Source organism: Xiphias gladius, chromosome 18 (assembly GCF_016859285.1).
Source record: "Xiphias gladius isolate SHS-SW01 ecotype Sanya breed wild chromosome 18, ASM1685928v1, whole genome shotgun sequence".
Classification (NCBI taxonomy): Eukaryota; Metazoa; Chordata; class Actinopteri; order Istiophoriformes; family Xiphiidae; genus Xiphias; species Xiphias gladius.
Window position 1 is genome coordinate 9,441,839 of NC_053417.1, and position 126,850 is coordinate 9,568,688.

The 126,850-nt window shown below is 41.3% G+C and overlaps 5 protein-coding genes and 1 long non-coding RNA gene across 15 annotated transcripts; 5 read left to right on the plus strand and 1 right to left on the minus strand.

Moving 5' to 3' along the window:
- Window positions 1–27,760: 27,760 nt before the first annotated feature.
- On the plus strand, window positions 27,761–41,354 carry xpc (xeroderma pigmentosum, complementation group C). Its single transcript, XM_040154024.1, has 12 exons — window positions 27,761–28,216; window positions 29,855–30,135; window positions 31,669–31,694; window positions 31,859–31,979; window positions 32,097–32,186; window positions 33,068–33,940; window positions 34,760–34,920; window positions 36,094–36,175; window positions 37,412–37,543; window positions 38,009–38,178; window positions 38,794–38,887; window positions 39,595–41,354. The coding sequence occupies exons 1-12, from the start codon at window positions 28,114–28,116 to the stop codon at window positions 39,925–39,927; spliced, it is 2,466 nt and encodes an 821-aa protein (XP_040009958.1). The 5' UTR covers window positions 27,761–28,113; the 3' UTR covers window positions 39,928–41,354.
- A 1,634-nt stretch (window positions 41,355–42,988) lies between these two features.
- arih2 (ariadne homolog 2 (Drosophila)) lies at window positions 42,989–59,681 on the plus strand. Of its 3 annotated transcripts, none has more exons than XM_040153198.1 (15): window positions 42,989–43,274; window positions 47,046–47,601; window positions 50,173–50,240; window positions 50,626–50,698; window positions 51,685–51,826; window positions 52,524–52,645; window positions 53,249–53,358; window positions 53,810–53,927; window positions 54,164–54,214; window positions 54,550–54,571; window positions 55,008–55,159; window positions 56,471–56,614; window positions 57,118–57,186; window positions 57,443–57,568; window positions 58,607–59,681. In XM_040153198.1, exons 2-15 carry the CDS (start codon window positions 47,335–47,337, stop codon window positions 58,676–58,678), a joined length of 1,536 nt encoding a protein of 511 aa, XP_040009132.1. In that variant the 5' UTR covers window positions 42,989–43,274; window positions 47,046–47,334; the 3' UTR covers window positions 58,679–59,681. The 3 variants fall into 3 exon arrangements, with proteins under 3 accessions (XP_040009132.1, XP_040009131.1, XP_040009133.1); XM_040153197.1 differs by having other exon boundaries at window positions 42,989–43,159; XM_040153199.1 differs by having other exon boundaries at window positions 42,989–43,159; window positions 47,070–47,601.
- A 4,045-nt stretch (window positions 59,682–63,726) lies between these two features.
- On the plus strand, window positions 63,727–75,966 carry impdh2 (IMP (inosine 5'-monophosphate) dehydrogenase 2). 2 transcript variants are annotated; one of them, XM_040153173.1, is made up of 15 exons: window positions 63,727–64,201; window positions 66,095–66,143; window positions 66,934–67,035; window positions 67,138–67,212; window positions 67,688–67,894; window positions 68,222–68,309; window positions 68,461–68,660; window positions 69,212–69,302; window positions 69,719–69,814; window positions 70,881–70,952; window positions 73,045–73,188; window positions 73,364–73,508; window positions 74,069–74,212; window positions 75,264–75,347; window positions 75,558–75,966. In XM_040153173.1, the coding sequence occupies exons 1-15, from the start codon at window positions 64,104–64,106 to the stop codon at window positions 75,577–75,579; spliced, it is 1,617 nt and encodes a 538-aa protein (XP_040009107.1). In that variant the 5' UTR covers window positions 63,727–64,103; the 3' UTR covers window positions 75,580–75,966. The 2 variants fall into 2 exon arrangements, with proteins under 2 accessions (XP_040009107.1, XP_040009108.1); XM_040153174.1 differs by lacking the exon at window positions 70,881–70,952.
- A 4,234-nt stretch (window positions 75,967–80,200) lies between these two features.
- LOC120803564 lies at window positions 80,201–87,915 on the plus strand. Its single transcript, XR_005709352.1, has 3 exons — window positions 80,201–80,264; window positions 84,890–84,962; window positions 87,294–87,915. It is a non-coding gene; the product is annotated as an uncharacterized LOC120803564 (long non-coding RNA).
- On the minus strand, window positions 82,735–90,507 carry LOC120803563 (formin-binding protein 4-like). 3 transcript variants are annotated; one of them, XM_040152144.1, is made up of 4 exons: window positions 90,406–90,457; window positions 87,908–88,781; window positions 85,497–85,558; window positions 85,073–85,189 (listed from the first exon to the last, which is right to left on the minus strand). In XM_040152144.1, exons 2-3 carry the CDS (start codon window positions 88,437–88,439, stop codon window positions 85,542–85,544), a joined length of 549 nt encoding a protein of 182 aa, XP_040008078.1. In that variant the 5' UTR covers window positions 88,440–88,781; window positions 90,406–90,457; the 3' UTR covers window positions 85,073–85,189; window positions 85,497–85,541. The 3 variants fall into 3 exon arrangements, with proteins under 3 accessions (XP_040008077.1, XP_040008076.1, XP_040008078.1); XM_040152143.1 differs by lacking the exon at window positions 85,497–85,558 and having other exon boundaries at window positions 82,735–85,189; window positions 87,908–88,611; window positions 90,406–90,507; XM_040152142.1 differs by lacking the exon at window positions 85,497–85,558 and having other exon boundaries at window positions 82,735–85,189.
- On the plus strand, window positions 90,144–103,542 carry dalrd3 (DALR anticodon binding domain containing 3). Of its 5 annotated transcripts, none has more exons than XR_005709351.1 (14): window positions 90,144–90,654; window positions 92,220–92,527; window positions 92,876–93,186; window positions 94,079–94,137; window positions 94,312–94,413; window positions 94,498–94,562; window positions 94,947–95,005; window positions 95,135–95,217; window positions 95,469–95,595; window positions 96,706–96,764; window positions 96,967–97,083; window positions 97,180–97,248; window positions 98,487–98,586; window positions 98,735–98,837. XR_005709351.1 is itself a non-coding variant. In XM_040152138.1 (14 exons), exons 1-13 carry the CDS (start codon window positions 90,421–90,423, stop codon window positions 98,852–98,854), a joined length of 1,713 nt encoding a protein of 570 aa, XP_040008072.1. In that variant the 5' UTR covers window positions 90,144–90,420; the 3' UTR covers window positions 98,855–98,861; window positions 103,073–103,542. The 5 variants fall into 5 exon arrangements, 4 of the variants coding, with proteins under 4 accessions (XP_040008072.1, XP_040008073.1, XP_040008075.1 ...); XM_040152138.1 differs by lacking the exon at window positions 98,487–98,586 and adding an exon at window positions 103,073–103,542 and having other exon boundaries at window positions 98,735–98,861; XM_040152139.1 differs by lacking the exons at window positions 98,487–98,586; window positions 98,735–98,837 and adding an exon at window positions 103,025–103,542.
- Window positions 103,543–126,850: the final 23,308 nt, after the last annotated feature.

A 126,850-nucleotide genomic window follows, 5' to 3' on the forward strand; every position in this document is an offset into this window, starting at 1 on the left:
AGGTTAAGAATCATTTCATTTACACCACCTGCAGAGTACTGCCACTTTGAGAGATCTGGGATTTTGGCTAAACCTGTGAGCAGACGTGGGGGGGTTAGACGGTTAATGAGTGGAGTGGCATAGCTTTGGGGGCACACTGTTTTTTATTGTGGTCTGTAGACCCTTTGTTCTTATTCTGGTATGCTGTGAATCACTGGACATCATTATATATTGTGTGTTTTAAACCATATAAAGAACTGTGGTTATAATTTTTAGACTACGGACACAAGTAAGCCTGCCTTTACATAAGTAACAAACCGTCTTGACATGGACTGTGCAAATAGATTAACGCACAGTGGAAAGGCAAGGAAAGGCTTCTCAAAAAAAGAAAAGTCCTTCCAGCAGTGAAAGTAAGTTCAATCACACTTCCTGGTGTTGCAAATGCAAGTTAAAGGAAAATATAAAGGACTTAAAGAAAAGTTTGCAGCAACATTACGTTCCTTAGTTGCTAATGATGCATTAAAAGCAGCGAACATGTGTCTGGAGTGGCTTTGAAAGGCATTGAGCATTCTGTCGTGTAAAGTAACAGCAGCTAGCAAGTGGATGGGCAACACGTCAATAGCATAATCAAGAATGGAGAATGGAGGAGCGAAAGCCGTAGTGGAAAAGTTAAAACCAGCAATCATGGCCATGAAGAATGCTTCATAAAGGCAGGTAAGTGCAAGAAGTATGATTACAACCTGCAGGTGGTGGAAACTAAACTGATGGCAGAGTTTAACCAACTTTTTTTTAGAGTTTTGTAATGTAAATATGTCAGTAAAAGGACTGTTCCACCAGGTTACCTCAGAGGAAGACATAGACAGTGATCAGCAAGGTTGCTTTCAGCCCAAGGCAAACTCATTAAGATAATTTACTGAAAAGGTCGGTCATTGGATTAAAGAGGTACATCAGTAAATGGGGGGAAGTAAACAGAGTCAGTGAGGATGTATGTCCTGGAGATAGCATATCATCCAGGAAGTCTAGAAAGTAAAAACAAGTTCTCTGTGTTCATCAGCATCTTCAGCTTACGCTGCACATCTTAAGGCTGAACTAGAAGGGCAGCTTTATTAGCCAAGGCAGAGGCATTAAAGCAAAGCCAGGAACAGGAGGCCTAGCTTAAGGCAGAAAGAGAAGAAATCGAAGTTAAATTCAGAGCACAGAAAGAACAACTGGGAGCACATGTTGCTCTTGTTACTACTGATGCACAGCTTAAGACTTTGCAGAAATATGAAGGCTCACTAGTGTCAGTTTGCTCAAAAGGCAGTAAGGACAATTCCAAACCAAACCAGATTAAGACAGCAGTAGTGAAGCAAGAACCTAGTGATAGTATACCCGTCACTCCTGTCAACAACGGAACTGCTGTTGAACAATGTGAGGATGTCAGATGTCATGAGTCTATTTTAAGGTGTCCTATTGCACAGCCAAGTCAGAATGCAGAATCAGCATACCATTGTCCCCATGCTAGTTCTGGTAGCCAGATTACATTCGTTTGGAAGTCCACATGCTTCGTTCACTGTCATGCAGCACCCAAATTACATAACATAATTTCTGGTGACAAATCAAATGCTCACTACTTTACCACCTCAAAATATTCCAGTTTTCAATGGAGATCCTTTCAATTACAGACTCTTCATCAGAGCAAGTGAGCATGAGGTGGAGAGCAAAACACAGAACAACAGTGATCGGCTCTGCCTTTTAGAGCGGTACATAAGTGGACAACCTAGGGACACTATGCAAAGTTTTTTTTGACATGGAACCAGACGAGGGATACAAAGAGATCAAGAGATTTTTAAAGGAGCATTTTGGCAATGAATATAAAATGTCTCTAGCTTACATGGATAAAAGCTTTAACTTTTCACAACAATCAAAGCTGATGATAATGACCGGTTGCAGAATTACAATGACAGACTTGGAGTATATGGAAGAGTTGGATGATGCAACTAACATGCAGGCAATCATTTCTAAACTTCCATACAAGCTGAGGGAGAAGTGTAGGAATGTTGTCTTCGATATTCCGGAGAAAAACAAGTGCAAAACTGAGTTTAAATACATTGTGGAGCTTGTTAGTAAAAAAGCCAAGGTTGCGCTGCATTCCTTGATTGGTGATATAAGGGACGTCCTGATTAGACATTAAGCCAGGGAGAGCAGGTGGTGGTAAAATAGCTTCTCCACCACAGCAACACAAGTGAGCAGCTGTAAAAGTGTCAGCATGGAGTCTAACTCTATCACGAAAGTCCCTACCATTCCCAGCAAGGCATTCAGCAAGTCCTTTCTATTTTGCCAAGATGAGCACATTTTTGGAACACCGTAAAAATTCAGAAAATCTCTTCACAAGGAAAAGATAGACTTCCTCAGGAGCAAAGGCTTATGCTTCAGTTGTCTGAAACCAGGGCATATGAGCAGAGTTTGTGATGGAAAATTAAACTGCCAGGTCTGCTCACGGAAAAACATTGTTGCACATGAAAACCAAACAGAAGGCTACTCTTAAGAAAGAACTGCTATGGGATGGCAAGAAGCAGTCGGAGATCAGCAGATTTGTGAATATTGATAGTAATGAACATTCACGTACTGGGCCTGGAGACATATACAGCATTCTTGCCATAGTTCCAGTCCTAGTAAAGGCAAAAATGGCATAAAGTGATTACTTCATATGCATTCTTGGACCACAGAAGCACAGCCACCTTTTGCATGGAAAAAAACCTCTGAATAAGCTGAATCTAGATGGGGGAAAAGGTTAACCTTCTCCTAATAACTATGGGATAGCAAAAGGTTGTGAACAGTATTGTTGTAACAGAGCTGGAGGTGAGCAACCACGAAGGAAAGAACGTCATAGACGTAAACAAAGTCTTTTCTCAGAGAACTATTTCAGTGAGCAAAGACAACATCTCACAACAGGAAGATGTGGATAAGGGGCCTCATCTCAAAGGAGTGCAAATACCTCTCATAAATGCAGAAATAGGACTGCTAATTGGAACTAACTTTGAAAAGGCAATGGAACCAGAGGTGAAAAGACTATGTTGGGATGGACAGTGAATGGCCCACTGAAAGAGGAATGCTGCAACATAACATAAAATGGAGTTGCATCACACAGATATTCTCAAATCATACATCTGGTGGCCAAACTTGAGGAGATGTGGAGAATATGATTTTCCTTGGGTTGGCCAAGAGGAAGAGCTGGAATTGTCTGAGGCAGATCTTCTGTTTATGGAAAGAGTGTCACAGTCAGCCAGAATGTGAAATGAACAATCTTGTACTGGCCTACCACTAAAGAACAAGGACAATAAAATGCTGAACAATCATGCCACTGTAGAACAATATGCCACGAGATTGAAGAGAAAGCTTCTTAAGAATCCTTCATTTCAAAGGACTATATTGCCTTTATGAATGATATGATTGCCAGGGACATGCAGTAAAGGTTCCAGATGAAGACCTTGGCTGTATTGATGGAAAGGTTTTGTACATTCACCCATCATGGAGTTATCACCCTAAGAAACATAACATTTCTGTAGTATTTGACTGCAGCTTCTTATCAGGGTGCCTCATTAAACAGTCAGCTTCTTCAAGGACCAAATCTCACCGGCAACCTGATTGGTGTCCTTACAAGGTTTCGTCAAGACCCTGTGGCAGTCATGGCTGATCCAGGTAAAGGTCCCTCCAGAACATAACACACACCTGTTTGATGCTTTGGTCACAAACATGGTTTTGCAAAACCTTTAAATTGATGACCACCTGAAGACATTTGAGTCTGCCAAAAAGGCTGAGTTTCTCTACCTTAATTTGAAGGCCAAATGTAAAATGGGAGGCTTCAGGTTGATGAATTGGATAGGCAACAGTCAAACAGTTGAATTGTGTTGGCAGCTATTCCAGAAGAGGAGAAGGCCATAGAAATAAAAGGCGTAAACCTGGACCAAGGCTTACTCACCCTGGAAAGAGTATTAAGCATGCAATGGTGCATCCAGTCGGATCACTTTAAATTCATAGTTGTCATCCAAAACAGGCTCCCTTCTAGAGGAGGTATCCTGTCCACGCTGAGCTCGTGTATGATCCCCTGGGAATCCTTGCTCTTGCAGCTGAGGGAAAAACAGACACAATGCAACAGTAGACATTGTAATACTCATCATGGACAGACCTTAAAGGGGCTGTAGCGTGGCTCTTAAGGTCAGGTCTTCTTGGCCTTCATCCAGTGAGCTTGATAGACCAATGACTAAGGTCTGTCTTCTCCAAGAATCAGAAAGAGACAGTGGTAAAGACTGTTCTCCTGTGGTGTGTCAAGTGCTGGTAACCTCTGACACCAGAAGAAAGAAGACCATTAAATGTTCATAATGTTTATAAGTACAAAGCTAAATTGTTTATTGCTAATTTTTATAGGTTAATTTGGTAATTGTTTCTAATATTAGAGAACAATTAGGTGCCATGTATGCATGAGCCAAACTGTGGACTGTTTAACACTTAAATGTTTATGTTTAATATTTATGATGAGCATATAGAGAGAGCAATAGAATTCGTTTAAGGTTTAATAATAGGTTTATTATTTATTTTAGTACTCTACAGATATTATTTGCTATGTACGTTCATAAGTTAAGAGTAATAAGAATATTTTCGTTTACACTGCTTGCTGGGTACTGCCTCTTTAGAAGATCTGGGATTTTGGCTACACCTGTGAGCAGAAGTGGGGGGCAGAAGCCTGCGTCTACATCCATCGTGCGAGATGTAAACATGTGCATTTTCTGCACCAACAGTTACCTTAATGAACCAAAAAGCGATGCAGCAGCAGCAAGAGCGGTGCAAATGAGTGGAGGCGCAGCTCTCACCTTAAAAAAAATTAAACCTACACGCTTTTACTGTTCTGTCACGCTTACTGTTGCTCCTTCCACCTGTACAACAGTTGGATGTGATGTCAGTGCTTTTTGGGGGAATGTAAAAAATCACTACCTGAATTAGAGGCAGACAAAGCAGTTTTAGGAGAAAAATAAATAAATCACACTTTATCTGAAAATATCTCCTAACGTACCGTGAACATCTCAGTCTGATGTTCTCTAACTGTATAAAAGAATCTGAAGGTGGGTTTTCCCCTGGTGATACTGAGGTGAAGTCTTTTTTCTACATATTATCCATCACCTTGCTTTGTGTGTGTGTGTGTGTGTGTGTGTGTGTGTGTGTGTGTGTGTGTGTGTGTGTGTGTGTGTGTGTGTGTGTGACAGAATGTGTGAGATACTGCAGGTGTGTGGGTGGCGGAGGGAAGAATTGGACGGTGAGAGAGAGAATGAGAAAGTGAACAAGAGAAAGAGAGCGAGTGAATCATTCCCTGAACAGACCACCTCGACAGCGTGATATCAGATGCATTATTTGATGATTGGATCGCTGGCTACAAAAGCTGATAGATCTCCGCCTGAAATTGATTTCTGTCTGGATGTGACTAACACACACACACACACACACAGACACACACACACACACACAAGCACACACTCACACACACACACACACACACACACACACACACACACACACACACACACACACACACACACACACACACACACACACACACACACACACACACACACACACACACACACACACACACACACACACACACACACACACACACACACACACACACACACACACACACACACACACACACACACACACACACACACACACACACACACACACACACACACACACACACACACACACACACACACACACACACACACACACACACACACACACACACACACACACACACACACACACACACACACACACACACACACACACACACACACACACACACACACACACACACACACACACACACACACACACACACACACACACACACACACACACACACACACACACACACACACACACACACACACACACACACACACACACACACACACACACACACACACACACACACACACACACACACACACACACACACACACACACACACACACACACACACACACACACACACACACACACACACACACACACACACACACACACACACACACACACACACACACACACACACACACACACACACACACACACACACACACACACACACACACACACACACACACACACACACACACACACACACACACACACACACACACACACACACACACACACACACACACACACACACACACACACACACACACACACACACACACACACACACACACACACACACACACACACACACACACACACACACACACACACACACACACACACACACACACACACACACACACACACACACACACACACACACACACACACACACACACACACACACACACACACACACACACACACACACACACACACACACACACACACACACACACACACACACACACACACACACACACACACACACACACACACACACACACACACACACACACACACACACACACACACACACACACACACACACACACACACACACACACACACACACACACACACACACACACACACACACACACACACACACACACACACACACACACACACACACACACACACACACACACACACACACACACACACACACACACACACACACACACACACACACACACACACACACACACACACACACACACACACACACACACACACACACACACACACACACACACACACACACACACACACACACACACACACACACACACACACACACACACACACACACACACACACACACACACACACACACACACACACACACACACACACACACACACACACACACACACACACACACACACACACACACACACACACACACACACACACACACACACACACACACACACACACACACACACACACACACACACACACACACACACACACACACACACACACACACACACACACACACACACACACACACACACACACACACACACACACACACACACACACACACACACACACACACACACACACACACACACACACACACACACACACACACACACACACACACACACACACACACACACACACACACACACACACACACACACACACACACACACACAGACACATTTAGTGGTCATGGTGACTTTGTTACTGGTACATGTATGTGTGTCTGTGTGTTTGTGTGTGTGTTTGTGTGTGTGTGTGTGTGTGTGTGTGTGTGTGTGTGTGTGTGTGTGTGTGTGTGTTTGTGTGTGTGTGTGTGTGGGGGGGGGTTACCTCTCTGTCAGAACTCTTCTGTCACACTCGGTAATGATCAAAGCTCTCCCTGGGACCCCCTACCGTACACACTCACACAACCAGCCAACTGGACAGGAATTGCTCAGCCATGCAGCCCACGCTCCACACGGCTCATACAAGATCATACACACGCACACATATACATACACACATAAATTCACTCTGCCCGTCCTCTGTTTGGTGTCTTTCATCCCTCCAATTCCTTTTTCTTTTCCTTTTTCTTTACATTGCGCTGTGTATGCCGCTGCTTCAGATTCCAGTTCAAAGTTCTCTGTTTAATCTATTGCCCCTTGTTGTTTCCTTCCCTTTTCCTGCAGGCTCATCTTGCCGGTTCTACATTTGTTGTCAGGTTGGCTGTTTGAGACTTTGGATTCAGCCTGTTTGCTTTCCGGTTGTGCTCATAGAATTTCAGTGTTTTAGGCTTCATGCTTGTCTTAGATTATTATAATCATTCCTTTTTGTGACTCACCTCCAACCTTTCATTCTTTTTGCACTACTATGTTCACTCTTTTTCCATCATTTCTAGTGCATCGCCCCTTCTTTCCTAGGATAAATTCTTGTCACTTTTCTTCCCTCCTTCTCTCCTTCCTACAGCATAACTACTCTTTTCTTCTTTCATTATATTCCTCCTTTATTCACACATCATTTAACTGTATCTTCTACAAATTAAATTCAAATGTAACTTACAATAATATTAATAATTACATAGCAATTGACTATATATAACATACAATCTAATTATATATATCAAACAGGATGTTCATATTGTATTCAAAAAGTAAATACAAGCCTGAGGATCAGGTTAGGAAACTAAAACCACTTGGATAGTGTTGCACATTGATCGCGGCCATGGTCAAATAATGCAGACTTCAAACTTTAAATATTATTGTTTGCTTGTTAGCCTGATTTGCCATTGTTGAAAACAAAAGCTTACACCCTTAATTCTGTTACACTATTTAAATGTCACCCAGTTTCCTGTGAAGATACTTAATGTTGCCATTAAATGTAATCACAGGAATTCTGCTGGTACCTATGGCCTTATTGTTTCTGGCTGGCAAAATGCAGTTGCTAATGCAAAATATGAACATGCATATTAACTTGCAGTTTTCAGGACATTGGGTTGCATTTCTTCTTTCCAACTTTCTTTCTTTTTTGTCAATTTTTTTTTCATGACACCTCAATACAGTATTCACATTTTAATTGTCCCAATTCTTTCCACATTTGTCCTCCTTATTTTCTCCCTTCCTTCCTTCTTTCTCTCCCTTCATCTTTCTCTCTTCTTTCCTTTCAGTGGTCCTTTTTCATCAAAAGCAGACCTTGTTTGATGTAATTTGTTTTTACTATGTTTTTTAACTTTTGGTGTTTCTGCCTGAATCCCAGCCTGAAGATGGTTTTCAGAGGATTGCCTCACTTTCACCACCAAAATAATGTCATTGCTTAATTATCACTTTCTGATCATATCAGGAGTTGTAATATAGCACTAATTCTGCTAAGGGATGTATTTTATTTTGTCAAGGGGATACAACCCCAATGAAAAAATACACATTGTTGGACCGTCGTCCCAGCAATTACTGGAGTGATTCAACCCTTCCCTCCCCTCATCCTGAACCACTGATTCATGTTACGTCTCTTTCGTTTTAAAGGAGAGCGGGCATCCCACCTCCCTTCATATCCACATCCCCTCCTGCAGGCCCTGCGACAGCCCACTGAGCATAGAGACAGGAAATGGAGCAGAGAGACGCGACAGCCCAGCACGAGACTGGAACCAAATCCACTGACACACACATCTGCACTGATACACCAAAACCACCAGGAAGCCCCATTTGTTTTCTAACTTGTCGCCCCCAGACATGTTTTTCTGCTTCACTCACAACTGATTATTCCCCACATGTCCAACATGCTGGGACATAGTTTTAGGTAAACAAGCTATAAATGCTCTGAATCCCACGTCAGGAAATATTTGGACCTAAAAATCTCCTATATCTTTAGCATTTACTTTCAACTTTGTTTTACAGTGTCATAGTACAGTGTTAATGCTAATGGGTTGCAGTCAGCTTAGTTACCCAAAATAGCCGTATGTTAGCTGTACTAGCAGCCAGCAAACAGGTTAAGCAGGTTCATTTATCAAAACTTTTGATGTTAAAATGTATCAACTAGCACCTACCAAGTAAACAGCTTCTGCAGGCACGGTAAATTAGAATTATAGATTACTCCACTGGAAGTGAAGCTAGACAAGGCGCTCAAGCTGAAATGTGCTAAGACTTGGGCATGAAATTTCATTGGTTCCTCAGTACATCAGTCGAACAGCAGTAGACTGTTAGAAAGCTGTTAAGTACCCAAATGGTGTTGATGTGCAACATAACAATGAATGTTAAAGTGTATGCCTCCTTGAATATGACTCTGTAACCCCATCAAAGGGGAACTCCAACAATTTTACAAATCAAAGAATGTTCACAGGTTTTGGGAAGTTTTACTACATATGTGAAAAAAAGTTGTATGAAGCCTTTTGTTGCACCAGAGGGAAGTGTCTGAAGTCTGATAAATTGCCTCAGGTAATGTCACTTGAGGTGACACATCTCAGGGTGCAGAGGTAGAAAGAAATTAGTTTACCGAACTCTGAAGCCCACTCCTCAGATCTGCTTGAGGCTAGGAGCTCTAAGCTAAAACCCCCGAATATCCGACAGAACTGCCAACGCTGAAGTTGCATTGTGGGTAATGTAGGTTTTAACAAGGAAAATGCATTTATTGAATTAAAAAAAAACAAAAAAAACAATAGGCTATTTCAGGTTCTGGTGCATTGATTTTCATTCCTTTTTGAAAACTTGTGAATCCGACAGAGTTGTATGAGTGCTTTGCTAAATCAGCGGAGTACTCATTTAAGTGGTATTTTTGACAATTGCCAAATCAAATAACTTTTTGTGTTGTGAAACAGTCGCTTGTGCTGTCATTGATGGTCAGCCTGTGGTTCACCCAAGTAGTTAAGTGTCATCAAACACATTTATTATGTTTCAAGATCATTTCTCAATCACAAACTGCACAGACATCTCCACTGAAGTCTGCTGAGAAACTCTATCGGCTCTTTACAGCCACTTACTCCTTATAACTGAAAATGTTTAATATGACCACCAGCGATTGTTGTTGTCTCCTGAATAACGTATATTATGCAAACCACAGTGGTATCCTGCAGTATTAACATATATATATGTCAGCCTACATTTGTGTGCTACAGAAAAAACAAATACTGTAGAAGTCAATTCAGTAGCTATATGGCAACTACAGGAGGCTAAAAATGGTTCTTGCAACAGTTTCCTGAGGTATGACAGTGGGACTAATGCTTGGGTTCTGCATAAATGTTTTTATATCACTTCATTTCATTTGACTTGGGAGCAGATTTAAAAATGATTGTCTCACATTAAATACTGTACATTTGAACAGCAGTTCTCTGTACCACGAGAAGTGGTGCATCACTTCGCCTTGAGACACAGCCAACCCACCTGAAAGAATCTCATTATTATTAGTTTCAGCTGAGACTTGTCTGATGTCTGATGGTCTAGGCTTTTCCATGCTGACAATTTGGGAGGGAAACAGTGCTGCGCAGATTATAACAGGATAAGCGTGGATTTTGACCCAACAAAAATAGCCAGGTCTAAATGAATGCGATTACTGTTTTTGCCTGGCTTGTTAACCAAGACAAAATGTAAATGTAAAAATGTAGCTCTAAACTGTCTGCATAAACTATGATAAGCTGTAGTACGTGCTCCACAGCACGCACAGGTGTTACCTCTAAAACCTACATCAGACCGCAGAACTGGATCACTAACCTCGGTCACTCACAGATTACTATACTATAGCTGGCCGGGGCTGACTGTGCACTGTATCCAGAACAAAGCAGAGAGACAGCGAGAAAAGAAAGAGAGGATAAAAGAGGAAGAGAGAAAACCAGAGAGGATGATTAAAAAAAACCCTGCTAGTCATCGGCTCTGTGGAGCTGAAATCCCCTCTCTCAGCTCTCTGGATGGTGAACAAGCAGGGAGCCACAATGGCCAGCAGATTCCCCCGGATTTGGAGCACAAAGGGTGGGCAGTTGTCCACCCAATAACCCTCAGAACCCCCACCACCCTGCCACATGCATCTCTCCTCTCATCGCCCCACACGCCATCTCTCCATCCACATGGCCTTCCATCCAATCCGACCGCCAGTGGCTGCTGCAGCCTTCTGAATCAGAGGCCAGCAACCAAAACAATGAGTACATGTGTGAATGCATGTGTGTGCGAACACATACCCAACAAATACAGGTGATTTTAGCCAACCGTCACTGTCCTGCCAAACAAGAGTGTCATGGTTGTGGAGTTTTGCTCCAGGCACATATACACACACACATGCACAAACACCTTTATTCTGCTAAATGTGTGAGGAAATTTACAGGGCCTGTCTTTATTGCTGAATGCTAATTTTGATTTTAACCATAAATTAATCCTAAAACAGTCTTTAATTACTTCATATTGCAGAATGTTTATAAAGGTTTAAACGCTGGAGTTGAGTTTGGCTTTGTCCCGGGTTTATTAAAAGTTACCTGTTCTCATCAAACATGGACCCAGCAGAGGAGAGCCCGTGACCCATTTCCAGTCCCCACCCTTAGTTTAAGAAACTCTGGCTTCAAGTTTATTGCAGCCAGGTGTTGAGTGCACTTGAGTTTGGCATAATCATTAGGTTGTTCTCAGACAATTAAACAATGAAACAATTAAAGCTCAATTAATGACTAATGTGTAGTGTCTCCAGCACTGTTATGTTCCCGCCTGAAGGTACAGAGACGGCAGCAGGTGGCTGAGTGTAGCACAGCGATGGAGCATCCACTTAGCCAAGTTACGACGACGAAGTCACTCTCTCTCTCTCTCTCTCTCTCTCTCTGTGTGTGTGTGTCTGTGTGTGAGTGTGTGTGTGTGAGAAAGCCAGACTCTAATCACCAGGATTGTGCCACTTGTTTCTGCCATGACAGTGATAGTAGTTGCAGCAGTATTTGGCTCCAGTGCTAATAGAAGTGTGATGAGCAGTCGAGCAGCCGCTGGGACCAATCACCTCTTCAGAAATCGACATCAGGGGCTCTTTAATACGGCTCAGTGGCATGTTAAAAAAACCAAACAAACATTTAATTGTTGTTTTGATGTTTTATGTCGCTTATTTGCAATGAAAGTTCAGCTGCGGGGAAAAGGTTGAGAAGGTCAAAGAGTTTTCCAAAAAGACAAAATAATGGATATATCGTATAAAGGCAGAGGAGAAATGTCTAATGCAAACAAATAATTATTCAAGCTAGAATTAAAGCTGAGTTAGGAACAGTGTATAATCTCAAAATGAATCATCTGGAGTGTTGCACAACATTGTTCGGGCACTTCTTTATTTCTGACTCATTCTGCTCAAATGAGCTTCCGTCATAGGCTATTTGGGCTCGCCCTGTGGGAGAAGATGGGGGGCTCAGAGCACAACTGAAAAGAACCAGTTGATTTATTGTGGATTGGGCATCTAATCAGGATGGCCCTGTGGAGGTATTCTGTACAATTGAGAGGAGACCTAGAGAGAGATTGACCTAGAGTATCCTGCTGGGATTATGTATCCCATCTGGGCTGTGGATCTCTCAGGATCCCCCAGGAAGAGCTGGAAGACGTAGCTGGAGAGAGGGATGTCTGGGCTGCTTTGCTTGGCCTGCTGCCAAGGTGACCCAGACCAGGATAAGTGGTGGAAAAAGGATTGATAGAATGGAGGATAATTCCTGTGATTTGTCATATTTTATTTGAACTATGAGTCATGAATAAGCTACATCACTGCCAACATTTTCCCAAAGCACAGGTGTTGAACTACCTTGGAGGTAGCCATTTGTTTCAGTTTATTTCAGAGCAGTATGAAAATCAGCTTGTGTATGTTGACAATTTGGTCAGTTTCATTGCAGTTAGATACATTATCCTTTTGTGTTAATGCAGATATATGGACTGCTTTAAAAACTGTGACAACTGAGACATCTCAGAGTTAGCTGCTGGACAGCAACCTTTTTACAGTGATGTGGATAAATTCACATTTTAAAAACAGTCTTGCCACACTCAATACCTGTTCTGCAGCTTTCAGTTGTATCACACAAGTGCCCAGTAGATGTTCAAATAACATTTTTCATACATTTTACTTTTTATTCTTTAATTCAAATTGTTCTTTTCACAATGTCCATGTTTTCTGACTTCTGGATTTGAGTTAATACTACTTGGCTATCAACTCTCAAATTTAAGATGTCAGATCTTCCCTAAATATGCTACCAATGAAGAGAATTCAAAGTAGTGTATGTTCACAACTACACTGTCATGCAACAATAATGTAATTTCAAAAATAACAAGAGTAACAAAAGACTAAGCATCCAGAAAATGCTAGTGTCTCTGCTGTACTTACGCTGCGTTCATATGGGATTGATTGTAAAAAAGGGAAAGATTCCCATATTAACGACTTGCAAGTGTTCACGTTGTCAAGACAGTTTTGCAATTACAGAGCTGCTCGCTCGTGTCAGGAATAAATACTTTGCATGACCACATAACACTTTATCCATGAAAATGGGTTTAATTACATTGAACAACAGACTTTTGCCAATGTGAGGCATCCATGTTTGTTTGGTCTTCAGACACTTTCATAATGTTAAGTGTAAAGACTGATACATTGGAGTGTTCAGAAAAATACAAGTTGCCCGGTCACAGTTACAACTTGGATGTTGAAATATTCAAGTCAGAAAAAAATGATGATAACCGATATAACATAAATGCAGCATTAGCTGCAGCGGAGGTATCAAATATGTACATTATAAAGCATGGCTAGTTATTTCTTATTTCTGTTTGAGTTCATAAACGTGAGATGTTCAGTCTGACGTCTCAAGAGCGTTTCAAGTTTCTCTGCAAGTTGATTTTCATGCCGTACAGAGCTGAACGTTTATCTTGTGTGTTTTTAAGCCAATGTGTCATGTGTCAATGGGATGAATTTCATGAGGCTTTGGATCCAAAACCTGAAAAAAACTGCATTATTTGATTTAGAAAATACTTAATAGGTTATTTTTGCTGATATATGGTTTTTACCTGAGAATGACATTGCACAGTTCCAGGAAATATTTTCACTACTCAGTCTTTCCTCGGAGATTTTATATAAACCAGTTTCATGCAGCTCCAAACAGTCAATCAGTCACACAGGCAGAAATGTCACAAAATTTGTTATTACCACAGTATTATCAATCAAAAAGTCGAAGGGTATAAGCTGTTTATAGACATTTTTACAATCAATCCCAACTTTCTTTTTTACAGCTGTTCTTTTCAAGGCTGTCTAAGTTCGGCGGTGAGAGGATCAGTGGCTCAGCTGACCCACAAAAGGTTAGAAAATCTGATTTTGTGGGCTCTTGTAAATGTGACCAGTAACTCATACCAGACTGCCTTCAAAGCTGGCTTCCCACTTCCAAACAGTTTCTGGGCAAATGACCAATGCTATCAAAGAAAAAAGATTTGATTCCCATGACATATTTATTGATCATAATACTGCCTTTTGATATCTGCTGCTAGAAAGGGAGCCCTCCCCTGAATATCAATGAGTCCCCACTGACAGGCAGATAGAGTGGGAATATCATCCAGAGCCTGTTCATATTTCAGGTTTTCTGTTGCTGCCTATTCTCTTCTGTTGTGTTCGATTCTGACTCGCACTATTCATCTTCTGCTATGTTTTTTCTCTTGTCTATTTCAATCCTTTCTCACCTTGTCTTACCCCATTAATGTGTTGTGTATAATCATAGGGAGAGGGCGCATGCGTACGCAACCACTGGCAGCAGTGGCTACTGCTGCACAACCATTTGTCCCTCTGGGGACAAATAAAGTTCAACTTGACTTGACTTGAATCATGTAGCGTACCACAGTCAGGCAGAGGCAGCAAAAGTTTGTAGGAAACATAAAAAAACTAATTCTCCCTGTTCTTTTATTAGAGGCTCAAACGCATAAGGCAATGATCAAAAGACACATCTGCTCTTTTTTTTTCTTCCGTGTGTTTTTCATTTGCATTATCATTCTGGCTTTCCAATAATGACCATTTTGTAACAGGAGATGTAAACATAATACACTGTATACAAATATATGTATAATATATACATATATTTATATAATCTGTACCACCTAGATTTTATTTCTCAGCTCACAACCTGTAACAGGGAGCCATAAGTCTGATGGATGCATTGAGAAAAAACATAAAAATCGGCTTATAAAGTAAATATTATAAAGTAATATTATATTTGATGTATTCTGAAGCATAGCAGACAGTTTTATTAAAGTATATCTTTCTAATGAGGTGAAGTAACCTTCCTCTCCTTCTCTGAGGATCACTTTGTTAGACTACTTGAAGAGCAAAATCTAGATACATAGATTATTACATATATCCTTTTCCAGCTCTGGTAAGACATGGGCATTTGTCTTTGCAGATACTGAGAAATTAAAATTCTCATCATTTCCAGATTGATTGCTACGTTTGATTACAGCTGTAAAATCTTTGCTTTGCTTCACTGCTGCCTGATGCATCATGTTCGCGTCCATATTCAAAGTACAGAGCAGCCCTCTGCACATTATGGCCTTTTTAGTACAGTTGCCAGTGCATGTGTGCTAACTAATAATTGTCGTTCAGAGTCATATACATATACATATTTGATACCTCTGATTGCTTGGCTTAAAATGGCAGTAAGCAAGGTTTTTTTTTTTTTTTTTTGGCCACCATGTCTCTAGGGATGGCAATGTCTGTCAGTCGGTCCATCACTCTGTTCCAGACTGAAATATCTTAATGACTATTTGATGGATTTCTGTTATATTTGGTACAGTGTTTCCCTGACTTTCCCCTAGCACCACCAGCAAGTAAAAGTTTTCACTTATTCTGTGAAATATCTAAAGATCTACTTGATGGATTGCCACAACATCTTGTACAGACATTCTGTAGCAACGTCTGTAACAAGTCCTCCAAATTCAACAACAAAATAGATCATTTGTCCATGCCCTCTGCAACAACACTTACAAGTGTTTTCTAATATGATGCCCCTATCAGCGAGATGACATCCTTCTTCTGTGTTTTACAAAACCTGCAAAATGACTGTTGAAAAATAAAGTCTTGTGGTGTGACAATGCATACCTTAAGGTTCTGTTAAGTTTAGGCAAAAAAAAAAATGTGAAAAAAGAAAAAGAAAAGAAAAATCATGAGTTGGGTTACAATGACTCCATTAAGGTTAAGGAACCTTTGTTGTCATGGTTACAATAATAAGCACATGGTTGAAGTTATGTAATGATCATGTTTTGTTTTTTTTAAAACAACGTTGACTAATGGTTGGAAACAGGAAATGAACAATGGTTTGTTCATTTTGGGGAATTTGGGCTGAAACGACTGATGCTGTCATTCAACTTGGGAGGACGGTCTGTCCCAGACAATTTATGGTGATCCATTAGTTTTTCATCAAGAGCCATCATCTGGTCAACAGTTTTATTTGTTCAATACTTTGGTTTATGACCAGATGCCTGCAAAACTAATGACCTTCCCATTGGCCTCAGCTTTACTTTGTGTTTAAAGCTATTAGCATACTATCCCACAAAACTCAGATGGTGAAAATGGTAAACTAAACTAAACTAAACGTCAGCATGTTAGCATTGTCAGTCTGATGTTAGCATTTAGCTCAAAGCCAGTTTAGCCTCACAGATCTGCTAGCATGATTGTGGACCTGTTGATCTTACTTTACTGTGTCTCAATCTTTGGTTAAAAGCATTCATTGTATGTTTCTGCCCTGCACTCTCCGAAGATCACTCGTCAACTTCCTCGTTGGATTTTGGTTGTTTCTGTGCTCTTTCCCTTCTCCATTCATGTTTGCTTTTGTTACTCAAGCTAACTTCCCAGTTCTTCTGATTATCCCAGACAAGCTTCTGATGTCTTCAATGTAAAACTCTTCACTTGCTGAAACACGTTCCAGAAACACCTACCTGACACCAGTACATCAAGATGTAAAAGCCTGAATAAGTGTTACTGCGATAAGAGTAGCAAAACAACCACTGGTGTCACTACAAACTGCCTGTTTAATATTACAGATGACCATGACAGGCCGTTTCAGTGAATGATATCATATATGTCTGCCATGTTTCTCCTATTTTCACTTAATCTGTGAAGGGCAACCAAGCTATCTGTTGAAATGAAGCCAGGCAAAGGGCACACCAACATGTCCATTAGTCCTCTAAAGAGTCATTTAAAATGTGGAAGAAATGGAATCTCTCTGCAGCCTTTCAGTGATGCACTCTCGTTGTTGTACGCATAAATATTTCTGCTATTTAGTAGCAACTGAGAAACTGCAGGGCATCTCCAGGATTTAAACTCAAATAAAGAATGTTTACCAATTTGAGGCTAAAAATGTCAGAAGTCATTGTGTATTCAATTTGGGAATAGCAATTGTATTTAGGGATTTTACAAGACATCGGGACTGTAGTTGTGAGGGTTAAAGTTATGGTTAGCAACTATTATTAGGAGATCAGCCGGTTGTTAAGAAACACAAACCTGTGGGAGTGCTTGAGTTATAAAAAAAGATCTTGGTAGTGCCATCATTTGGCATTTGGAGCTGAGTGGCTGTAATCAACATGAGGAAACTCTCATCTCATCCTGTCTTCGCACACCTGCTTCCCACTTAAAACTGGCTTTATCCAAGGATTTGCTCAATCTATTTTCTCTTTCTCTATACCTTGTTTTACCCTCCGTAGCTCAAAGCTTGTGTACCTTCCCTCTCCCATCCCTCCTCAATTTGCTTACTGCCCTCTACCCTTCTTCTGTTCCTCTTCATCTATTCTTCTTGGTCTTTTTCATTATTGTAGCAATCTGTCAATTGGGGCAGATGGTAAACATCATGTGTCAGCTGCTGTGCCCTAATGAGCTATTAACACTGTAATTATTTTTAGTCTGGTTTTCAAGTTTTAGCAGCTTTTTATGGTCTAAATGCTGTTTTTAATGGCTTTTCAGCTCTGAAATTAAATTTTGACAAAACTGATAAACTTTAAAGTCAGTGTAAAATATTTACTTACAACACCCAGACGAGTTGACCATTAACATTAGTTCTCACCTCATAAAATCCGATTTTATATCAACCCACTCCTCTCACATGATGATCAATAAATACCATTTGCAATATTCCTGTTTGCAGAAACCCTCCTTGGAGTAACAAAATAGATGGATTAAGATCCCCTCCAGAGTCCGCCCATCGTGGTCATAATTTAGCCCCAAATTAGTCATTAAGATGGCGATATTTTTGTATACGGTATCTCATCAGAAATGGACAGCCTGACACCAACTCATGTTGACTTTGTGAAAACATCCTGTTTTCTGTTTGTATGTTATTATTTGTGATTCCAGCTGAACAACACAATCAGAGCAGATTTATCAGTGTTACATGAAACTGTTTCTCCAGTTGAAAACTGTCTATTGTTTACGTGTTTCCGAGCAAACTGTGTCCATTTCCTTATGCAGGTCAGTTGGACTGTTTTCAATCTTGTTCAGTTTGGCCTGTAAAGCTGCCACTGTATTGTAGATTTTTGCAATATTTCACTGCTCTCCATTAAAGCAGTGACATCTGAACATGGCGAGGCTCCTAGAAGCTCCATCTCTGTCATTTTCATGGGTTGAGGAGATAGGTAGCCAACCATTTTCCATCAAGAGTCTACAATCTGCAGGTTTTCATCCAACTGATCACCTCTGCAGGTGCTTACTTTTTCTTCTCTACTTGAAGGAGTGCTGGAGACTTTGGTTGGAATGAAAACCTGCAGACTGGTGACTCTCTGTGGAACATGGTGAGATGTCCCATCTTTAGTGGCTTGTTGTAGCATACTCGTTCACTGTCCTTGCAAATGTGGAAACAAAAGCGCCTTTTGTGTACAGCATACTTTTAAACACGCAACAGTTAATTTTCTGCAATTAGGGGTCTCTCTATCAAAAACAATAACAAAAGACAGAGTTTGGTGGCATTGTGAAGTAGCATGGGATCATGGGTGTTGTTCAGCACAATGCCATCATTGCAGTCAGCTTCTCTCGGTTAGGATTCTTTCAGTGTGAATTGTTCAGGAGGTATTTACCAGGAGCCAAGTTATCCACAGAGGTCTCCTCCTCTCCAAAACAAACGGACCAGGTGATGAAAACTGGTAAAAACACTGAATAAAGCTGTTTCACGTTAAAAATAGTCGCGGAGGGACAACCACAACGTTGACGCATGAACAAAGGGATATTTCGCATTGACAGACGACCAAATGAAATGGAATAATATTATGGATTTCTATACGTTTGATCGCTCAGTACACAAATCAACAAAATATATAAGATAGGTCTAGTTATTTTTAGAAATTTTAATGCAGAAAAGTAACATATTATTCCTTTAAATCTGCTACAATCAATATTTTTATACTAACAATCACGACTACTTGTATATTGAAGGGTTCGCTCATAGTGATGAACCCAGGGAGAATCATTACCCAACTCTGCAGGTCCCCTCAGCTCTATGGAGCATTTTAGCATCCCTAGCTCGTCGTTTTGGTTTTATATACTGCACCTTTAATGTTTTGGTTCACTCACACCAATGATATTATTTCTAGACACTAATGGACCACACTGTCCAGCCCCAAACAGCAGATAGACAACACTGGCTACTAGCTGACAACAGTTCTTCAAAAAATCCTCTCTCATGAAGGTTATGATGGTCAGTTTTTATTGGAACTGTTTCAGAAAGGTGCTGGTTCCACTGTAAGAAATTTCAGAGGATGTGGTTTGTGATGCTGTTGAGCTGTATAGAATTATAAGGAGAGGTGTTTCTGTTATTTGACCTCCCCTCATGGGGTCGACAAAATAATAGAAAAACCTGTCAGTATAACACACTACAAATAAACACCATCACAAACTACAGCTACATTATAACCTTCATGAATGTAGGATTTATTGCAGAACTGTCCTATTAGACTGCATTAGTTTTAGCGAGGTGTACTGAATACACTGAATGTATTAGGCAGCTACAGAGCCAGGTATTTCCCTCGGGAGTTAGTGAAGACCACAAACAGAGCTAAAAGAGACTGAATAGTGGACTTACTTTTGCCAGGGTGGCCAGACACATGACCCCAGATGAATAATAATGTTGCTCTGAATCTGGATGTGTAAATAGGCAACTATTTGCCAACTTGTTTGCATTATCAACTTAAAAAGTGATTTTAAAAAAAAAGTCAGTGTTGTGTTCACAGCTTGTTTCCACTGCCCTCAAGTGGCCACAAAAATCTGTTAATGCAAGTTTAATAACTGACATATATAACATTATATTATTGGTGTTCACACAGCTGGGGTTGTAAGAAATCAACATTTTCTAAGTTTATGGAATTATGCAATGAGGGAATTATCTAAACCATATTTAGATCATTCAATAAATAACACCAGAAATTCATTTACAGTCATTTGTTCAAAAAAAGTGATTAGTACATCTTTTCAACTCCTACATTCGACCCAAACGCTATGAACATTAGATGACAGTAACCAATGATATTTCTCTGCCTGTGTAATGTTTCGCCAAGTAAGATGTCAAAAAAAAAACCTATTCTGACCCGCCTTTGATCATCTAAACATTAACAGGTGTTTTATTGGCCAACGTCCCACCCCTCTGGCACCGCAAGCATTTTTAAACAAACTTCAGCTTCGTGTGCTGTGTCACCTCTCAGTCTTCTCTATTATCATATCTATCTTTTCTCTCACTCTATTTAACTTTACTTTATTGAACTTTATTAAAACCAGACAGCTCAGAACAAACCCATCAGACTTTAATGGCCTCGAGAGAAGCAAATGATCCTGAACAGTGATTCTACTCATAATTTTATTATAATCAGGAATAAGGGCTAGGGGGAGGGTTGGGGGTGTTATGACTTTTACACTACCAGGAAACTTCATTTTCTGTCCTTTTCTATTGCATCTCTTCCTCCTATTTTTTTCCTCCCACACATACTGGCTCCTCCTTTTTCTCACCCCTCTATCCTTCCCTCCCTCTCACCAGCTCCCTTCCTCTTTCACATTGTACCTTGGCAATTCTCTCCTTCTCTTCCTCCCCCATCCTCTCTCCTCTTCCCTCTTCCTCCCTTGTGTCCTCTGTCACCTCCATTGCCTCGTCTAACCTCTGCCCTTGCGTTTCCCCCCTCTTCTTCCATACTTTCCTCTCCCATCCCTTCACCTTAACCTTCTTCTCGTCCTTGCACTCCTTCCTCCCCTCTTCTTCTTTCCCCTTCTTTTCCGTCTTACATCCTTTCTCATCTCCCCTCCTCTCCTTCCCCTCATCTCTTTTCACCCTCAATGCCCCCTCTCCTTCTCATCCATTTTCTCATTCATCCTGTCTTCTTCCCCTGAGGCTCCCACCTTCACCACCGCCACCTCCTCCTCCTCCTCCTCCTCCTCCTCCTCCTCTGCCCGGCATGACGTGGGACCAGATCAAGGAACCGTGTTGCCGGGAGTAACAGGGATTGAGAGCGACGCGTTGGAATGCAACTCCAGCCGAGCCCCTGAGAACAGGAGGAGGAGGAGGAGGAGGAGGAAGAGAGGAGGAGGAGGAGGAGGAGTGAGGGAAGGTCGAGAGCAAGTATTTCCACTTTATCCCCATGAAGTGTTTCTCCCAATTTCTCCCTCTTATTCTGTCTTTTTCTTGCCCCTTTCTCCTCGCTTTTGTTTTCACTTTAATCTCTCGTCTTTCTTTGTCTCTTTATGTCTTGTCTGTAGACATTTTGGGCTCCTTCCTTTTTATTTCCCCTCTTCTGTCTTTGAAAAGATGGTGCCAAGGACTGTTATTCTTCTTCTTTATCCCTCTTCTTGCTGCTCTGTCTCTCCAAGTCCCCTCTCCGACTTGTTCACCTGTCTCTGACTTCATATTTTAGCTAATACTACATATTTATAGATTGATTCATCGTTCCTTGTCTTTTTTTTCTTTTAAAAAAAATTAAATCTCTACCCTCTAGTCTTGCCTGACTTTGGGGCTTCTGTTTATCAGCCGTCAGTCAGGCTGTACTCCCAGTCGTCTGTTTGTCTGGCTGTTCGCAATGTAAATGCCAGTGAAAGAGACAGAGGGAGAGACGGGGAGAGAGAGGGCAAACACATGGAGATGCAGATGGATACACACTCAAACACATTCACACATTCCCTCGCTCCAATGTGCCACTGCACACACACACACACACACACACACAAACACACACACACACACACACACACACACACACACACACACACACACACACACACACACACTCTCTCTCTCTCTCTCTCTCTACTTTATCAGCAGAATGAAAGTGCTTTCTGGCGGTATTTGAATGAGACAGAAAAGAGCCCTATTCAGCCCCTCTGACCAGCTTTTATTAACACTGCGCGTCACTGAGGCGACATAAGCCTCCCCTCCCTCACATACTCTGTCTGTCTCCACACACACCCACTCACACACACACACACACACACACACACACACACACACACACACACACACACACACAAGCAGAGGGAGGTCTCCTGTTCAGGTATGATGATGCCCCCTCCTCACTTTTTTTCCCTCTCCCTTTTCTCTCATCCCTTTTTCATTGGCTCCTCCTCACACTCAGGGGCTTTTGTTACCCCACCCTCCTCCTCCTCTCCTTTTCCACCACACCTCCCTCCCTCTCTCTCCCTCCCTCCCTTCCTCCCTCTCTCTCTCTCTCTCTCTCTCACTGACTGTTTGCCTCTGCCGTTGAATGGAAATACGCACAGATGCGTAAAGGGGCGGTCAAACTCCACATATCCACCGGTGGCAGCGGCAGCATCACCGACCCCGTCTCTTTGGACAAGAGGACTGAGCAAGGGACAAACTTACTATTTTTGGACAATTGTTCAGGCCTCAGGCAGAAGCCGCCAGAAGTCCAAGCACGAGCCTGGAGCCCACCTGTTTGAAAACCGGACCCTGTTCGCTCGGATCATCCGGCGGGGCTCAGGAGTCCCAGCAGCCCGGCCGGAGGAGGCAGGCAGCGCGGGTACAGAGGCGATGGAGGACCCGCGGTGTCCCGCCTCCGATGCATGGATGCATGCTGCTGCTTCTTCTACTTCAGTATTTTTTGACGAGCTGCTGTTGCTCGCCGGGGGCGATCCAGAAATAGCACTAGCCCGTCTAGAGGTTGTGTGAGGAAACGTCTGACGATGTGTATTTGCGGTAGACTAGTTGTTACGTTTTCAGCGACGAATTCTCCCATTTTGTCTGATTTTTTTTTTTTTTTTTTTTGCGTGTGTGTCTCTCGTCGCCTCTATTTTGAGTTTCCAGCTTTGATGCCACTTAGTCTGCCGGAGTCTTACTAATTAGCGGCTTGATTGACAGCTCGGTAATTGGATTTATTTCATATCCGCTCCTTGAAGTTGTGAAGCCTCTTAAAGCGCGACAGGAATGGTTTCTCAGGCTTTATTTCTGTAGAAAACAATAATAACATACCCACTCTAGACTTGCAGGGATTTTGGAGGGTTTATTCTAATTTTAATGCAGGCACTTGCCAAATTCTCAATCCTTTTCCAAGTCATTCCTGGGGCTTATGAGGCCCAAGAATGCAGGACAGAACAGGATGTGTATTTCAGGCAGAAGAGAGGGATTATTATTTTATATTTTACTTAGAGCACAAAAGATAACCTCCACTGTAGAAATATCTCTCTTGTTGAGTCTAGATCAGTCTCAAAAGTGCAATGTGTCTTGTTTTCGGGAATTTTCCGTAAAGTGTCCATATGTGGCAAAATGTGGAGGATCTCCACACATGACTCAAAGGTAACACTGCAACAAGTTGGTAGTTCTGTCAAACAAGGGAAATCATCCTGGCAGATTTTTCTAAACCGGTTTAAAAAAAATCTGCCAGTTAATAACACTTATTAATCTGGATTTGTTTGCAGCATGTGGTCCCCATGTAAGAGGACAACAGGTGCTTATTGGTGGAAAAGTTGATCCTTCCCTTTTGAGAATAAATTATTTTGAAGGGAGCCTTTTTTTTTTTTTTTTTTTAAATTAGCCTTCATCATAATAGCGGGATTTAAACCAACACAAACACAGATTTGTGTTTGTCTTTGTGGGACAGGTGCCATCTTTTCACAGCCACCAAAAGAAAAGTTACTGCTGTCTGCAGACATTTTTGTTCATTTACACAAGAAGAAAAACTTTGAATTTAATTATCTAAAAATATACATCACACTGATTTCAAAGTTTTAGAATAAGTGCAAAGTGTATTGGGAAAATATATGTTTATAAAAAATAAACTTGGACCAAAATCAATTTGTAGATGATATAGATTTAAACTGTATTTTCATTACTCTTAGATATTTCATGTCAAGGTCTCGTCTCTCTTTCTTTCTTTTTTCAAGATTTAGACATCCATGATGGGAGCAGGTATGTACATTAGAAAGTAAAACACTTGTGCTTCTGTGCTAACAAAGTGTGTTATTTTTGCCCTTGGAAAAGGAGACGGAAGGGTAAGTGGTGTACTTGTGGTTAAGGAGATGAAAGTAGAGTATAATATGTTTTATGGATGCATTTGGAAGGAAAAGGACATATCTGTGTGGTGACCTAATATTAAAAAAGGACTTTCTGTGACTGCACCATCTAAAATATAGCAGCGTCTGAAGGTTAACAGGTCAAAATTCTTCAAGTTTTTAGGAAACAATCTGGTACATCACATACCAGGGTAGTTCTGTCTGATCACCACGAGCCAAGAGCTACGCCATCCAAAAAATCCAGCTGCCTTGGAGAAAACACCGGGGATAAAAAGTCGATTTCTGTTCTTTCTGGGCGGATGTCAAACCTGTTGCCACACATCAACACCGGGTGGAATCAACCATCCTTGATGAGGCTTCGAGTGCTCTCTGACTCACACACTCACACTATCTGTCCTCTGGTCAGTCAGTCCTCCGCCCTGTATGATGCTGTATTCCCAGGATAATCAGCATGCAGGGCCCAGTGTCGTCGTTTAACAGCTCTCTGGTTGTCTGTGTCCTCCACCTGCTGTTACCCTGTTTTCCAGTTTTGCAGGCCCCAGGGGTTTTACTTGACTGTCTTTCTATCTTTCTATTCTATCATCTGACTCTGTGTGCGTGTACGTCCTTGCTCTTAAAATCCAGTCTTCCCAATGCCCAGTGCGCTGTATGGCTTTTTATTCCTATCTGACTGTACTGATGGTTCATATAGGGATGGAAGCCATGCACCGCGCTGGGAGCCCAGCACACTGGACCATGGACCCAAGCCCTGTCACCTCACATATGCAAAAACCGACACACACACACACACACACACACACACACACACACACACACAACTATATGTATGAGCACACTCTCAGGAGCCTACATACTCACAGAGGGTAATAGATGCATGCACACATCCAGGAGACCATGAAGTGAAAACCTGTCACACAGAAATATGGATACACATGCACTGCACACATAAACATGCATTCATTTATGCGCATGCATGCAATAGGTATGCATGTGCATGATGCCTGCTTTACACTTAAATACACTCAGGGCAGAAATGGTACCCAGGTCCCATCAGGCCCCAACTGCAGCGAGTGAGTCTGAAGCTGTTGGACTGTATCAGCTGACAGACGGCTCTCTGAAGTGAAACACACACATCTGCCACAGAATCTCAACATGATCAATACGGATCGCAACACAGCAGAATGACAATTAGATTGAACTGAAATGAACCAAATTGATTCAGAGTGAAGAGGCAGAACTCATTTCAGGGGAATCACACAGACCCATCGCAAAATAACAAGATAAAGAATTAATTCAGTCATGCTCTTATAGTTACTTAATTCTTTATTCAGTGCCCCAGTGAGATGGAGCGAGCATCTGAGCATGCACTGGGTGGAAGGCAGAGAAATTCACGGCTGAAACACAGAGGAACGACTGCGACCGCATTCACGTCCAAAGCCAGTTCAGAGCCGGAAGTCTTCCAGGCATAGTTGTGAGAAAACCTTTGCAAACAGGATGGGGATCGAACAGAGGATCTTTTTGTTAGTGAGGCGACTGCGTCATTGTGATACTCCAGTTAAAAAAATAACAACATATTCATGAGACCTTCATAACAGAGTAGAATCACACCAGTGAATAGGCTCGTCATAGTATCACAAGACACATTTTTCATGGAAAACATGGGAAATAACATTTGGAACAGAACTGAATTTTTTTTTTCAACCCTCACAGCAAGAAACATCACACTTCCGTCGTGCTGTGAAATGACCTACTACACATTCATTTCATAAGTAAAACAGAACAGGAAAAGATAGAGACTTAAATATGTCACATCTGCTCCTGCTTCAGATGACCTGAAATCAGAGGTGCAAACTTATGTAGCTCATCTGCCTGTGACTACTTATTTGCAGACCTGGCTGCTATGAATCTGTTCTTATTAGCCAGGTGATTTTTTCAGATACCTGGCGAGAGTTGGCTAATGGTCTCATGCTCCTGTGCACACTGTAGAATCTATTCATCATCCTGAAGTAAAATCTTCACCTGAATTCATAAATAACACTCTTTTCTTTTGTTTTTGTCTGATTATTGCTTTACCAAAATGTTATTTGAGGTTCACCAACTCTGAGGTCAAAAAACAAAAAAAGATTCACAATACAAGAGAAAGTGACACAAATCCATGATATAGAACAAATCAGGAGTGCACATCAATAATGAAGTCACTTTCGTTTGAGTAAACTTGCCACGGGACAGTGACTCTGACCTTGAACTTTTTCTTAAAAGTATCCTTAAAAGTACACCTTACATTCCCATATGTACATTCAGAGCACAGCCTACTGTTCACGGTGAGAAAAGTAACCTGAAACCTGCTGGAGTAATCCATCACATTGACCAGCGTGTTTCATTTTATTTTTGTTAGATTTCTTGATATAACTCACAAAACAGCCAAAAGTGTGGACTCATTTGAAATGTCAAGTGTCAGTGTGGTGCATTCATGTGGTGGTGGTAAACGACAAACTTTAGTTTGTGGCATGCTCTTGGAATGGAAAACATATTGGATTAGTAGTAAACGAAATTAAACATGTACAGACTCTGGTACAGTTTTTTGCATTACGGGGGGATGTAGAAGCGGTTTCTGCTGTTGAATTTGTATGATTTGTATCATGGATCCCCCTCTGGTTGAAACGTACAAGTACAGGAGCCCCATGTTGCCAGGTGGTAGCCACCCGCGCATGAGTGTCTCTTTTAATGAAACTCAAACGCACTTAAGGTGTCACTAAAAAACGGTCGCAGCCGACATGATGACAGTTTCATATTAGGAGTATGAAGGAGCTGGAACAGAGGCTGGTGGCCATCTCTGGGTTAAGCCTCAAATGTGGCACAACACCGCCCCTCAGTGTAGGAGATGTGGTATTACATCGCTCTGAAACATACGACGGTTTACGTGTAAAGCTGTCCTTTGATGAAAATGGCAGCAGAGATATAAATAAACTTTTACGTTGGCCCGAACAGGTAAGCAGAGAATAATTTATGGGGTTTAAGAGGAAGTGTAACACTGGTGGCGATTAAGAAGACGAAGAGGAAGAAGGGGTCGGATGTGACGCCAGCGTCCTGCCTCCAAAGCGACCGGAGCGCAGTTTTCTTGTGTTATGAAAGAGTGACATGTTGGATAACTGCTGGTTCCCTGCGCTTACACAACGCCATGTGGAGAGGCCGGGGTCTTCGGCTCGTCTAGTGTCGCCACAGGACACTGGAACGAAGTGTCTTTGAACGAAAAGAGAAGGAAAAGGCGGCATGGCAAAGCGGAGAGAGCGCGCAGAGACAGGGGCCGATACAAAGAGACCGAGGCAGGTGAAGAGCGGCGCAGCGAAAGCAAGAGCAAAGACGAAAGATGCAGGTACGGAAAGTCAGGACCGACACATCAGTCTAATCTGCCCCGTTGTTGACTAGTAAACTTCTTATACCCTCTGTCTCCTGCAAAGGATGTGGAGAGTTTGCATAAAAACTAAGTGGGTAGAACCAAGTTAGCTAGCTAGCAAGTGTTAATCTGTGTAGGGTCTGTCTGTGTCTGTGTGTGTGTGTGTGTGTGTGTGTGTGTGTGTGTGTGTGTGTGTGTGTGTTTGTGTGTTTAACGCAGCGTTCACGGATGAACTAAAGTTACAAAACGTTTCTACTTGAGGAAGAATATGGCTGTATCCTACTAAATATCCCATGCCAGATTTTTATTGTTTGTATCTGGTCGTAGCGTTTTAAATGATAGCTGACTTTCAGTGCAGACTGCAGGTTGAGGGATACAGATGACTGTAATATCAACTATAGTAAATTGAAATGTTATTCCAATATCATGCAAAGTGATTCAACTGATGTTTTATACAATTAATTCTGCTTTGTTGTCATTCAGTACATCAGATAAAACTCTTCACACATATCTAACAAAACCTCAGTTACCCAAAACTATTTGCTTGAAATGCTTTAGACGAGAAAATTTTGTGAATAAATATAAGTAAAATACCATCATTGGATGTGAGTCCATAGTAAATTGAAAGATGATATATAATCCCAGTTCTGGTGAACAATGATTCAGTGTATACAGAGCATTCACTGTGTCTTATCATCACCTCACTATGTGATGTTCATCTTTGTAGGTGCGGTGAAAAGAACCGGGTCTTCGGTGGTTGAAAATACACAAATTGTCAGTGGTGTTTGATTTGTGTCCACGCGCCTGCCTGTTTTTATTATTGTTGTCAACAAAAAGACACTGTTCTAGCAACAAGTGTGCAAGTGCACGGATGAATGAGAATCGTGGTTACTGGAGTGGATCTGCTGGCCCAGATGCACATCTGTGCTCCACTTCATCAAAACATGAAACACAGTTTTTGTGAAAAACCGTTGTTTGTTTGTTTGTTTTTAAATACGTTCATACGAGTCATGCATCATTCTCATCTATCACTAACTACATATTACATCTGAGTATGTTAATCTCGGTGGTCCGTGGGCCTCTCTCATCCTGCTGTTTTGTCGTAGTTCAAGTATTTCTGTATCTGTCTCCCTGCGCTTGTCACAGTTTGAACAGCAGCATCATTGATACTGGGCTGCATTTTCTATAAACAAGTGAGGCTGAGGGTGAGATGATTAGTAACCTGTGTTTCACCTGCTTGTGGAAAAATATAGTGAAGGAATACTCATCAGACCACATCACTTTTTTTCCGCTCCTGTTTTTTCTTACATATCGCACTTATGCAATAGTATCACGGTCATCTTCAGACCCTATCTAGTGATGTCTTTGCCACAGACCTGAATGCAGATGTCACTTTAGTCTCTGTTCCTATTGAAAAACTAGCCAGCTGGGTTGTCTTTGTGACCAAAGCTCCTGCTATCCGTGCCCCAACAATGACTATAGCAGCTTTAAATTACAAGAATTTTTTTTTAACTATATAAGGCAAGAAAAAATGTGTGAAGTAGAAAAATGACAACCATCATCATCATTACTCAAACACAGCAACTTAAAGCCATTTCTTTCTGCCTGTCCATCCAGGTAATGTCATCACAGAGAAAGAGGAGAAGCTCGAGAGGAAGGTTAAACCCAAGTCACGTTTGCCATCAAAACCAGCAGCAAAGAACAACTCTTCTTCCAAATCCACCACCGCCACTGCTGTCAAAACCAGTAAATACTTCCAGTCACCAGTGAAGGAGGAGGAGATTGACAGTGAAGACGACTTTGACATGGTAACCTCACCAGCACGTCTGGTTACGGTGAAAACCAAGAAACCAGAGAAAAAAGAAGAAGAGGAGGAGGAGGAGGAGGAGGAGGAGGAGGAGGAGGAGGAGGAGGAGGAGGAGGAGGAGGAGGAGGAGGAGGAGGAGGAGGAGGAGGAGGAGGAGGAGGAGGAGGAGGAGGAGGAGGAGGAGGAGGAGGAGGAGGAGGAGGAGGAGGAGGAGGAGGAGGAGGAGGAGGAGGAGGAGGAGGAGGAGGAGGAGGAGGAGGAGGAGGAGGAGGAGGAGGAGGAGGAGGAGGAGGAGGAGGAGGAGGAGGAGGAGGAGGAGGAGGAGGAGGAGGAGGAGGAGGAGGAGGAGGAGGAGGAGGAGGAGGAGGAGGAGGAGGAGGAGGAGGAGGAGGAGGAGGAGGAGGAGGAGGAGGAGGAGGAGGAGGAGGAGGAGGAGGAGGAGGAGGAGGAGGAGGAGGAGGAGGAGGAGGAGGAGGAGGAGGAGGAGGAGGAGGAGGAGGAGGAGGAGGAGGAGGAGGAGGAGGAGGAGGAGGAGGAGGAGGAGGAGGAGGAGGAGGAGGAGGAGGAGGAGGAGGAGGAGGAGGAGGAGGAGGAGGAGGAGGAGGAGGAGGAGGAGGAGGAGGAGGAGGAGGAGGAGGAGGAGGAGGAGGAGGAGGAGGAGGAGGAGGAGGAGGAGGAGGAGGAGGAGGAGGAGGAGGAGGAGGAGGAGGAGGAGGAGGAGGAGGAGGAGGAGGAGGAGGAGGAGGAGGAGGAGGAGGAGGAGGAGGAGGAGGAGGAGGAGGAGGAGGAGGAGGAGGAGGAGGAGGAGGAGGAGGAGGAGGAGGAGGAGGAGGAGGAGGAGGAGGAGGAGGAGGAGGAGGAGGAGGAGGAGGAGGAGGAGGAGGAGGAGGAGGAGGAGGAGGAGGAGGAGGAGGAGGAGGAGGAGGAGGAGGAGGAGGAGGAGGAGGAGGAGGAGGAGGAGGAGGAGGAGGAGGAGGAGGAGGAGGAGGAGGAGGAGGAGGAGGAGGAGGAGGAGGAGGAGGAGGAGGAGGAGGAGGAGGAGGAGGAGGAGGAGGAGGAGGAGGAGGAGGAGGAGGAGGAGGAGGAGGAGGAGGAGGAGGAGGAGGAGGAGGAGGAGGAGGAGGAGGAGGAGGAGGAGGAGGAGGAGGAGGAGGAGGAGGAGGAGGAGGAGGAGGAGGAGGAGGAGGAGGAGGAGGAGGAGGAGGAGGAGGAGGAGGAGGAGGAGGAGGAGGAGGAGGAGGAGGAGGAGGAGGAGGAGGAGGAGGAGGAGGAGGAGGAGGAGGAGGAGGAGGAGGAGGAGGAGGAGGAGGAGGAGGAGGAGGAGGAGGAGGAGGAGGAGGAGGAGGAGGAGGAGGAGGAGGAGGAGGAGGAGGAGGAGGAGGAGGAGGAGGAGGAGGAGGAGGAGGAGGAGGAGGAGGAGGAGGAGGAGGAGGAGGAGGAGGAGGAGGAGGAGGAGGAGGAGGAGGAGGAGGAGGAGGAGGAGGAGGAGGAGGAGGAGGAGGAGGAGGAGGAGGAGGAGGAGGAGGAGGAGGAGGAGGAGGAGGAGGAGGAGGAGGAGGAGGAGGAGGAGGAGGAGGAGGAGGAGGAGGAGGAGGAGGAGGAGGAGGAGGAGGAGGAGGACCAAAACTACCTCTCTGGACTACTCAAGTGGTGTGTGCTTGTCAGATGTGAAGTATCAGAGTGTGTAAAAAAAAAAGTGTGAGAAAAGGCAACCTGGAACTTGACCAGTGATGGAACTGTGGTTGCAGGGCGAAAGGCTTAAGGTTATACGAAAGGTTATTAACTTGGTGTAACCACAACCTTCTTCTTTCCAGGTTTAGAGCAACGTTCACCCTCAACCCCAGTCTTCCATGTGAGGAGCGTCCAGACCCCCGGGCTCTCCTGGAGAGGCGGCTGGCCAGCCTCTCAGCCAGGAACCACCAGGAGATGACTCATGTTGGTAGTTTGGCACAAGACTAGTCCACTTAATGAAGTGAAATACAGCCTTTGAGTGAACATACAAAGGTAGAAGAAATTGTCGAAATGGTTATTTTTCTGTGTTGTGTCCTGCAGCTGTTCCTGTTGGTCTTGAGGTCTCTGCAGCTCTTCTCCCGATTGGTTCTTTCCCTACAGCCGATTCCTTTCAAAGCCCCATCAGCCAAGGTACCGACAATCTGTTACTGGATTCTGCTGTCATTACAGCAACTGTTCAACAGTCAACAGCTACAGTTTAATGTACAGAGAATTCTGTCCTTAACCTTTCTACTCAAGTTACCAGTATGGTGACCGACAACTAAAATAAAACTTAACAAGCCTGGCTTACTCTCTTATTGAATTTGTTGCTCTGAATTAGAAAAATCTTGTAACGTTGAAATCTGTACACATCTGACTCATACAGCATTATGATTTAATGTGAGCAAAACCAACTAACGGTAATTCTCATTGTCGAATCATCTGCTGATTGTTTTCTCAATTAATCAATTAATTATTTGGTCTATGAAAAAAAATGCTTATCACAGCTGTGCAGGGTCCAACGATATAATATCAAACTGAGTAACAGGTACTCAGTTTGATATTATATCGTATATGACAAAGACAAGTACCAAATCCTGACGTTTGAGAAGCTGGAACCTAAGAAAGTGTAGCATTTTTTTGCAATTTTCTTTTGAAAAATGACTGAAGTGATTAATCAACTATTAAAATAGTTTTTCTTTCAATCAGCTAACCGATTCATCAACTAATAATTACAGCCCTACCTACTATTAATATCAGGTTAATCAATTTTCCCTTGTAATGGAGGTAACTTATAGCTCAGGTGAATTTGTGGATCAACTCCACAAGTAGGCAAGAATATTGTTTGTGTATCTGTGGAAACAGAGGATCTCTAAGGCTCATTTTAACAGGTTAACCTGAAAAAGATCATTTAAAAGTGGAGTGCATAAATGCAATTGCTAAGTTGTTTTGTATGGATGTCTGGTAATCCCTTTTGCAGTTGAGAATTTTTACAAATACAAATATTGTGAATATCTCTGTTATTTCTCCAGTGCGAAAGGGCTGGAATATCTACCGGTGCCCCAGGAAAGAGCCACAAAAACCAAGAAACCTTAAAGAACACCTCTCCTGAGCAGAAGGTCTCTCCTGGCACCAAGAGACCAGCTGGAGAGGGGAAAGCAAAGCAAGACAGAGGAGGAAAGAAAGCAAAGAGAAAAGAAATAAAAGAGGAGGACGAAGAGGAGAAGGCTATAACATCAGGAGGGCAGAGACCAAAGAACTCAAAACGCCGCAGTGTAGCCTCAAAGGTAAGCTACAAGGAGGAGAGCAACAGCGAAGGGGAAGAGGGGCTTAGAGATGAGGAAGAATTTCAAGTGACCAGTGAGGGGGAGAGTGAGGATTCAGAGAGTGAGGCTAAATCCACAAAGGGAAGGAACAAGAGGGGGAAGAGCAAAGCTAAAGCGATCAACAACAAGAACACAGGAGCTCCGAAGAGAAGGAGTGGTGGAGGGCAAAAAGAGGGAAAAGACGAGGGAGACAAAAAGTGGGAGGAAGGAGAGGACGATGATGATGAAGATGGAGAAGGAACAACGAATAACGGAATAAAACGAAGGAGCGGGAAGAAGAAGGGGCCTGGAGCTGATGAGTGGTTGGAGGTCTATTTGGTAAAAACGTCTTCCTGGGTTTGCGTGGATGTTGAGCACGGTGTCGGGATGCCCCACCTCTGCTCCCAGAATGCAACAGTGCCGGTGACATACGTGGTGTCAGTGGACGGGGATGGATTTGTGAAGGACCTAGGAAAGAAATACGACCCCACCTGGATGACATCTTCCAGGAAGAGGCGGGTGGATGAGGACTGGTGGGAGGAAACGCTCGAGCCATTCCTGGGACCCGAGGATGAGAGGGACAAAAAGGAGGATAAGGAGGTGAGAGGGACAGATTTATTTTATTCACACACATACAAACTCACAAACATATGAACCCTCCCTTTATAGATGCGTATACCTAATAAGACTCAAAATTGTTCATGGTTTTCGAAGATTATGAAAAATGTGCTTTATTCTGTTTTGTCTATCTGTGCAGCTATTTCACACAACCATGAGGTTAAAAGATAAACAGTAGGTGCCATGGGATAATTAACAGGCTGTAAAAGCAGAAAAAAACACAGATGGTATACAGAATATATCTATCTTAACTCAGAATGACATGATGTAAAAATTTTTACATACATTTGTATAGCATTACCGACAACACTAGAAGACACTAGATGGCAGTCTTTCTTTCTAGCCATATAATAAAAAGCACCATCAAGTTTTAATTTTTCTAATCCTCTCCCCTGACTATTAGGAGAGAGTGCTGGACAGATGATCTCCCAGGGACACGCGGGTGATTTCGCTATCTGTCTTTTTATCCTTTTAAGGGTTATTTGAGAATTGTGCCTACCAGGTTTCTTACAAGATTCATGTACAAGTAGTAAAGGATAATAAACAGTTTTCTCCCACAGTTGGGAGAGGTCTTCTAAGTAGCCAAAGAGGTCTTCTAAGTAGCCAAAGCATACCCCATAGAAATCACGGTATCTCTTTCCTTGCAAAAAGTGAGCGTTTGAATTCATTAAATTTAAATAACATATGAAAACCAAAAGTTTTACTCTCTCTCTCTAAGTTTTATGACACTAGGTTCAACGCTCAATACTGCCTTTTACTAAGTGATACCACTCCTCTTCTCCTTGTGTTTCCCCCACCTAGCTCCAGAATAAGCTTCTGAACAAACCCCTGCCGATCTCTATAGCGGAGTATAAGAACCACCCACTGTACGCCTTAAAGAGACACCTGCTGAAGTATGAAGCCATCTATCCTCCAACAGCCACCGTACTGGGATACTGCAGAGGAGAGCCGGTATATTCCAGGTCTGTAATACAGAACAAAAGTCAGCCGCTGATGCATCTGAAATTAATCATATCTCAAGATGCACTGCATAACATGCATTTATGCAGTATAATCTATGTGAACCTAGATTCTTTGCATAGTGAAAACTGGTTTGGACAGGACTGAATTAAAAAATGGTAAACCTGTTATTTCTAGTGAGGTCTGTTGCTGTGTCCCAGTTCAGGGGCTGGATCCTCCTTAATCCACTTTTCTAGAACAAATACAAATGAGTTCATAGGGTCTTTCCCCATTTCAAACACTCCTCCAGATGTGTGAGAAATACTGCTTTCTTTGGTCTGATTTGGAGGACGCAGTCAATTTATCCTCTGGGGCGCTGGGGACTCCACAGCCTTTAGTCCAAATTTCATGGGTTTTATTTACTAGCTATTTGCAATCACACTGTCACCAGTTTCTGGTTATTCTGTCACTTAAAGCTGAATGGGGGAAAAAAAAGACAATAAGAAAACTGGACATGTTGTAAAGCTCAGCGTATTATAGATGGAACTATGGTATATGGATATCTTTACCATTAATCTGCTAGATTTTTGACAGTTGGCCATTATGTATTGAGCTAAAACATCACAGGCATCTTGGAAGTTGTCCCATTTTATCACCGGTATTTACACTTTGTTGGCCATTTAAGAGCAATGTCATAGTCATAAACTTGTACCTATTTTACTTTATGATTTGAGTAGAAGCACCCGAATGTAACATTAGTTTTGGTCTCTGGGAGGTTAGAGCGTCTTGTTGTGGGAGGGTGGAGAAGGTTCGGTCTGGACTCCTGGTCCTCTGAAGGAGACACCTTTTATTGGCCAGGTGCTTTGGAAGATCAACTCAACAGGACACTGTTAATGTGGCCCTACATGTCTGAATTAATTGTGGTTGTGAGGATCAGTTTCCACCTGGTGGTGCTGTATGACTGCGAGGTGCATGAATCTGAGGTTTTCAGCTGCAAACATTGAGCTGCTAGCTGTCCCATACAGCTGCTGCTGACGTTTAGGCACGGTTCATTCAATGCTAAACACATGCAAAATTGTCTGCATCTGACACTAGAAAATCATTAAAATCTTAATTTAAATGAGAATTTCACTATGATAAATGAATGTTATCTCATTATACTTATCTTATCTTGTCATCTAAATCTTTCTCTCCAGGGATTGCGTGCACACCCTCCACTCCCGAGACACATGGCTGAAAGAAGCACGAACAGTCAGAATAGGAGAAGAGCCATTCAAAGTGAGAGAGATTAGTTTTCTCACTTTCTTTCTTCTTGTTTGTTCTTCTTCCATCCACCAATTTCTCTTCTTTCAGTTTGTTTTTCTGTTATTTCTGCTCCTCTTTAACTTAATCCCACTCTAGCCTCTGCTCAGATCTGTTCTGCTGCCTCTAGTTGCATGATTCATGACTGATGTTAACACAAAAGAGGAACAACTTAAGGACAGTTAACCCTCAAATGAAAACCTGGTCAAAGTCTTCTTACTGAAATGTTCATCAACACTCCATGGATATACATATAACCACCAAACACACAGTTTTAAAAAAGTAATCCACCAGTTTTCCATCATGGATTCTTCTTTAATAATGGAGCGGACGAGGTCAGTTTTACTGATCTGTGAAAAATGACTTACCCTTGTGATTTGTAGCCGAACAATTGCATGGAGAGTTCAAAAGAGCAAGTTTAACCTCACTATGTGGCATATTATTCAGGTTAGAGGAAACCTACTTGTTCTGCATTGTAGACACAGACTTTTCATGGGCTATTCATATGCAGCGTCGCCCTCTAACGGTCATCTACTCCTATATTTTCTCTCACACGGAACAGATGAGATGGCCTCTAGGGATAATTTCCACAACAGTCACTTTAGTTTTTAGACTGAGTTTAGCCATGCAAAGCCAGCCAAGCATTTAAGAAATTTAAATTCACTTTGCAAAGCCACATATATAACAAAGTTAAACGTGTGGGTTTGTAAGCGCAAGTTCTTGTCAGTGATCTGAAGAATGATTAATGTGATTGTGTGTTGATGTCAGTTGTTAACATAATTTTCAGCATCTGTTTTTTTTTTTTTTTTTATTAAGGCAGTTATGTTTTGCTGAGAACAGATGTAATGATGCTATTAAATCTCAGTCTTAATCAGATCAGTGAACTGATAGTAGTGACAAGGTGGCTGGCAGCAGGAACCTTGACTGGGTGAGTCGGCATTTTAATATTTCAGCCGGTGAGCGCTGATTAGGCAAAAAGTAAATGTGGCATGTCCAACCATGGCTTTGCAAGACAAAAAAACACAGAAAATCATCCAATGATTTACATTTTTATATACACAGACATGATATTGTGCTTTAAGTTGATGTCCAGACTAATCTGTCTGTCTCAATCAAGATTGAAAATTGTTTGCTAGTTGTATGGACTCGAGTTGAGTTGAGTAGATAACAGGAGGATATGAATTATCACACCTTTGTGTCTCTCTCTGTCAGATGGTGAAGGGCTTCTCTAATCGTTCCCGTAAGGCCAGGATGATGTCTGAGCTGAAGGATGAAAATGACCTGCCTCTGTTTGGAGAATGGCAGACTGAAGAGTACCAACCGCCTATAGCCGTGGACGGGAAGGTAACTGTCATTGTGGCCTAGAATGAAAACTGAGGAAAGGAGGGTCACTGCAGTAGCAAATATTATTAAGATACAGCAGACAAAGTAAAATTAAGTTTAATAAGCAACCAATGATTTCTGAAGAAAATATGAAGTCAGACGTGCTTATAAATGAAAATCAGCAGCTAACATGAGTAACATGCACATAACAAGTTACCAAAGCCCACAGTTTTAACATTGCTCATTTTTTCACCTAACTTACCAAACCCTGAAGGTTTTCAAATTACAATAATATGAAATGCATAATATCACATTTGTGAAAGTATAACCAAGAAATTGCCCAGTATTTATCCTTGATAATTGATCTGGACAAATACTCAAATATCAGAACTGACATTGATTGGTTGTCTGTCATTTAATTAACTGATTTAACTTCTCAGCATAGTCCAGTGTTGTTGACCTGTCATCTCCGTCTGTTCCCTTCAGGTTCCCCGTAACGACTACGGTAACGTGTACCTGTTCAAGCCCTGTATGTTACCGGTGGGCTGTGTTCACCTCAGGCTGCCCAACCTGCACCGCGTGGCCAGGAAGCTGAACGTCGACGCCGCCACTGCGGTCACAGGCTTTGACTTCCATGGAGGATACTCGCACGCTGTGTAAGACAAAACTGAGAAACCTCCGGCAGGGACAAAACCAGTTAAAAACACTGAACTGGGGGAATGTCAGGGTTCACAGAGCTATCCTAAGAAAAGACACGGTTCATGACCTTGGCCAAAAATGTTAATGTTACGTGTTCATGTGAAAGGAAATGTCAGCCTACACTGTTTGTTCTCTACTTACGCTCACATTCTTATATCAGTGTCTGCCTCCAAAATCCCATATCTGTTGGCTTTCGAAATTTATTGTTGACTATGGTTTTTATTGCCTAAATGGTTTTTCTATTACTGAAATGGTTTTGATATCAAAGCTTGATCAGTTGGCTTCTAGGTTTAGCTGTATTGTTCATGTCATTTGGTTTGATTCACACATGTTGGAAAAACTGCTGTAAGTGCCATCGGCTAAAACTGCTCCGTTGTAAACATTTGCATAGTATGATTTAAATATTTAAAATAATCTGTCAAACACACCAAAGTTTGCGCTTTGTAAAATCTGTTCATAGGACTTGAATCGTTTCCTCTACTACTGAAGAAAGAAAGGAAAAAAATGCAGTCTTTGCAAAAACATCTAAAATGTAGAAAAAAATTCATATTTTCTCTGTATGTGTGTTTCAGGACTGACGGTTACATTGTGTGTGAGGAGCATGAAGAGATTCTCAGAGCTGCCTGGGTGGAGGAACAAGAGCTGCAGAAACAAAGGGAGAAAGAGGTGTGTGTGTGTGTGTGTGTGTGTTTTCTTTTGTGGAATTTGTTTTGAACTCATTTGAGAATTATTCATTAGAAGCCAACACCTTTCTGTGAATATGTATGACTGATTTTGTTAAGAAACTTGCCAATTTTATCAAACTGCTAAAAGTAAAATGTGATTTATGTGAAAGATTTAAAAGTAAAAATCCTTTACTTTTACTCCTACTCACAAACATCTGAAAAAAAACTATTTATCAAACTTCTTTTGAAATGCTCTTAAAATTCAGACAGCTACAGAGTTAAGTTGTTGTTGTGTTTTATTAAATTTTTTTTAATCTCTTCTATGTGATCATTTCACCCTTTTTTATCTTAATTTTATTATTCATTTCATTGTTGGGTATTTAATCTGTTCTCTGTACTTTAGTAACCTTAATCTATTTAATTTTATTGTTCTGAATTGTTTTTATCTTGATTTTCCTATGTAAAGCACTTTGTACCTTTTTGTTTTTGAAAAGTGCTGTATAAATAAAGTTTATTATGATTATGATTATTATTATTATTAGAACATTTTTCCTCTTAATTGGGTACTTTAGAGCATTCTTAATGTTATTCTTAGACGTTTGATAAAATACAGGCCCAGCTTAAGTTCATGTGAAAGCAAAACCAGTTATTTGAAATCTTTTCAGCACCAAAAGGCCCCATCAGCTTTTCTTTTCCTCCACTTTTCAGAAAAAAGAAAAGAGGGTGATCTCCAACTGGACTCTGCTGGTGAAAGGACTCCTGATCAGAGAGAGGCTTAAACAGCGCTACGGCAAGAAGAACCAGGGGTTGGGGAACCTTGCTCATGGAGACGACACCGGTGGGCTTTCATCTGATGAGGAGGCGGTTGAGGGTGGAAGTCCTGAAGCTAAGACTGCATCTGAAACTCTGGCCATGTCCTGGCCTCAAAACAGACAAGCAGAGGAGGACGGAGGGAACGCCAGCGGACTGAAGAAAAAGTTGACAACAAAACGACAGAAGAGAGGGCAAGAGAAACAATTGTTCCCCTTTGAGAAAGTATAATGTGGGAGATTGAAAACTATACTCATTTCAAGCTTTGATAAATCAAGGTTGAGTACACTCTTCTCTTGAAATAAGCACTTGATTTTCTGCTCCGGATAGTAACTTGTTCAAATGCCCTTAAAGCAGGATAAAATGTGTCTCAGGTGCAATAGATTTGAAATCACTGTAGCAAGTCTGGTCAACCCTGGAACCTATGACAGTAACACTATAAGGAGGAGCGCGTGAAAGAGGAGGAGGATAGGAATGTTTTGTAGTGAACTGATTTTCAGACTGAACAGTTTATTCCAGAGGTTATAATGAATGCATGAAACCCCCTCCTCTCCTATTGTACATATTCCCATTAGTACACATACCGTATTGTTGTTTTTTTTCGTATGAGAGAGATACAGTTTGTGCAAATAAGCCAGTGTGGGGAGCATGCATGTTCAGTATCAAGTCCAGCAAGTTGATACATGTGCTCTTGTGCAGAACCGTGTTATCAGGTTGTCTTGGCGAGAGCAAACTGAATGTGAAACAATGTGAGAACGGGGAAATGTCCTTGCAGTTTCATGTGAGTGTATTTAACATTACACAAAGACACACTCCTGGTCATTTTACCCAGACAGCTGTGATACACTCAACTCTCTTGCAAGTATTCAGTGGGTGTACTCCATTTCTGTTCAGCGCACAAAACGGTATACAACTTATGCCAGCTTGAACTGATGGCTTGTGTGGAAAGTAAACTAAATGGCATGTGTAACAACAGCACTGCCGACAGTACCGGCTAATAAAAGCAAACTTCCCATGGCTGAATGAAATGAAAACTGCCCGCACATAAAAGCTATTAGATGTTACCGCAGCCTCTCCTCTACCTGCTACTGTCTCCTCTTTATAACATTCTACGTATGCAGGTTTTCCCTAGCCTTGCAAATACGTGACAAGCAGCACGCCAGCGTTACCAAACGGAGCACAGCCATTGTTGCTGGCTTGACTGTTCACCGTGTTTTTTGTTCAACCACTATGCACTTTCGAGTAGATGTAACTGACTGGGTTGAAGAGTGTTGTAATCTGACAGAGAAGCACATGTGAACCACGTAATGGAAAATGTGAAAATTACTAAGACAGCAGCTAAGAAGTTGTTGAATGTCTTCCTAGTTCTCACACTCTTGTCTCGATTTCTCAGAAATAATGTACTTCCCATTTTTCTCTCTTTTCTTGTTAGGCTGCGACAGTATGTTCCTGGAGGCTCACTTGTTTCTGCTGTATTCTGGTGTATTAGTTGTCAAATTCAGCCTCTTTATCTCACACTAATCTCTTCCACACTTTTCTCACTGTTTCACAGCATGTGTACAGCAGCTGGTGGCTGTGTTTAAAGTAGTAAGCAGTTTTTTTATGAAAAGTATTTTTGTAAGAAATGTTTCAATTAAACTAAAAAGCAAAACAACCAAAATTAATCATGTAGACTTTTTTAAAAAATACTTTTCTATGTGTTTTTTACTGTTACACTTATTGGATGTTTCAAGGTTGGCGTAAAAAAAAACAAACAGAGATGTCGTCCACACAGAGATGCACCAGGCGTTCAGCGCTCTTTGTGTACATAAACGCCAAAAACAAGCTACATTAGATGATGTATCTTCCTCCTCAGCAAATCAAGACCAATCACCAATGCATTAACCTCAGGGGCTCGACCCTCTGCTTCTCTCAGGCATCGCTGGGGAGCACAGCTGAGGGTCATGCAATGTTTCTAAAGCCATCAGTCCTATACCTTAAGACCTAAAGCACTTTGAGTGCTCCTTTCGGTTGTAGAGCCACGACACCTGCAGTTACAGGCCAACCTGTGCCACCGACTGTATCTGCAGGGATAGTGACGACTGAGCGATTTAGACCTGGAGATTTATGGTATGATAATTTGTTAGATTAAAAATGCCATCCCCAGACAAGGCAAGTTCTCACCTCATAAAGTGAAATCAATCCTTAATATAAGAGCATTTAATAACCAACAGAGTTACAATGATGCTCCACATTTATTTAATATTTAATTAATTTGCTAACAGGTGGTACAATTGTAAAACTGCAGCTGTAACGCTCATTACCCCAGAACACAGATAAATATTTAAGTTGCTATAGTCTATATATATATATATATATATCTGATGTATAGTCTTTAGACTATACATCAGACGAGGTAATGTTACTGTGTATGATAGAAGAATTCCTGGGTATGATGGTGCTGTCAGTTACAAAACATCTTCATATACATCATCAATATGTGGAGTGATTGTGTTGCAATATGATTTGAATATAAAACCTAGCAGTTTAGTTGATTTCATTTGATTAAAGATGAAAATGTGTGTATTAATATGGAAACATTCACTCAAGACTTTGAGAATCAACGGTCATCACACTGTGCTAATGTGTCTGGGATTTTTAACGGAAAGCCTTCACACACGTCCTGGTTTAATTGCGCCACGGACGACCAGGTCCGGGAATCAGTATCTTGAGAAGGTTAAAGTAGCGAAAGGTAACTATTCTGTAATACTAACAAAGAATTAGTATTGTACAGAGCTTAGGAACAAAGGACCACAGGGAGACTAACATCAAAACCCCATATTGTGGCCCTGGTCTTGTGAAGGGTCCCTGTGTCAAAACCTAAGACCGTAACCCTTTTAGTTTAAACAGCTCATTTGTTTTTAAGTTGCGTTTTAAAAAATTACTTCCAGTTTATTGTGTGTCAGTAACTAACACACCGAAAACTGTAAGGCTTCAACCAACCATTACGGTCATTATCAAATACAACTGACAGCTATTTTAATTAAAAACCGATTGCTTGTTCATGCCGTCGTGATCTTTGTTATTCAGTACACTGCGGTATAAGAATGGTCGTAAAGTCATTAAAAACTGGAAGCCTGCAACTAACTCAAGCTAAATCCTGGTTGTACCTAAATGAAGTCCATATCCCTCCTACAATGCAGATGTCTGTTTGTAAAAAGTAAAAAAAAAAAAAGATGTTGCCTCATCTCGTTTTACTCCTGAAACATAAAGGGGCAGCACTAATGCACAAGTTGAAGCTGCCGCATCTCGCCTACAAGAGCAGAGAGGGGAAGCGGATGTGGCGTCATTGATAAGTACCTCTGTAACCGTCTACCTTCCGCCTACCAACCAGGCGAACACACTGTAAATCGCTCTTTGGATTTCCCAACACAAAAACCGCCGCCGGCTGTCACCGCGGTCCGAGCAGACGCTGCTCCGAGAGGTAAACACCACCGACTTTAACCAGTGGAAATTAACGCGGCGGTTGTTTAAATCTGCCTGTTTACTCCCGAGCTCCAGAGGGCCTTGTTTACATCTCAATCCCCGGACTAGAGTGGGTCAGTGGCGGAGGCACAGCGGGAGGGAATGATAAAGGGGGGTGGCTAACCTAGTTAGCTATTATGTCGTAAATTCTTGTTAGAGGAAAAAATTAACTTTTTCTTAAACGTTTGCACGCCTATTCTGGAAGCATCTCGAAGTTTAACCCGTCAAACACGTTGGTTTGGCATGCCGTTACTTCGCTGCTGAACGTAGCTGCCAGCATGCTAGCCAGGAAGCTAATCTGGCTAACGGTAAATTAGCGATTTGGTCTGTGGATTTGACTTCACTGCCGGTTTGAGCCTCGGCGCCGGAGTCGGACCGTAATACCGATGTCCAGCTACAACCAAGCCGGTTTTTGCGTTGCTTAATCTCGTCCGAAACCCTTTACTTCCCATCCCCCCCAAGACGCGTTGTCAGACCTGTGCTGAGTCGCTGTGATACATTAGGCTAGCAAGACGTGTGTCACCCAGTTTGCTGCCTATTTTTAGCCTGGACCGGGCGGAATGCGAGCATTCGTCTGTCCGGACTGGCACCGGCGCCGACTGGCAGGCTTTCCCGGCTAACCTTGTTTTTTATCCAGGTGGATATTTGCGAAGTCACATTTGAACCATCGTGCCAGAAACTGGCTGCGACCCGGTGTCTGTGGATCATAGCGATTACAGATCATTTTAGGCCCTCTGTGGTGTCAAAGTTCGCCTCATCTTCAAAGTTAGGAGATTGTTTGACCCATGTCACATGGAGGAAAGACAAGCTAGTCCTCTCTTCACATTCAAGAACCAAAATGTGGACATGGATAAAACTGCATGAGAGCTCAGAGTGGACAAGGAGTTACTATTTGGCATGACACCGTTGCTGCACAGCAATGCCAGGGCTCTTACTTTCCACACTGAATTTTCTACTTTGAAAGGAATGTAATTGCTCTGCCAGGTGGCTGGGCGATATTAGGGAAAAACATGACAGTAAACATGACATAATATAGTTTAGGCATTGGAAGATCCCCTGTCCAGTTCCCCCTGTGCGGTTGAAGATCACTACTGTAGTCCTTCTAAACCGACAGTCTCAAGTATTTTAGAAATAATTCTAGGGGCCATCTTACTGGTATAAAGTAAACTTACAACACAAAAATGTTGTATCGCTCTTCACAGTATATATTTTCAATAATCCCTCAAATGATTACTATTGTAGATGGAAAATATAAACATGTATTGCCCAGGTCCTTTTCAGTCATTTATATCCTGTTCCATTCATGCATCACTGCTTTGTGTGCTTGCACTTTTGGGTTTAATCCCAGCTGAGAGGCTGTTTTGTCCTGTTTTTATGTGCAGTGTTACTGCCATGGTTTGCCACCAACTTAACTTAAGTTATGGTTTGTGTGTCTCCCTCATCCCCAAAGCATCTTCAGCTAATCCTCTAAACCGTGACATTAAGCCTTAACCCATGCCTTGTGTCCCGCACGTGTTAAACGGATCGGCCATATTGTAGGATAGAATAATACAGGATATGTGAGCAAGAGCTGATTTTTAAATCCTGTCTTTGTAAAGTTTAATCCAAAACTAGAGTCAGACATGGGGAGCAGAAGCAGGGCTGCAGAAAGAGCCAGAGCCAGAGAGAGAAGTGGATCCTTAGGAAGGAAATAAGGAGGAGAATTTTAATTGTTCATAGCATAGAAAAGCAGCAAGTGACTTGGTGAGTAGGGTAGGTAGAGTTGTCGTCTAGCCTGCAAAGAAAATTTACAGTTTTTCAATAGGCCACACTATTTAGTAAATAAATCAAATCTAGGAGCTACTTTCACTGTTGACAGCACATTCCAGTTTGGTTTATGAAATATGCCTTAAACTGTAATAAAGGTCAACTGTTAAGTAGAGAGGGTGGATTAAACAGAGACAGCCAAAAGTTTTGCAGGAACTGGCGGGTGGCTTGATCAGCCCTGCTGCATTGTTGGTCCACTACATTATCCAAAGACATTATCTTTAAGAAGAGGTTAATTTAGAGCTTGGGACAAAATTGTAATAGTGTTTTGATATCTATTACAAAATTATTACAGAATCTATTGTGCGGCTGATTCTGCTGTTTTGAGTGGCTTTAGTCAGCAAGCTAGCATTTTTATCCACATGCCACAGGGGCAAATTAATATTAAAATTCACTGCTACCTTCCAGGCAAAGTGTTTTTAATAACACATCTTCCAAAGAATGCTCCCAAATGTGTTTGGGAGTCTACTGTATTCTAAGCCAGTCAACATTGTCAATTACTAAGAAATCTGCCTCTAATACCCGTTAATGTAATATACTAAGAAAACACTGTGCTGGACTGTGGACATGGCCCAAAGAAGAAGTAATGGGATTAGGTTTTCTCAGCTCATTGCTTAGAACTTTGTGTGCATTTGCACATTTTTTATTATTTTTTTTAAAGCAGTTTGTCATGGAGCTTTGTCATTTCAAGAATTTTCTCTGTTTTAGAATTTCCACCCCCACTATAAAAAAATGATTAGCATAAATATAATACATAAATATATTAACTATATTATTTTATGTCTTTCAGTGTTTTAAAAAAAAAAAAAAAAAAAAGATAAGTGGCTGAGCACAGACTTTAAACTTTCAAAGATGGAACAGAATTATTCTTGAAAACAGTAGGGATTCACTGTGTTGTCAATATCACTGAAATACTGAGGCCCTGTTCTGTAAATGCATCTTCACCTTGTTGGCCAAAGACTAGCGAATCCTGGAGAGAATACCCTGATATTACAGAGAGCTATCACAACACCGTAGATGTTTGACAGCAAAGCCACAGTGTTGTATTTCAACTTATCTGTCACTTGTTACCTTGGCTTTTGTGTTTTCTGATACGGGTTTTATTGATTTATTGTGTCTGCAGCTGGATATGCTGCTGCCGTCTCGGTCAAGTCCCTGTTGTGAATCAAAATTACCTTTACTGGCCAAGTATGTTTACACATACAAGGAATTTGACTCCTGCTCTCAAAGTATACAGTCCCAAGAACAATATCAAGAAGAGCCAACATAAACCTAAGACTTTTGTACGATAAACATATTCTTCTTGCTTCTGTGCTGAATGTTAATGACTGACTTATCTCAATAGGAATCAACTTGAATTAAAATAAAGTCAAATAATGTAAATACTGTTTATCATAACATATAAAAAAATAATGCATTTCTGTTGGTTAGCAATTTTGTCCATAAGCTTAACTTGTGTGACAAGACTTTTGGTAGCAATGTCCCTTTTTGTGCTAATAGCTTTTGACGCTATGCAATACTGGGTCGTATTTTTCTTAAAATATAAAGTGCACTGAACTGCTTGCATGTACTTTAGCAACTTTTGAGTCCCCACACATTTGGACAAGTCTAGAAATTGTTTTAAAAAGTTTGGGAAATTTACAGAAAATGTGGGGAAAAAAACATTTATATTAACCAAATCAGACAGACGGTCTAATTTTGCAAGAGAAAGACTTACTTTTACTTTACGTGTTAAGACTAAGAGTTTTATTGAAGAATTAAATTTAATTAAAACAAAAAGTAAAACAGGAAAGTAAACAACAAGTAAAAACAAAAGTCAACATCAGCTACAGGAATACTCGACAACTTTGATCACTGATGGATGTTTCTTTCTCTAATTTTCCCACTTTTTTTCCCTTTCCTACTCCACTTCTTTCTCTTCCTCTGTTTCCTTTTAATCTGTTTGTCCCATTCAACTCTCTTGCTCTTGTCGTGCTTCTTTACTTCTTCTCCTGTTTTCCCTTTTTCTCCCCTGCTTTTTTCTCTCTCCTACTCTCCAGTCTTTTTTTTTTTTTTCTCCTCAGATCACCTTATAACCAGCTTTCCAAATGAGTGACGGGGAGTGTGACTTCTTCTGCTTCTTCCGCTGCTGCTGAGCGCGCTTCTTACGCGCCTCAGACAAACAAGAAGGCAGGGTGTCTCTGAGGAGTGAGACGAGCAGGTGGAAAGTGGGGCGGGGAGAAGCAGGGAGGTGAGGCTTCAAACGAGCCATTTCAGCCAATCGGACCACTTGGATCCGACAGGTAGGCGGGCCGTCTACCTGTCCGGGTGATTGATTCAGTCGACTGGATGTCTGTGGACATGAACAGCCAGGCGTCGGACAGCAACGAGGAAGACTTCGGGGTGAACTCTGAAGAGGAGGAGGATGAGGACGACGGAGGGGAGGAGGAGGACCAGGGTGACATTGCAGCCTACTATGAGGGCGTGGCCAGCGACGTGGAGCAACAGGGCGCTGACTCCTTTGATCCCGAGGAGTACCAATTCACCTGTCTGACCTACAAAGAGAGTCAAAGGGTGCTGACAGAGGAGGTTAACACTGTGGCTGCTGCACTGAAGGTGAGTGCAGTTGGATAATTCAATGCTGCACTATTGTCAAAATTATGTGAATGAAATCTAATATTCTCACTGTAGTATTTGCAAAAGCAAGATCTGAAATTAAAGTGGATAAAAATGGTAAGGGTCACTGTCACATTTTGTTCATAATATTTGAGACAGTCTTTGCTTTCATATTTTGTCCTTACAAGCCACCACAAACTTAATGTGACCATGAGTAAAGCAGTTCGGATCAAAATCATTTCAGACAGGCTTTTGGCTGTGTATTGCACAAACCAGTAATAAGAATGGTGTAATTTTGAACTCAAGAAAAGGGTGCAAAGAGTAGAAGAGGAAGAGTCTGGTTACTTGGCTCAGTCTCAGCATGTTAAACCCATGTTCTGTCACCTCCCCCTCTCCATGAATAGTGATACTGTGTTAAGATGAACACAACTGTTATTTGTTCTCACTGACACATTTTTCTGCTTCTGTCATCAGAGGATTGCGTGGGTAGGAAAAGGGAATTTGAGTACATTTCATAAGTGCTAATAAAATGGTAATTTCTGCTCTGAGAATTTTAATCAAATCACTCTTCCATGCTTTCAAAATTATAGAGAGATCATTGGGAAGTGTATGGCAATATTTATTGAGGTGGCAACAGAGGTTGCAAATTTTTCGTGATTGGACTCCAACAATGAGAATCATCTTCATTAAGTGTAGGGCCCTATGAAGACAGAAGACAGGACAGCATCTCCCAGGATCTAGACGCTGGGGGTGGCGGAGTAGAGCCATCAGGTGGATGGTGGAAACTCACAGTTGAGACTCCGTGGAGGTCCTGGAGGTCAAAGTAGGGATGGGAAAGAGGGAATGTAGGGATTTTGTCTGCGTGGGAAAGGGGAAGTGACAGAGAAAATTATAACTGCAGGAAACTGCCAACATTCACCTAAAAAGGAATAAAAGCAGCATGTGAGGCAACAGATCTTCCTTATTGAAGTTTTGACACACACACACACACACCCACACCCACAAAAAACATTGGCCGCAGCTGAAGTTGGTTGGCTGCTATATTGTACCCAAATGTGTTTGTGAGGGCAAATGCCATTTTTGTGGGAAGTCTTACTTTTTTCTCCACAGCAGATTGGCAGCTTTAAGATTTATTGATACTAGTGCGTTTCTCAAAAGCAGATGGCACTTTAGTGGGAATGAAAATTCGAAATGATGACAAATGTCTTTTTGAAATGAACCGCATTAGTCTTTATGACCCTGTCTGGGCTCTGACTTTTGCACATCACTGTCTATGTCAAGGTGTATACCAACATTTGTGTGTGCTTGGCTGCACTTTTTGATTGATGTTATGGTTGTATTGAAATTACCAGCCTGAAGTAGTTACAGTGATTACACTCTTACAGCAATTTATTGTAATCTGACAGTTTACATTGTTCTAAGTGCACACACTAATATTAATGCATTCTTACACTGGGGCTGAAGGAGGCTAACGGTGATAGTGAGGTTATACCATCTTGAATATGGCCTTTCACGCTTTAGAATGAGCAGTATTTTTTTCTTTTTTTTTTTTGTTTTTTTACTATTTTTCTTTGTTTTTGAGCTAAATTTGCAGAGTGTGCATGCTGTTATGAAGAAACACCTTAGTTCACACTCAGTTACTCATAATCACACCTGGGAGCTGCTCAGTCTTGCTAACAGGAGACTGAGCAGCTCTCAGAGGAGCAGTTGTTCATTCCTTGATGGCAGTAGGTGAAAGAAGGGATTCCTTCTCAGTCATTTTCCTGGATTTGAATCATTGACTTCAAGGCTTTTCTCACCACGAGTATTAATATGAACCCTTGACGTGTTCGGTGATTAAAATATGCCAATGTAATCCTAGATGCTCTAAGGTATCTTCCTGCCTCATCTAATACTCATTTTACAGTAGCAGCTGAGTGAATACATCAATTGAACAGCAGGGACATCAGTGCCTACACTGCATTTCTGTTTTCTAGGCTGATAATTCATCAAGACAGACAGGTGTTCATGGAGTTGGTGCAGTCCTTTGTATTTAAAACTGTGTGTTGTGTGTATGGAACATGTTTTTTATTTTAGACAAAGCTACTTAATATTTGTTTGTAGATGCCTTATTCTCTCTTGCCAGTGATCAGTAAACAAAAACAGAAAAACAGAGATACATATGAGAGAATACATTTTACTCAATTATAATAACTACAAAAAATGTCACTGATATATTTTCTTTTTGTTAAATAATCAATCAAATACTTGTCCCACATTTTTTGGTTTTATTTTGTTGTAAGTTATTTGTTCAGTAGCCAAAATATAAGCACTAAGAAAACGTTGCATTATCAGTGTTTATAGCAGGGTCAGGATCGTGACGCATATCCTGCACATCAGAAGTAGTGTCTGCTTTTTATCCACTAAAGTAAAAACAGACAAATTGGGGACACGAGTGCAGATGAGCTGATTTTCAAGACAGTAAAGTCATTTATCTGTTACTGAAGTAACATGTCAGTGCTTTGAATTGAATATCATTGAAGCAACATCTCAGTGGTCACTCTCACTTTGTTCCGTCTCTTTCACTCTCAGGTTTTACCAGCAGTGGCAAAACTGATTCTGGTACATTTTCACTGGCAGGTTTCACAAATCCTGGACAGGTATGTCTCTTCTGCTCCCTCCCCATTTCAGCCATTTTTATTTTCATTCTTGCATTCTTTATTTTTCATCACCCATTCTCTGCTTCTTTAATTCACCCCCCCTCTTCCGCTTTTTTCATGATTCTCTAGTCTCTTTTACTTTTCTCTTCTACCTCCTCCTCCTCACTCTCTTTACCATAGTATCTTTCTGCCTCTAATTTCCCTCTACAACTATTTTCTCTATCTCTTAAGTCCACTCTGGTGTTCTCAGGTTCTCAGTTTGGTTGTTTGTCATTGGGTCTCTCATTTACTTTCTCTCTACTGCTCATTGTTCTGCACTGCAGCTTTAATTTTTTTCTCTGTCTCATCCTTATATGACCCCCGATTCTGTCAATGTTCCTCACAGATGTAAGTCCAACTCGTCTCTGCTGTTGTCAGATGCTTTGGTCCAACCCAGCAGCACCTGCAGATCAGTCACTGTGAGTAACAGACCACATGTGATAAATGAGGGCTTACTCGTGGACCTAAGCACAAATACTGTTTATATGCTTTGTTCTTACCTTTTAGTCATTTTTTTAATATAATTAATATATCTTGTGGACAAAGATTTATTAGTTCTTGTGGCGTTGGTCCTTCCTTTGTGTGAACATGACTCTGAGTAAAACCTTTCAGGCCATACACATGCATTGGTAAACACTGTATAAAAGCCATAATAAAGCCGTAAAATAAAAGACATTGTTCATTGTGGGTAAAGTGAGTAGTTTGAACCTGGAATTTATATTCATTGGTTTCTTGTAGCCACTATTTCACTGCGGTAACCATATTTACAGCAAAGTAACTTTAGGGACAAATAGTTATCCGGTTGCTATAATGCAGCAGATAATCCCCCAGTATTGAAAAAGATCAGTTGATTCATTAATTGACATAAAATGATAATTGAAAAGCCGAGTCATTTAATAGGATAATATCGCAAACATTTTCTGATTACAGCTCCTCAAATGTGAGGATTTTTAAGACATCACTGTGGTAAGGTGAGATAGCAAAGTGGCATTATTACTTGTGTTTGATATACCAAGCAATCAGTTGTTAAAATGAAAAAAAGAAATTAGATTAATCGGTAGACAGAATAATCAATTGCAGCTCTAATTTCTACTCACACTTGGAGATTGATACCTAAACTTTTTTTTATTGCTTACAGCCAAATTCAGATCAGTTGCATGACCTGTTTTGTTTTATTTAAAAAAAAGAAAAAAAAGAAGAAGTTTCCCCAATTATATGTGACCTTTCTTAATCTTAGGTACCAGTGCTACATATGTCATTTACCGTTGATTTAATTGTATTGTGCCATTTTACATGTAACAAGCATATCAAGGTTTTTGTATGTAGATTGAGCTCCACTATTAGCTCTCCAGTGCAGGGTGTGTTTGCTGATGTGTTCCTGATTTATGTGTTTGTGTGTTTTTAGGCCCCGCAGTCCCTCCAGTGTGGTGTGTGTCTACAGGTCGTACGGAGAGACTCTCTGTTGGCACTGCCCTGTCAGCACTCCTTCTGCAAAGCATGCTGGGAGCAGCACTGCACTGTACTGGTCAAAGATGGCATGGGAGTGGGTGAGTAGAGTGTCTGTGTGTGTTTGTATGCGTCTGTGTAGTCATCAGAGTTGGTTTTAGAGTGGGTGAGTCACACTTTGATCTGAGTTCCCAAGTATCTATTCATCTATCTGTATGTCTCTCCTTGTGTTTATGCGTTGATGTGTGTGTGTTTGTCCGTTCAGGGTTTTATTGCAGTTTCAGCCTATGATGACACATTTATTTCAGTCTCTGCTTCACTGCCAGACCAGCAGGGTTTGCAGACTGATATTTGATTTAACAAGCTACATAAGCCACTTAATGATATTGTGTTTAACAGACAGAAAACACTGCAAATGCTGGCTGGATGTTTGTGCTCATGTCCGTAGTTGTTTACGTGTTTGTGTGTAAGATCAAAGAGCTGCTTGTGACTTTGAAAATAAAGGAGGTGTAATATGAGGTTTTGATGACTCCCATCTGGTGTAAAATTTTACCAGGCAGGCCTGATTCTACGGAAGCCTTACGATTATAAGTGTGTGTATGTGGAACAGTGCGCTTGTGTCAGCAGGCGAGCAGATGGGTGTGTGGGTGTGTACATGGATCATTGTAAGTTTTTGTATGGTACACTGTATTTATGTGATAAAGTGCATACAGTTTACTGGACTCCCTGTCCTTTAGTTGTGAGTGTGTGGGAGCACAAATGCTCATGAATTTTTTGTGTGTGTGTGTGTGTGTGTAGGTATCTCCTGTATGGCTCAGGACTGTTCTCTGCAGATGCCTGAAGACTTTGTCCTGCCGCTACTGCCAGGAGAGGAGCTGAAGGACAAATACAGACGCTACCTCTTCAGAGACTACGTCGAGGTGTGTGTGTGTGCGTCTGTGTGTGCTGAACCTGTTTGCTCAGACGCTGCTTCAACGTCTGCATGTATAATGAGACGTCGGGCATGTGGAGAGGCAGTGAGAAAGAGAAGAAAACTGAGTAAGCCCTTGTGTGTTTTGTATCAACAAGTGAATCTTTGAATCTCCTTTACACAGTGTTAATTCTGAATCATCTGTCTCACTCTCTTCACTGGCTGTCTGTCTCGCCATCTGGTTTTCCATCTAAATATGTTTAATGCCAAGTATGGTATGTCAAATTAGACGTTCGTGTTTTCTGGAAGGATCGTTCACCGAAATTACGAAGAAATACATTTTCAATTGTATTAACTCAGGTTCTTATTAATTCGATTTTCATCAGAAGAATGTCCAGTAGAAAGTCTACTCTGCGTGTCTCTTTTTGGTCATTTGGGTAAACTGATCCTAAAAAAAAAAAAAAATCTCTGCTTAAGTTGAAAGGAACTTAAAGCTTCCAGTCAGTTCTATCCAAGGATGGACAATTATACATCATAATGATTCTTCGCCATTATGACACTCTTTACGTGTGACCCAATCTTCCTCGTCTCTCTCTTTCTCATTGACCTGCAGAGTCACTTCCAGTTGCAGTTGTGTCCGGGTGCAGACTGTCCCATTGTCATCAAGGTGCAGGAGCCCCGGGCGCGCAGGGTGCAGTGTAGCCGCTGCAGTGAAGTCTTCTGGTAGGACGGACACACACACACACACACAGATAAACAAAAGCAGCACTCTTGTGCATGTACAAACAATGAGCCTCATTCATGAGTCATATGAACGAGTTTCATCTTAAAATCCTACAATTTCACAAAACTAAAGTAATAAGTTTTACTAATATTTGATCACATTAAGTTAAACCCATGATGTTTAACTGTTATTAACCGATTAAAAGATTTAAGAATCAGCCCAGAAATTGTGTGCTGAGGGCTCTGGCAAAACCCATGCTATTAATAAAATGTCTTACTTACATCGACTTTATACTGGTGGATATTTGCATGATTGTTCTTTAATATTTTTTTATCTGTAGACAGAACATTTTTTTAACATGTCATTTTACTATGGAGCTGTTTGTTATATCCCTGTAAATGGTAAAAATGTAAAATCTCTGTATTTTCTGACTTTTTCCTGCTGTCTCAGTTTTAAATGCCGTCAGATGTACCATGCACCCACAGACTGTGCAACAATCCGAAAATGGCTGACCAAATGTGCCGACGACTCGGAAACGGCCAACTACATCAGCGCACACACTAAAGATGTATGATGGATCTGCCTGTGAACACACACATGCACATACATACTGTGACCGCTGTTACTTGAACATGCTTGCAAACGTACTTTATTTTTGCACCCTCACATTGCCAGACAAAATCTCACACAGTTTGAAAACATGTACGAATGCATACTATTTTTATTAATACTCTGCTGCAACTTTGATCTAATTTGATCATAATTGTTTAGTACAGATTTAAATGATGGATATTTCTCCTCTAGTGTCCTAAGTGCAATATCTGCATTGAGAAGAACGGAGGGTGTAATCACATGGTGAGTCACAGCTGAAAATCAAACTTTCCCAGAACACAGGAAATGCTAAAAATACATTCAGATACTAAGAGCTGAAGTCCTCAACGTTAATAGTTTGACACTTGGTGAAATCAGTCCTAGGCAGATAAATGTTACCTGTTGTCTGAATATATTTTTATCAGCCTCTAAGCTTGATGTGTGACATTCTAGTTGTGTTAAATCAAGGACGAAATAGTTTTGTATAAAAACATTCAGTTGCTGATGTGCTCAGATTCATTCAAAGTCAAAGTGTGACTTAAATGGTTGTTTTTCAAGTTTCTGGTTGAATAATTTTACTTCCTATATCTTTGTTTCAGCAATGCTCCAAGTGCAAACACGGTAAGTTTCACACCTCCTTGATGATGCAGTGAAGCATGAATTCACTTTTCTATGAGGTGCTTTGCATCCACCTAGTGGCATGACATGTCACACAAAAAGTAGCCATCAGTCATGAAGACAAGAATAACCGAACTTCCAAGAAATTCTAAGTCAAAGATAACGCTTGGTTAGAATCAAAGTCTCATATCTGCACAAGTTAGATTTTGTCAGTTAGATCAGTTGCAGTTAGCCCAAACTGGTTCGTCATCTGGAGAAATGGAAAATATACTACCAACATCAGCCGGTTTAAATTAACTGTAGATTTGAGAATACAGCTGACCCTTTAGGCAGCTCTGTGATTTTAAAAAGTGTAAACAGTGGTCACTTACTGTACATGCTGTGTAATGCGTGTTTATAGTTGGGAGTCCATAAAAGTGTGTTTGGTGTCTCCTTACAGACTTCTGCTGGATGTGTCTCGGTGACTGGAAGACTCATGGCAGCGAATACTATGAGTGCAGCCGCTACAAAGAAAACCCTGATATAGTCAACCAGAGCCAGCAGGCTCAGGCCAGAGAGGCCCTCAAGAAATACCTCTTCTACTTTGAGAGGGTGAGGTTTTTTGTATACCCATTTTCAGTTAGTTAGATAAGTATTTGGACAGTGATGCGGTGACTGATGTGGCCATCGAAGAATATCCCATTTCTTTACCTTGAGAAGCTCTTGTGTTGATTTCACAGTATGTTTTGGGTGTGAAGCACCATGGTATCAGTTTTGCAGCATTTGGATGAATCTGAGCAGATAGTATAGCCCAATACACTTAAGATTTCCTCCTGCTACTTCTATCAGCAGTCACATCATCATCTTCCTTCTCCATACTCTTCTCTTCCCATCAAGTTAATCTTGGTTTCATCTTCCCAAAGAATCTTGTTCCAGATCCGGGCAGGATATTTTTAGATGTTTCTAGAAAGGTCTATTCTGGCCTTTCTGTTCTTGAGTGTTACCAGTGGTTTGCACCTTGAGCTAAACCCTCTGTATTCATGAAGGCATCTCTTGATTGTAGACTTCGACAATGATATGCCTACTTCCTGGAGAGTGTTCTTGACCTGGCGAGATGATGTGAAGGGTTTTTCTTCACTAAGGAAAGAAATCTACACTCATCCACTTTAGTTGTCTTCCGTGGTCTTCCAGGCCCTGTGGTGTTGCTGAGCTCACCAGTGCGTTCCTTCTTTTTAAGAACGTGCCAAATGGTAGATTTGACCACTCCTAAAGTTTCTGCGACCTGTCTGATAGGTTTGTATTGTTTTTTCAACCCAAAGATGTCCGCCTCCATTTGCATCAACGCCTTTTTGGACCACATATTGAGAGTTCCCATGAACATTTACCACATGCAAATCCAACACTTTGAATCAACTCCAGACCTTTTTATCTCCTTAATTTATCATGAAATAACTAGAAAAGAAGCCACACCTGGCCATGAAACTACATGTCCGTCAATTTTCCAATTACTTTTGAGCCTCTGAAAATTAGGGTTAATGCAATTTTTTTGTTAAACCATCTGGAATTAAAGCTGAAAGTCTACACTTCAATCACATCTTGATTCGTTTGGTTCAAATCCATTGTGGCGATGTACAGAGGCAATATTACGAAAATTGTGTCACTGTCCAAATACTTATATACCTAACTGTATATTTTATTCAAATAAAATAAAATGAAAATGTATTAACAGCAAAAAGGCTCAGTAAAACTCCTTCCAGGATAAAAGTAAAGAGTAAAAAACGTAACTGATTTAGCTGATTTTCTCCGTCTGGAAACAAAAAAACCTTTCTGCCATTACTTTGTGGATTTTTTGGTTTTGTTCAATTTTTTTTTTATGCAAAGGCTGAGACCAGACCATCCTTTTCCATCCTTTTTTCTAACCAGTGGGAGAATCATAACAAGTCTCTGCAGTTGGAGGCTCAGACGTACCAGAGGATCCAGGAGAAGATCCAGGAGAGAGTGATGAACAACCTGGGAACCTGGATCGACTGGCAGTACCTGCATAACGCTGCAAAGCTACTGGCTAAGGTACTTGCACATTAAACAGTGACTGTGTGAGAGAGAGTAGGAGATGGGCAGAAAAACAGGTACACAGGGTACTTAAGTAATGAAATTTTTCAGGGTTTATTTTGGAACCTTCTTACAGTTGTCACTATTTTAAATAGGTAAATGACAGATTTGTTTGAATTCACTGTCAAAGTACAAAGAAAGAGAGCAGTGAGCCTGATGGCTAAATGTTTTGTGCTAACACAGAGTGCACACAGTGTCATAACATATCAATGTAGATATAGCTCACACTCATAATTAAGATCTGCCCTGCAATTTGCCTGTGTGTCATGACTTAAAATATGACATTCTTCCACATTAACTATTTAGTATGTAATAGATCTACACCGGTGAAGTGGTGGAATATAATCATGTCGATAAATCGTTAAGGTGCTTTTCTTAATTTTGACGCAGTCTGACTTTGAATGAACATTTTTATAACTTTTCTCAGTTAGTACATCATGAGTGCGTCTTTTTGTTTCCAGTGTCGCTACACACTGCAGTATACGTACCCCTACGCCTATTACATGGAGTCCGGCCCACGCAAGAAACTGGTGAGAGACAAACTTCTCTCCCTGCCTGTTCTTTATTGCAGAGCACATGTCTTATAATGTAGTAATTGTAGTATGTATTTCCAGGCTTATGTTGGTTTAATCAAACAGACTGTTTTGACTTTTGACCCAATAATATTCATTGTGTCTTTAATGTTTTTCTCAGTGGAGGGGGAAGTGATTTATTTGGCCAGATTTTTGTTGTTGTTGTTGTTGTTCGGTGTATTTTATTTTATTTTTTTTAATCTGTCCTCTGCAGTTTGAGTACCAGCAGGCCCAGCTGGAAGCAGAGATAGAAAACCTGTCGTGGAAGGTGGAGCGAGCTGACAGCTACGAGAGAGGAGTGGTGGGAGGCGAGGGGGAGCTCAGCGCCAGTGACAGAGGGGTAAGAGAGGTTAATATATGATGGGAGGAGGAGACATTGTAAGTGGAAGGAAAGTAGAAGCATAAGAAGAGAGGAGATGAACTGAATGATTAGGGAGAAGAACATTACACTAGAGGAAGATGACTACAGGAATGCATATTGTTTTTTGGGAATTTGCTGTGTTGGTCAAATTACATATTAAGTGATGATAGCTCACAGACAGCAAACATAAAGGTCATCCATTTGTCCCTGGCACAGTATTTGTTATTTGTAACATTGTTTACATACACTGTACCTTGAAATGAAAACTTGTCAAATGAAAACAGGTGGAAAGCCGAATGATAAGTTAGCTCAAAAATTTTACACATCCACATTTGGCAGTGTGTTCAGAAGACTGGTAAAAACCTACATTAAATAAGATTCTGTTTTATATTTACTGGTTCTGTGCGTCATCTACTGTTTTAACGTACCACAGAGAACTTACCAAAATTTTGTGGGAAGTCAGGTAATGAGGCAACAGTTAAAATCACTTCAAACGGATAAATACATAGTTGTTTGCCTAAAACAGTTAAAACATCAGTCATAGCTACATTAGCTACTGAATTAAGGAATTTTCAGTAAGAGTTCTAATATGTAAGTCTTCTTTTTCTTGCTGTCACAAAGGATAGTGGATAGTAAAAAGTTAACACGGTGCGCCTGTGCTGTGTGTGGACATGGCTGTCTTGTTTGCTCACCTTTTACCGGGTCGGTTGTCCAACAGGCCAATATCCTAAAAAGTTATTATATTTCTTTATTTATTATATATCTTTTACAAAAGTTAAGAATACAGAAACTGCCTTGAAAAAATGTGTAGTATTTTCCTAAAAACAAATCGGCGCTGTAATTAATACACTTTGTGTATTAATTGGTGCTCTAGTGAATATTAGAGCAGCAGGAAGGTGTATGAGGGTCGGAGTCAAAATAAACTACACTTTGTGTTTTTGTGACAATAAGAAACATAGAATACCAACAGACTTCTTCTTCAGCTATTACGACTGATAATTTGTCTGTTCCTTTCAGGATCTGGAGAATCAGATGCACATTGCTGAGCAGAGGCGACGCACGCTGCTGAAGGATTTCCACGACACCTGAAGCTCCATCGCGACTGCAAAGCACCAGCATCTCCCTCCTTACTTCCTCCCTTTCTTCCTTTCCTCCTCCTACTTTTGCTTCTTTCAATGACCATCCCTCAGTGCAGTCATACAGACCCCTCCTTTGCCTGTCTATGCTCGCTCATTAGCTTCTTTCTTTCTTTCTTTCTTTCTGTCTTTCCCTCCTCTCACTCCCACAATGCTGCAGGGTCACAGAATGGCACGATTGTATCTCCCCTCTCTCTTCTCATCCTCACCCTCACCTCATTTACATGTTTTGGCTTCAGACCGTCACATTCACCTTGGTTACACTTGTAGCAGCTTTTCAGATCTGATCAAAAAAGGGCAAATTCGAGCTTTTGTCAAGTGTCTGAAAACAGTGGGAATGCTTTTTTTTTTTTTTTTTTTTTTCTCCCTTCCCCCCTTCCACATCAAGCATTAAGACATTGATATGAGCAGCTAAAAGCAACATGTTGCCTGTTAGAAAAGGGTGTAAGAGTGAGAGCTTTTAGCCTCCAATATTATTTCTGTGATGCTGGACTAATCAATAGAGCGAAAAGCACTAGGGGGGGTAAAACTGCTAAGGATGGACAAGTGTTTATTATTAAGCAGATGAGGAAAATAAGGGAGGAAGGAACATCTTTTTCTTTAAAGAGACGGTGCTGACTGTGGATCTGCATTTGGTGGTTTTAATTGGACTATAATGACTAGTAGGCACTTGTTGGTAGTCGTACCTTTAGCACTTAACTTGATTTGTCTGGACACATGGAAATCTGAAATTCAGAACTTTCCACTCATTTACATTTCAGTTTTCTCTCCTGGACTGCAAGAGGTTAATGGAAATAATTCTAGATACCACTCCCCCTGCTCCAGTTCAAACAGACTTTGTTACCAACCAGGACTGGTGCAACATGGCAATGAGCAATTCTCAATGGCAGATTATTCTGACATTGATATGAATATCGTGTGTTTGCTGTGGGAAAATAAAAAAAATGGCGACTTGATGGTTCCAGATAATTCTTTAAATTAGATGGAGGGGGAAAAAAGTATTTTCTTACATTTGCATGTTCATATATGCAAGATGTTATAGAATAAGATGAATGTGTGTTAACGTGACAACTTTTTTTAGATTTTGTTGCCAGCGTTTCATAATAAGCACACCTTCCCCCTTGGTTTGTGTAAGTGCCAAACCAGGAGGTGCTCAGGCCAGTACTGACAGCATATAGTTGCTAGTCATTATTATCTATGTAAAACTACTGAATTACATCCTCTTTCTGGTCTCTTTAAATTCTCATACTGGTGCTTGATTGTGTTCAGTTAACGTACACCAAAACGAGTGTGAGCCTGAACTTCTCCATGAAAACACCTTCACTGATCAGTTGACAAAGTTGTTTTGAAGCAGCAAGTGTAATCTCAGCCATTCACACACACTACAACGCCACCCACTGACACTGACATAGCATGCACATATCGACACATTCACGCTCAAACACTCCGCTGCAGAAAATAGACGTTACCTGTTAATTTGCTGCATTCCCCCATGTCGTGCTCTCTTCTCTTTCTTTACATTGATCCCCTCATTTTATTTGGCTCTTTATTTTCTCTTTTCTTCCTGCTCACATTGTTCACTTTTCTTCTGGAAAATGGCTGTTGATAGATAGATCGTTTAAAAAAAAATAAATAAATAAATAAAAAAAAAAATATATATATATACAAAAAAATACAAAAAAATTGCTGTAATTTTCAACGGTTGTACATTAATACAGAAATAGAGTTACTGAGAGAGTTTTTAAAACCGGACCCAGTGTCTTGTGTGTTCATTATATACGCGCGCGCACACACACACACACACACACCCAATTGAAATGGATAGGAGTCAAGTAGGAGTCCCAATATGCAATAGGGTGATTGTCTCAAGTGTTTGTTTTTTTGTTTTGTTTTGTTTTTTTTTTCATGTATTTTATTTCATATTACATGTACATGTACATTACCGTAACAGGAGGCTCATATGACACTTATAAGAATTCTTAATCCAAAATGATGAAACCACCTGGAGACTCTGAGACCTGAGTCTGCAGAATAAACGATTAACTTTTGGAGATAAAAATTCAACTGAGATGTATAACTGCACTGTGGACAGTGGCGAACCCATTGGTCATCATGAACTTCAGTTAACTGATTAAAGGATTCACCCCTCTTATTCATTATTGTAATGCTGGTAGAGAAATGACAGGGATACACACTACAGAGAAGCCCTGTTTTCAATGTCCATATTGTGATTATATATTGATAAGGGAAGAAACCCTTAAGATTATTGAGATATTTTCCATTGTTCAGCCCAGTTTTCTAACATAAGTACTCAGTGTGCCACTCATTGTATTGGGACTCGAGATCTGTATTTGTGTCTTCCATATCCGTGCTGCAAATGTGAATAATAGAAGAAAGAAGTATGTGTACACTAGGCGTTTCTTACCCTGCATCTGTCATTAATCAGCTACTGCAGACCAACAATGTGAAAAGTTGGAAGCAGTCCTCCACAAAAGAAAGCTTTATTAGGTGAATGTAAAGGAAATGATGGGATTAAAAAAAAACAAACACTTAGAATCATGGTAAGGTTTTGCAACTGCAGTGTTGACACATGCTGCAGAAGCCAAGGCCACCTCTGACATTATCAGATTGTCACCTGGTTTCATGCAGGGCCTGATGTGTCTGCCACAGCCTAATTATAGTTAAGTGTAATAGTGTGCCAAGATGGTATTAACTGCTCCAATGCTCTGCTTGACCTTTATGTGTGTGACCCAATTTCTCCTTGATGGAGCGTGGGGAAAATTGCACCCTCAAGTGTTTATTCCAAAGCAGGACATCCATGCGCTTCCTAACATAAAACAGTGAGAGACATTTTTTCATTTCTGACCTCTGTGAAATTCACCAACCTCTTTCAAAATACAAGCCCACCACATAGTATGGTGTTATTTTATTTATTTATTAATTTTTTCGGAGAAGCAACATATTTTTAGCTACAAACAACTTAAAGGAGGTCATGTAGCTAGCACAGGGTCCACGACACAACTGTTTGTTCCTAAACACAAATGTCATATTAAAGACATGGGACAGTGCACATTAATCAACACTGATGCTAACATCAGTGTAAATGTGCTGGGGTTAGCTCTGCAGCAAATTTGCTGCCATAATCCTGACACAAATAAAAATGGCAAAAGATCAAGAGCATTTTCTACATAATAAAATTACAATAAAAATAAGAGAAGACATTGGAGTAAATGCAGCGCAACACTGTGTCCTAGCAATCTTAAACGAACAATACAATCAGCCAAGTATAAAACATCTATAAAAATATCAGATCGTTAATGAGTACAGATCTAGAGTACATTTTATTTTAAGGCTCGGGGCAAATATTTTTTATTGGGCGCCTATTGACCCCACTGTACATAGCAATTTCACTGTTTTCCCAAGCACCCAGAAACCAATTGGTACTCTAGGGCGGAAATTAACAGTTGATTAATTGATTAGTCAATTGACAGAAGATTAAGTAATAAATCATTTAAGTCTTTTTTTTTAAGAAAATATGCCAAAACCAGACCAGCTTCTCAAGTCAAGACTGTTTGGCAGTTTTTTTTTTTTACAGTTTTCTATGATAGTAAATACAAAATCTTTGGGTTTTTGACTTGGTTGGACAAAACAAGACATTTAAATATGTTGACGTGGGCTCCAGGGAATGACGATGAGCATTGTTTACTTTTTTCTGACATGTTATACACAGTCAATCACACTTAAAGAAAATAATTGTCAGATGTATTGATAACTAAAATAACATTTGATTGCAGGTTCTCCTATGATGAATTAATACCACCTTGCTGGAGGTTTTCTGAGTGTCAGTTAGTTGACACAGAAAAAATGGAAGCATTTTGATCAAACTCAACTTTACAATGAATGAGCTCAATATAAACTGCAATAATCCCACATGACATGGAGTAAACTGGGGGCCTTCAGGGCCCCTGGGCAGTTGCCCACATTGCCAGGTAGGAAATCCAGCCCTGTCATAGGTATTTCCATAGGTAGAGTTTTCCACAGAGTTGCTGTTCTATGAAGTCACACGTCATAAATATGAGTTCATACACCAACTTGACTATGATGCAGGGCTGATGATGGAGAGATCTCGAGTTCTGTATGCTCCCCCTGACAACTACCCAGGTTCAATGAGCCCCAGGTTCACTCCATATCATTTCTGTCTACAGAATTTGAATAATCACAAATAAGAAATGTAAGAAATTAACACCACTGAAGAACCATGTTTGACATGTCAAGTAATCTGTCCTCCATGCTAAGGCCCCGATCTTGTAGAGGGGCCCTGTGTTAAAATCTAGTTTTAAGACCTTCACTGTTTTAGTTTATATTGAGCTCATTTGTTTTTATGTTGTGTTTCATTACATTTCTGCCATTTTTCCTGTGTAAGAAAACCTCAAGCAAAGTAATATTGTTCCATCATAGGAGAACTGTAAGGCTGCAACCAACAATTATCTTTTTTATGAATAGGTCTGATAATTATCTAATAATCGATTATTTGTTCAGTTTTTAAAATGACAAAAAAAAAAAAAGAAACATGTCGCTCATTATTCCCTGTAGCCCAAGTTAACATAGTTAAATGTCTTGTTTTGTCTGACCAGCAGTCGAAAACCCAAAGATGTTTAGTTTACTATCATAGGAAACTGGGGGAAACTAGCAAATGTTCTCATTTGTGAATCTGGTGCCAGCGAATAGTTGACATTTTGTGCTTAACAAAAATGACTCAACTGATTAATCTGATTTTATATTTATATATATATATATATATATATATATATATATATATATATATATATATATATATATATATATATATATATATATATATATATATATATATATATATATATGTATATATATATATACACATATATACATATATATATATATATACACACATATATGTATATATATATATATGTATATATATATATATATATATATATATGAGGGGGCGGTTCGGCCGGATGTAACGTCAGTGTCGGAAACGCTGTCAGACAGGAACATCGCACGTGTTGGAGGGAGCTAAAGGGAGAACATGAGCGCAAGCTCGTGCTGACAGCGATTAAATAAACGTCCGCACCGACACTTTCTGTCCAGTGTGTAACCGGTAACACACTCACACGGCGGCGTTCATCCGCGCGGAGCGGGACGATAGTCGGACGGTGAAGTGGGCGAGCAGGAGAGCGACCCACACGGTGAAGGAAGAAAGTTCTCGGTGTCTGTCCGTGGGCCTGTGTGTGTGCTGTGTGTTTTTGTATTAGCTGATTGTTTTCGCAGCTTGTTAAGTTGGTTTATAATTAGTTAAGACCGAACAGAGGACTTGTGGGGGTTATTTCGACGTCATGGCGGACTACCTGATCAGCGGGCAGACCGGTTACGTCCCCGAGGACGGGCTGACGGCACAGCAGCTGCTCAACGGAGGAGACGGGCTCACGTACAAGTAAAGGCACAATCAATCCCACTCATCTGCCCCGAGCTAACCGAAAAACTTCAAAACACTAGACGAACATCTCGTTGTGCATTTTAGCTTAGCGTGCTAACTCTAACGATCTGGTGTTTGGGCATCACTCCCATGGAGTATAACAATGTATATAATGTTAGGTTAACTAGGTCTTACTTAGGCAACACTAAACCGAGTTGTTGACCAACTGAAGAACACTATATCAGCAATGTAATGTTCGAAACTGAAAGTATGTCAAACACATAGCACAACCAGATCAATGAATGGTGTCGTACTCGCTTTAAATCGAGACAAAACTGGCCCTTGGACCTGGGTCCAATTTTTTTTTTTGACAGCCAGATAATTTAACTACTGATTAATTGATCCATTATTTGTTCAAAGCGTTCTAAGTTCCAACCCCTGTAAGGGGACAGTCATTGGCGTGGGTTAAGATCCAAGAACACTAGATTCTACATTTCCCATAATGCAAGCTGCATAACCAGCATTATTTTTTCAAACTTTATAAAGCTCCCTCTAAGGCAACTAAAGTAGACACAACTATTTTCAAAGTCTGACCAGCACTCCTCATGAGGAGTAAACTTAAAACTGTCGGAGTGTCCCTTTTAAGTCCAAAGTAATCTCACATTTACATTAGAAGTTACCAGAGCTCAAAGGGGTTGTCTTAAACATTTTAAATAAATGTTGTCAGTAGCCCAAAGGAGGAAATTTATAACAAGAAACTGAAAAAAATCGTGTTTGAATTATGGGGGCGTAACTAGTACCCCTGAGTGTATGTCACCAACTAGGCGTTCACTGTTGTTGGCAGCAGAACAGAGAAATGCATTGTCTATGAGCCGTCAGTGAAGTTTTATGGCTGCTTTTAAATTACACATTGTCCGTCAAAAGGAATTGCTGATAACTGAAGTATCTGGTTTAGAAAGTTAAATCTGGGTTGTAATTTGGACTAGAGCCTCTTTGAAATGTAACGGGAACACATTCCTTCTGTACAGACATACACCCAAATTTAGGTCTTGGCATACACAGTCCTATGTCGTCATTGCTGGGCTGTGTGGAGCCCGGCTATATTTAGGGCATCTACATGTAGTCCTCTATACAACAAAGCAAAAATATTAGTGCAGAGTACTTAGTCGTTGTTGGCACCATCGTAAAATGTCTTAGTTGGACCAGCAGCCAAAAAAGTATTCCTGTTTCAATGACATAAAATGGAGGAAAGTAGGTATGTCTTTTGCATTTTCTAAGTACAGCAGTTATAGTTAAATGACTGACAGTCACTCATGTCACGTGCGGGAACATACCGTCTTACCCTCTTGTCCCTTTCTGGTCCCACTGTCACATGGGCCTCACTCGGACTTGTACGCCACATGGATTGTCATGCCTTGCATTTAAGAAATTCTGTGCAGAAACATTTTGCACATGTACGTTTACTGTAACATGACAAACCTCTTTGGATTCCTGTGAAAGAAATTCGGGTTATGTCCTGCTGAGTAGTTTAAGTCACATTTTTACCCTCGAATGCCTTTTTGTTTTACTATTTCTGAATTGGAAAATATTCAGCCAGAAAATATTTACTCAAACATGCTCACTGTTTACGGACTCATGAACTACATAAACATATTTTGTTAAGTCTTTACATTTAAAAAAAAAAAAAAAAAAATCTCAGACCTCATAAATTGTATAGTAAAACATGATCAAACATGAGGTTTTAGTATTAGAGTAGTGTGAGGTTCCAGATTATGCAACCTAAATCTTTCCTATCTTCGGTTTTGACTGGCTGAGGCAGATTCAAAGCTGCTCAGATGGACAGGGCTTGTAAGGACTCCAGATCTTTGCTGCTCTAACCTCCTTTTTTTTTCTTTCTTGTCTCTCCTTCAGCGACTTTCTTATTCTGCCAGGTTACATCGACTTCACATCAGATCAAGTGGTGAGTGGTGATGGAGGACTAATATTTATTTACCAACACGCAAAATCTGTTTAACACTGCTGTTGTGGAATTAAACTAATCTGAGTCTGGGATGATGTCCCGGGTGGGAGCACATCAAGTGAGAGTGAGGATTATCGACCTCCTGTCACAAATACTGCCTGAATTAGGGTCACAATACTTCCATAAACCTGAGCAGTAAATTATGGCTTCCCAGAATTTATAGTTTATCGTGATATTTTAACTTTAAAATGAGACTCATTAACTCTTGCTAAAAGCTGCCACTGTAATATTACGGGATAATGCCAATGGCATTAGCATAAAAAATGAATTGTGGCAGACTGCGATGCATGCAGCGAACTTTGATAACTGCAATTTTCACTGTGTAAACATTTTGCTGTCTCCCTGTGAAGTTTAATTTGTAGTGTCACTCTAAAGTCCAAGTTGGATTAGTAAAAAATAGTTTGATAGTAAAGAAGTATTTTGAGTTCTTGTATACTAACTATAAAAATGGTATACAACAAAGATTACTACATTATATGTACTGTATACATTTGGTATGTAATATGGAATCTATACATAGCTTGTCTTAGTAGGAGAATCACAAGTGTTCCTATTCAGTCGTCCCACTAAGCCGTGACACAATACCAGGACCCTGAAACTGAAGCAGCTAAATATTTGTGTATCTGTGCTTTTCCTACTGTGACATGTCAAAGTGTCCGTGAAAAATTAAATACATATCGGAAGGATGAAAGGCTGAACTATAGTATTCCAATGTGTGTCTCTTATTCAGGACCTGACATCAGCACTCACCAAACAAATCACCATGAAGACCCCCTTCATCTCCTCCCCCATGGACACCGTCACAGAGGCCAACATGGCCATCGCTATGGCAGTAAGTATGAAACAAACGGTTTCCTTGCGCTGTTGGACGTTTATTGTTCCCTTCATCGTGTTTGCATGCCATGACACACTCTGATGAATTCTCTCCTCCCAGCTAACTGGAGGCATCGGCTTCATCCACCACAACTGCACTCCAGAGTTCCAGGCCAATGAAGTCCGCAAAGTCAAGGTAAGGATGATGGCTATCTGTGTGGATTTGTTTTTTGTTCTTTCATCCTTTCTTCTGTTCTTTCATTTCATTCATCTCCTCATTTATTACCTTTTTTCTTTGCTTCAGACTCTTTCCTCTTATTTATTGTTACCTTTCCCCTCTTCTTTTTCAGCCTCCCGTCTTTCTCATGTCAGTCTAATGACTCTTTCCTATGTTCAGTCTCATTGCTGTTCTCTAATTTGTATGTTTATCTTCATCTTCCTCATCTCACATTATCTTCTCTTCCGTGCTTGTTTTTTCCTTTTAGTTGCTGCAGTCAGTTTGGATGTAGCTAGATCCAGTAGAACTGTATTTTCCCTGAATCCTTTGCTCCTCTGCTGTAGGCAGTGATTTCTTTTTCTTGTACCCCACTGCCGCTTCTCCTGCCCCCCTTTACTTTTCCTCATCCCCATCCCTCTCTTTCCTCACCTGCTTACTTTCCTCCCTCCTCCAGCGTTATGAGCAGGGCTTCATCACAGACCCCGTGGTGATGAGCCCCAACGAGTGCGTACAGGACGTCTTCCAGGCTAAGGCTCGCCACGGCTTTTGCGGCATTCCCATCACAGACAACGGCAAAATGGGCGGCAAGCTGGTGGGTATAATTTCTTCCAGAGACATCGACTTCCTGAAGGAGGAGGACCACAACCTGCCACTCAGTGAGGTGAGTGGAGTTTAAACAAAGAAGTCCTTTGTCAAGATAGGGCACAGTATTTTCCTCAAGGGCCAGAGGTGACTACTAGTGCTGTGGCGTTTAAGGCTGAACACAAAAGTTTTTGGACTCCAGGAACTGACATTTCATGATACGAATATTTTAATGACAAACAGCAGATGTATTCATCAGCTAAGAGCTTAAATTAACTGCGATTTATACTGATTCGATATGTCTCAAAGAACTAAACACCTTAGAAATACTAAAAGTTTTCACATTCTTGGAAACCTCCCAAATAGATGCTGACTTAACTTCCTTTCTCTGTCACCTCCTTCACAGGTGATGACAAAGCAAGAGGATCTAGTGGTTGCCCCCGCTGGAGTAACGCTGAAAGAAGCCAATGAAATCCTCCAGAGGAGTAAGAAAGGTAAGCGGAATGTCAAATCCATTTCTCACAAGAATTACTTAGGACGTGCATGATTTTGGAGTCATGAATTAAAAATATGACATGAAACTGATTAACTTATATCCAGGTGCAAATGTCTGTACATGTTTAACCTGTCTGAATCCCACTGCAGGTAAACTGCCCATCGTGAACGAAGAGGGATCCCTGGTGGCCATCATCGCCCGCACAGACCTGAAAAAAAACAGAGACTTCCCTCTGGCCTCCAAAGATTCCCGTAAACAACTACTGTGTGGCGCCGCCATCGGCACCCACAATGATGACAAGTACCGACTGGATCTGCTGGTGCAGAGCGGGGTGGACGTGGTTGTACTGGTAAGCAAGGAGTTTAGTGCAGGTTTTCGAGAGAGAGAGAATCTGTTTACACTGAAGACTGGGGGTAATGAATCTTACAAATTTAGGGGACAAAGCTCAAACTTTTTTGCAATATTCTATTTGGATCAATTTCAGACTTTGTGATGCAGATAAGCCTTGGCCGCTTTTGTTCCCAAACAAATATACAAACAGTTTTTAGGTGGTTTCAGCTTTATTGATAAGGATTCAGTACTGGAACTGTTGTTGGGAAACACACTGGAAGTGAGCTCTTTCACAGATACACAGTCACTTGGGTGCAGGGCCGACTACACATCAAAATCAGTGATGTGTCTGCAGGCTGTTTAATTTGCCCCAACTGAGTGTATTAATAAGAGATGATCTTTTTGATAAAGACTCCTTTCGGATGAAAACCTTGACCTTTCAAATTGTGGGTGCAAATTAAAGGGTGTGCAGACCCCTTTGATTTTATCACATTGGGCTGTAAAGAGAACAAAGTGAAAGTAATGATATTTTGTGGATATTGATGATGTGTGTTCCCTCTCTGCCTCCAGGACTCGTCTCAGGGCAACTCAATCTTCCAGATCAACATGATCAAATATATCAAAGAAAAGTACCCCCACCTACAGGTCATCGGAGGCAATGGTAAAAACACTTTGACTAAACTACACACCAACATGCGCACAATAACCAGAAAAAGTTTTTTCATTGAGCCCATCCCAAGTAAAATTGTAGAGTACTACAGAGCAGATTCTGTTTGTACATTTGCAGTTGTTAAGCTGACCTGTTAATAATTTATCAAAATCCTATCAATAGGGAAAAGAGAAAGCACACATAACTCATATTTGTCATTGGCTGTGACTACAAAGAGATCAGCTGTGTTAGGTTTTTCAGCCGGCAAGCTTGTTTAGTGTCTTAGCAATTGGCTGAGATTCCTTGATGGCTCAGTGGCTATCGAAAATTGACTAAGTTGTAGCGTCTTGTTGATCACTTTGCTTACAGTTAGAACATTGTCATTATGAATCCCTAAAAGTTCCTCTGTCTCTCCCTGTCTGCTGCAGTGGTGACCGCAGCTCAGGCCAAGAACCTGATCGATGCAGGGGTGGATGCACTGAGAGTGGGGATGGGCAGCGGCTCCATCTGCATCACACAGGAAGGTGAATGACTGACCAGCAAACGCATCAAACACCACCGGCCTCACTAACTGCTCCCAACCACAAAGCAGCCAGCTGCCAGTATCAAGCCTCTAATGTTGTTGAATGTGCCAAAGGGGGGAAGGCAATAGGAGTAGGAAGCAAAGTACTAAATGTTTGCTTTACTGATCCTACTGCCTGGATCAGACAACGCTATATCAGCTTGACAATGGCACAGAAAGGGTTGTGGGCACAACAATTTGTTGTGCCCTGTGTAGTGTGTCTTAGTGCAAGACAACTGACTTTGCATGATGCCTCAGGAGGCTCAGATGGAAACATGAGCATTTTTGACTTCCCTCAGATAGATTGTTGACATTCTCTGTGATGCCTTAGATGCAATGGTTGTCGCCATTTGTGATCTCAGAAGTCTCTGGCCTATCCTGCCTTATTACCTTTTTGCAAATCATACAGGTTGTGAAAGAACACAAGCTATGTCTGACTGGGGTTGAGTGTGCAGTCTGACATTTTGTCTCGGCCAAGTCAGGTCAGGAATGTAAGATACTATGCTCACCTGATCTGATATTGTGACCGAGGACAAGCTGAATAGTCTGATCCTGAATTTAGAAATAAAGTTGTTGGTTAAATTGTGCAGTTAGGGTTGTTGCGAGTTAGTTTCCAAGGAAAATTAAGTTTTGAATTTGAACTTGTTTTGGTGCAAAAACTGTATTTGGATTTTGAATCAATATTGTTGTCAGGATAAAGTTTGTTGTGATTTGCCTGGCATAGTGAAGCTGTATAGATACTGTTTGTCGCTGTGTTTCTTCTTGTCTCTTCATCTTTCCCAAGATTCCTCTCAAATCATTAGCTGATCTTGATCCTCATTTTCTTGTGCTTATTGTTTTCTTAATTTTTGTCTGTCATCTTCATCTTGTTGTCGTCTTACCTACCTCCTCCCCTTCTTACTCGTCCTTTCTCTCTGCTTTCTCCCTCTTAAATTCTCTCCCCCACTTCCCACCCTCGTGTTTGTATTTTGTGTGTGTGTGTGTGTGTCTGTGTGTGTCTGTGTGTGTGTGTGTGTGTCCATGTCCAGCTCCCCCCAGTGTACCACCAGCAATAAAGCTCCACAGTCCCAAAACCCCAACTACTGTTACGGGATACAGCAGTAAGTTTCCCCAACCCCTCAGTTCTGTGCTGGGCTCCCATTGGCTCCGCTATCACAGTGTGCCCCCCCTCACTTCTTACTTCACAGCCTGCTTGATTGTTTGGTTAACAGCTTTGCTTCAGTAGAAGTAGTAAAGATAGTGGTACTAGGTTTTTTGTTTCTTTGTTTTTGAGAGCTGGCTTTAGGGGTTTTGGGGTTTTGGGGTTTGCTCGTTCCCACGTCCTCACTAATCTGTCATCATCCTGTATGGATGTTGCTCTTCCGCCACCCACTTTACTGACCTGTTGGTCTCTGGTCTGGATGGTGTCATCAGATTGTGACACTATCCACTTGTGTTTTTTGGTTGCCTATGGAAACCATTGGTCAGATGGTGGCTGGTATAAGTCCAAACCCTCTGTGTGCAGCTTCTGTGACAGGGATTGTGATTTACAACCCCCTGCCCTCCAAACCCCCCCCCCCACCCTCGTATCAGTTGTAGACAACAGCTCTCATCAATTTCTAACACCCATTCCTAACATACGGAACTGGAATGAGCAAACAGCAGAGTAATGTAGCTGGTGGCCAGAGGGTGTCTGTTCAGCAGAGGTATTAATGCTGGTGGGCTGGTTGGGACCAGGTGGGCTGGCGTCTTTTCTCCAAGACTTAAATGATCATAATTCATCATCATTATTAAGGAGGACGCCGTGATAATTAATCTTTATTCAGCCATTTGCGCCATACTCTAATGTCCTGGCCTCACTTTCTAATAGTCAATATAGTATATTCAGACTGCATACAGACATACTGTGGCATGCCTGCACACGCCTGTGATTGCCGCACTCGAAGGTGAAACATTTTTGCTTTGTAGCATGGCTGTATGAGAAGATGTATCGGTGCTGTCTTGCTCTGTGCGCAGTCTGAGCAGCATCAGGGCTGAGGGGCTGGGAAAAGATGAGATCTACACTTCTACAGCTTTGTTTCTGTTTGTGTCAGAGGTTTGTATTGGAGTCACTCTCGGTGGCTCCAATGTTTCTAAAATGGGATTTGTATTGAACAGTAAGAAATATCGTAGTCTGTAGCTTGAAATATTGGGCTTCATCACACGTGGTGTAATAATAGCAGGTTTCCGCCAAAAGAATGCAAAAGTAGCAGCACCCAGGAAGGCCTAATCTAATTGTTCTTTGTATCTGCATGATACAATATCGTACACGATATAACCGTTAACCTATAACCGTTAACCCTTGTGATATAACCTATCTCAACATTTCCTCTTAGATCATGGAAGGGAATACTTAGCAGGATGATTAGGTTTATTAGTTTGGTAAGTACCGTGCAGCCCTGAGTTCAGAGGAAGCAAAACAACTACAGCGGTAAAAAAGGAAGTGGGATCTTCCTCTTTGTTGGCACTTCATAAATCTGAATATCAGTGTCCGTTACTTGATGGTGTGAAAGACTATTGGTTGAAATTTTAAAAGATGTAATTGAAATCAGTTAACTGGCAAAGTTCGGCTTGATAGAGGCAGCATATATTATGTGAGACAGATTTGGAGTCTTGGTGCGATGTGTTATTTATCTGCTGATGTGACAAGTTTAACCTCCTCATTCTCACATTTCTTTAACAAACTTGGTAACAAAAATGGAAATGTTCCCAGCCTGTCTGCTCATTCGCTGTGTGTGATTTTCATTTTTATTAAACATCACCTCCTGCGAGTCTCAACCCTGCATGCCTATCAAAATTTAGTCAGATATTCAGAGCTCAATCTGACGTTTTTGATGTGAGTTTATCAAATTATCAGCCATCTGAGGATTCCTGGTTCCAGAGCTCCTCTGTATTGGTTAAATTCCTCCTGTGCCAACACTCTGAGATAGAAAATAGTGCTATTGCCAGAGCCATGTTCCTGTAAACATAAAACGGATGTATGAAATAATGCTTGGTGAAAATGGAAGCGTTTTATTCCAGTTTCTAACATCCGTCCGTAAAGCTTTGTGTGGTGAACTGTTTGAGCTTCAGTTGTGTATTTTCTGATTGGTGACGGATTACTACATAGCCACTGGTCATGATGAGGCTAGAAACATGTATTTAACTTGACTAACATCAGTTAATCTCCCTTAGTGCTGGCGTGCGGCAGACCCCAGGCCACAGCTGTCTATAAGGTATCAGAGTACGCCCGGCGTTTCGGTGTGCCGGTAATCGCTGACGGCGGCATCCAGACTGTCGGGCACATTGCCAAAGCCCTGTCACTGGGAGCATCCACAGGTATGGATAGATGAATGTTTCAGGGTCAGTGTGCAAGAGTTTATATTTATTTCCATACGATATTGGATGAGACGCATATAAATAATGAGGATAAGTTCACACTTCAGATTTGTTTTATTGGGGTTTACTACCCTCAGAAATTTCCACTTGCAAATTTCTCTCTCTTTATGTTCAGTGATGATGGGTTCTCTGCTGGCCGCCACCAGTGAAGCTCCTGGTGAATATTTCTTCTCTGATGGCATCAGGCTGAAGAAGTACCGTGGCATGGGCTCCTTGGATGCCATGGACAAAAACCTGGGCTCCCAGACCAGATACTTCAGGTACAGCCACAAAAACAAACTGGACTAACAGACAGTTAAGAGTTAGGTTACAACCTCCCCCCAGAGTTTTACTGCAAATCTGCAGGTTAAATCACAACAATGCAAGGGACTCACTCTTACCCCAAGAGAGAGAAGAAAATAGAAGAGGGCTGTTCTCCTCTACAAAGCACAGCCTAGTCTCACCACCATAATGCTGAGAGAGGGTTCTTTGCCAGGTTTTTCCCAGATGAAAAAACTTCCTCATTTGATTTTCAGTGGTTTTCAGAGCATTCGAAATGGCTGGTGCTGAAGAATGATGAGCCTGCTAATAACAGACAGGGTGGCAGACATTTTAGGCAGTAATACGTTTAAATTGTTTTATTTGGGTTCAAAAGTAAATATCACAACACTCTCAAAAGGGAGGGGGTGTTCATAAAACAAACTTAAGCCACAAGGTGGCAGTACAACAGGTTGCAGAAGATCATCAGCTTTAAATGGCAGTGAAAGACAGACTACCTGCTGAGTGTTTCCACTAGACCAACCACTCTACTCACCACTTTTTCCCTCCTCTCCCCTCACAGTGAGAGTGACAAGATTAAAGTTGCGCAGGGTGTTTCTGGAGCCGTGCAGGACAAAGGCTCTATCCACAAGTTCATTCCCTACCTCCTGGCTGGCATTCAGCACTCCTGTCAGGACATCGGGTCCAAGAGCCTCACACAGCTCAGGTAAAGACACACAAACACAGTTATCTGTCCGCCTGTGTAACAGTGCATTTTACTGAGCCCTCTTAAGGTCACATAATGTAAAAAAAATTATTCATGTGGAAATGCGTGTGCACAAAATAGTAAAATATAATTTTATTTTTTGGAAGAATAAAAGTGGGACATTATTCTAATGTAATGCAGTATTCAACAATTATACAAGCAAAATGAAAACATAGATTAACTAGAAAATTTGGTCAGTAGGTCACAGATCTCTGCCAAGACCAATTTCAAACAACATACACCAGACTTCAGAAGAGAAAATTCAAAGTCGTAGCAAATGATCTTGACCCTCCCCCAAATGTAATGGGTTCTTCCCATGCCCATTCCCCAGCCTTCCACCAAGTTAGGTCAAATCAGTTCAGGACTTTTTGCATAATCCTGCTTATAAACAAACAGACACGGGTGAAAACATAACCTCGTTGGCAGAGGTAATAACTGGTGTCAGAAAAATGCTCAACCGTTTTTTCAACTTTTAATATCTTATCTTAATATCACAGAAGTGTTGAACTATTCCTCTTTGATATTTAAAGCACAAGTCAAAATGGCTTTTTATTCTTTATCCGTACCTACATTATGCATTACCAATCAGATTTGTACGGTATGTACTTGATACACTAATGTGGCTGGCTGACGATCAGTCTATTGTGTGCAGCGTACAGGATATATTTTACATTTCTCATCATTTTTTGACACCAGTTGTTAATCTGATCTTTCAGCATCAGCTGTGCTTTAGCAGTAATTAGCAAATGTTAGCATGCTAACAGACTAAACTAAGATGGTGAACTCGGTATACTTGCTAAACATCAACATGTTAGCAGGTTGACATTAGCGCTCTGAGCAGTGCTCCGCCTAACTACAGCCTCAGAAGTGCAAGCATGGCTGTAGGCTTTTAGGCTTGTTACTTGGTGTTTGTGTCACTCTTATATTCTCTCCCTTGTGCTTGTGTCGAACGCTATTTCTTCCCTGTGATGTCGGGTTTTGTTTTGTAAACGACTTTCTTTCCTTCCTGCAGAGCCATGATGTACTCTGGAGATCTGAAATTTGAAAAGAGAACAACGTCAGCTCAGATGGAGGGCGGAGTCCACAGCCTGCACAGGTACAAAACAGACACACACACACTGGTGTTTCTTCATTACAGATCTACTCCAGCTAAGTTCTTTTGTTGTCTTTCATATTGCATCGTCTTTAAAAGCTGTGTCTTGCCACAACCACACAAACCGTCAGTTAAACTGCTACATACATCTTAACAGGAAACCTCAGGGAGCATCATGGATAGTCGTGTCATCTTTTCTTCTTTCTCCCACAGTTATGAGAAACGTCTGTTCTGAGAGGAAGCCAGCCGTTCAGCCTGCAGATGAGGAATCCTTCCACCAGACACATTATGCAAACACACACACACACACAGACTTTATACATGCACAACTAACTTCTCATAGAAGTTCACTCACACTCACACTCACACTCACACACACTCACTCCACTCTAAGGATCCATCAGTCTTCCTGCCAGTGTCACCTATGCATTGTCTGTGTTAAGTCTAGCTTTTTCTGTCTGAAGGAGGGGAACTAAGCATTTATCAATTACTAAACGTGAGGCTGAATCCTCCAGTTGACCGGATCATGTTGTATTAAAACAAAATGTCTTCAGTATACTGGTGTTCATTTTAAGGCAAAAGAAAAAAGTTGCCCGATAATAAAGTTTGTGTTTTTCCAAAAGCTGCTGTTGTCTTGTTTCGATCAATTGTATGACTTTGTTTAAAATGTGGGAAAGAAGCAGTTTAAGAAATGTAATGTGTATCTAGTTATTTGACAGATTTTGCAGCCTTACTGCTCTAGATAAAAAAAATATGTTACTGCACTGCTAATACACTGTATGGACAATTTCTCAAGTTGGTGTTGCTGGATTCTCACGTTAGCCGGGAGGAGAGACATATTGCAAAAAGACATGCTGCAGCTTGTCGGGTGTAACGAGAATCTGTCACCTCAGCTACCAAGACATCTAGTTTCTGTTCATCTGTTGTAGGAGACCAGGGGAGAAAATCCCTTCATTGAACATGCAGTTTGTACTAAGATGTGACCAACCTACAAAAAACTGTGGACAGGTTTTCTTCTCTTTTAAGTAACACTTTATTTTTTCACGTCCTATAAAATTCCTACCTTCCAGGGGAAAACTTTTTTTTTTTTTTTTTTTTGGTATAAACAACACCCTGTAACTAATTGTAGGGAAAATACTTGGAGACATTTAACAAATGACTGCAAAAATTGACAGATCCCTTTAAACCCAAGAAATCCTACCTAAATCATTGGAAACTTCCATTCTCAAGACTTGTTTAATTTAAGCTTGACTGTAGACAAGTTGGACATTTATATATGTTCAGCTGGCCTGATGTGCTAGGAAAGGAAAGTAGGGCTCCTGTGAAATATTTTGTCACCAAACTGCGAAAACAGTCATTAAATGCACTACATGCAAGTGACTGTGAAGAGTTTGCATCTGGGTGATTTCATCTGGTATGAAAAACTATAAAGTGAGCTTTTAAAGGAATGGAGCTTGTTGAGAAGCTAATGTTAACACAGAAACTAAATTCACACACCTCTAAACATAAGTGCAACGTGGCATTTATTTCAGTATTCACTACAGGGAAGTAGAAGCAGAAGTACGTTGCCAGTCTGTCCAATCACGTTGCATTACAACTAAACTGTTAATTACTGAAGTAAATGGAAGGGCAAAGTGTGCAAGTGATGCCCACGGTTTTTCTCTCCGTCAGAGACCCAGCAGCCGCCTCGTCTCCACCTACGTCACCTTCCCACTGGTTGCCGAAGGTCTCAAGGGGAGGATCAGATACTCTGCCAAATCCACCGGACTTTCCAGCCTGAAACCCAGACAGACTGATAGGTCTCCGCCGGTCACACTCTGCTGGTCACACCTGTCTCGCATCATCCATCATGCCACATGTAGACGTTTCTAATTAACACACAAGGAAAGAGTCAATTTACAGGCCTCAGCTAGCACAACTGAAAGATCAGAGTTTTACATGAGGAAACACCCTGATCCATGGAATACTTGCATTACAACCAGTACCACTGCCGCTATTGCTACCATCACTGCAGGTACTACTTGTACTTCAGCAACTACTGCCATTACTGCTGGTGCTACTACTACTGCCACAACTGAGACAATTACTGTTAACTATCAAAACCCAGTGCGCTTTCATTAAGTGATTTGCTTATCGAAGGACTTCTAGACGTCAAAGTTAAGACATGAAGCCTCAATTTTAATCTAAATTTGGTGAGAAAGGTAGTTTTCAAAGACATTTAGTTTGCATAGAGCTCTGCATGGAATGACTCTAATTCCGCCTAAAGTCCTAACCAGCCACTGAAATGTATTGTTGGGGAAAAAAAAAAAAGCTCACTTTTCAATCAAATTCATTCCCATTTTAAACCCTAAACAACCAGAGGACTTTTGACACGCAAATCATCAAATTCAAAGCTTACTGGGACCCACTACTGTTACTACCGCTACTCGTTCTGCTGTCACTACTATCATCATGGCTACTATTAATGTCAGCACTGCCATTAATGCGTTACCGAATGTGTCGACCAAGCACAGGCTTAGGGGCCCAAATGGTCGCGGGGGCCCCTGCGTCAGAGCCGCTGTTCGACGTGACTGTTATTGACACGTCTTGTTGGAAAGTCACAGAGCTCAGGTCAAAGTAGAGGTCTCCTGATGGCAGTCTTTGATTATTGAGTATCTGCCAACTAAATCCAATCCAGCTTTTGTGGATTTAATCCCTCATATTACAGCTGCACATCGTACTGAGGCTACATTTACATTTCGTTAACAGGCAGTTAAATTATTATTGCAATTGAAATCTGAAGAGCAGAACCGCGCTGCTTTAAGAAAACACAAGCAGCACCTGAGGCTTTCATTGATTTGTATAATTTGTGTAGTGCTAGTATTCAGTATGATATCTGTATGGAGTGTCAGGGTGGATCTCTTCTTCGCAAGCGTCTAAACACAGAAGTTAGGCTGCAGGTTTTCAACAAACAGCAGCGCTTAAAAGATTTCTGCAGAATATCACTGAAAGACACGCAAAACGACCACAAACTATGCGTCCTCATTTTCTGTCTCTTTCTGGGTGTCTTGCACATATGTAGGAGGGGTGGGGGGCCTTTTACATGTCTGTGCTCAGGGGCCCCATTGTGTCATAATAGGTCCAGGAGTACTACTACTATTACTACACCTACTACCAGCACCGAAAAAATATTATTACTGCCCTACTAATACCCTAATGATAGTCAGTGGTTTTTGTGTGCCACATATCAAAAACCTGACTTAACCTTAATTATGCTTAACAACATAAAACAGCCAGGAATTTAAAACATGTATTTTAAAAGTGACATAATCTTAAAAATATGGTGGAAATTTAAGGTAAAAAAACGTGTAGTTTTCATGGCAGATCGAGTAAACTAAGTCACTACACAGGTTAAAATTCCAGATCAAAAACATAAACACTATTGGCAGAGTTGGACCAAAACTACACAAAGACTATTAGGACATATTCTAAAATTTCCAAGAGTGTTTTCTGGAAAGAACTGTATGTAATGTAATTTCCTAAATTACACAATGAAATTTTTTACGGTAAAATGAATAACTGTGCAAATTACAAACAATCATCTAGAAAATTTTATTTAATTCTATTTATTTATTAAAAGTGTAAGTTGAAAGTGCAATCACCTCTGGGGAACATCGTGGATGGGTCGGTCTGTTTCTCAGGGAACTAAAAAGGTCAGGGAGCAGCAAGGAGCTTCAGTCACAGCGAATACAAACTTTCAATTAAATTACAAAATAAATAAATAAATGAATGAATAAATTAAATAAAACAAACAAAAAACTAAATTTACTCACTTCCACCTGGTGTTATATAGCCACCCAAATTTGGTTTTATTTGTCCAGGTTTTGAGATCTTGTCTCTGAGACGTCTGCCTCTACCCCAATACAGTGAAGGTGAAAGGAATTTCATGTGTGGTGCTCAAAGCATTAAAAAAAAAAATGACATTTCAAAAATTACACCAACACCAAAAACTTCCCCAAACCGTGTCCTTGTTAGTCTGAATGTTCCACAGAACACACTGCCAACAATTTTCTTATGGACTGTTCTTTTTTTCTTATTTAGCATCAAACATTTCCAGTGAAACCCTCCAGTTTCTGAAAGACACGCCACTGTCGAATTTTTAGCACGAAACCTCAGCAGATAAATCCAAATCACTTGCATGTCTAGATACCAGTAGAGCTAAGTGACAAAATCTGCCTTTTTTTTTTTTTTTTTAATACTTTGGGTGAAATGACCCTTTATAAAAATATAAAAAGATTTAAATCTTGATGTTACTAGTGCAGACATGTAAAACTGGCAAAAGGCTGCACTGAGAAAAGAAGCAGTAAATCGGTTTTTACTTACGGTCCAAAAATAAATACATTACAAGCATAACACAAAACTATTAAGACCACTGGGGATCAGTTAACACGATGAACTGATTTCATTTCACCTGTCTGAACTGAGGATATTAAAGGTAGACTACATAAACGTTTGGATATCTCATAATATATGAAGAGGTTTAACTTCAATTATATCTAATCAGCAGAGGTTTGATAAATAAACTGAAAGCGCTTCAAGACAAGAAAAGAAATTCAAACTTTACATGACAACTGACCGCTTTTTCTTCACAAACAAGCAAAATTTTAAAGTCACAAACGACCTGACAAAAATCAACATTTATGTTCATTTAGAGTATATTTGAAATCAAGAAACAAGAGAGAGAGAGACTAAAGACAATCTAGTAGCTGTTGTCTCTGTCCAGAAGGGAGGGAGTGGATAAAGGAAGGAAAGGAGGAGTTTGGTCTGATCAGGAGAAGTGAAAGTGAAATGAATCTCTAGAGTATTTAAAGAGGAAGTCTGGACTCCCTGAGCTGTTGGCAGACAGGACCACAGAGGGGGACAGGACGCTCTGAGATGTTGGTGAGCTGGAGAACTTTTAGACGCTATTTTACGAACTTTATCAGCACTGTAACCTACACAAGTGTCTTTCTGGCAGCTCCCTGCGTACTTTCACTTTGCTTTCTTTCATTCCACCGGCTTTGCTTCTGAGTGCCAGTCCTCACTCCACCTCCGTCTATTTCCCCTTATTTGACTTCTCAACTTTTACCCTTTGTCCTCCCATTCTTCCTTTGTTTCAGTGATAGCGAGGAATGTGTTTGTTCCATCTTTCCTGTCATTGGTGGAAAGCTCAAAAGCATTCAGGTTTTCTTATCACGGGCTGAAGTATGGATGGCAAACTGAAAGCATGTTGGAGCTTGTGTTGTTTTATCTAAGTCTTCTTTCTTTCATCAGCGGCCTAATTATTTTATGTTCCAGGTTTCTTTGAAGCTTCTAAGGACATGAGAGGTTTAAGGCAGCTTCAAATCTGGGTCTCAAACCTGTTTTAAGCTCCACAGGAAGGAGTCCTACGATGAAAATCTCTTCCTTAAAATATTTCAGCTCTCTCCTTCCTTTTATCGTTGTATCAGCTCTTCCTTGTCAGACTGACCTCTTGTGCCCTATCTAATCTTGCTTTCTTTTTTCTCTCCGTTTCAAATGCACATCAGGTTTTTCGAGGTGGGGCACTAGTACCAAAGGACTATTTAGAAATCTGATACTGTAAATGACAGGTCAACAATCTCTGCTTCCAATATGTAACGGAGAAAAATTTGATAGAGCTGACATGTTGAGCCTCAGGCCGGTTTTAAACATGTAAACTTGACAGACTGACGGAGGTGTCACTGGCATTTTGCTGCCGCTCCTCCTCATGCAGTGTGTTGCAGCCAAAACAGGTTCAGTGCTCCAAATTAAGAAGACTGTTGGATTCCCAAAATGTGCTTTTACATTACATTGCCTAAATGCTTAAAAAAGTCTGCAGTGTTTTCTTAAATTAATCTAATCTCTGTTCTAAATATTCTTTGTTTCTTAGATACCACATACAGTAACTACCTTGATCATTTTACAGCATTCAATCAGGTTTGATCATAAGCATCTTTTTTTTTTTTTTTTTTTTCCTCTAAACTATTGTCGCAACTGTTGCGTATTCACAAGTTGGTTTCAGTGTTTTCTTTGAGCGAAGTCTGATTTGCTTACACTGCAATTTTTGTGGTTTCAATCAAGAGTTAGTTTAAAACCACTAAGTTCCAGCTGAGCGGATGGATGATTTTTAATGGCCGCCTTGTTTCATGTTACAACACAATGCAGTGAACTCAGATTTCCCGGTTCCGTTTGTAAAGAAATGAAGAGACAGAGTTTGATAAAACAGCTTAAAAGTGACGCAAATAATTGACATGCTAAATTGAAAGAACGAATGAAGTGAAAGAATATTTTCTTTAGAGCATCTAAAGTGTTCCAGTTATTTGTTAGTGAGATGTGTGTCCAGTTCACTTAGCAGGTAAACAAACAGAGCGTAGTAGAATAAACAAAGTAGAATACAGTCACTCAGCTAACACCGAGTATGTAACTCAAGGAGAGACATTTTCCATTCAGCTCAGATGTACTTAAAAATCACAGAACCATGGTTTCATCAGACTCTGTGAATCATCACTGGTGGTGTAAAATTAGATCCGATCATTGCTGACAAACAAAAACAGAACAAACTGAGCATGAGGAAGCTGATGTGTTACAACTGAACTTTCTGCCGCTCACACAGTCCCACGCTGGAAACCACGCTTACAGGTTATGAGGAGACACCAAAAACAAATGTAGTTCGAGGTCTTGTTACGGCTACATAAAGTTGGATTTTACTGGGGTAGACTGACCCTTTAGATATCCACACAACATTTTGGCTTAGTGTTTGGTTTCAAAACAAAATTTTTAAGAATGTTTTCTTTCTACGTGGGCAGTACACAAAGTAGGACGCAGTCCAATGTAAATCAACCAATGCGACGGACTGGATGGCACTGGTGTTCTTTCCTTCACATTTTTCATGACCTTTAGTTACTTTAAAAAGCTGCAACTAAAACTATTAGTTGTAAAACTTTGTCATTCTTTCAGAATCTTCAGAACAACCATAAAATTTTGACTGATTTGTCAGACTCATGTAATTTACATTCATCTTTTTTCCCCCTCTTCATAACCCTTTTTCCCCCCACTATTTAGCCATGCTGTCCAGACCAGAACTGAGCCCAGCCCTGAACCATGTTTTGGTGGGTGGGATTGTAACGGAACCCATAATGCAGCTGTGATTCTGTGCTCCAGCTGGTTATGGGGTCCGTTTCCATCCCACAACGCACAGGACAACCTAAGCAGATGGGCTGATGGCGAGTTCGTCTCCCTTCATCGGCAGGACAATACGCGAGCGGCGCATCCTCCTTTCCACCACACATCATGTATGATACCCTCACGTTTCAACAGCAGATTACTCTGTTTTTCTTAAGTCGGCTTAAGTCAGTTTGAAAATGAATCCATATTATTTCAGCTGAAAACTTTATTGTTCGTTTAAGGGGAAAAAAACAAAACAAAAAAACAATAAATTTAAAACAGTAAACCACTAGTAACAGTACAGAACAGTATAAAAGTATCTACAATGTAATTACACATCCCAGCTGACTGAGCCACATGAACAAACCAAAGCCTATTTAGCTTATATTTAGTGTACCCATTCTGTTTCATAAAAGCTAGTGCTACCTGCTCACTACTGGTCGATTTTAAGGTAGGACCACAGTTTTGTTTGAATTACATCAAATAAGAAAGTGAAACTAACACCATTATGGCAGTTTAATGCCGTGTTGCCATTTTGAAAATGGGATACCGTTGCGTAATGACTGAATTTTGGTTTGTTTCAGGTCACAGTCCGATGCAGGTGGTGTTTTTCCTCAATGACACGTTTTCTCCCGGATTGCTGACGACAGTAAACGCAACCGGGAATTTCGTGTCAGCCAAGAATGACACCTAGAACAGCGACTCAAGAGCTTACCGCAAATTACTTTATATACTTAGTTTGTACATACATATTGGTTGGTTCAAGGCAACTGCACAGTATTTCTAAATGGTATCTCTAATAAAGCTCAGAATTTTAAACTTTACCAGTTAGTGTTTTTTTTTTTTAATTTTTTTACATTATCCATCCCCATACATCATTTATGACCTGTGTTATGAATGGACTATCATTCATGAACCACTAAAGAGCTATTTTTCTTCTACTACAATGTTACAGCGGTGTATTCTGGCTTCCTGTCCCTGTAGGCTGTCCTACTGGGTGACACGGCTGAAACATGAAATGAACATCAATGACCCGGCCACGCTTTCTCTAACTGCCAAATCTCAACAGCGTTAACAGCCATGTTGTGCAGTAACTGTCATTATTTACTGAAGTCACGCTGTTGAATCGCTCTTCCAGCATATGAATGATCCCAAATGAAAGCAAATGCTTAGTAAAGAGTTTCCTACAACAAAAGGCCGCCGCTGCCGGTGCGACCTGCTATGCTTTTGCTGAGGAGTTTGGTTCACCGTTCACACCAACATGATCAGCTGAGGTGGTAGCAGAGGAAACGTTCTGCCATCCATACGTCAGATAACACACCACATTTTTTTTTTTTTTTTTGGGACCCACGTGTCTTCCTTCCTGCAGACTGAAGACTGTGGTCGCACTGCAGGTGTTAAGTCCCCAAATTCAGATGTTCAGCCACACGTGGCAGATCTGCTGTTTTCTGATCAACCCGCTTACAGCATAAGTCTGGTATCAACTCAGATTTACTCTACATGCACACATGGCAAAAAATGAAGATGGGGTGGCAAACTCAGATTGGGAGAAGCTGAGGATGAGACGTGACTAAACCTGACGCTGAGTTCAGTGGATGAGCTGATTCACACATTCGGCAGATTTCTGCGCATGCTCTGAGTCAGTAGGGTCAGAAATGTTAAATTAACCCATTTTAAATGAACACATTTATTTTAACACATCTTTAAATCATTGGTTATGGTTGTTATACTCTGCACGATAATAAATTTAGTACAAATTCACCAATTCATAGCCTGGCTAGCCAATGGAAACCGACTTCATCATCTGGCCCTTATAGTTATAGGTGTTCTATAGCGTCCAGTGTGATATTGAATTTTGAGTTTAAAAGATTCAAAGGTGTGCCGCAAACATTTTCGACATATTGCATGCCAAAATTGCATTACAATATGCATTTGACAAATTGTTTTTGTAGAAGTGGAATAATGATGCTAGAGTGGATCGTGGTGCCGTGTCTCTGTCGTTTTTCAAATTAGCGTCTGGTTTTTGTTCCTGTGCACTCATGTCTTTTCAACACCACTGTCAGTTTACAATGGTATTTCATGGTATGTTATGTCTATGGGTTAACTAAACAGATAAAAACACGAGCAGTGACTCAGAACAGAGCATGAGGGCCTGTAGTGTGAGCGTGGCCTGTTTTTAACCTGGATCTGTATGAGCTGCAGGCGAGCAGAGTTGAGATTAAAGGCAAGATGATCTCAGTGAATTATTTTTAAATCCAGTGAAAATAAAAGTAATGGGGGCTCAGGCACTAGTCAGCTGGTGCAGGAGAGAGTCAGAAGTGTTCCCTAAATAACCCTGTTGTACGATGTCGTCATTCACACAGGAAGCGGCAGTCAGCGACCTGAAGGCGCCGAAGGTGAAGGGAACCTAGAAAGCATCCTGTCCACGAACTCAAGGTGTCTCTCGTGGTTTTCTCGACTGATCCGTTCGTGCATGGCTACGAACTGACTCATTAGATTGTTCTGCATTTCCTTCTCGTGGTCCATTAACCTCTGCAGCCGGGCATCCTCCTGCGCCTGCATGGCGGCGTCCATCTCCCTGAGCTGGGCGACTGTCGCTGACACTAGAGCAGAGACTTGCTCCATTACTGTTGTTTTCTTTTTCTTCGATGGAACTTTGTATGCTAGAAAAACCAGACACAATGCAGCCTATCAGTCACAAGTCAATGACATATATATATTTTTTAATCATGTTGTCTCTGAGCTTCTACACATTGGACTTGGACTAAAGCAATGACTATGAGCCTGAAGTGCTGACTTTCAGTTGTAAGGGTCTTTACATCCACTAATAAAAATCATAGTAATTTCTTCTTTTCAAGTCCAATGTGCTGGAGTAGAGCCAACACCATTAATAACAAAAGCCTTTGTCTTCATTAGATCAGAATATGGACACAATATATGCACAATGATGTGATACAGGGTTAAACCTACATTGGATTCATTTGCAGGCTTGCATTTTCAAATGGCAACGAGAGGTTATGCGTCATTGAAATCTAATTTTTTAAAAAAAAACACACAAACGTTATTCCATTATTCTGCGACAGAAATGTAAGGGTGTGACATCTGCAAACTGCAGACAGCATGTTCATATTTACCCACCTGACTGGTCTGTGGGTCTGCTGTACTGGCAGTCTGTTTGATGGTCATTACATAACACAGGAGGATACCGCAAGGGAGTTCAAAATAAGAGTGGACTGCGGCAGACATGCTGCTGTCCACACGCTTGACCACTGACTGCACTATGATTAAAACTGGGCATAAACAGAAACTGTGGTGTGCATCTTAAAAGGACTAGATTAGCATTAGGCAAATTGCTTTTTCAAGTTGGAGGTTGTTTTAAGGTTAAACCCACTGGGCCAAATGATTACTAGCGCAAATTTGGAAGGCTAACTCTCCATTGTACATTCCTGCCACCAAATACTACTACTAAAACTATTGTATGCCTCATCAAAGTCAGAGGAAATGTCGCTAGTGTAATTGAATCCATTCCTCCCTCTATCAGTGAAATGTTCCACATTCCACTGGGTGCAACACAAGCACGAAGCATGAGGGATCCACACCTGTGTTGTTCAGTTGGAGGGTTGGTCTTTTCAGGAAACTCTGCACCATTTTTTCTCCAAACATTCCTTTGCGCATTGTGGCCAAAAAGTTCTATTTTAACTCCATCAGTCCACAGGACTTGTTTCCAAAATGCATCAGGCTTGTTTAGATGTTCCTTTGCAAACATCTGACACTGAATTTTGTGGTGAAGACACAGGAAAAGTTTTCTTCTGATGACTCTTCCATGAAGGTCATATTTGTGCAGGTGTTGCTGCACAGTAGAACAATGCATCACCACTCCAGAGTCTGCTAAATTTTCCTGAAGGTCTTTTGCAGTCAAACGGTGGGTTTTGACTTGCTGCACTAGCAGTTCTCTCTGAAAGTTTTCTTGGTCTTCCAGACCTCAGCTTGACCTCCACCATTCCTGTTAACAGCCCTTTCTTAACTTCATTACGAACTGATTATACGGCTACCTGAAAACACTTTGCTATCTACTTCTAGCCTTCTCCTGCTTTGTGGGCATCAGTTATTTTAATTTTCAGAGTGCTCGGCAGCTGCTTAGAGGAGCCCATGGCTGCTGATTGTTTGGGCGAGGTTTGAGGAGCCGGAGTATTTATAAAGCTTTGAAATTTGCATCACCTGGCCTTTCCTAACCATGACTGTGAACAAGCGTTAGCCCTTACAAGCTAATTAAGGTCTGAGACCTTGGCAAAAGTTATCTGAGAGCTCAAATCTCCGGGGTGCCCAAACTTTTGTATGGTGTTCCTTTCCTTTTTTTCCACTCTGAACTTGTACAAAACAAAAACAATGCACTAATCTTGCTTAAAATGTTGGAAATAATGTTTCGCCTTTAACTTGATGCCTTTTGGAGATCAGTTCATCTTCTACTCACTTAACATTCAAACTAACAGAATTTTTAACCTGGGGTGCCATAACTTTTCCATGCCACTGTAATTTAAAAAAAAAAAGTTTTGAAGGGAAGAAGGAGTTTTCACATGTCTTCAACAAGGGATAGTGATAAATGCCTCCTCATTCTGTGCCTGCAGCAGTGCAGAGTTTAAAAAGGTTTTACAGCTTAAACATGTGGGCTGTTTGTCTGACTCCACGTGAGAAGAGTCAATAACTAATCTCTGGCAGTTTTGTATACTTTTGTTGAGTACTGATGTGTCCATTCTCGCCATATTTTAGTGTGCATTTTGCGAGACAGAGAGCTCGTAGGACTCCATACAGATGATGGTGCAGCGACCACGGGCCAATATAGACACCGGGCTCAGCAACCAACCCACCACACTGTCTCCATGTGTGCATGAGGACATTTAACTTGGAAAGGTGCCCCTATTGCCGCTAAGGCCCTCTGTATGGTTTGGTTAGGATAGATGGTTCAACTTTCAGTCCGATTTTAAGATGGAAAAAACCCGGGTTCAATAATTGGATGTCTAACAAATCTCTTTTAGGAAAATTTATCTTCTCCCACTGTTTTATTTACAAAGAGCAAAACGTTTAGTTAAAAAAGTCAAATCCGTCACCTACCTTGCAAAACTAACATTATAATTGTCTGACTGTCAATCTTTGAGATGTCCGTCTAGCTCTCTCTAACTTTTGTTACTTAAAATTGATATAAAAAAAGGGACCTGAAAGAATTAGCACTCTGTCAGTGGATTTGATACTGGAGTTCAGATTTGATCAAATGCTGTCAAACTCCCCAACAAACCCCAGCTCTCAGTGGTGCGTGGGACCTCAGGAGACAGGAGCCCGCAGGTCATCCAGGTATATTTTCTTCGAAAAGAAACACCTATACTTACTGGCGTTAATGGTGTGTAGCTGTTCCGATGGGCTGTACTGGTCCTCGTCGTCCTCTGCCTCCACCGGACCCAGATGTTTGTCAACTTCGTCCCAGAGGCCGACTACAACCTCCTGATGCTCCTCGCTGAGGACAGATGGCGGCGGCGGCGGCGGCGGAGGTGAAGGAGGTGGCGGCGGCGGCGGCGGGGGCGAGGAGGCAGGTGGGGGTGTGGGACTCCTTTGCCGCTTCACCGGGTTCCCCGCGGGGGCACTCCCGAAAACCCTGTGGCACTGCTCGTAAAACGGCCAGTCGACGCGGTCGCTCCCGCATCGGGTCTTCTGCTGGTGGTACTTGATGTACTGCTTCCTCAGCGCCTTCAGCTTGCTGATCACCTGCATGTGTGACCTGTACACCCCCCTCTCCGCCAGCAGTTTGGTCATCCTGTTGTAAACTACGGAGTCCTTCACCGTGCCCGTGATCTGGTTGCGGATCGCCTCCGAGCCCCGGATGGTCAGAAGTTCTTTGATTTCGTTCTCCTGCCAGTTGTGCATCTTCTCTCTTGTAGAGAATGCTGCAGCTGAAGCTCTCAACTTACTACAAAGACCTCCCTTGTATATTTGCGCCCTTTACGTCACATTTCTGAGCCGGAAGAAGACGTGCTAAGCCCCATTTATACAGCCTGTCCAAGGCGGGAATGTTGCGCCGTTATTCCGCCTCGCCGACCTGTATAAAAAGGAACGATCACGGAACGGGGGACACTGGTGTTCCGGCATCGAGCCGGCAGCGGACGTGGTCTCAGAGCCGGTGTCGTGCCCAAAAGTGACCGTCTGCCGAGACCGCTTTAGCGTCCGCGGGAGCGCGCACAGCCTGTTAAAGCCGTATCGCCCGGGGTGCTGCTATCCGGATCACACAGTCGTGACACACACAGACACACACACACACACACACACACACACAACTTTATCTCCGAGCCAATAGCAGAGCTACGTTTTCGTGAAACTTTGACGTTTCTTGTAACCGAGTAATCACAACTGTGGCCGAAGAAAGGTTTGCAGTTTATAGCGTAATGAGCCAAACACTCAGGTGATTTATATGCAATACTATAGTATTGTTTCTGACGTGAGTTTGGTATGTCTACTATCCTTGTTTGTATTCGGAAACTAGACTGTAATGAACATGATTTAAGGATGGGTTATTTATACAATAAAGAAATGACATCTTTTGCAATTATCCTTATGACTCTGCATTATTTGACCTTCTCTGTGTCCTAGATGATAACCAGTTCAGTCCTTTTTACCAGTTTAAATATCTACCTTGTGACTGAAAGGCTGTTTCTGACTCAAAATGCCTTGATTTCACTCTTGATTGTCATATTTGACAGATTACAGTCTTTTTTTACCTGGTTGTTTTTTTCCTACAAACAGTTCAAAACACAAAGGTATCCTCGTAAAAGACTAGGTAAACCAACAACTATAAATATTTGGGAAACTGGACCCAGTGATTATTTTTTTGGCATTTTTGCTTAAAATATGTCTTAAATTATTAATTGATTAATTTTCTATTGATCAAGAAATCAAATAACGTACTATATTTTCAAATTCCTTAAGATGCTTAATCGAAAGCTATTATCAACTGTTATAATCATAAGTGGTAGTAATAGTAGTAGTATTAGTGGGTGATATTACTTATGGCATTACTCCCAAATGACACACTCATGCATATACATTACTTGGTCAAAACTATGTGGACAGAACCATTACGCACCCCTGTGTGTTTGATGATCACCTCCCTTCCAGAACCAGAAAACCACGGCCACTAATATGCCGCTAAAACAGCCTCCTCTCCTCCGCTCGTGTGGCTGCGGGGATTTGTGCCAGCCACGGGAGCATCAGTGAGGTCGGGCACAGGTGTTGGGTGATAAGACCTGGCTCACGGTCAGCTCTCCGTCTCATCCAAAAACGTGTTTTGACGGGGCTGAGCTCAGATATCTATGCAAAATCAGTCAACATCTTCCAGATCAACTGGAAACACTATTTCTTTACGGATTTCACTCAGCGCACACATGTACAATCGTGTTGAAACAGGAAAGTTGGAAACACACTGTTGTCTAAAATATCTTTGTCTATTGTAGCATTAAGGTTTCCCTTTATTAGAGCTAAGGGGCCCGGCCTAGACCATATGCACAGACAGTAAGTGTCCACATACTTTTGGTCGTGTAGTGTACTTAAGATTGCAGTTACTCTGCCATGCACTCGATGGCGCTATGAGGGACATCCCACTGGTCCAACACGGAAAAACTCCCCGACAGAAACACAGATTGCGCTTCGCTAGTTCCGCGAAAGGCAAAAACAGCCGATGCAGTCCTCCTTTACAGCCAATATCGATCTATGATCAATCGTGCGGCTGGAATATCGCGTGTAACTCGGCCGCCTGCATCGGCGCCGACCAGCCTGTGCGCGTCTGAACGGAAGACATGAGCGGGGTGTGGGTGTGCTGATAGCCTGGTAGCAAGCTCACCTGTTTGTGTCGGTGATGGAGAACATCGAGGAGCCTTCGCCCCTCCGGATCACCCCGACCGTCCGGGCGCTGAGCTCCGCACTGCGGGGGAAGCGTGAAAATGTCCCCGATCCCAGCCGCGGAATCGGCGACAGGATCTTCCCCGAGCCGGAGAAGCTGTGGTTCAAGGAGAGCAGCGCAAAAAACCTGCGGAACAGGGACTTTTTGTCGCCGACCACGATGCTTAACACGCTGTATGCGGACGGACAGGTTGGTCTGACTGGTACCTGTTGGCTCTGCCAGCATTTTATTGGGTTTATTGCTCATTTATGCCTTGTTTCATGTCGCCAGATGCGCCGAAGAGAGTTGTGTTCGGCTGAAAGCCATTTTTAAAAAAAAAAAACAAGAGTCACCCCCGGGCGCTCTCGTTAAACGGTACCAACACAGCTAGCGTTAGTTAACACGCAAAAGTGTCTATGCTAAGAAAGTCTACGTTTTATTCTTCCGCTAAGCAGTGTAGTTCCTGGACGGTTCCTGAAGGACTCCTGTTTACTAGGGTGCGAGTGAATTTGTTTATTGCAGTAATAATAATAAAAAGAAGAAGGAGAATAAGGATTACTAAATAATAATGATAAAAAAATATATTGTTAAAATTGTATTATCCTTAAGGCTTTTGCAATATTGGTAACTTGAAGCGTACTGAATTGAATTGAATTGAGTATTTAAAGGGACGGAAGGTGTTTTTTTTTTTTTTTTCTTTTCCCCAACCGCTTCGAACGTGACTCGGCCAATAGGAAGAGAGGACCGGAACTATCTGCTTTATAGCGCTCAACTGATTCCAGCTGCCTGCCTGGAAAAGAGAGGGTAGCGCAGACTGGACTCTCGCAAATCCTCAATAAACACACATAAAACCCTAAACCATCAATACGTTTCACCGACACAGACAGTCCGCTGACTTTGCCCCATCACGATCGACCAGGCACTAGCAGCCTGCGGCAGTAATTATTAACCCAATATGGGTCAGACACCCAAGAAACACGACGGCACGAAACCACACCGAGGCCTCTCTCGCAGCCTGTTCACGCCAGTCAGTCAGTCAGTCATAAAACTGTGAGGTTATAAAGATTAGGTCCGAGTCATGTAATGCACCTTTCAACCCCCACCCCTGGCACGCTGCGTCTGCGAACACGTTCGTGCATCCTTGTGTAGGAGGAGGCTGTTTTTTGCGTGTGGTGTTCTGCATCATGAGCCCCTATGATGTGTTTACGCACTAGAAATGCATTGATATGGGTTTTTGAAGCAAACAGCAATAAAGTTTTTTTTTTTAATGCCACTGACTGACAGTCCGAAACAGTGCATAGCTTTAAAGCAACAGCCAAAAAAAAAAATATATATATATATATGTATGTATGTATATATGTGTGTATATATATATATTATATAATATATATATAATATATAATATATAATATATATCATATATTTTATATATATATATATATATATACACACACACACACACACACATATATATACACACACATACACACACATATATATGTATATATACATTAAAAAAAACCCAAAACAAACACGTCAACTGTATTTATAATTTTTAAGTGTTAAGTGACATACTACTAGAAAAGAATGTCTAAGTGAGATATCTTACAATATCAATTGATATCAACTGCTTGTCATTACACTGTGTCAGACTACCTCTGGAACTTGGCAAATATGCATGTGTAGTTGCCTGAAATTCCGTTTTTTCCCCCTCATGTCATTCTCGTGCATGCATGAACATGATGAGTCTCTAACCCTTCCCTGTATGCACCCAGGTCCCTCCAGCGGTGATGTCCAGGGTCCTGTCCCTTCGTGGCAGTGGGGTCCTCCCTGTGGCCGGTGGGGAGGTGATGGGTGAAGGGCTGAGGGTGAGGGTGGACCGGGCTGCAGCCTTCAGGGCCGTTCTGGCAGGTGGAGTCACTGAGTACCTGAAGCCCTCAAGTCAGAGGCAGGGCTGTGTGGTGCTTAACTGCCCCGCGCTGCACCCGAAACCCAACACACCCACTCCTGATACACTGACTCTGGGCCAGCTGAGGACTGTTCTGTTGGCTGACCACATGGGGGCACTGCTAAGAGGACAGGGGTGAGTCTGTGAGTTAATTCCAGCATGACCCTCCCCTAAATCTACCACATCACATTCCCTTGCTTTACTCTCACTTTATACAAATTCCTTTGTCCTTTATCTTTTACTTCTGTATAACAATGAAACTGCTAAAAGTAACATGTACCAAATATTTGAAGTCATGAAAATGTGATCTTGGGCTCTGGGATACTTTAATGGGGATTTTTCAATATTTTCTGACTGTTGCAAAGACTAAATAATTAATCGATTAATTGAAAAAGTAATAGACGGGTGTAAAGCTTATGAAAAAAAGTGTTTGTTGCAGCCATAGGTGTAGAATGCTGATGTGAATCTCCTTACCTGTCTCAGATTTGCAGTGTCCTATTGCCCCACGCTTCCCGAAGACAGCGACATCATCGCCTTTCTCCAAGCTCTAGGAATCGACTGGCCGACAGTCCCAGCCAACTGGACCAACGAGGAGCGGGAGGAGAAGATCCAGGAGGCGCTGGAGAACTGCCCATACAGGGAGAGGGAGACAGAGCGAGGCAGGAAGACCAGCGGAGGCGGAGGAAGGAAGGCGGAGGAGGGGGAGAACGAGGCAGCGCTCAGAGTCAACCTGACACGAGTGTTCCAGGAGGAGGGGCTGCTGGGATACGACCCTAGCCTTGGTACCTGCACAGGTAAGGCCACAAGGGGGTGTGTTTGGGCTTTGCTGCTTTTTTGTTCTCAGTCATTTTGCATTTTGTGAAGGGATAAAAGCAGGTTGTGTGACATGCACTTTGTTTCTACAATGACTGAATATAACAACTTCAGTTAAAATGTTTATGTAAACAAAACATAGCCTACTTTTCTACTGCTACCTTGTCTAATGACGGATGTGATTTAAGAAACTTGTCCCCATCCAGTCTGAAGGCACTTGAGAGGATCTAGATAGATTTTATCCATTTAAAATTAAATATGCAACACAATAAAGTGTGCAAAAGTGAAGGGGTCTGAATACTTTCTGGAAGCAGTGTACATTAAATGGTATCTAGCCATCCCGATTTGGTTTCATGCGCCAAGGTTTCTGAGATATCTGTTACTGAGATTTCCCTTTGCCACTCTAAAACAGTGGAACACGTAGTACTCAAAGCTTTGAAAATGGCATTTGAAAAACTCAACAGCAACACCACAACAAAATATGTTGTGGTTTTTTGGGGAGTTACATGCTAGAACCATTTGTAGGCAGGGCCAGTAAATACTTTTATATTCATGTTTGTCTACAGATTAATCAAGGAGGACACAACATATGAATTAGTGTTAGGACAGGGCCAGTCTAGCTGTTTGCCCCTGCTTTCAATTTTTAATACCAAGCTAAGCTAACAGTCTTCTGGCTCCAGCTCCATACATAGTGGACAGGCATGACAGTGGTATCACCTAACTCCTTCTTCCCTAAATGCTGAACTGTTCTTTAGTATCTTGGCAGTGTTTCATGTGTTATCACAGTTCTAGGCAAGAGAAAATAGTAGTAGGGTAACAGACAGCTGGTACCATATATTTGCTGATAAGAGACTGTTGGTATATCTGTTTCAGTACAGAGAGACAGTGTTTCCCACGTGGCGCAACTGGATCTATCCACAGCCGACTGCACAGTGAGAAGCACATGCACACACACACACACACACACACACACACATTCTCACGCACTCTCTCTCTCTCTCATACACGCACACACACACAAATGTGCCCTAAACAAACACTTTTTCCTCATTAAAAAACAGACAAACAAAGCATTGATTTGTATATCCTTGCTGCATCTTCCATAGGTAGCCATGGCAACGGCATTACATGTGACTTCCTGTCAGGATGAATTCCGCCAGCAGCAAATAGCAATGCTGTGGAGAGCCAGTGGGGCGACACACACACAGGTAGCCACACATACAGTACGCACACACACATCATGTACTGCATTGTGTTTCTATTTATGCCTGCTCTGCTCTCTGTGTCTGCAGAGACATCTGGTGTGTGGGCCTGTGAAGACTCCTGGTTCTCACCTCACTGCTGCACAGTACCTGCAGTAAGACACATCACTTTTTTTCGTCTATAGTTTAATTTCTTCTCATCTCTTCTCACCATTTCTTTCCTTGTCTTTAAGTTTTCTATCTTCCCTCTTCCCTCTATTGTCATAACTTCCCTCTCTCCTTTTCCCTCCCCATCCCTTCTCCGCCTCCACTCTCCCTGGCCTGATCTCCACCAGACTGATCTTTATTCTGACAAAGGACACTCTTACTAGGATCCTCTCTGGACTGTAAAATTGCAGTTGTAATTAAGCAAAATTAAAGGAACAGTAGTGGATGTTAATGGTCTTTTCCTTCATCCCTATTTTATCGCAGTACATTTTTAACCCAGCTGTCTGTGTAAATGAGGCCTCTATTGTTTGTGTCTTCCTCCTCTCCCCCAGGCTCAGAAGAGGACAGATGAAGGAGGCCTCGGAGATGAAATATGGAGAACAAGTAGAAGGTGTGTTTGCACATGAAACAGTGCGTGTTTATGCATATGGTCAGTGTGTGTATGCTCCTTACTTATTAAACTGACCTGAGATGATGAAATGAATAAACTGGCGTGAAATACCGCCTCGTCCTCTTCTAGGTCAGACGTGGGATGACATCATCCGGGTCATGACCTCTGCCACTGTCAGATTTGAGCTGCTGTCAACCGTCCACACTAGTCCTGTGAGTTGTCATTACAGCTGAGTCTTTGCACCTGAACGTGTCCTGTATTGGTGATGCGCTATGTGTGTGTGTGTGTGTGCTGAAGAGTGTGTATTTGTCCCAAACACCCTGCACTGATTAATTAAGGACGAATTTGTTTGATATGGCAAGCTTGTCATTCATGAACGCCTCTCTGTTCACAGAGAAAATAATAACAATTTGCTCAGTGATGTGATTAGTTGAGTCAGAATGATTGACAGCTGTCGGTTTAGGTGACACTGGACGTCCAGAGGGAAGGGAGTGTGTCCACCAAAGGGCCAAGAGGAGGAGTGTTTGTGATGTACAACTGTGCCAGACTTCACACTCTGTTCGACAGCTACGAGAGAGGAGTAGAGAAGGGTGAGATTTGTGCTTATCAGGCGATTCATGATTCATTTCTCCGATCAGCATCATTACAAACAACCAATAACTCAGATTGCTGTGGCCTGGCACTATTACCTAAACCTCAGAATGGAAAAAAAGGGAAACCTAATAAGAGAGAAAAAAAAATGGGTTCTGTTTTTTTTGGAACTCAACTGAAAAGAAGCAGACACACAAATGCTGAAATTGACCATCTTAAAAGTCCAGCAGGATTGTGATGTTGACTTTGATGAGTTACAGCCTGATGTAACTGTATTTACGTAAAAGTGTCCTGTTGAGCATTTTTGAAAATCCGTATAGATAATGTAGTGTGTGTTTCTAAGACTCACAGAAGTACCATGTAAAAATTGTATTGTAAATTGGTGCAAATGCAAATGCAAATTAGTACTCTATGGCTGTGGTTCCAAACAGATGGGCTCAAGAACCCCTTCACGATAACCCTGCAACAAACTGGACGAGTTTTTGGAACTGATCATTAACATTTCACCTCAAAAAAACACAGTGGCTGTGGAGGATTTGTGGCTGCACAGGACAATGCCTTGCTAGGCATAGTGATCCCGGAATTATCGATGCTCAGGCTTGATCGCTTTGTTCTTTTTTTCATTAGGTGAGGTCAACCACTGGCCACGGCAGAAGCTGAATGTTTCAACCGTTTTTTAAATTCATTACTTTTTCCATTTTGACCATTTTTGCTTGCTTGTAATCAGTTTTCATATGCTTTCAATTGCAAGACATGGTGTTAAGGGGCTAAAATGGACTAACATCAGCGGGAAACCCAGACATATCCTGTGTGGCCGGCCTTCTGTAGCTAGAAGGTTACATGCTATCGTGACTATCATTATACTGAGGATCACTCGGCTTTTAAATTTCTGCCTAAACAAAATTTTGTGCATGTTTTTTTTAAAATCAAATCATAACATCTTATTTTGTCAAATCAGTTGAGCTAGTCCACAATCTTTTCATGTTGGGAATCACTGCTTTATGGAGTCTAAGCTTATTATGTCTACAGTTATTGCTTATAGCAAGCTTAAATTTAGTTTGTGGATCAGCGTGTATGTTCATGTAGTTTGTCTGCGTGTTTATCTACAGGTCTGTACCCAGAAATCCCTGAGGGCTCCCAGCTAGACTTCTCTGCTCTGAAAGAGGAGGTACGACTTTACTTTATACTGTTATGTTAGTGTGGTCTGTATTGTGCTTGTGTGTCTCCCCTTTCCTCTCTTTTCCCCTTGCTTTCATTTTTCTCTTTCCATCAAGGAATATGTTAGACTGTAAACTGTTCACTGTATAAGTCCTGACAGCAACATTTCAACATTTGATCCTGACATTCTGTCCCTGTGCTGTGACTGACAGGGTGAGTGGCTTCTCCTTTTCAATTTCCTCATTCCGTTCTCCGAGCTGATGGACCAATCGGGACAAGCGTTAGACGGAGAAGGAGGAGGAGCCAGAGTCAATATTAAGACAGAACAGGTAGGAAGATTTAGTTGAACAGATAAACTGTCTATACGGTGCAAATTGTGCTGTTGAGATGTTAGTGTAACTCATAAATGTTTTTGTGCTCCTCAGATCTGTAAATTTCTGGTATCTCTCAGTAAAGACTTCAGCTCGTACTACAACAGAGTCCACGTGCTGGGGGTGAGGACGTATTTGTGTGTGTGTTTCCATAGAGAGGATAACATTGGATTATGTCATAGTTATTGTGCTCATGAAAAAAGTTGGTCCTGTGTTTGTAAAGTACTCGTATACATGTATTGATTTATTCACTTCGGCGGATTTTTAAATCCTCCGGTCTTTTTTTTTTTGTAGATGAATGTCTGAACATATACAGTTAGGTATATAAGTATTTGGACAGTGACACAATTTTCGTAATATTGCCTCTGTACATCGCCACAATGGGTTTAAAACGAACGAATCAAGATGTGATTGATGTGTAAACTTTCAGCCTTAATTCAAGGGGTTTAACAAAAATCTCTCATTAACCGGCCATCATTAGGCTGAAAAAACAAAACAAACCTATCAGATCTATCAGATGGATAGCAGAAATTCTTAAAAGAAGGAACGCACTGGTGAACTCAGCAACACCAGAAGGACTGGAGGACCATGGAAGACAACTAAAGTGGATGATTGCAGAATTCTTTCCTTGGTGAAGAAAATCCCTTCACATCATCTCGCCAAGTCAAGAACACTCTCCAGGAGGTAGGCGTATCATTGTCGAAGTCTACAATCAAGAGACGCCTTCATGAATGTAAATAGAGAGGGTTTACCTCAAGGTGCAAACCACTGGTAAAACTAAGGAACAGAAAGGCCAGACTAGACATAGAAGCAACACAAGAGCTTCTCAAGGCAAAGAAATTGAATATTCCTCAATGGCCACATCAGTCACCTGACCTCGACCCAATTGAGCACGTTTTTCACTTCCTGAAGACAAAACCGAGGATAGAAAGACCCACGAACAAGCAGCAACTGAAGGCGGCTGCACTAAAGGCCTAAAGCATTTCAAGGGAGGAAACTCAGCATTTGGTGATGTCCATGTGTTCCAGACTTCAGGCAGTCATTGACTGCAAAGGATTTTCATCCAAGTATTGAAAATAAACCATATATTTATAATTATGTTAGTTTGTCCAATTACTTCTGAGCCTCTGAAAAAGAGGGACTATCTATGAAAATGGTGGTTAATGAGATATTTTTGTTAAACCCCTTGAATTAAAACTGAAAGTCTACACTTCAATCACATCCTGTTGGCTTCGTTGCAAACCCACTCTGGTGGTGTACGGAGGCAAAATTACAAAAAAATGTTTCACTGTCCAAATACTTCTGTACCTAACTGTATATGTTTGGGTATGTGTGTTCCCTTCCTATTTTACACCATACAGAGATTCGAGTATTGATAGCCCATTGCCCCCGTCTGGTGACTTTGTCACTGACAGAATGTGATTACTGACCAAAAGAACAGAAACCCCAGCTCACTATTAGGTCAGCAATATTTAAACTTTTGTGTGTCTCTTTCTAAGTCTCTCTTTGGATCATCTATTCCCTTTCTCTTTTTTACTTTTGTAACTCCCACACATGCTCTTACCATATTCTTTCTATTGTCTTTTTGCCCTTCTTTCCTTCTTTCCAGGAGCCACTGCCTCATCTCTTTAACCAGATGTTTTGTCGTCTGTATCTGTTGAGAGCCCTGAGAGAGCTCTATCACAGCGCTCTGGACACCCTTAACCTTCCCCCCATCAGGCAACTATAGCCTCGACGTAATTCACTCTTCCTGTGGTCACTGTTAGCCCTACGTCCCCTGGCCGCACCACATACTCTCTCACACGCACTCACACACGCACCCGCACACGCATCCACGCATGCACACACACACACACACACACACACACACACACACACACACACACACACACACTCACCTGTGTTTTGCAATTGTAGCTTCATCGCATAAACACACTGCTTGGAAATTAAGTGTATCCATCTGACACATTCTTAGCTTTCCCTCTGTTTTGGCGTTGTTACAGTCAGTTATGAGATACCGTTTTACCTGCCCACTATGTAGCTTCTAGAGCTCATCGTGATTGATTCCTGTAGCTGGACAGACGCCATTACCCATCAGTCCTGTAATGTGACCTTTTTAAACTCTGAACTCTGCAGATTGATTTAGTTGGAAAATGTGCACAGTTTTTATATCGTTGATGAAATAGTTTGATACTTCTACTGCTTGCTTATTTTCCTTCTTGTCAAGCGTTAGATGAGAAGATCGATCTCTCTCTCATATCTGTGCGGTAAAAATGAAACTACCGTGAGCAGTAGCTTAGTCAGCTTAACACAAAGACTGGAAGCAGGGGGAAACAGCTATCCTGGCTCTGTCCAAGGGTAAAAAAAATCTACCTACCAGCACCTCTAAAATTCACTAATTAGCACGTTATATCTCATTTGCTTAATCCACACAAAAACCGAAGAGTAATAACGTCAATTTGATATTATAAAGGGCTTTATGTGTTTGACTTTTTCTTGGCTGGGACCGGTTGCCAGGCAATTTGCGGAGTCTCCAGGAAGTTACTGGTCCCAGCCAAGAAATAGTCTGGCACATAACCCCCGTAACACAGCAGACTGTCGTTTTTACACTTTGGTTTTTGTATAGGTTAAACAAACAAATCACTTAGTGAGCTTAAGAGGTGCTGGTAGGAAGATTTTTTGGGACAGAGCCAGGCAAACTGTTTCCCACTGTTTGCAGTCTTTATGCTAAACTAAGCTAACGGGCGGAGAGAGTGGTATCAGTCTTCTCCTCTTAACTCTCGATGAGAAGGCAAATAAGCATATTTCGAAAAATGTCAAACTATATAAGATCTCCCACCACTAAGCATAAAAGGCAACGGCCAAATGGGGCAAATGTATAGCGTCTCAGTTAGCGAAGATTTTCTTTTCTGTTGAAGCTCAAGTTTGTAATCATAAATTCTGCTCTAATCAAGTGACCATACAGTACATTCATACAGTATACCCACTGACCTAATAACCCACAAAACCTATTACTATAACTATGACTTTAGTGCCAAATTCCCAACCTTAGTCTAGGCGTCCTCCCTAAACTGTAGTAAGACTACTTCAACTTTTTAAATTGCCTTATTATTATCTCAGTATCTCCCTACTTAATTTCACTAACAGACCCTCCTCTTTGAAACACATTTCAGTGTCTCAGTCACTGTCTGTAAAAAAATCCAATTTTTTTATGAGGCTTTGTTGTTCAGGGCCCACTTTCATGTATGCTCGCCACTTTGCATTTATCAATGCCATACAAATATTTATTGTCAGTTTAAAAAAAATAACCTGTAGACCTGTACAAAATATATAATCTGCATTATGAGTCTTAATTGCTGTGTTCCTATGATTATTCAGAGCCCTCAGATTAGTTATAGTTAAAGTGCTTGACAAATCACAGATGTTCAGTATCAAAAAACATGTACCAGGTGGGACAAAAACAGTACATAAGCAGCATTTAGGTCCTCGTGCCAAAATGTTAGGATGTGCATGAAATGGCATGAAAATAATATATATGAAGAATTTTATGCCAAAATTGTTCAGTTACCCACCAGCTGATAAAATGTGCCAACACCCTTCTGCTACACATTGTTTTGTGCTTTTTTTAAAAAAACATTTTTTTTTAACTAATTATCTCCCGTTGAAACAAAACAGTACACAAAGATCAAATATCTTACAAATTCACTTCTCACTGCATGAAATTGCCTATGGATTTCTTAATGACTTTTTTTTTGACATTTTCTTTACTAAAGAAAAGGGAACGGGATGTTTACGATATGCTGATTTATTTACAGTAACTGTTTTGTCAAGTGCCGCTGTAATTACCACAGTATTAAAGCAGAAGAGATGCAGGATGAGGGACTTTCATTTTTTCATACCTTATACTGTATCTGTAAACAGATGTACTGTATGTATACTGTAGATGCAGTATGTTCATCTTTATCAACGGTGTGTTTCTCGTGCTGCCATGTTTTCACCCATCAGGCCCCAACACCTCTGACCGTCACCCATTTTTCCTTCTTTTCTCCCTCACCTTTGCCTTTATTCTCTACTATATTACATACTCACAAACCAAGTCCTCGTATACAGAGCTTTAGCTTGCCACAGCTTTTGGATGTTCAAGTACTTCCCATAAATCTTCTTCAAGCAGATTTCTTGAAAATCCTGAGTCAAGCCAAGGGTCCAGGAGCAAAAATAATGCTTTTTTGGAAGGAATGAGTTACTCATCCGATACAGCTTTGTGATAAACATCATCAGTTTCTTTTCTCTTGTTTTCAAGAGTTACAAAAGTACGTCCCACAATGCAACAATGCACAGCTTTGCAGCTACTAATGCTTATAGTATTTGCCCCATCCTCACAAGGCATTCCTTCCTATCCTGAAAAATCTCTATATGTCTCTGACCCTTAAGTATATTTGCCCAACTGAATCTAAACAATACTAACTTACTCCTACACACATGTGTCCGCCTACAGTTTCTGTGTCTCTCCTGTCTGCAGAATTCAAATAACCATGACAGACTCTCTCACTGTGTGTTTGTCTGTGGCTTCAGTGTCAGACAAATGTACATACTGATACTGTTACTCTGTAGATAAATCCCCTTGTGCTCCCTTGCTTGACACTGCCCTTAGGCCACATAGATACACCACTAACCCCCACACTGCATGGATGTACAGAATATGCTATTAACAGTGATCCATCACTGTAGTACAGCCTCTCCTCTCGCTTGGATTCCTATCTTGGTGTTTTCTTCCCTTCCTTCTGCTGATCATCAGTTCCCTCCTCTGGAGTTCATTTATTAAAGGAAGGCACAGAGAAATGGCTGATTACAAGCCAGAGATTTGCATCTTGAAAACCTGGACCTAATTCAGAATTCTGTGGGCTACATCAAATATCTGCTCAGATTTTCTGTGATCTTCATCACAATCTTAAAGTTGTTTCTATGGGTAGGAATGCCTTCGATTTACGATTTTATTTGCTCACGTGAAATGTTTATAAAGTCTACTCCAGTATAAAGTTTTCATATTTGATAACTAAGGCGTTCTGCTGTCTTTGTACCCTGGACAGTGTGGTATATCCCAGTTAAAACACCTAGCTACTTTTTTTTCTCCATCTCCTCCTGTATCTCTACTGTCAGTACAGACCTATGAACTGTATGTTACATATACTGTAAAGCAACTCTTCTTTGATCCTTGTTTTGGTGAGTAAACCAGTATCAGAACATTTGGTTCTGCTGCATTCAAATTGGAGATCATTAGTTTATAAAACTTTCCTCAAATTTCCTTTCTTCCTTATGCAATTCTTTCCAGGCATCATTTTCTTCCCTTCCTTCTGCTGATCATCAGTTCCCTCCTCTGGAGTTCATTTATTAAAGGAAGGCACAGAGAAATGGCTGATTACAAGCCAGAGATTTGCATCTTGAAAACCTGGACCTAATTCAGAATTCTGTGGGCTACATCAAATATCTGCTCAGATTTTCTGTGATCTTCATCACAATCTTAAAGTTGTTTCTATGGGTAGGAATGCCATGGATTTACGATTTTATTTGCTCAGGTGAAATGGTTATAAAGTCTACTCCAGTATAAAGTTTTCATATTTGATAACTAAGGCGTTCTGCTGTCTTTGTACCCTGGACAGTGTGGTCTATCCCAGTTAAAACACCTAGCTACTTTTTTTTCTCCATCTCCTCCTGTATCTCTACTGTCAGTACAGACCTATGAACTGTATGTTACATATACTGTAAAGCAACTCTTCTTTGATCCTTGTTTTGGTGAGTAAACTAGTATCAGAACATTTGGTTCTGCTGCATTCAAATTGGAGATCATTAGTTTATAAAACTTTCCTCAAATTTCCTTTCTTCCTTATGCAATTATTTCCAGGCATCATTTTCTTCCTTCCTCTGTTCTTCTGTTCCTTTCCTTGTCTAGTTTCTCTCTAAACCCCCAGCTGTCTCCTGATTTCCCAGTAATCTTCCCTTGCCTTACTGTTCTCTCTTTACATTCAGTCAGTAAGAGAGAAACAAAGAGAAAAGGGGGAAACGAGCTAAGAAGATGGAAGGAAGAGAACTGACTAACTGATTATGAGCCAGATGGCAACTGTGGAAATATGCCAGGTCCTAGATTTCCCGTCTCTCACTGTTCTTTGCCATTATATGTGGGACAAATCACAAGGGTGGGACCAGTAAACTTCAGTGCTGATATTCAGTATATATAAATTTATCATTACTTGTATTCTAAATGAATATGTGTCCTTTCCTCCAGAATTGAATTCTTGTCTGAGTTGAAAAGCTGAAAAGATTATTTATTCCATCCTACGACTCTAAAACACAGAGAATTAAAATTATCCATTGTATCTGTACCTGTACACGTGTGGGATCAATAAATTATTTCTAACTCCACCAATCCTCTTGATTTTTTTTTAAATCTGTGAGATTTTAGTTTAATTAAATAGTTCTGGAGTGAGACAAAGAGGCAGGCGCAAGTTGGTAGACATAATAGTTATATGATAAGGTAATAACTGGAATAACTGTTTCTTTTTTAATTAACTTAGCAGCACAGACAAATCAGCTGATTGCCTTAATAATAATAATAATGCTATTAGTGGAGAATTTCACCATGGGTAAGGGCTCTAGCACCAATTAGCGTGTAGCGTAGATAGAAGACAATGCAGGCAATTACTGGAACCTCTAAATTTCAGTGGAGAGAAGATTGTAACTGGATTTTGTTGGTTAATGTCCACAATAATCCTGCACAGCTGATTCCCAATTAGCTAAATTTAGCAATGAAGTAATTAAAAGTTTAATTATCCACTAAAAGACCACTATAATCAACTTAAAATAATAGCAGAGATGAAAGGAGGAGGATCATGCCATCGTGGTATTTTTCCTGAAACCATTACGAATGAGCTTGATAGATAAAAGTAACTGCTACATGGCATCTGTGTCTCTGCTTTTTTGTTGGTTTGGTTGTGTTGATGGTGTTATTGGTACACTTTGTAGCCTCACAGCATCAGAGTAACCACCGTGTCAGTGAAGTGTCCTTTTCCACGAACTAAAACCTCCATATTAATTAAATGAATTGCCTAATTTGTGTTTGTCTGGTCTTCAATAAAAGCGGGTATGCTGGGATGACTGTGGACTCTGTGGACTTGACTGTGGTTATGAAGCTTGTTCTGTTGAAGTCCCTACTCGCTCAGGTAGAAAGCAGCCCGGTGAAGCTCGCCCTTTATGATTTAGACGCCAGCATATATGAATGAAATGATAATGAAAAAATCTTTTAAACCTGCAATAACTGGTTTTCGTTTTCTTTTTCTTTTTCTTTTTCTTTTGCCATTCGGGGTGGCAGCAGAGACAAGCTGTAAACACAACCCTGACTCATCACCTTTTAAGTTGATGTAGCAAGAGGCTCCTTATTTACATACCTACCAGATAGGGAGCAGCATTATTTTTCAATTGAAGTTGTGTTTCTGGCCACCTGGCAAATGTGCTGTCCATTATCGACTCTATTTTAGATCTGTTCGGTCTCCACCAACTCCTGAGGGAAATATCCGTCTCTTTAACCTCTAAATGCTCCTACATGTTGACTGGCTAGTTATAGTAGTTGCTAACTTTGGCTTTCTGCTGTTTGGTGGTGAGTAGGTAGTGCACAGTGGGATTTTAAGGGCTTTTTTGCCCGTTCAAGCTGAAAACAACGCTGATGAGGGCAGCGAGATTGAGCCACAGCTAAACACTGAAACACTCAAACTATGTAGAGCGGAGGGGAACTAAAGAGTTACAAGCAATACCGTTCTCGTACAAGTGTTCACTAAATAACTACATCTATGAGAAACTGTAAAAATAGTGCAGGAAAAGAATAAAATCCCACATACTGGAAATATTCAATTTACTATGAGTTCATGTTCCTAAAGTTGTACTACAATACTTTATTAATTTCTGCATCTGTGTAAAAGTTTATCTCAGTGTCTTACTGTTATGAGTATGTTTCCAGAGAGAGCTTTATCTCCTTAAAGAGGAGGGAAAAGGGGTTTGTTGATTTATGGTGTTTCCAGTGACAAAATACTCTCCACCAGTTCAGGCTGTCAGCTTCTTCTTCTCCCAGCATTTCTCTGAAGACAGTGCGGAGAGTGAGAGCTGGTTCAGGCCCACACAGTCTTGATAAGTCTTCCTGCCAACACAGCATATAGAGAGCAACTGACTGACCATTTTAAAAAAAAAAAAAAAGAAAAGTGTTTAGCAACCTGAGGTGCGGGGCCCTTTGGACGCTTGCAGAGAATAAGATCGCAGAAAAAAATCTATGCATTAAGAAGGAGTAACAAGTCAACTTTGAGATTTGATTTGAAATAATGGTAAAAGAAACTTCCTGACATTGACAGCCGTAAATGATGAGCGACAACATATAGATGTGTTTATTTTAACGATATGTTTCCTCCTTCTCACAGCCTGTCCTGACCTGCTGTAATGAGCAGCAGTCAGCTGTATCTGTATCTGTTATAGACGACATGATTCACAAATGGAACACATGCTTCATCTTCTGTTTTGACCTTGTTCTATCCAGGGACGATGAAATACAAAATAAGACACTGCCGGGCAGTCTGTGCACAGCCACACACATGGTCCCATGAGAGGACTTGGTCTCAGCCATGAAAAAAATCACCGCCGACACAGCTTTGGAAGGAAATGTGCAAGTGCCCTTTAATTTTGACAGTCAGCAATCAAGCCCGACAGACTCGCAGCTCTAATTGCAATTTGCAAATGAGGACCTGAGACTTCTCTTGGTCTCCGATTCTTAAAGGCTTAAATTTGTATCAAATGATTTAAAAACATGTTTAAAATACACAAATCACACCCCTGAGCTCAGGTTGTTGTTTGAAAATGTCCTTTTCTCATATCTGTGTTTATATCCTTTATGAAGTATAGTTACTCTTGCATAGATAATGTGCACCCAAATTTAGAAGCACTTGCTTATACAGAGTCACATGTAGATAAATGCACAAATATGCTCCCTCATCCTTGTTCCTCTATGTTTTTTTCCTTGGTCTATGCTGTCATACCCCCATACAACTACCAACACACACACACACACACACACATTTAAACCCACCTGTCTCCAGCTGCATCAGCCAGAGAACAGTGTGTCTCTGTGTGACTGTGTGCATTTGCACAGATGCATGAGTCAGGTGATAAAGAGGTCACTGCTAGATTTTCTCATTTGGGGAATCATCTGCTCCCAGCGTCTGTGGTGTGTTTAACAAGAGCAATAACACAGCTGTTTCTTAAGCATTTCGCTCACTGTTTCTGCATATTTACATGAGTTATATTCACCAAGAGGTTTCTTCAGTTTGAATATTCGATTATTGACCATGTTTACACTGCTAATGCACTCAATGCTCTATCTTTCTTTCTTTCTTTTTTACAAATTGTGTGTGTGAACACAGGAAAAATGCCCGTATATGTAAACTTTACGACATGAATGTATATGATACATTCAACATTTATCTTTGCAGGCCTTATGTCAGGGTGTGTACTCTGTTCTTGCTGATCGTTGCCCACACCTTGTCGTGTGTGTGTGTGTGTGTGTGTCGTCTTGGGGTTTGTCATCTCTAATGAAGCTCACAACTTGTGACATTAAACACAGCTCAAACTGACCGGAAGGCATGTAGAGCTACAGTATGATGTAATCTCACGGCAGTGCACCAGGTTCACCACAGGGTGGCGATGTTTGAGTAGTTTTTCAATCAGCTGGCAAACAACCCAGCCAGCTGCACTGCAAAAAAGCTCAAGCTATGAGGTGAGGGACAAATGTTTGAAATGTAGTTAAAATGCTTTCAGTACTTGGTATACAGGCTTAGATTGATTTAATAAAAAACAAAAAAACAAAACACAAGATTGTGCCGCTAAATTTAAACAATCATAATTCTATAATTTTGGTGAAATCTTTGGTAAGGAAGGAAAAAAAAATCAATTCAGTTCCTTTAACTTCAGCAAGTGTGATGGACATGTCAGTGCTTTTCTTCTTTGGTATTCACACCTTTAAAGGTCACATGAAGAAGTGGCTGAATTTGAGCGTTGTGGTTCAGATCCTCAGCTCAGTTTGCCATGCTCAGCTTTCCAAGCATTAGTAACTGGCAGCTGCCAGATGCCAACGACTGTCTCGTCATAGCCACAAACCCGTTGGTTTTAGGGTTGTTTCCTGTCGTTTGTTATGTCATCGATCCTAATTACACTACTGGCCAAAAGCTTTAGAACACCCCCATTTTTCCAGTTTTTATTGAAATTTAAGCAGCTCAAGTCCAGTGAAAAACCTTAATTGGTAGAAAGGTCAATGGTAAACTGCCCGAGGGGGAAAAAAAAAAAAGTTTAGTTTAGTTCTCCAAAAACTGAAAAATCATGTAAATTTCATAGAAAACAGGGATAAAGAAACTGTTTAATTTACAGCTTTACTGCAGGAGTGGAAGCAAAAGGAAGCCTTGAAAGTTAATGCACATAATTCCTAAAGGTCTCCCAACTTTTGTTAATTACTTCCGAACCCTCTGTCTGTACAAAGGCAGTGTTGGAACAAACTGGGTTACTACACCCTCTGATGCATCATTAGGACCATACTGTGCTGCAGGAAGCAGTACTGTGTATTTATGTCAGAATGGTGAGAAAGAGGCAAGTAACAGAGGAAGACAGACTGGTTGGTCAGGGGATCATCCCGCAACAAGATAATGACCCAAAACATTAGAAGAAAAGAACGAGGCGGTGGCTTCACCTGTTGGAAGACCAGCATGGTCTCCAGACTTAAACCTCATCAAGTTTGGGATGAACTGGACAGAAGGTGGAAAGCAAAGCATCCTACAACTGCAGCACACATGTGGGAACCTCTGCAACAGTGATGGGACAAACTTTTTGATTTCCAATTTAGACAGAACCTCACAAGTGCGTTCGGCTGCTGGATGAGTCAAATATTTAGATTCAATTTAATTCAACAAGCCGATTCAATGATTTTTGTGTTTTTAAAATCTCCTATTGTTTACTTGTTCTATGCGTTAATTTCAGAAACACTGCGAGATTGAAAGATATAAATTTAAATGGCTGGTAAAATGGAGGTGTTCGGAAGCGTTTGACCAGTAGTGTAACTACATCCCAGCTGTCTTAAAGGAGTGCAGAAGCGTTGTAGTTTGGAATGCGCCACTACTACATGTTCACTGTCAGAAAACCAGAAAAAAGGTAAATGATTGATTCGCTATTTATAACAAAGCTTTCCAAGACTTTAACTGACATGAATGATCATGTGAGACTACTTCACAACTTGGCCAGTTTGTGTTGCACTGAAAATTTAAACTTCTCTGAAACAATCAAAAGAAAAGGATGTGACAGTTCCTGATAAGGACATCCGTGTAAATCTTGACTCCAGGTACAAAAGGAGGGAAGCTGTTCAATGCAAACAGGGTGAAAATTTAATTTGTCAAGTCTTTGTTCACACGATACAGACAGAGAGAGGCATACGGGACACAAAAGGAAGGGTTGCAAGTCAGTCAAATCTTGGCGCCCACTTTGCTGGCTGAGTAAGAGCGCTGTTTAATATTTGTACTTTCTTATGGCTTCCCCCTTTTTTTCCCCCACCATTTTCTGTTGACCTGTTTGTGACACCTACTTCCACTCTATTTTTGTGTAAATAGGAACTCCACTCTCATCATCTGTCAGTTTGGTACTTTGGTGCAGTCTGAGTTTTTGGATGGCACTGCTCTCTCCGGGACAAACCCAGCACACTAAAGCTGTAAACACTGCAGAGTTCAAAGAAGCCACTTCAAACACGCTTGATGTAAATGCTCCCTTACTCTGAGAACAAGACAAATTACAATGAACTTTTTATTTATTTTATTTATTTTTATTTTTTTGCAGTGCAGTCGGGGCAGGTCCAGGAGGCTTTATCCTTTTCATCTCCCTCACCACCAATCAAAAACTCCCCCTTACAAGACCCCCGCCTGCTTGTCAATCAATTCCCTCAGGCAATAGGTTGGAGCGCGACAAAAGAGGGAGGAGAGCGAGAGAAAGGGAGGGGGGATAAAACAGGAGGGGGGGGTTGACGTGAAAGCGGTTGAAAACACAGGGATGGGATGTTAGAGAGAGCGGAGCATGTAAAGTAATTGCTGAGAGCAGATCCACTGTCTTGAAGAGAGATGAATGAATGGGGTCAGGGACGCCCCTGAGAATAAAAAGAGAAAGCGAAAAAGAGGAGGCTTGATAGAGGGATAGAAAGGGGTATAACAGAAGGTAGGATGGAGGAAATGAATGAGGTTGAGATGGACTGAGGGCAACAGCAGCGAGGAATTAAGTAACAGAGAGAAATGTAGAGGAAACATGGAAATGAGGAAAGAAAGTGTTCAAAACAGAGTGGAAAAGAAGAGAAAGAACCAGCAGGGATGAAGATAAAAAGATGAAAGGATGGGAGAGGGTGAGATGAAGTGTAAATTGGTAGATAAGCAGAAAGAGAGAGAAAGAGATTTAAAAAGGAGGAGAAGGAGGGAGGAATATAGTTCAATGAGGAAGAAAGAGAAAGGACAATGGAGGGATTGAGGGAAAGCAGCAGAGAGGGGAGACTGAAGAGCGAGCTCACAGTAAGAAGGGAGGGGAGAGAGGGAGAGTACGATAAAGTACTATAGTGAATTTCTCTTATCCAAGTTAAGGACCACAGTGATCTGCTACTGGGGAGGGAAAACAGACCAATGTTGACAGGTGCTGTGTAATGACAAACAGGGAGCACACAACAGAATTTTAAGCTTGGAGATTTTTATTTATATATTTCTTCTTTTTTTTTTTTTACCTTGGAAGACAAACTTCCAATTTCACAGAAACATTCGGTCCTGTAGAACAACATATTATGATTATACAGTATCCATTGTGCTGCAGTGTATTTTTTTTATTGCTGTCAAAAAAAGACATAAACAAAAACTTCTCGTTCTTTGCTTGCGAATGTAAACCCTATCATGATCATTTAAAACAGCAAAGTTATTGTTGGGGTTGTAAATGTAATAGCTATTTCAGCCCACTGACCTCAATATGATTAATTATAACTGTGATAATGTATTTGAAAATGGCTGATGATGAGCTCAAAGCTGCTCAAAATGATCAAGTTGTAGAGCAGTGAAGGAAAGAAACAGGGAAAGGAAACAAAAAGCGTGAGTCGTAGAGACAAGAGAACTAGAATGATGATCCTAATAACTCAACGGTTAGAAACCTTCCGCAAATCTTCTCTTCAACCTGAACACATTCTGTTCATTTGTGTCTGTAGGATCAGCTGTGTTCGACCACTGTCTACTCTCGAGTCTCAAGTTGTTGAACTTAAAATCATCGGGAAATTTCCGTTTGTGCTTTGTTAAGTCGGTTCTGTATTTTGACATACAGCAACAAAATATCCATGGAGTTCATTGAAGGCAGCAGAGGCGTCAGTCATATCCATCTTCGAAGATATGACAGAGCTGCTGGTGGAGCAAGGCAAAGATACAATGAGAGGGTAGCTGTGGGAGTTTGACTCTGAGGACTACGATGATGAAGATGACGTCAAGTCTCTTCTCATGCGGGTGTGGGAGGTGAACAACAGCATGAAAATGAGAGACAGCGACTTTGAAGCCAGAAGTCTGCTAAAGTCCTCAGAGGACATCCCTCCTTATTTCAGACATCCCCAGATTAGAGCCAGACAGAGCAGCTGCAGGTGAAAGCCAGTTCCTAACTGCTCGGCCCATGGGAGGTGGTTCCAAAAGTCCTGCAGGGCTTCTGGCTGCCTCCTCCAACCATCTTCCTTATGATGCCATCCCAGCAGCTCAGTGAAATGGCTGTTGATGTCACAAAGGCTGTTTTGGACAGGGTCACCTGTCAGAGATGGAATGGTCCTATCTATCCAGGAGAAAGTTAGGCATATGTGCCCTCAAGACTTCCTGAGGAGAAGGCTTAACTGCTTTGCAGCACAGGTGCTGAACACGATCGCTGATGCTGCCACGAGGGAGATACGTTTGCTGTTTCAGCCTCAGAGTGACACTCATTCATCTTAAAAAGCCTCAAATTACTACCACTGGTGTAGTAGTAAAACAGAGCAGAAGGTAATGGAGACCTTTTGATGCTGCAGCAGTGTTTATTGATGTGTATGTGTTTATGTTTAACGTTTTAATGTGAATGTTGCAAAGTTTGGGTAATAATCGGTCCACGGCAGAGATTAGAGGTGAATTTGTGAATAATTGAAGATGCTAAAGATGCAAAGAGTAAAAATTCAAATCAGACATCGGTCTACCATTGGTAGGCAAATCGAGACACTATCACAGTAAATCACAGTATAAAGCAAGGTTTTTTCCCCCACAAATACCTTCAGGAATAGTAAGTAGGCAGAGATGTGTATGTGTGTGTTGTTTTGCTCATGTGTGAGTGAGTGTGAGTGTTCCTTTGAGACAGAGCTCAGTTTTTTTTTGACCCAATAAAGGAAATCCAGTCTGGGATTTCAGATACATGACACGATGTGTTGTATGAATGTGAAAATGAATGATAAAGCGATGATATTATTGGTGGGTGAAGCGCAAAGCCAATTCCAGCCCAGATAGGCTGCGAATAGTAAGAATATTATATTCTGTCAGTTCCGCATCAGTCAGCAAGCAGCAAGAGGAGCAGTAGGGATGTTGAGGACGGCAGTGGTGAAAGAAGTATTCAGATCCTTTACTTAAGTAAAAGTACCAATAGAGCAATATAAAAATACTCCATTACAAGTAAAAAGTCCTGCATGAAAAATCCAATTTAAGAAAACAAGTACATAAGTATTAGCAGCAAAAACATAGATAAAGTTTTAAAGTAAAAGTCTGGTTTGGTCCCTCTGACTGATATTTCATTATATATGACACCATTAGATGATTAATACTGAAGCCTCAGGGTGTAGATGCATGTTACGGTTGTAGCTGCCGGAGGTGGAGATGATTTGAACTAAACAAAGAAAAAAACAAAAGGAAAATAAGAAATCTGTTTTTCAGTTTTTAGACTCTTTCCTCTAATCTTTGATGGTTGGTGAAATATTGGTCATTTGGACATTACTGAAAGGAAACCTTGTGAGAAGTTTAAAAGGAAAAATCACTATTTGGAGGAGCTGTTAATAACTCATAGACGTCTGAAATGTGACCCTGACTACACACGTCAGAAGCCAAAAAGGCTGTGGCTCAGATTTATAGCAGTGCAGGGAGAGCAGCTACTGTCCGCAGAAAGGCAGAGAGGCAGCCCCTTCACTCTTCTCCTCATGATGAAAATAGAGAGGATAATAACCTCTTTGCTGTTCAAATTTTTCCACAAAATGTTAAGCCGCACAATTGTCTGCTGCTTATTGGCAGTACTTCAATAAATAATATGAATCAGAATTAGAAAAACTTAAATGGTCCCTGCAGAGAAATGGCTTTGTCACAATTGTACAGCACTCAGTTCGGAAAGAGGAAGTAAATGAGTCAAAGTCAAAACTACTATAAAGACTATTATAAAATATTAATAATAATAAATATATAGTAAGTGACTAGAAAAAAGTGCAAATGTGCAAAAGGTAAAAAGTAATGTGAAAGAAAGAATCACATTATGGACATAATTGCAGTTAGAAGTGTGCAACAATGGGTTTACATAGAAACCAGGTTATTTCCCAAACGGAGCTTTTGTTAGTCCTAAACAGATGACGTAACATAAACACTGACAACAAGCCTCAAACGAGGGACGGAGAGTATCCTAATAAAAACAATAACAAGCAGCAACAAATCGCCTTTCCCCAAGTCCCTCTGAATTTTTAGCCATGCAAGTTGAGGTTAATGGTACTACTGTGAAATTCTGTAAGATATTGGAGCTACTATTTCGGCAGTTAAAGCTAATGAGGAAGTGTGTACACTAACTTCGAATTTTTTACTATTCCCCGAGTCTCAGTCAGAGCCAGTGTAAAAATCTACTGTAGCAGTGAAGGGCTCAGAGAGACAACATTCGTTCCTCGCCATGTTTCCTGAGAAAAGATGACGATTTGATGGGTTTAGAATTGTTATGCAAACTGCATCCTATCATTAATTTTATGGCAGATTAATTGTTTCTAACCTTTCCTGATGATGAGGCTTTACAGGCAGTTCAATATTTACAGCCCACCATTTGAATATTTGCAATGCTGGACATTGCCAAATTTTAATATGTCACATGCTCGGTGACATCTGTTTGCGAACCAAAACATGGTGGAGAAATGTTGTCATGATGCCAATCATCGAGAGAAGCTGTAGCAGACTCTCTCTCTCTCACACACACACACACACACAGTTGATAACAAGCCTATGTGATGACCTTTACATCTAAGTGAATGACTCTCACGCCAACAAATTATATTTGTACTGCGGCAGCCACGTCTTTCAATTCAATACGGACCCTTTCTGATTTTTCTAAACATAAGAATACTGTCTGCTCTGCCTCTCAAATTGATACTCAAAGCTAATGCTAAGCTTGCATCAAAAAAAAAAAAAAGCAACGGCTCAAATTGAAGGTGTGATTCGATCTCTACTAGATCAAGGTTCCAAAACCAGGCCATCCAGATAAATGACGATTTCTTCAGTAATACCCTTATAATACCAAAAGCTCCAATCGGGATACATACTAATTTGATCTTGCCCCATATACTAAACATCCATTGATTTGTGTTCAGCATTTTTTCAATTCCTTGGTGTCCAGATAGTCAGTATCTGTACCTGCATTTAGATTTAAAGAGGAACAATATACTTGGATACTTAGAGGACTTTGTTGAAGGTCTTGCGGTGTGCGCAGCGGCGGCACAAGGTGACCTGTAAGATTTGCAGTTGCTCCTGCAAAGACCGGCTGAGTGTGGTCACAGAGCTTCTTTCGCTAAGCACCAGTTTTCTTTGCCTTTCATCAAACATCCACCTAAGACTAAGAAAGAGATGCTCTCATTGCTGGGGAGGGCAACTTACTGCTGACTTTGGATTTATGATTGTGCTGCTATGGACGCTGTCATTGTTGCGTGCAGCCACGGTGCAAACTGCTCCACCCACTGTGCAATGGACAGAGGATATGTACAAAGACTTTCGTGATCTGAGGCATGGACTTTTTGAAAATCATCAGCCATTTCATCTGCATGTGCATGAGAAGGATGCCTATGCTCTACGCATCCTGGGGCAGGAACATGGGTGACATTGCCGACCCTTTTGTGTGCCATCGTCTTGACTTTTGTCAAGAGTCCTTGGCATGCCAAGTTGTCTTAGATCAGTAGCCGTGGTTGCTATCATGATTGAGAAATCCCTACCATTGTACCGGCTCATGACTGTGTTGTTCATGTTCCCCACTCAGTGTTGCAGATTTTTGACACCTCTGCTACAGCATATGGCAGCAGCCCTTGTCGCTCGGGCTACGGGGCGATTATTCTTTCCAGCCCCCACATTTCTTTGAAGCACTCGCCTCCCTTAAATCCAGTCACTTTCCATCCTTTGAGTGATGGAGAAATTGAGTTATCTCCACCAACTCTTCTGACCCCTGCTGCTGAACCTCCAGTCACTCCTTCAGTCGTGGATGGTGCAGATGTGAGTGAGGAGCCTACCAGAGAACCAGATTCTGGTGTCTTGTCTCCTTCTCTCACGTCTTTGAGTCCCACTATTGAACCTTCTGCCTATTATAGCTTGGAAGAAGCAGATGTGTCTGCCTTTATACCCAGCCTAGAAGCAGACTTTCCTGCAGGTCCAGCTCCACCACTTCCTTTGACTCCTGCTGAATCCCCAGGCGCTACTTCAGTCCTGGATGGCGCGGATGTGAGCGAGAAGCTCACCAGAGAACCAGATTGTGGTGTCTTGTCTCCTCCTCTCACGCCTTTGAGTCCCACTATTGAACCTTCTGCCTATTATAGCTTGAAAGAAACAGATGTGGCTGCCTCCACGCCCGGGTTAGAAGCAGACTTACCTGTGGTTACAGATTCACCACCTCCTCTGACTCTGTCTGCTGAATCCCCAGTCACTACTTCGGCCCTAGATGGTGAAGATATAGTTGAAAAGCCCACCAGGTGCTGATAAACGTCCTGCTATCACTGCCGTCAGGATAGCAGGAGGTTTGCCAATCAGCCAGCTGGAACCAGCTGAGCAGTCTACATCTCCCTCAGACACAAACTCTGCTGTGAAAATATCTCTACCACTTCCTGTGACTCCCCCTGCTGAATTCCCAGTCATTACTCCAATCCTAAATGGTGAGGTTATAACTCAGGAGCCACCAGAAAATTCGACTCAGCTGTAATTCTGGCTCCACAAGTTCTTCTGACCCTCCCTGTACCTCTTGACAAAACTGCAGTGCAGGACCTGACAATCAGCCAGGATGAGCTCAAAATGCCGATGAGTGGAATCCAACGCTTCTTCAAGTGGTTCCAAAAAACACTCTGCTGCTGTCGTCTGCCATAGCCCTGCGCCAGACTGAGACTTCTCAGTTTATTTCTTTCTTCATGTAGATTGTTCACGTTTCTGTTAGATGTTCACCTTCCTGTTAAATGAAACAACAAAAAATTAAAAAAAAAAAAAGAAAATTACTCTGCATTTACAGGGAAAATGTCTCATTTAAATGTCTACCTTCTACCATTAGTCTTATTTACCTACCTACCGTTTATACCTAACTGGGGTTAATACCTTGCACTTCACAGGGAACAAGGTAATTAACGGATTATAAGAAAAAAAAACATGATGGGGGAACCGGATGATAAATATGATCTTGCATGAGGCATAGATAAAACAGAGCAGCAAGAATCCAGGTGTAACAGGATATGAAGACCTTTTCCAACTGCAATTTAAGACTTGGTTCTGTTAGTTTGTATCTCATTTGACAGAATCAGTGAGCAGCAATACCACCAAGCCTGTCAGTCAAACAATGTCGTAGAAAAAAAAAAAAAAAAACTCCACCTGAAAAAAAATGTCAAGCTCAATTATTAGCCAAGTAAGCGAGACCTCTCTGAAAGCCAGTGAACCACAGGGCGTAACAGTGAAACCACTTCCATCCCATGTGGTATATATTATGATCTCTCCCCGTGCTTTATGTGAGCTCCACTCGTCCATACTCCATGTGAACTCTGAGACTCTGTAAAGTTGTCAGTTCATCTCTGTAAAACTGTCACCAAGATAAATTGCACTGGACATTACACACTGGTGCTTTAAAAAGATTCTTGTTAGTTGCCGAACTCTTTGGTACAAAACCTTTTCGATGCCAAACACTGAAAGGATAAATCCACGTGCTTAGTGACCAAGGTACCCTTTGAGTTCTATTGACCGGTTTCAATCAGACAAATGAAAAGTGTGTTTCTGTGTTTTGATGGTTATGATTTAGAGGATTACTGGAGTACATCTTCTAGTTTCCAACAACTGTTTCAAAGACCCTCAGTGAGCTAATCTCAGAATACGGTATCTCAAAAAAGGTGAATATCTGAATTAGTGTATATTGTATTGCAGCATGCCATATCAAAACCAAAGTCCTTATAAGCGAGTCTTGCCGCTTGGCAGGCATCTGAGAAACGCTCCAGGCAGTTATTTCGGGCTAACAAGGCCAGGCCTCTATCTAAATGAATCGGGAAAGATCCATAACTTCACTTTTAGTGGTCACCAGGACATGAAAACTGTGTGCACAGGATCACCATTCAAACCTGATAAAAACCGCTTAAAAGGTTTGGTGTAAGGTCACCATCTTTGGCGTTACAGACTTTTCTATTCAAAATGCTTTAAGTGGTTTGTCTCATCTCTTATAACATCTCTGCTTTAATGTCCGCCCAAGCTTTGGAATAATTCCAATTGCAAGTCACTAAACAGTTCTTACCACTTTAATGCTTTACATTATTTTAGTTACAGTACAGAATATTCGCTCTTGAGCATCTATCTGTGTTTTGATTGCTTATACAACACCTGGTATTAACATGTGATCTGTATCTGAAAATATTATCTGGAATATTAGGGATGCAAATTTTAAGCAGTTAATTTAATTGATAGTTGGCCATGTTAATAATCTATTGCCGGTTAATCATTAACAATTTATGAAATACAGTGGTCATTTTCCATAATAACATCGTTAAACTGTGAATCACTGATGTGACCTACATTTGCCACAAAATCAGAGTAAATTAATGTTTTAAAGAACAGATTAAGTAAACATCAAGTTCGTTGAATTATAAATTGACAACGCAAAATAATGACTTCGTTTAAAATTGCGACGCTTTCGCTCCGATTTGGCCAAGACGAAATACAAAGCATTAAATAATGCAAACAGTGCTGCACAACTTCCAGGCTTCATTGTAGAACATTGGTTACATCAGTCTGAACCTACTTGACATATCTCACAATTAAAACTAAGCCTGAACGATTTTTCCCTTATCAATAGGGCTGTAGCCTTCAATAGTAAATAACCTGTAACGTTATCGAATAAACATGAAACAGGCTACCCCAATGTCCCAACAGCGGCCTCTGGTTTTACTGGTTTTACATGAGATAATACACAACCTTATTTACAGGATGAGGGCGACTTCTGCATTTTTCACTGCAGCTAACGTCAGTACAGCTGATGGATGCCCAAGGGCTTTATTACTTTATCAGCAATGAACGAACAATGAAATCTGTAAGTGAACTTTATCCAGTCCAGCTCGGCATCAGCATGAGCATCAGACAGCTAGCTAAACCGGACAAGCGCCAGACGACAACTCTGTGGTATTTTCACTTTTTTATGCTGCAGTGTTCATCAACGCGACACTGAGCACAGAAAGGCATGCTGCCCCTTATTTTGTCCTTGGATGGCAGGGAGGTGCATCTGTTTTTTAATTTGTGTGGAAAGAAAAGCAAGTGTAACTCCACCTCGCGAAACCGTTAGAGGCACCACCTTGTGGTGAAACCGGGTACTAAAGCAAACTCTCTTACATTTTCTGACAGTTACGCCACATGTCCTCGTCTTCTGCATTGTTGGTTTAATATATCTTAACTGATTAAAACTAGTAACAGCAATTAATGGATAACCGATTAATCACTGACATCCCCAGCTAATGCAGTAACATTTCATCATGGAGCTATGCATTTATAACCGGTATTAATTATCAAGTCTAAGTAAGCAAACTTGGAGTTGGCAGACTGTTGTTTTTTCTTACCCAGAAAATATATACAGATACAGGCGCCATATTAATACCATGTGTAAATGGGATCTGGGAAGAAGAATGTGTGTGTGTTTTCGGCAGAGCTGTGTGTGACAGGAATTTCACAAACTTTGTTTTCCTGTCCACATGAGTATGTCTATGTATTATTGTTTGTTTGTGAATCAGAGACGCTCACTCAAGATGGTAGCGAGCAAAACAGAAGATAAAAGAAATACCGACAATACAGTACAGGGGGGTATGAAACATTAATACCCTCCAATCTCAACCAGCAGTCAACAAGCAGCGGATTTATCTCCGCTCTCCATGTGAAGAGAGACGCAGTCGGGTGTGACGTCCGCTTCATCTAGGCCTCTGACACATTCATGTCAACAGATTTAGCGCACTGCTCAAGATGGCATGCAGCTCAAATCTTGGCGGTCTGGAAGCTAAGACGCTTTATTTTAAGATATTTTCATCCTCCACAAGCCAAAGAGTTCCTTATTGACTCAGCAGAAAAGCTCATGAGAGAGAAAGAGGAGGATGCTGGGAAGGCTGGAGAAGTCAGGCAGGTGGTGAACCACTGCTGGTTTGACTAGCCCACACGCTTTATATAATATATGTAGCCTGACTTCTAATTTTCTTGAGTTACATCTTGAGACATCCTAGCTAGGGGCTAAAATGGAAACTAAATTGAGCTAATTCAGCTTTATTGTCTTCTATTGTCTATTGGCATCCCTCACTGTACATACCAAATAAGAATAAAAATTCGGGCAGCAATAAAATACAACTTACTATTGATGTGATGAGATAAACTCCTATACTCCAACTTTGGTTATTTTCACTTCTTTACCTAGCAGTTGTGGTTACCAACTCTTTTTATGGATCAGTGTCAAACCTAATTTAATAAAGTAATTAAGCTAAAAACAAATGAGTTTAAGCATCTCAGATGTTGTGGTTATGTTTTCATACGTTTTGGAACAAAAAAACGAATTAACGTGTCATATACTATTTAGACGTTTAAGTGTTATTGTGATATCCGACATTTTTCATGCATTTGCTGGAGCAACGGATTAATACACATTTAGTGCACATAGTGAGTTATTTATGGCAGCAGGACAGTGTATGGGGGATCGATGAGAAAAATATAGAATACTGCCAGCCTTGTTCTATTTTATAACAATATTCTGGTTTGAATACTAATGTGAGTGTGATATGGTTTTTCTACAAAAAAGCTCAATTACCTTGTTAAAAATGATTAAAACATCCATTCCTTCTCCCAACAACAAATATGAAAATATTTCTCGCTTCAAAAGTTCAACTGCTGGACACAAGATGAGTGCTGCTTCACTGAAAAAGTCCATTCTTAGTGCATGTGTGATGACCCTTCTGTAAGTTTGGCACTTGACCGTGATTGGCTTCCAAACGAATATCACACGTCACTTTAAACTGAGATTTCAGGTGAGCGCAGAGAATCTTTCCTCTTTCACCAAATTATTTTGAAAACAGGTTTCTGGTATTGAGCTCTGCGCGTACATCACTCTGAACAGTAGAGATGCAAATTAATTAACAATAAGCATAACGCATGTTTGAGTGGAGGGGGACTTTAAGGTCTTTAAGGTTTTTAGCGAGGGCAGGGCTGCATGACACTCAGACCTCGTGCATGTTCTAATAGCCTCTTCTAAAACGTCGGTGAACTAGCACACATGGATTCAGAGGAAACAGCGCTGCTCTTAAATTGATTTAATACGAGGATGAGAGTGAGCCTGAAGGCAAGCTGCAGATATCACTGAGGCTGCTAGTGTGGAATAATCTCTCAGCAGCAGAGACTAGCATTCTGCTGGATTCAACATGTGGAGTGTTTTCTGAACCGTGCCTCTTCAATTAATTTCCAAAACAGTTGCAAATGTGCCTGTCAAGCGCAGCAGCGATGTAAGTGACATGTAGGAGATTGGTGGGGGTTTGGCCATGACAAGGATGGAGGAGGAGAGCTTGGGTAGTAGAAGCAGGGTCTGTGTTATACAATAATTGAATAAATTGAGAAATGAATTAAATTAAATTGTATAAATTAGGATTCTGGGTATATCTAATTGCTGTGAACTGTGGATGTTTGCCCAAGGCTATAGCTTGTGGTTGTGATGGGGGCTGAGTGGAGGAGAGGCAATGGCAATGATGCTCTGCCCTTGGGAGAAATTATTCTGCATTTTTTTGTTCTTTTATAGACATCAAAAAGGCAAAGCAAAAACCTCTATCATCCATTCAATTATAGAGTAAAAGAGGGTTAACAGAAAAATCCCCCTCAAAAGATCTGCAGAGCACCTCACATGCCTTTTCCAGTGCTGCTGTTCGGAATATTTACACGGACAAAACCGATGTTGCTTTCAGAATAGAAAATATTAGTACTCCAGCTACAACGGAGATTGGTAAAAGAAAAAGATTTCAACAGTATGAACCATGAGATCAAATAGCGAGGGCTTTGCAGAGACGATGTTTAACAATCATACAGGGAGAAATCCATCATAAAAGCGGAGTTTGCACCCATTGGAACGGAAAGTAGACCAGTATCCAGTGCAGCCAAAAGGACAGGTTGTGATTTGAATAAGAGGCAGAGCCTGGCTTATACTTTTTTCAATAGTTCTCTCTCATTTCTTGATAGAGTACGCTCATGTACAGATTCTCTAACAGCAGCAGAGAAGGTAGGTGAAAGGAAAATGAATGCTGAAGACGTAATGTAGCGACTCCCGCGACACCCTGTCAGAGTGATGGTATATTTCGGAAGTGTTAAACTAAGCTCGGGTTGATCCAGCAGTGGCCAGGTCCATCTACCAAAGTCATCCGGTAAGTGAATCAAATTAAGTAGAGAATTCGTAAAAAAGAGACTTCTTTGAGGTGCTGCTGCAGTTGAGGGAGGTCTGGCAGGGTATGTATCCCTAACATCACCTCAGTCCACCCTGACTTTATAATGCAGGAACCTCTGTGGCCTTATCTGCGTATGATGTTGCACAGTAGAACTAAACAGTCACATCACAAACTACATTTTTTGAGTGCTTAGCAGTATAACAGCAAGCATTCACTGTAGCACATAATGCATACAACAGCAGTAAATGCAGGAGTAGTGAATCTAAGAAACGGACTTCAACATTTACCAACCATTTTGCAGAATACTGTGGAATCTATACGTGATAATGACAACCTTTGAACTTTACGAAAGACAATAAATATGTCAGTCTTTTTAGGGCTGGTGGTGTGTATTGGGTGCTCTCCACAGCTGTTAACTTGGCCCGGATTTTAACCTGTCTGGCTTAATCCATAGGCCTCATCCTCAGGAGGAAATGTTGCTCCTGCTTCAGCCATCAGAAACAAAAAGGAGCACATCGGTGAGTAATGGCTAGGATCGACTTAGATTTTTGTCTTACAGTATGCACAGTTTGACGAGCAGCATCTGATTCTGAATGTTGAGATCATCTAATCTGAACGATTTCATATTTATTGGTGGAATTATTATTGACAGAAAACAAATCAGGCTTTTACTCATATGGAAATGTGGGTTATCTTGACTTCAGAGCTGCGCCTTGGTGGCCCTAAATGGAAGTGAAACTTACTGTTTGGGTTAATATGACTTTAATATCCAGATACTGTATCGTGTTTTGGTTTTGGAGGGTAGAGCTGATGAAGAGATTTAGTGTCATTGGTGAACTTTTTTTGGACAAAATCCTGACTAGCTGCTGTTTAGTAGATAATTTTCCCACTAGTGACTTTACAACACACCAGACTCTGCTTTACAAGGAAACTGGGTTGACATACATTGTAATTATTCATTGGGAGAGGATGTTTTTTTTTTTTCCGCAACCCTAATTTGTGATTTAGGCTATTAATCATATGATGAGCGTGTTTTTTTTTTTAAATTTGGCAAAAGCAGCTCTCGGTATAAAGTCTTAAATGTATCCACTGAGGTGTGTGTGTGTTTGCATCTGTGTGTTTGTGTCTTTGGGGCATCAGTTAACTGGGTCCCTCCCTCCCTCAGCGGAGATGGTCAGATTTAATCTGATAAACTCTCGCTGCAACAGCTGTCACCCAAACGCAGCCTGTCCATGACCCAATCTCCCTCCCACCCTCCAACTCTCTCTCTCCCCTCTTCCTCTCCATCTCCGCTTAATGCCTTTCTCTGTCTCCATATCTCTTCTCTATATCCGGGCCTCTTACAGTATGTCAGTGTGCGCATGCAAGTGTACTTAAAAAAACATACCCCCAATGTGTGCATTTAGCTCCACACACACACACACACACACACACACACACACACACACACACACACACACACACACACACACACACACCATTAGGTCAGAGAGACAGCTCATGTACTGTCCATTATCCATCTCAGTCTGTAATCCAGCTGCTGAGGATCTGGCTGAATAAAGCTTTTTTTTAACAAAGGCAAACAAAACACACACACACACACACACACACACACACACACACACACACACACACACACACACACACACACACACACACACACACACACACACACACACACACACACACACATAACACTGACCTGCTGCTCACATTTATTGTTTGATTTTTTTTGGCCCTTTAGCAGATATTTTGACAGAGATTGGATTACTGTGAGTGGGCTGCATGGGAATTCAGTGTCCAGCTGAACGACTCTCTGGCAGCTGATGAACACAACATTCGGTGTTATAGAGATCGAACCTTTGACCTTTTCACTATGGCAGAGTGTCAATGGGTGGACCTGCCTCTCCATTCTCCCAGTAAGCTTTACTTATCCCTGCTGTTGGATTACATGAGCATTAAGTAATCTATCGCTGTCACAAGATGGCTGAGGAGGTGTTGTTCTGTATAAATATCAGCATCATTGGGACATTTATACAGATAAAGAAACCTCCCCAGCTTTGTACGCTTACTGCAATTTTGTACAATGTTTTTTTTTTTTTTTTTATCGTTTCTGGCCTACAAGAGACATGTTGTGAGAAGTTTAGAAAACTGCGTTCTTCAATTGAAGTGACGTCTGGTATTGTGTTTGGTTAAAGCCTCAGCCTCATGTTCACAAAACTTTTTGCCACGTACAGACGCTGACACAGACGTTTTCCACGTCTTTATTATCAATGGACGTAAAGTCTGTGGTGGCTGCCTACATTTAGGTACAAGTGTGATCTAATGACTAATTCCAGGGGTGAAAATTTTTTTTCCTTTGCTTCGCAGGCTGCCCCTTTTATATTTGTTGTTAGTCAGAGCAGGTTGCACATGAATGAGCTGAGATAAACATACACTCTGTACATTAAAAAGTGTTTGTTGTTAGTGTTTTAATTGCTTATTTGTCGGCGTGAGGTTAGCTGAGCTTACTGGACACATCCAGATCTACAAGCTCCCCAGTCCAACCATAGACCGCTTCATTAAAGGCACCTCAGTAGTGGGTAGGGAAAATATTTCTCCACCAAGACTTACAGCCGAATGGTTTAGTTTTTAGCAGCTCTGAATAACAAAAGACTATTAAGGTTTTTTTTTTCATTTCACTGCTTTTGTACTGATATAATGTCCTGGTACTAACTTTCAAATAGTGTTTAGCCCGTAATTGCGTGTGATTAAGCTATGAAATCTTTTGATCAAGTTCACTGGGAAGCTGCAAATTCTGTCAGTGGCCTGACTCATCTTCAAGTTGTCTATTCAAGTCCTTTTAGTATGCTGGATCTCCAATAATTGTGCCAGCACACACACACACACACACACACACACACACACACACACACACACACACACACAAAAGCTTTAAGCATGCAAGCTGGCACACACATATGCTAATATGCTCATTTTCTCCATCCCTGCTGCCATCACATACACATGCACACACACTCCTACCAAAGTGCATATCCAGCATTAGTGATTTGGAAGGAGCAGCAGGGAGTCAAGGATGTGTGTGAGTGTGTAATGAACCCCCATTGAGCTGAAAGAACTCCACAGTTTGTGTGTGTGCGTGTGAAGGGAGGAGTTTTTTTGAACCTGGCATGAAACAGTGGGATACAGTAGAGTTCTCACCCAAGCTTACACAAAGTATCGCCGACATTTACAGCCCTGTCCCTCAGTCCATCGGCACCTTTAAGATATTTAGTCTGAAGCCACAACTCATTTACCAAAGTTAAAACATACATGTGGAAAAGTTACGGACATGGGGCTGCACGTCATGGAGCCCCATTCAGACAGGATTAACATTACAGAAGGATGCTGGGAATAAAATATTCACTCACCGTTCCAGAGGGTATTTGAACCATTGTGAAATTACAGGATGTGGTCTGTAATAGATATGAACATTCTGCCAATAGACTATACCAGTACCTCCCCATGGCTGACAGTACAACAGCCCATTTGATCAGCACTTATGGGGTCTTGCTCTACCGATGGCTTAAATTTTTTTCCATTGTCGTATTGGTTTCGAAATAAGCCTCTTTGTTGGTGTTAACGTGTAACACAGACATATAGTTTGGCAAAAACATTTTCAGTGCCCTCAGCCAAATTTCCCACCGAGTAGAAGGACAAGCAATTCTTTCTGTGGCAAAATAATAAAGGATCACTTTTGAAATACAAGGACCTCGCTCCAGACACGACAGACAGGACGCTAAACTCCACACAGCAGAGACAAGACCCTGCCAGGCGTTCTCTGATCATTTGCCCTTCAAGTTCCTCTTGAACCTGACTTGAATAAGTCCTGTCTGTTGATGGATATCCGTACTTACACACAGAGAAAAAGAGGAACTGTTTTGGAATTTTTGCTTGATTTAAATTATTTAAATTGTGAAAAGACAGTCAAAATGGCAATCCTGGTTCATTTTCTGACAACAGATTAATCAATTAATGTTTCAGCAGTAATGCATACTGATAATAACACACATAAAATCATGTCCTCTTTTCTCATGCGCACACACACGCTAACACACACAATAACACACACGCATACAGTATTCGCAAAGACACACACATACTCTCCTCACCTTTCTATCTTTGCCTCTATTGCAGCCGAGGCTCATGTTGTTTAATATTTAACCAGGACATAATCCCCTCTTCAGCACCTGGGCACAGGGCTGTGATTACACCTGCCACAGTGCGTACACACCCATTTAGACCAGAGCACAGTGCAGGACTTCAATGTGAATCCAACTGTAAGCACTTACCCATCTGCTCAGCCGCTCATAACGAATCATGACTCACACACACAGCTTTCTACAGCTTGCACATGGATTCTGCACATCCACCTTTCATTTCAACGATCGACTCTTAACTCTTAGCTTAAAAAATGTATAATAATGCTTGGAATTTTGTTTCTTAGATACTAAGTAATGAAAGTATGTGTGGTGGTTTGCCACTTATTCTAGTCTCTCCGTGATCAACTTCAATTCCCCACGGTCAGTTTTCTTTGATCTTTCGGTCGGCGAAAGCTAGCGTTTCTTGAGTTCTGTACTCACTATTTCACATTGTTTTTGTTGTCGACACACCAAACCAATATCAAAGAACTAGCAGCAAGGCCAAATGATCCCACTCTTCGTATCTCCTCTCGCTGCCTCAAATCACCCTTCATGTTCTGTGCCTGCATGAAAGCAAAATATCAAGTCATATTCAAATCTGAGCTCATAAACCTGGAGACCGAACATGATGAAAAGAGAAAATACAACAGACAAACAAAACCAACAAGCCAGACACTCATCAGTCCTTTTATACGCTTGGATATCAAAGAAAGAATATGGCAGTTGCAACTGGCCCAGAGAATGCTGTGTTTTCTGCTTGGGCTGTCAGCCCAGGAAAGAAGAAGCGAGGAGGTAAACTCAAAAAGTAAAGAGAAACAAAAATGAATGGGTGAAATCAATGATACGCTCTAACTGACTTCCTCCACTGTTGATTCAACAGGCTCAACGTTCTGAATGCCAGAGAGCAGATATGTGCCGACAGTCCTGGACACCTCAAAAACGATAGTGGACCTTCGCTCAACTATGGCCAAGTGACTGTCGACAGCAACGGGACAGATTGGTGAACAGGAGAGAGGGAAGACTTTTTGTCCGTGCAAACAGGACACAACTGATCAAAGTGAGTTGTATTATGCCATTTCAGTTGTCAAAGTGAGTTTAACAAACTCCCTCCCTCACATATGGAGCTGGCCTCAGGGGTGGTTAGCAGCGTCTATTGTCATGTTTCACGAGATAAAAGGTGGTAAATGAGAAATAATTGAGGCCACTTTACATCCATATTTTCAGGGAAGCTCATTTCTGCATCTCAGCCCCAGTCATCTGTCTCAAAAGGATTTACGATAAGATGATAATCTTTGGATTCTCACCAAACTCCTGCACTTATGATAAGTGGCTGGGTTCTGTTATGAGGATAAGATGTAAATGTGGGAATGTAAATGCACTTGAATGCCTTGCAGACAAGAAATACCTATAAAGAATGCAAGATGAGATATTCCCTCTGTTCTGCTGAATACTCCCTTCTTTTCTGCTCTAATGCACATCCGAAGACCTTGCCATGCTCACTGATTCAGTGATTTTAGTAAAAAGATAAGTCTATTCCCTCTATATCCCTGTAGGGCTGGTT

What these genes read in the sequence shown, in the direction of transcription:
- xpc (XM_040154024.1), top strand. Translation starts at nt 28,114, where the DNA reads ATGGCAAAGCGGAGAGAGCGCGCAGAGACAGGGGCCGATACAAAGAGA. An exon ending in AGCAAAGACGAAAGATGCAG is followed by an intron (nt 28,217 to 29,854) that starts GTACGGAAAGTC and finishes CTGTCCATCCAG; the next exon opens with GTAATGTCATCACAGAGAAA. An exon ending in GGAGGATACTCGCACGCTGT is followed by an intron (nt 38,179 to 38,793) that starts GTAAGACAAAAC and finishes TGTGTGTTTCAG; the next exon opens with GACTGACGGTTACATTGTGT.
- arih2 (XM_040153198.1), top strand. Translation starts at nt 47,335, where the DNA reads ATGTCTGTGGACATGAACAGCCAGGCGTCGGACAGCAACGAGGAAGAC. An exon ending in GTTTCACAAATCCTGGACAG is followed by an intron (nt 50,241 to 50,625) that starts GTATGTCTCTTC and finishes TGTTCCTCACAG; the next exon opens with ATGTAAGTCCAACTCGTCTC. An exon ending in CCGGCCCACGCAAGAAACTG is followed by an intron (nt 57,187 to 57,442) that starts GTGAGAGACAAA and finishes TGTCCTCTGCAG; the next exon opens with TTTGAGTACCAGCAGGCCCA.
- impdh2 (XM_040153173.1), top strand. Translation starts at nt 64,104, where the DNA reads ATGGCGGACTACCTGATCAGCGGGCAGACCGGTTACGTCCCCGAGGAC. An exon ending in ACAGGTCATCGGAGGCAATG is followed by an intron (nt 69,303 to 69,718) that starts GTAAAAACACTT and finishes TGTCTGCTGCAG; the next exon opens with TGGTGACCGCAGCTCAGGCC. An exon ending in TCCCAGACCAGATACTTCAG is followed by an intron (nt 73,509 to 74,068) that starts GTACAGCCACAA and finishes CTCCCCTCACAG; the next exon opens with TGAGAGTGACAAGATTAAAG.
- LOC120803563 (XM_040152143.1), bottom strand. Translation starts at nt 88,439, where the DNA reads ATGCACAACTGGCAGGAGAACGAAATCAAAGAACTTCTGACCATCCGG. An exon ending in GCTACACACCATTAACGCCA is followed by an intron (nt 85,190 to 87,907) that starts GTAAGTATAGGT and finishes TGGTTTTTCTAG; the next exon opens with CATACAAAGTTCCATCGAAG.
- dalrd3 (XM_040152138.1), top strand. Translation starts at nt 90,421, where the DNA reads ATGGAGAACATCGAGGAGCCTTCGCCCCTCCGGATCACCCCGACCGTC. An exon ending in TAGCCTTGGTACCTGCACAG is followed by an intron (nt 93,187 to 94,078) that starts GTAAGGCCACAA and finishes TATCTGTTTCAG; the next exon opens with TACAGAGAGACAGTGTTTCC. An exon ending in CAACCGTCCACACTAGTCCT is followed by an intron (nt 95,218 to 95,468) that starts GTGAGTTGTCAT and finishes CTGTCGGTTTAG; the next exon opens with GTGACACTGGACGTCCAGAG.